Source organism: Adiantum capillus-veneris, chromosome 10 (genome assembly GCF_014529385.1).
Source record: "Adiantum capillus-veneris isolate H3 chromosome 10, ASM1452938v2, whole genome shotgun sequence".
NCBI classification, from domain to species: domain Eukaryota; kingdom Viridiplantae; phylum Streptophyta; class Polypodiopsida; order Polypodiales; family Pteridaceae; genus Adiantum; species Adiantum capillus-veneris.
The window spans coordinates 148583125-148727303 of record NC_140940.1 but is presented as its reverse complement, the minus strand read 5'-3'; the positions used below and the strand labels follow the sequence as shown (position 1 = coordinate 148727303).

The 144179-nt window shown below is 41.8% G+C and overlaps 1 protein-coding gene and 1 pseudogene across 1 annotated transcript; both read right to left on the bottom strand.

The window, feature by feature from the left end:
* Positions 1 to 30412: 30412 nt before the first annotated feature.
* Positions 30413 to 95202, bottom strand: LOC147449841 (uncharacterized). Its single transcript, XM_086522201.1, has 3 exons — positions 94996 to 95202; positions 93016 to 94344; positions 30413 to 31208 (listed from the first exon to the last, which is right to left on the bottom strand). The coding sequence occupies exons 2-3, from the start codon at positions 94312 to 94314 to the stop codon at positions 30597 to 30599; spliced, it is 1911 nt and encodes a 636-aa protein (XP_086378327.1). The 5' UTR covers positions 94315 to 94344; positions 94996 to 95202; the 3' UTR covers positions 30413 to 30596.
* A 34862-nt stretch (positions 95203 to 130064) lies between these two features.
* On the bottom strand, positions 130065 to 130538 carry LOC147449840 (putative pentatricopeptide repeat-containing protein At3g13770, mitochondrial; annotated as a pseudogene).
* Positions 130539 to 144179: the final 13641 nt, after the last annotated feature.

Below are 144179 nucleotides of genomic sequence, written 5' to 3'. Positions count from 1 at the left end.
ACTCAAATCCTATTGGATGGCCATGGAGGTGGACCAATGAGAATTGGGCTAGAATAAATCTAGTTTAATTAATTTAAAAACATTTAATAAAAGAACCAATAAGAATTAAGCTCTCTAGAAGACTATTGGACAGTCTCCCAAGGGGTCCAATGAGCATGCAGCAGCCCAATGGCTTGCCTGATTCCTATTGGCCAGGAGACAAAGGGGTCCAATGAGAGTTTAATTGCATTATTTAATTACCTAAAGCTCTCACAAAAGGGGAAAGGGGGACACATGTCAGAAGGCTATCACTTATGCTCCTTAAATCCTATTGGCTAAGCCTGGAGAGGTCCAATGGGGTGGTAGCATGAGCAAATAGCACAAGGGGTCGACTAAGAGAGAGAGGGAGCTGAATTTTCAAAGGCATTATCACACACACACACACACACACACACACACAAGCTCATGTGTGAAGCAAGAAGACTCTCTCTCTCTCTCTCTCTCTCTCTCTCTCTCTCTCTCTCTCTCTCTCTCTCTCTCTCTCTCTCTCTCTCTCTCTCTCTCTCTCTCTCTCTCTCTCTCTTTCTCAAGCTTTAATGGAAAGCTTATCACCTACTCCAAGCTTATGAGAAGGGAGGCCTACACCAACAACTCTTGGCTTTGTGATGGCTTCAATGCATGCTCATATCCTCTACCATGCTAATTAATAATCTATTCTATGCTAATATGAGTGATTATGTGAGGAGATGTACATCTTTCTCGTAAGACTACTCCTCCTTCCTCTCAATCTACTCTCATACCCCGCTAGCTCTCACCATCTTCGAAGGTGTGTGAGGTCTTGGGTCTGAGACCGTGAGGGAATTGATGTTGTCTTTTATAAGTGTTTTTCTTAGTGCTTGAAGCTTCCATCTTCATTGCACTAGCTAGTATTTAAGGAACACAAAGAATTGTATTGTAAAATGTCTCTCTTGATGGGAGAAACCTATAATACAAAGCCTTTTGGAGGGGGGACCGGCTCCATGTAAATCCGGTCCTCAATTGTTGTCAATAGCTTAATTTCTCTCTCTTTTGAAGTATTGTTCATGCTATCTAACTAGGTGTTATGCTTTTTGTTGCTCTCTCCACCCAAGCACTCTTGTTATGCTCATTAGGAATCTATTCTAATGAAATGCTCACTATGTTCTGCTAAATTCCGCTACGCAAAGTTACTAGGCCATTAAATGTTACAGGGCCACTAAGCTTGGGAGATCTAGACGCCCACAACTGTGAGGGTCATTGAGACATCGGTGGAAGTTGCATCAGAGGGTCTGGATTGTTCTGGCATGACATGGGAGATGCCCAGTCAAAGTACTCATTGAGGAGGACATGGATGAGCTTTTCTAAAGACCGATGTTAGATATCATAGGATAGGATCTTGATTCCATCACCTCAGCCTCTCATCCCATTAGCTCAGGTCAGTTTCAATTTTTCAGTTTTCAGTCTTTCACAGAGACATTGTATCAGATTCACCATTTGTAAACTCTTTTGTCTCATAGGTCACTTTGGCCTTTGAAGACGTTAATACATCATTTTCATTTCATTTCTCTCTCTCTCTCTCTCTCTCTCTCTCTCTCTCTCTCTCTCTCTCTCTCTCTCTCTCTCTCTCTCTCTCTCTCTCTCTCTCTCTCTCTCTCTCTCTCTCTCCCATCTCATTCTCCCTCCTCGTGTCTCTACCTCTTGTTCTTTATCCTTCTCATTGCCCTTTCTCTCCCTTTACCTCTACTTTACATCCTTTCTTTGTCTCTCTCACCCGTAACCTGGCACACACACTCTCTCTTATTGTGACATTCTTTCTCTTTTGTTCTCACTTTCATTGTTTGAAAAAAAGTGAATACTTACAAGAAACCAATCCAAAGGAGTCAATCATCATGAAGAAAATCTAGTCATCATAACTCAAGAAAGTGGTTTTTTGCAAGCAACAACCTCTACAGTTGCTACATCTGTGGTGATGGTTGTACACGTAGCTCCATCGATCGGTGTAATGACTTTGATGACTAAAGAGCCACAAAATGTTGATAATGAACCATTGAGTGACCTCTATGGTTGATAGTCACATTTGAGCAGATGGATTGATGCACATATTGTGCCATACAATCACCTCTTGTCAACAATTCCTCTTTGTCGTCTTTTGGACAATCCAACAATTATAACAAATAATGACGGTGTGGTAGAGCTCACAACTTCTATAGCTAAGAGAGGCTATCAACCTACAATGTCATGTTTTATCATGTCTAAAGCTTTACCTGGGGGCAAGATCGTGTACCTTTCAATAGGCATAGTGTTTATGGGAGAGACTTGATAAGTCTTCCACCTTTTATGATCAAATTAGACCCATTCTAGAGCTCATCCACATGGAGAAGAAAATTTTGGTCATATGAGATGGGAATCATCAGATTCACACATGGAAAGATTGGGCATTGCATGAGCAACTAGATGAATTCTTAACCCCAAAGGTTGAGTGCACGCTCATGAAGCTCAATCCTTAGGAGATGGCATAGTTTCTATTAGTACTTTTCATGATCAACAAGTAAGGTTCTTTAAATTATCTTTGCTACACTTTAATTTTTAAAGACCTCCAAATAGTTACTGAAAAAACTAGGTTCACACGAGTCCATGTGCCTCACACCACTGTCCACGACATCTTCATGATATAAAAGTTGACACTTACAGATCCATAGTCCTTGTTGGACAAGTTCATTAAGGAGGGTAGGCAAGAAGCTGAGAGGGTACTTTGTGGCACTACCATGAACCATTCAAGTGGCTTAGACTACCAATGTCTTTGCTAGCCCAGCTACTATGGAAGGTGAGTGTAATTTATAGTATACATGCATTGGATGACTTGACTATATTTTGTTCAAAATTTAATATTCCTTTATGTTGCATACTATAGGAGGAGTCGATGTAATGTATTGCCAAAAAATGCAAAACTTGCATACAAAGGACACAAGAGAGTAACTTTCAAGAGAAGCAGAATACAAAGCAAGCTATGACATGGCTCTAAGTATGATAGAGAACTTCTTCATTCGGAAGGGGTTGAAAATAGTTGTCATCTCCAATCCAAAGAACGATGCAAAATTCTATTAAAAGTTTATTTCATCCATGGGTTGGGGAGAGAAGGGGTGCAAAATGACCCCCTTTAAAGTGTCTGAGGTTGCACGTGTATGCATAAGCCTTGCAAAGTGAGCATTCTTTGCTTTTGAATGTATTGGTTTTTTGTTGATTATCTGATGCTATATCCAATGAAATATTATAGGAAATATCTTTTGGTGGACACATTGGCTAAGGGCAAGGTTTTTGTGACTGAGGCATCTACTCTAACACAGGAGAAGTCATTCTTGTAGTGGCTAAGAATGCATGTCTATTGGCAGAAATTGGAAAGGTAAGTATAGTAACATTAGAAAACATGATCATACATATGAGTGCTATGTTTCTAATGCATCAACTATAGGGGTATATGGAGCTTGATGGAGAAAATGGAGGTTGAGAACTCAACAGTATAGAAGCTCCATGCATATGCTACACACAATTATGGCCCATCTCTTGAAGAGGCATTGTAATCTTTTAGAAAGATCACTTCGACAAAGCATTTGTGCTGTGGAAGACAATATACGGGCCACACACAATGGAGAGGAGCAGCCACACTATGCATACACAATGCAATGCTTACTATAAAAGTATTTAACTATTAATTTTTACGGGTGAATATGATTCATATTGTACATTTTTTCAATAAAGTCAATATTATATATTGTAGCTGGCAGTGGACACCCTACAAAAGAGCTTGCAGCGTTCGTACTTTGAGCATCCTAGTGATACATGGGTAGCATTTGAGAGAGGAGCGTGGGATATATCTTGATGAGTGGATAGGAAAGCTACAAGGTAAGGATGCCTACGTGGAGAGATTGTGCATGGTTCTTGGACTATGCCGATGGCGAGTTTCTTGAAAATGAAGCGGAAGCATACAACAATAAGTTATTTCTTTATTATGCAAAGAACATGGTACTCGTTGGTGTTTAGCGCCCTCACTATTGTTTTGACTCGTAGCATTACACAAGAAGGTGGGGAGGGAGGGCAAGAGCATAAGCATCATAATCAATCAGCCTCTCGATGCCCTTTCTCCTACCAAAGACAATGCATGATGTTTAAATCAAAATAGTTTCCAAAAATTGATTATATTTTTCATATGACACAATCTCAACACACTCAAATATGGACATACCAAAAATTGGGGTTTTTTGAGTGGTTCACGTACATCTTGCAGTCCTCACAAATGTAGACCATCTTCAGAGAGTGCTTCTGGACCCAAAAGGTATCCATGAGTAAGTTTATGATGCTTTACAATCTATTTTCTATGTTTAATCATTGGACACTCGTTGCATCTTCTTATCCATATAGGACCCACCCGAGTGATCCATTGTTTTGTAGGCTTCCTCTCTCACACCGGTCAAATGGAACCTGATCGGTGGCTCAAAGGACTACAACTTGTGTGGGTGGACTTACCGACACATTGCAAACTTAGCGCTAACATTGGCAACATTTTTGGTTGGAATGTATTTCTTGAGATCGCTACTAGCATGTTCACATTAGCTACAAAGTTTTTGTTGCCAGATGGTGCAGTTCTGGTGGCGTGTTGAGAGGACCATCTAGCAGTCTTCACCAAGGAGGCTCATGAGTGAGACTTTTTCCATCTCTGTATCATTTTCCTCGGGATGTTCTCACACACATATGTTGTCATCAACCATCTCACAAATTCAATAAGTCCTAATCCATTCCTCTATCTAACTGATGATAGTTATGTTTTTGTTTCCATTGTAACCCTAAACCATGTTGCATGTTGCTAGCCATGTTTGTATGTAGATTTGATGGGCTCCCAGTTGTTCCGTTGTACGATCCTCACATTGGAGATGTGATAGCTGATGATGATGGTTTTAATGCTCATAGTGATATGATTTGGGAGCCATTTCAAGAGCTGCCATGGACTCTTGACCATATTGGAGCACCCTTTTGGCCCCACGGTGTGGAGAAGAGCAAGTTCTTTTCTCAACAAGTCAAGAATTGATTGAAGTTACAAAGTATAGTTATCATTGCAATGTCTAATTATGTTTGTGATCTTCTCTAGGTGGCTTTTGGTACATTCATGAGGGTTGCCAATGTAGCCCTACAATGTCTTACTAGATGTGAGTGTTAGGTAAAGGCGGTGTGCCTCACTGTGCTTTTCCCATGTCTGCCCGTCGGCTGCCCACATTTATCTCCTTATTCTTTATACATACAAAGATTAAGGAGCGTTTACTCATTCTTACCCTATGCTCATACAGTGAGATTTGGGAGCTCCACCCACATCCTATGTACTCTCTCTCTCTTCCCCCTTCTGACTCTCCGCACACGCACCGCATTTGCGCACTCACAGTGAGGGCTTGGCAATGGAGTGTGATCATCTACAATGCCATTGCATCATCATCAAGTGAGATTGCAATGTGTTTATGGCATGTGTATTGCCATAGAATTGTCTTTCAAGTGGGCTAAAGTTGACTCTACATTGCGATGATGTTTCACAATCCATGGAGACACAGCCAACCACATCACACCCATCACATCCACATGAGTCCATGGTGCCGTCTAATTCACCCTTGGGTAGAGGTCCATCTATAGTGCATGGTTGGCCATACCACGACCAACCACTCCACATGCCACTCTTTCCCTTGATATCCATGGGGCCTCCACCAACACTTGGCTAGATAGCATAACCACCTCCAAATCCATGAAACAAAGTTTGTATTACGTACTTCTTATTGACTCAATTTTTATGTCATGTGGAACAAAACTTTGTGTTTGTTGTTGTCACCGTATTTAAATTTTGCAAAGGATTGTTGTCGATTTTACGATAAGTGAGATTAGTGCATGCATGATGTTTAATAATCTACTATTTATAAGTAATTCAATCACTAGTGTTTAATTCTAAAGTGACATCATTTTTAATGTCATATTTTATTCAAAAAGAAATCAAAAGTGATGGTGTGAATGGCCTTAAAAAGTAAAGCAACTTTTGGTTTTCAATATAAGGCAAAAAAAAAAATTACACATTTCATTTATTTGCAATTTTTCTCTGCACTTATATACAAGCTTCTCTTTCATTCTTCTTCCGTCTACACATTCACCATGCCAAGAGGTAACCGTGGACAGCATGTTGAGCATGGGCAAGCCACTCAATGCAGGCATGCTTATTGTCATGGTCCATCGGTCCCCCATGTTGACCCTATCAACAATGTGCACACTAACTATATTCTAGATACCGTGTATGTAATGGGTATTTGATGTGAACCACAAAGTGAGTTGTGCAACTATGGAAACCACTAACTCCCTATTCAATGCCATGTATGAGCTAGATGGTAATGCAAACCCAACTGAAGAGGATGTCGACAAGCAAGTTGCCGCTATTTCCCACAATGCAGTTATGAATTGACAAGATCTAGGATATCATATTCCACGTGGTTGCCTTTGAGAGGCATGTAGAGGCATGGATACAAGCATAGACGGCATAATTTGTTTCACAAGTACAGGCTTGTGGAGCCAAAAATAGAAATGATGAGGACAATGACAACAACACTAGCACAACAAGATGAAAATGACAATTAGATCCTACCAATGTAAGCTAGTGTTAGAACAAGAAGCCTGTGAATCCTATAGCTGTCTTGCATTATTGTACTGCTTTGTTTCACTCAATATTTATCAATATAAGGGTATTTTTTACCCATCAATGTTTAGCTAATGTTGTTCATGCATTCTATCATGTATAGAAGGTTGTGAATTTTATTTTCACCAAGAAATGTTGTTCACTGTAAAATTGTATATGTATTGCAAAGTGGATAGTATCCAACTTGGGAAAAAGGAATCTTTAAAATTTGCTCGCCGGATTCCAAAAAAGTGCTCGCCATGAAATGCTTGCCAAAAAATCATGTCCAAATACTATTAGCCCTAAGGTCATCCTTGTAACCTTTCACCCTAATATCAATTGAGAGATCCCCTCCCTAGGGGCCTATGTAAGAAATACACGATTCTATATCTTTCATTGGTACACGATTTATATCACATTAGAGTGCGAATTAAAAGATAGGGGAGGGAATTCTCATGCCCTACAATCCCGGTACCCAAGGTGGTGATAGCTTTAGTTCTGATGCCCTCCTTTGAGTACCCTGGTCTTGAGTTTTTCTTTTAGATTTGTCATCAATGGCCGGGTCTCGTGGCTTCTCCTCCATTTTGTCTTTTCTCTTTGCCATCCATGGCGGGATGGAGGTGCCATATGCAGCTACAAAAGCATCCTCATATGAATATCAAGCTTTGAGGAGGTCTTCATAGGTGCATCTTCTGGCCTTTTCTTTTTTCTCCAAAGGTCTTGGTTCAATCTCTGATTTCTTCTTAGGCAAATCCTTCTATTGATATGTTGGGGGGGTTTCGGGCTTGGAGGTTGTTGGGTGTATCTCGGGGAAGAGGGTGGGGTTGTTCTGTTGTCACCTTCCTTGCTTTCCTAGCTCTTCTGGTTGTTCTTGTAGCTTTCTCTTAATGTCCTATACTTCTTCAGTTGTGAAAGGCTCTAGTTTTTTTGTTCTATAATTCTTTTTGACTCTTCATATGACGTGATGTAATGATCAAATTGGTCTTCTTCTGGCCTTGAGGAGCTACCACCCTCTTTGCTAGATCCGGTACCCAATACTCCTCAAGGTCACCTTTCAGAGCTCTCTTAGCCCTGAACTATTCTATTCGCCTCTCAATCGGGATCGCTTTTTGACTCTTGATCTCTTTTAGTCTTTCCTCCTTGATCATTGCATCTTTTACCCTTATTCTTGATTTTTGATAGGTACCCCTGTCCATCAAAATTCAAAGAATTTATACATTGTTAAGGATGGTGCACAATTTAACCCTTAAAGATAAAAAGGACAAAATATCCCAGAACTGGTAAATGCTCCTATGCACCAATAGCACTTGAGATAGTACATCACATGCCAGATCTGGCTCATCAAGCCACATCAACACCATCACTTGGAATACTTAGGAACAATCATCAAAATGAAAATTTGCAAGGCACTAGAGAGGGTGCAAAAGTGAGGAAAATTTCTTAGAAAACCTTCATGAAGCGGGGAGACTTGCAAAATGAACATACGGAAGCACAAATAGACCATTCAATTAGAGAAGTTTAAAAACAAAAATCTCCTAGAGGACCCTCTAGGAAGGAGGGAGCCACATATGCTACCACTCAATAGTAACTAACCAAACACACTCCTTTAGAGAAAAAGAGGAGAGAACCCTCTAGGAAGGGAGGAGCCACATATGTTACCACTCAATAGTGGATAACCAAACACACTCCTTTAGAGAAAAGAGGGATGGGAAAAACCCTAATAAGCTATCAACTTCAACAACACAACTCTCCTCAAGCCAAGTAATAGCAGCTCCAAAGCTCTCATTACCATACCATGAGGAACAAATCATGTTCAAGCACCTACAAGCTCAAGATGCTCAAATCACAAGGATTAGCCTATACAATTGGCCACAACCAAAGGGATTTAAGTTGATGTGTCCTAGAGTTAAATGTGCATCCAAAGTTATCAAAAAGATGACACAATCCACAGAGCAACTAGAGGCCTCTAATGGTGCAGCAAAGCAAGAAGCAAGTCAACCACAAGATCTAATCAAGAGTATACTTTACAAAGACCAAGAAGAAATCTCTACAAGTACAATTCAACAAGCACAATTGGAGGTGCAAAACAAAGAATAATTGAGCAAGGCCTTAGTCTCAAACCTTCAAGTAATATTTTCTGGTGGTATACGAGTCCAGTACATCTCACACTTGCATAGTTGAGCATATTTATGTTGTGTTATTCATTCTAGTATAGATGAGCATTAGAGTCAAAATCTATGTATTTTACGTCTAGTGGAGTGACAAAGAAGAGTTCACAAGACACTCACACATCGACCATTGTGAGGTATGAGAGGAGAAGCTTCTACATACAAAACCCTTCTTTGTAAAGTGAAAGCTACTGAGAAATTTCATGATGTTGCATGTGCTATGTTTGTTTCTTGAAGCACCCATTAACTCCATTCTTGCACGTCATATTTTTTGTTGAAAGTTCTTGTGAATGCATATAGGTGTCTCATAATATGGTACTTGCATAAGGAGATATTCTTCTATTTCTTCTAAGCACTCACCTTGCATGAATGAATTCAAGTTATAGAAAATATACATATATGAGGGGATTTTTATTTGAATTAGGTACAAATTTTGATATATAAGGGGGTTTTTTAAGTAAAAAATTCTTGAGGTAAGGGGTTTTTAAATGCCACTTGAATGTACGTGATATAGAGGGGTATATATAATGAACCCACCCCCGCCGAGAGAGAGAGAGTGTGTCTAAACCAAAGTACATGATTTTTTTACAAGGTCAAAGTAAACCCATGGAAAAGGCCTCCGAAGTTACTGATGCAAATGCAAAATAGAAATGAAATTTCAATTAATAGAGTTCTACAAAAGAGTTGTAGAGTTACAAAAAATATACCTCTATGAGGGGATTTTTATTTGGTGTGTGTGTGTGTGTGTGTGTGTGTGTGTGTGTGTGTGTGTGTGTGTGTGTGTGCGCGCGCACGCGTGCACGTGCACACGTGCAAGAGAGAGAGAGAGAGAGAGAGAGAGAGAGAGAGAAACTAAGATGCATTTGAACAAATCTCCTCAAGTCAAATCTTGCTAGGGCACCAAGATAAAGGCTATCAAGTTGGATATATCGAGCCTTATTAAATGCCACAATTCCGTTGAGCTACAAAAATAATGTGGCGATAATCAATAGGCCATATTGTGGCCGTATAAAGGCAACTATTTCTTGCACCTTAAATGAAAGTAGAACAGATATCTCAAGGAGGAAGCATCGACAAACATAGCTGCAAGAATGTTTATGTGTTTCTCAAATAGCACAGGGGGGAACAACCTTGTCTCTCATCAAACCATTGAAGATAATCCAAGCTTGTATGAAATTACTAATCTCAATTAGTGACACAAGAGGTTATTGATGTCATCTACATCACTCGTATCAGACGTGTTTTAAGGAGGATAAATTGGTAAGATGCTCATCATGATGGTAGAAAAAATGGGATTAAAATCAAAGTAAAGATAAGACTTTAAAAATTAATCATGTTAATAAAAGTGAAACTAAGTTAATTAGGAATGAGATCATTTCTCTTAAACACCTACAACTACGATACCTTGTTTAGAGAGAGAGAGAGAGAGAGAGAGAGAGAGAGAGAGAGAACCATTGGCATTGAGCCACAAAAGATGGAACTGAATAGATGAACTAACTCACTAAATGACCTTAGAATGTAGAAGAAAGCTCCTAAAATACATAGATTTTGACTCTAATGCTCATCTATACTAGCATGAATGACACAACTTAAATATGCTCAACTATGCAAGTGTGAGATGTACCAGAGAGACTCGTATACCACCAGAAAATATTACTTGAAGGTTTGGGACTAAGGCCCTGCTCATTTATTCTTCATTTTTCACCTCAAATTATACTCGTTAAATTGTACTTGTAGAGCTTTCTTCTTGTTCTTTGTAAATCTCCATCTTGATACTCTTGATTAGATGTTGTGGTTGACTTGCTTCTTGCTTTGCTGTACCATTAGAGGCCTCTAGTTGCATTGTGGATTGTGTCATCTTTTCGATAACTTTGCATGCACATTTAACTCTTGGATACATCAACTTCAATCCCTTTGGTTGTGGCCAATTGAGTAGGCTAATCTCTAATCTATTGTGAGTTGAGCATATTGAGCTTGTAGGTGCTTGAACATGATTTGTTCCTCATGGTGTGGTAATGAGAGCCTTGGAGCTGCTATCACTTGGCTTGAGGAGAGTTGAGTTGTTTCAATTGATAGTTTATTGGGGTTTTTCCCATCCCTCTTTTTCTCTAAAGGAGTGTGTTTGGTTATCCACTATTGAGTGGTAGCATATGTGGCTCCCCCCTTCCTAGAGGGTTCTCTTCTCTTTTTCTCTAAACAAGTGTGTTTGGTTATCACTATTGAGTGGTAGCATATGTGGCTCCCCCCTTCCTAGAGGGTTCTCTCCTCTTTTTCTCTAAAGGAGTGTGTTTGGTTAGTTACTATTGAGTGGTAGCATATGTGGATTCCTCCTTCCTAGAGGGTCCTCTAGGAGATTTTTGTTTTTAACTTCTCTAATTGAATGGTCTATTTGTGCTTCCCTATGTTCATTCAAGTCTCCCTCTTTCATGAGGGTTTTCTAAGATTTTTTTCTCACTTGTGCACCCTCTCTAGTGCTTTGCAAATTTGCATTTTGATGATTGTTCCTAAGGATGCCAAGTGATGGTTTTGATGTGGCTTGATGAGCCACATATGGCATTTGATGTACTATGTCAAGAGCTCTTGGTGCATAGGATATCAAATCATGCTCAAGTGCAAGTGTTGGCATTAGCAACTGGTGATGGGAAATTCCTTCACGCATTTGAGGAATGGCTAATTGTGAAACATTTTTATTTGAGGTGGTGGTGAATATTCACTTAATGGTGATACCTGAGGTGAAATCAATTGTGAGTATATGGCTCATGCACTAATGCTAGATCGTGCCACAATTTGTAATTGATGAGAGTAAATACTAACTCAAGAACTAGATGCACTTATGACCATCTTCACACTTCCATTGTAAGCTGCACCTACTTGTTGTTTGATCAGTCCTTGATGTCTTTTGAACTCATACCATTGTCAATCCTTGTCCTTTAAAATTGATAAGATAGTTTTGTCCTTGCCCACATAGTGGTCCTTCTGGTCAGTTACATGTACGTCATCCCGTGTTGGTGATCCATTATGTAACTTGAGAAACTCTCTTTCTCACGTATACATATACCAGGAATTTCTTCCCTAACGGACTCATGCTCCACGTGGTACCAAATCTTGGGAGTTTGGCTATGTGCATTGCTACCAAAGTTGGAACTTCCTCACCATTTGATACCCTTGCTTGTTTCTCCCTTGCTTGAGATATTACAGATACTTCTCCATCTTGCATACGTTGCAGTAACCTATTTGCTCGGACTTGTGTGATCCAAGAGTCTATTCTAGGGTTCATATCAAAATTCTGAAATTTTGAGCGTTGAATGTTTTGCAGCAATCTGGACATATAGATGCTTGGCAGTTTGGATTCCTACATTACAGAGAGTTATGCGTTTGCATCTCTAGCTATGTATGTCATAGTGTGGTGCTATTTGGGAGAGAATTTACTTCGCATTTGCATATGCAAGTCATTCTTTAGGACGTGACTTTTAGAATGTTACACATCTAGATGTGGTTTTGTACGCATTGCGACTATGTGGATCATTTCAGAGAGCGTTTTCTTAGCACGATTTTGTGCGATTATTCTATGTATGCATATGCAAATACAGATTGAGCTTAGTATAGCTCATAAGTGACATGTTCATAGGTCTATAGGTGTTTTGGATAGGTGGAGTTGTCCATAGAGCTACTCGTGAAAGAGTGAGCTATTTTGCCAAAGTTTTGGCAAGTTATGTATACCACATGTGGATTTGTTTACTGAGACATTGAGTATTTGTTCTTACTTTATGCGGTTTTGGTGAGACTTTTGAGTTATTACTCAGTTTTCAAGGAAAGCTCTACCGGATTTTTCCCACATTCTTATTATGTTTTATGCGTATCTATAGTTTACTCTTTGATGGTTTAGTGGTCAATTTTGACTCCCACTTTAACAGGTTTTGCCAACTTGGACACAGTTTTAGTGTCCTTGTATCCACTCTTACAGGAGTGAGGATTGCATTTTCTCGTGTGGCTATAGACAACAGATAGTCACAAGCTTTACAAATTCTACAGGTTTTTGGGTAGATCTTTGTAGGCCTACTTGGGATGCATTTTGAGCATTGTTTGCTCACTGCTTGTACATATGGTTATGCGCTTTATGCTCATCTTTGTTTGTCCCAAACTTGGCTCACTTGGTTTAGTGATGATGCTTAAGCTTGCAAATTGTGGACCTTTGTAGAGAGAGCTATTTAACACATATATGAGCATCGGTTTTGATGCAGTTGATCATGGTTTTCATGATTGTATAGTGGTCGAATGATCTTCCACTTTCTTGCCAGCTTGGCATAGTCTATGGTTGAGATTTTGCGTGAGGTTTTTGCTCATTTTAAAGGGGAGACTCTACCATTTTTCTCCCATAATTTCTCGCCATATTTTCTTGACATTGACTTATGGTTGCAGATATCTATAACAGTTCAGATTCATGACTTGTAAGAGACAGCGGCGTCGTAGTTGCCGATACTTGTGTTGTTGGCATTGTGGTCACACAGGGCACATTAGGCAACATCGTTGTTTTAAAGGTATGAGGCAGCATCGGAGATCTATTCATGATGTAGATGAGGTTTTGACACATGCTAGAGTGGTGGCTTCATATGCCAATGACGATGATGTCACATTTGCCTTTAGCGTTCCTCCTGCTTACTTGTCTTCCAACAGTGATACTTCCCATTGTTGGTTGCTAGATGAGGATGCAGTTTTCCATGTCAACACCACATCCTGAGTGGTTTAGCACCTTCTCTAGTGGAAGTACACTTGGTTGATGGTTCGATGTTTGACATTGTAGGTGCACAAAGTGTTTGCTTGTCATTTCCCAATGATGCATCATATACATTACGACACGTGCGCTACGTTTTTCAGCTGAGACAAAGCTTGATCTCAGTGAGATAGTTAGAAGATTGTGGGTATCAGATATTTCTTATAGAGTAGACTTTCTAGATGCATTGCGGATCGTTAGTAATTGCTAGGGCAGCCCCCGCAGTGGCTTGGTATATCCTATGCATTATCTTAGGTACGAGACGGTATAGTCTTGATTTTGTTGTTGGCATGCATTGAGCGAGGGACAAGACCTGTCTCCTGTGCGGGTGAGCTCCATCATCCTCATGAGATAGAGCATTTAGTTGTGCCAGACGTTCCATTAGACTCTATAGAGATAGAGGTAGAGCGGCCTGCTCTAGTGAGACACAACAGGTGTCATTGAATTCTGTGCAGGCAGAGGTAGAGCGGGTTTATTCCCTATAGACATAGGCAGAGATGACGAACATGGAATTCTTTGTTATGCTCATGCTAGAGGTTGATGAGTTGATTCTAGGATGCATGGTTCCACCTATGGGTGAGAGGGACATAGCCATCCCAGTGTCGGCGATGACACATCCATATGCGGTGGGTAGTCATGATGATGCATTACATGCAGATAGTGTAGGGGAGATTACAATAGCCAGGTTTGTGTAGATTTTGTCAGCGTTCAAATGTCTCATGTACGACCTACTCCGACCTACCAGCTGCAGTGGGAGCGTTTACAGCAAGGATTCTCAGTCGTACAGTGACTCACACTAGCATGATGCATAGTGGAGTTTTGCAGACCATACGAAGTTGTCTGCAAGATTTACATGCAGGCTCTAGCGTGGATATACATGCTTGCCTATCACTAGAGCCAATACAGTTGCATGTAAATCAATCGAGCCAGTGGGCATAGGTTAAGAGAGTCTCACCAATTTTCTTGTACATACTAGTAGTTTAGCTAGTAGCACTCAGTTATTGACACATCACCTTTAAGTGGAAAGTTGTTGGGGTTAAAGGTGATGTGCCTTTTGCCCAAGGCCGGACGTCCAGTGTTCAATCGCCCACTACCCATATTCTTGTACATATACAAAGAATAAGGGGCAACTCATTCTTAAGACCTACTCCACCCCACACCGTGTTCTCGTTCTCTCTCTCTCTCTCTCTCTCTCTCTCTCTCTCTCTCTCTCTCTCTCTCTCTCTCTCCCCACACACATGCACCACGTATGCCCACTTCATGTACAAGAATTACACTTGATCACCATTGTGAATATCAAGTCATAACAAACACTCAATTGGTTGTATGGTATTAGTCTTGTACTAGATTGTTCACTAGGCTCTCACTCTTGCTTGTGTTGTTTAGACCAATACATATAAGTTGATGGATGTAGTGGTTGGGATTGCTCCATATGAAAAGGATCACCACTCATTGAAGATACATAATCCAAACTTTAAGGCATGGCTTGGTATGAAGGAAACATCTATTAGTTTTCTTTCAAAGCTGCTCTTAAACGTCGCGATATTTGTGGTCAAATTGGGAGTGTCGAAGCTATTCCAAATTTTCTTTGTCTTTTGTTCATTTTGATGTATCTAGCTTGAAAAATGAAACTCAAATAGTGGTACAAAATATGTCTTTTGACCCCTTGTTAGGCCTTTGGATAGTCAGCTCTTTGTGGTCTCCACCCTTTGCTCTTTTTGTCCCCAAGTATATAAGGATTCCCATGCTAGGCAAAGTTTCAAACTGGAAATCCTTTTTAAAGATTCTCTTAATACTAAAAACCTTTAAAAACTCCCTTAGTGTCCTTTGAAAATTCCTTTGTTGGTCACAAACTTTTTGTCTAGCTATATATGTGACTCAGTTCAAAATACTATGTGATAATTGTACGCAATTTTTGAGCCCAAGGGACTCCCCCTACTATGCACTCACATAACACCATACGGTAAACCTTAGTGAATATCCCGAATTTTTTAGTGATACCAATATGGCTAGAGTCCTCTTTACATGTACATTCAATTTATAAAATCAATTTACCCTACTATCAAGGAGCTCTTGGGTTGTAATCTACCTACTTTGGAACTATGAGCTAACCACACAATTGGAATAGTCTTGTGCTACCGTTTGCTATGGTTTTTGACAAATTTGGGTCAAGATTGCTCCCAAAACCAATTATTTTACTTATTTGTTATGCATTTCTCACTTTTTGGCCTATGGAAAACTTTTTGAGATTATTTTTCAATAGAAATTCACTAGGCTTTGTCTAGGTCAGATTTATGAGATGGTGAAGTTTCAATCTATTTGGTGGGAGGTGGTGGATCATGATCCATCAACACTCATGTTGTAGTGCTTGCGATTTCAGGGTTGTAGTGCTAGTGCTATGGTCTAGGTTTCAGGGTTGTAGTGCTAGTGCTATGGTCTAGGTGTGATTGATAAAAAGTTCATTGTTATCTGTGGATGCCCATGGATTAAGACCCATGTGCATCAAGCAATTATAATTTTGACTTTGCAAATCTCTTGGCCTATCTGTAGACAATATTTTTTCAAAGTTATAAAGAATTTGGATTTGATTTGCCCTCCCAAATTGAGTTCCAAACTCCACTTTTTAAAAAAAAATATTGGATATGTTTTGTCCCTATTTTTTTGTTCAAAATGTTGCAAAATGAAAAACAATGTTAGAAGTACAGTGCTAATTGCTTTACAAAAGCTATGGTTCAAACATCTCTATCAAGTGTGATGATCAATGGATCGCGATCAAAGTTACTTTCCAATTTACAAAAAAAATTGACACACTTGCTCCTTATGTCCCCTTGCGTGCAATGGTATGCTTTTTGTGCAAAATAAATTACCAAAATGCCTTTAAACTTCACATCTTGTGTTTAGTCTCTAAAATCACAAATATGATGTCCCTTGACCCACAATTTGGGATTTTCTTAATCTGATGAAGTGAATGGATGCACAATGCAAGAACGATCACAAAGACTCCCTAGATTGAGAAAATTTCACAAGAAGACACCATTGTTATAAAAAGAAATGTATCTCTATGATGTTGTATATTTTGTATGGTCTTTTTGTCTTTTACACACCCGAAACCTTTAAATAAAAGTATTAGCAAGCACATCTTGCTCCTAGCTTCCCTCAAACATCAAAACCCTAGTTTTGTTCCATTGTCGTAAGTGTAAATAAAAATGGTATTTTAGCTCATCTAAAGGGTCACTAAGCTAAGAATACCTCAATTGACCAACTTAGGGTTGATCCATCAGCAACGACACCAATGTAAAAAGGTCACTACAACAGACGATGCAGCATAGCTATGTGCACACTAAAGTTGACACAATTGGGGCACAAAAACTATGACAACTTGTCATACATGATGAAATAGTATATTCTCAATGGCTAATGAGCTAACAAACAAGAACATTAGGTTGATAATCACAACTACATGCTTACTAACTAAGTAACTTGGGGGTTTTGATGAGCAAACGAGCTCGGAATGCAACAAACCAAAAGAGGATTGATATACCACTATAATAGATGCTAGACTTGGAAAAACATCAATCAAAGTGTACAAAAAATCACAAGCCATCGGTTTATAGGTGATAAAACCTAACACAACATACTTGTATTAGCTTAAAAATTACCCTCTAACCCTTCTCCTATCAAAAATTAGTGAAAAAACACAATGTGAACCACTTAAATGACTGATTTGAGCCGTAGGCTACCCGTTTTCAACCTACACAAATCACTCGCCAAGGAAAGGAGTTAAACTAAAGAGCAGTACTTGATTTGGAAACAGACACAATGGACATGGGAAATCTTGATTAGAATTATAAACAAAAGCTCATTGTACATTGTTGCTCAATTTAAATGGCGGTCCATTAAAAATAAAGAGCTAAAACTCACTTTAATGCCTAAGGTTTGAGAAAAAATAAAAGCCTAAAGGTAACTAAAGCTCAAAAATAATTTTAACCATTCTACTCACCTTTCCTCATCATCTACAAATCTATTTGGAACTTTTATTGAGCGTGAGTAATTTTATACGTTCTTGCTTTGCGGAAACATATTAAGACTTTCAATTGACTGAAAATCTTAATGTCCACCTTGGCCAATGACTTTGATTACTCCAATCTTCTAGCCGTCTTTGCAACTGCTTCAATCCACTTCTTTTCATGTTGAAGAAGTGTTGCTGCTAAGGAGTTTTGGTCCTAATCAATAGCACTAAATGGTTTTACAAAACCCACCATTAAACTAAAAGGTGGACTTCACATCTGTTGGTTGGAGAGATTAAGAATGGTGAACTCATGTATGAGGATCCATTTTGGTGAGTTATTAAGGATGAGTTAGATGAGGTACCAATTGTTTCTCAAAAGCACGATACCATTGGCATCAAGATGGTGCTATCTATAAGTTATTGGAAGGCCAAATCCAACAACCTACAAAGTCAACACTAGAGAAATCAACTAAGCATCGAGAAACAAAGAACAGCATTGAAAAAAAAGTTGCTAATGGTCATAAGAGGTACTAGGTGATTTTTAAAAGCGCCATTACATGGGATCAAGATAGGGCAATCTAAAAGTTATAATCAGGTCAAAAGTCAACAAGGTACAAAGTTAACATGGTATGAATCAACCAAGCATCAAGCAACAAAGAACATCAGTGAAAACATGGTTGCTAGTGTTCATTATGTTATCACAAATAACAACTATTACATCCATTTGTTATAGGTAGCCCTTGACTTCACAACAATGTCCCCTAGGCTACTCGACAAAGATATGCACAAGTTTTGCTTGTCAGTGTATGAGAACCGATTGACACATAGATAAACTCAAATTCTCTTGTTACAATTCTAGATCAAAGCACTTACTAAGATTGTAATGTTCACCTTGGGTTTCCCATGTGGACTCACTTGCTACTTTTCTTTTCATCCTCTTAACTCTTACATTGCACAAATATTTCCTAGAGGATTTTTTCCCGCTTTTTTTTCCCCTGATGCCTTGTCCCCTTGTTTTGCTTAGGATCTTGCCACTTACTTGCTATGGGACCTGGGTAATACATGAGATACTTATGAAAGGCTTGTGCATGCTGAATCGGCAAAGCAACTGTTTTATACAATTGGTTTTCAAGTGCTTCAATCCTAGAGAACACATGCCATCTCCATGTAAATCCACCCTTCAAAAAGTGTTTCCTGAAATGTATATGTAGATTTAAATGCACATTGACTCAAGTTCTACACAATAAGCTGTCCTCATTGAGAAATTCGGGTTGGTCAACAGAAGCAATTAAGAAGACATTATTGTAATCAATGTGAACACAGAAAGCAGTGTTGCTTACCTCATACACACCAAACGCAACATTTAAAGAGGGTCCTCCGACCACCACCCCATTAAAAAGGGCACACTCAGAAGCACCTCCAATGCAGAGTGCCTTTGAACTACCCTCTACATTTTTAGGAGGCCCTCTAAATGAAGGTCCAAGGATGACCTGCTAGAGAAAATGAACAACACTTTTTCCTATCAAAAGTTTCTTGTTTATCCATTGCACACCTTTTGAAAGGAAGGCCTTCCAATCTAGAGGGCTCTCCATTTTGGAAGGCCTATGTGATGGGAATGGAATCGTGCTAGCTAGGGTGGATGAAAGAGAAACATCGTGCACACAACTAAGTGTGTATAGGCTACATTATCACTCAAGTGAATTAAGTTCCAAGATGAATTAACTTGGAATAATAACACGATCTTGAGTAGTTGCTAAGTCATCACACAAGCTCACCATAAACAAGAGAGATGTAATGCAAGATGGAATGGTTTTGTTTATTCATGAAATGATCTTTAAGGAGCTCTATAGCCTTGCGCCGATACATGTGGGATAATTCTAGCTCTTCTCTCCTTGACTCACACTCTAGTGACTCCAGGACAAAGCTCACACCTTATATTCCTCCCCTTGAGGTTTGGATTAGGACAATATAATGAAAGTTCTTTATTTACTAAGGATGACACATGGTATCCACACTGGATGACAATAAAAGAGGAATCCTCCCCTTGAACTTTGGGCTATAACTTGATGAAGAAAGAGAACACTTCAATCCAAGAGCACGGACAGCATACATCTCCAATTCGGGAGACAAACAACATAATACTCCAATCCAAGAGCCACACGCCAATTCAAAAGCAAAAACTACGTTCTAATCCAAGAGCAAAATCCTGAAAAAAATTTACTTCGCTCTAATCCAAGAACATCTTCGTCTTCTTTAATGCTTTGTCGTCAACTGCTTCATGGTCTTTGTCTTCTAGCTGCACCTTGAACTACATGAGTTGATCCTCTAACGAGTTTCTTACCTTTTGCAGCTTTTGTAGCTGTCGCTGCCACTTTTCCATGGTGCCTTGGAGCGGTCTTTGCACTTGGAGACTCTCGAAGGCCATTGTTTGGATCTCCATACATCATAAAAGATCCTTTTATTTTTCTTTGAGTACATGCAAATATGGATGCAAGAATTTGTACGATACGCAAAAATAAAGTTTGTGCGAAATCATGTAAGTGCATAACACATGAAAATTTCATGATAATCCTTTGCTCCTCCCCTCACGCTTGAGCTCATCACATATGTCTTAATAGGCATGGCATACATAACATAAAGTTGTGCTTGTTGAAGCCTTGCACGTGCTTGAAAAGAACTCCTTATTAAAGCTTTCCTAGAATGCCTTTTGAAATCCCTTTTGACTTGCTTGGTGAACTACTTGAGGTTTTAGTCTCGTTGAAGTACTTGATTTTGCGACCTTTTTGAAGTTCTTTTACAAGTATGATAGGCCCACTTGATGGGAATGGTTTATTGGCCTTGAATGGCACTTGATGGGAATGGTTTATTGGCCTTGAATGGCTTAGGCCTCTAGAGATCTTTGCATAGGTGTCGCAGGATCAAGGCCTTATAAGGAGCTAAGCACCGACCGTGGGAACAGCCCCGTGGTGGGGAAGGTGATCAAAACGCGCGAATGAGCCTTCCACACACCCTCTTGCGTATGTTGGCCACCGGACAGTACTACTCGGCCGCAATGTGAGTAGTGTCGAAATCTGATTCCGGATGGAGTTAGGGTGGGCGGTGCATGAAAGAGCCAACAAGCGTGACCCTCGATGACATAAGGTACGTAAATTTGAAACCCTCAAGTTCAGGTGTGATCCACGTAAAAAATACATTGATGGTTTCGTGTTCCTTTCTGCTTGCAGAGCTATCGTCTTTCGTGATAGCGATGCAACAAGGTACTATGAGGCGACTATCCCGTCGGCACGTCCACTATTTCGACGTCGCTTCAGGACTCTGCAATAGCGAGGACCTCCCTGGGACTTGCCAATGACCCATCAACATTAACGACAATGACACGTCCATCGAGGCTAATGCCGACGGGCTCCCAACTCCCTCCCGAGACTTCATTCCCATCACCACCTACCGCAGTGAATCCCCATGTGTCCAAGTCGAAGCACCGATGCACACTCAATAGTCCCCGCCATCCAAAATTCTCCCTTAGTGCCTTGTCTCTCCGTGCATCGAAGCTCCCGATGGCGTGGCCGTCATGTGAGGTTACGTACCATCCTCTTCATAACCTACAGCTTTGTATATATGTTCATTATTGGAACCATTGTACATATGCACATTTGTGAATACACTATTGTAGCCAATGCACTACAGTGTGGCCAATGCATTGTTCTAAATTTTCTGTCACCGTCTGTTAATTTAAAAAATTACAAGCATGTAATGTAACTCTAAAAGGAAATCATAACGCTCTTTAATGAAGGAAACTGTCTATACTATATATAGTGTAGCTTAAATTTTTCAAGGAATCAAAGAGCCTTCTTTAATTTAAGAGTTGTTTATTAAGAGAGAATTATGGTAACCAATCTACCACACTCAATGGTTATTATAGTTTCTTCTTTGTATTTACTGAGAGAGATCTCAAAGATCTACTTAAGAAGTCTCGATCTCAAAAATCTATGTACATGTGTGCGTGTGTGTGTGTGTGTGTGTGTGTGTGTGAGAGAGAGAGAGAGAGAGAGAGAGAGAGGAAGAGAATTTTTATTGATCCAAATAGATATCAAAGATCTACTCGACCAATCTTGATCTCAAGATCTTGTGTGTGTGTGTGTGTGTGTGTGTGTGTGTGTGTGTGTGTGTGTGTGAGAGAGAGAGAGAGAGAGAGAGAGAGAGAGAGAATTGTCATCTTCTTGGAGTGATTACAAGGACTACAACCCACCCTCTCTGCTTGTGTGCTTATGTGCACTCACACACACTTACAAATGTGTGTGTGTGACCCAATGGCCATGCTTTTCTTGGCCGCAAGAACATGGGGGTCACACACTAGTTATAGAAAGAAAAGGGAAGACTTGAGAACTTGAGTGAAACTCCATGGACTTCCCAATGACTATAAATATTATAGATATAGATAGAGCACTAAGTTGACTTTATATTTCCAGAACTACTCAAAAGTTTTTTCATTTTCTACCATTTAGTACTTACCATTCACTTTTGCATTTCAAATTAAATGTTTCTTAAGATTTTCTTTCAAATGAACCATAGTGTGACACATAGAAGCTTTCTCATTCCTTGAAAATTTTAAGCTCATATATATATATATATATATATATATATATATATAGTATAGAACTACTCAAAAGTCTTTTCATTTTCTATCATTTAGTACTTACCCTTCACTTTTGCATTTCAAAATTAAATGTTTATTAAAATTTGCAAGAGCCTCTGACCAGCGAAAGTTGTTGAAATCATTTTTTTGGATATCCACCTAAGTTCATGAGTCCAAAGCCGCATTCTCAAATATAACACTTCTCATTTCCCTCAAATGAACCACCTTTTGTTTTCTTTAGAGCCTAAAACATATGACCTCAATAGCCAATAGTGTAACCATCTCAATCCACCACAACAGTTTCACCCTCTTTTGGTGTTCACAACCTCCGGTTCTTGAGCCGTAATTGAGACTCTATTAACATATATTGTGATGCTTCTTCTTTGGCTTTCCATAGTCTTTTTCTCGCAAGGTTGGTATGTCTACAAACTCTAACACCGACACTTTTTTATTTTATGCAGTATTTGAAATCCAAAGTAGTGAGTGCTAGTTAAATAAAGCATTTCTCATTGCAGAATACCTAACTCCCTTTTTCTTTGAAATGGTATGTAGTTTCTTTTGAAAGGTTCCCAGGTTGCTAGGGAATCTCTCTCTCTCTCTCTCTCTCTCTCTCTCTCTCTCTCTCTCTCTCTCGTGCTAGTGTCCCACATGAGGGTGAGGTAGATTTTCGACAGGTGCACCTCTCCTCTTTGTGCATTTCGTGTGTTTGTGGTGAGAGAGTGATAGAGGATGTATATGCAGCCAAGAAGAAGCTGATTTGTGAGCTCACCCTTAGCAAAGCAAGGTGAGCTTGGAAAACTGGAGATTTTCACAAACAGAAAACATTTGAAATCGACTATGTAGTGAGCAGCGCTTACAACGTGTATACACACACATGCACGCACTGTAACAAAGTAGTAGGAGAATCAGAAGTGAACAAGCTCAAGCTTGAAATCGATGGACAACAGCTCATAATTTGTAGCTTTAAGAAGTGGATCTATGCTAAATTGAGTAGGTCGGTAGCAGTGCTTGAGTCTTGAACCGAGCAAGGCTTGGAGCATTGCATGTAGAGAGGTGTGTTGGGGTTAGCCCAACTTGGGCAGACACATATGTGTGAACCTCTTTGTAAAGCCTTTATAAGGTTTTAGTGAGCTTTTATAAGGCTCACTAAAGCCGAATTGCAAACTCTCTTTACATTTGTATAAATATACTAGTTTTCTCTTCCTCTCCTCTCTTACTTGTCTGCTCTCTCTCTCTCTTGCTACTCGCCATGTCTACACATGACGTTGTTTGCTTCCGCGACAGGCTCAACAACTGGTATTAGAGCAGCAAACACTTTCTTGGGATATTTTGCAGCAGAAGGTCGAGAAGGAGATTGGCGAGAAGGCTGCAATAATTGACGTTTCAGCTCAAAAGTTGAGCTTGGCAAGAAGAAGAGCTCAACCAAGATCTCAATTGGCTTGGCCGAAAGCTCAACTGGCCAAGAGCCGGCAGGAAGGACCCCTAATCAAATTATGCAATAGAAAGCTACCTACATGAAGCTGCTTGAAGACAATTGTTGGTATAACTTTGATGATAGTCACGTGTCACCCATGGATGAATCGAAATCAGAATTGATGCAACATATGTGTTGTTCTATCACACAGTTAAAAGAGAACACGAAAATAGATATCTAAGCAATAGGGTTGCCAACCGTGATGGAAGCCAGAAGTGACACTCTTGTCGGGACTTTTCTATGTATCTGGTCTCAGCTGTGCAGCTTTAAATTTGTTTCACCTCCTCGGACCCAGCATAAGGATTTTGGCAGAGCCTATGTTGGTTAGGTTGTATCACTTGGCGAGAAGATGCAAAACTTTGGCATGGAGCAACATACCGATCACGTGCACACATAGAGGCACACGGGCAACAACGCAATGCCACACACAAGTAGGCGACAACATAATTGCGTCATCATGTTCGAGCAATAGCAACACGACAAAACACACACACACACACACACACACACACACACACACACACACAAAAACACACAACTCCATTCAAGAGAGTCCAATTGTGTGGAAGAAGCAAGGTGGTGGTGTGCGTCAGCACTCACGTTGTAATGGAAATGGCCTATGAACTTTGAGAATAGCGAAATTAGGTGAATTAAAGAGAGCATTTTTGTGAGACTGCTTTGAGAACATAGAGGGTGAACTTAAATTGTGGTCGCAACATAACCATTATACTTAATTAACTTAGCATGAACAATACTTTTCAAGAGAGGGAATTAGAGAACTTGACAACAATTGAGGACCAGATTTATGTGGAGCCGGTCCCCCCTCCAATAGGCTTTTGTATTATAGATTATCCCATAAAGAGAGACTTGGTATAATACAATCTTTGTGTTCCTTGTGACCTAGGTGATGCAATGAAGATGGAAAGCTTCGTGCAGCACGAGCATAACATAGACTTTGTAAAAAGCATTAACCATCCCCACCCTCAGTCCCAAGGCCTCAAACACCTTCAAAGGTGAAGAGAGCTAGCAGGGAATGAGAGTAGGGAAGAGAAAGAAGAAACATTCATAGGAGAAAGAAATAGTTCCTCACTTATCATCACTCTTATTGCTAACATACATAATAGCATAGTAATGAAGATGGAGAAAATGGCAAGCTTAAGCATTGAAGCATGGCTCTTGGTTTGATTTGCATTCCATAGCCAAGAGTGTTGGTGTAGGCTCTCAACTTCTCAACAAGCTTGGAGAAGGTGATGGAATTCTTGCACTTTCACCAAGTGACAATGTGTGAAAAATGAGTGTGTGTGACAGTGTATACCCCCAAGCACACCCCTTGCTTGCTTTGGTCAACCCCTCCTTGTAGCTCAAGCTTGAAGCTCATTGGACCCCTCTAAGCCTAGCCAATCACATGCACAATGCATTTCAAACAACATGGGTAGTCTTTGGACAAGTGTCCTCCTTACCCCTTTGAGAGAGAGAGCTTGAAAATATCTAGATATTTGTTGAATTGAACTAGAAGCTCATTGGACCCTCTTTAGCCTAGCCAGTAGGATTCAAGCACACCATGTGGCTAAGCATAGGGAGATCCTGATATGTGTCCATGTGCCCCTTGAGAAAGGGGGTGCCCTTTGGGTGAGTGGGAGGTTAAGTCAAAGATTTCCCTAACTTTGGGACTTTCCCCCTCCTTTGTAGGGTCTCTTTTTGACTCAAGCACCTCAAGCATCTTACCCCCCCCCCCCCCCCCCAATGCATGGGAAGCTTCTCAAGCACCTTACTCATCAAGCATGACAAGCACCTTAGTCAACACGCAGGACAAGCACCTCAAGCACCTTAGTCAACAAGCACCTCAAGCACCGTAGTCAACAAGCACGACAAGCACCTTAAGCTTGGGTCGGGTTCCCACCTCAAGCTTAGACCTAGCTTGCCTAAGGTCAAAGGACTTTTAACACTAACCATTGGAGGTCTTTAATGAAGCTAACCCTAAGGTCTTTTAAGCTCCATTAATGCACGTTGCTCTTTGATAGACAACCTTCTTTTGGACCCCTATTGAGATGTAACCATCTCTCCTTTTAGTCTCCTACTCAGATAAATTTAGAAGCACTTATTGCACATTTCTCTTTGATAGATCGTCTCCTTTTGGACCCCTATTGAGATGCAACCATTTCTCCTTTTGGTCCCGTGTTGAGATAGGTCTAGAAGCACATATCTATATCCTAACTCTTGTTCCCCTTTTATCTTCCCATATTAAAGAATCAGTTTAATATGAGAAAATCATTTGGTAAAGTTAGATATTATATTTTATGACAGGCACGTCAGTGCTCATGATCAGTTGTGTGTGCGGGAGGCGGGCCAGAGAGTTATTGTGGACAGCTCCGTTATTTTGTCCAGAAAGCGCGCACACACGTATTCGGCTTGCACACATAGCCACGTTATTATTATTTTAATGCTTCATTTTTCTTCAAAATTAGGTGACCTTTTAAATCTTAAGAGTTTGTTCACACAGTGCTATATGTGCAGATGGTTTCTCAATGCGAGCATTACCCTTAGTGACCATAGTGATGAAACGATGTATTTCAAAATGAAAATAATGTGTAATCATGAGTCCTGCCATGATATGTATGTCAAATGACATGGATGACAAATTTGTATCCACCTCCATGTGTGTCAAGAAGATGCCCTTCTATGTCGATTCTAACTTGTATGGGATTAGACACTGCCCATGCAGTCATTGCATGCGGTAAAACCTTCCCTGTGTGACAAGCCTCGTTTTGTATTCCGCTCTCAATCATGAGGTTACTCGGTTAATTTTAAACCCAAGGTTTGGAAGTAAACAAAAAAACCCCGCATGTTGGTAGCTCTGAAGTAGCATCAAGTTATGGGAAAACCTAAAACCCTTGGTTATGAGAAAACCTAAAACTCATGGTTGGCAAGTATATCAAAAACTCGTGGGTTCATGAGAGTGTAGCACTTAATTCAAGGGGACATATGACTTTCATAAACCTAGGATAAGTACTTTTGTGAGCCATGGTGATGAATCATACTGAACCACCATGATGTATCAAGTACTAGATCTAGAAATGAACTTATGATGATTTTTTTTGCCAAGTTTGGCTAAAGGGGGTGATTGTTGGGGTTAGCTTAAGTTGGCGGACACATATATGTGAACCTCTTTGTAAAGCCTTTATAAGGCTCTCGCTAAAACCTAATTGGAAACTCTCTTTTCATTTATAGAGTAAACTAGTTCTCTCTTCCTCTCCTCCCTTGTTTTATATGCTCTCTCTCTTGCTACTCGCAATCTCTATATGTGACGTTGTTCGCTTTCGTGCCAGGCTCAACAAGGTGCGAGCTGCTACATGCAGTGAATCGAGCAACTTTAGTAGCCCACTGTGAGCAGCGTTTTTGAGCATAGCAAGCAAGGATTAGCGCAGCTTACCTGAGCGCAACTTAAAGCAGGCAACGTGCAAATCGAGGAGAGCTTGGGAGCTCACACACACACACATCTGCAAGCCTTGCAGTAGGAATTGGGGGTGAATCAATGTAGAGCAGAAACACTACAGAGATTTGCTTTTCTTTTGTGAAATTCTAAAAAAAGAAAGTTATTTTTAATTTGTTCAAGTCCCCCCTTCACGCGGCTCAAGCACAGGCGACCAAAATCAACTCACGCGTGCAGCTCAGACGGGCAAGTAAGCTCGACCGCCGACATCGGCCTGACTCTCTCTCTCTCTCTCTCTCTCTCTCTCCCCCCCCCCTTGATGAGATAGAGCGGCTCTCCTCCGGCGGCTTCAAGCATCGACAGGCTTTGGCAAGCTCAGCTTACAGGTAGAGAGAGAGAGCGCAGATCGGCTCTTAGCTCTGTTTTGCAAATGGCAATCACGCTCTCTACGGCATCGACTTTTGATTTTTTGACGCTTTTCTTGGCATTCGGGACTCTGACATCGGAGATTTGGCTAGCAACTTTCGTCCGACGGCAAAAGACAGGATCAGCATGTACTTCTCCGCTTTGACAAAGCGAGAGCGAGAGAGAGCCGTTTGGCTCTCCTCCGACATACCTTCGACATCGGCTACCCAGCCTCATTCATAGCATTTTTGCTCTGATGATTTCTCCTCGACATCCCGGCCTTGACACAGCATGAGACAATAGAGAGAGAGGCATCCGGAGCCGCTTGGATCTGACGTAGTCTCCTCCTCGAAAACGACCTGTCCTCCTTTTGGTGACAAAAAAGGAGGAAAGGTCATTTTCGAGGAGGAGACTAACCGGCTATTTCCGAGTGGATTTCCACAAGCGAGTCCGACTTCTTGGCATTTACGACCACAGGTGACTAGTTGTTCTATATGTGTGATAGTGCAGATTATGAAGCACGGGTGTTTTGCTCATGTATGACTGTGTGGGTCACTAAAGAGAGTACTTTGAGCACAGTTTTGTGTGGTTATAGTTTGTATGCATATGCAAATACAGTGTGAGCTAGGTAGAACTCGCAGGTGAAAATTTCACAGGTTTACATGAATTTTGGATAGGTACAGTTGTCCATAGAGTCGTTTTGTTTAGGAGTGAGCTACATTGCTATGGTTTTGGCAGTTTATGTTTATCATATGTGGTTTTGCTATTGAGACGCTAAGCGTTTGTTCATGCTTTGTGTGAGATTTTTGAGATTTTGCTTAAGATTCAACGAAAACTCTCTTCGATTTTTCCCAAATTTCGATCCTCTCTGTGATGGTTTAGTGGTCACATGGGAGTCAATTCTTACTCACTTTGAGAATTTTTGTCAGTTTGGACACAGATTTAGTGCTCTTGTATCCACTCTCACAGGAGGTGAGATTTGCATATGCTCTTGTGCCTACATATTACAAATAGTCATAGACTTTACAAGTTCTATAGGTTTTTGGATCGTTGTCAGATCTTTGCAGCGAGTTTTCTTATGGGATGTTGTTTGAGCACTGTGTTTACTCATCACTTGTGTGTATGGCTATGCACTTCACACTTGGTTGAGTTGTTTGTTCCAGATTGGGAGCTTACTTGGTCAACGTTGTCTATGCGTGCAGATTATAGACTCTACATTGTATACTTATTGTAGAGTCGTTTTACACACATGCGAGCATCAGTTTTGATGTGGTTGATCATGGTTATTATTGTGCAGTGGTCGAGTGATCTCTCCCACTTTCTTGCCATTTTGGCATCGTTTATGGTTGAGATTTGCTAGCTCAGTTTTTAGGGGAGAGATTGCCGATTTTGTCCCAAGATTTCTTACCATAGTTTTGCTTTCTTGGCATCCATATAACAGATGTGTGACATTCAGAGTCTATAGACATGACCCATGAGAGACGGAGGTCTCGTTCATGCTGATACTTGCATTGTTAGCATTATGGTCACACAAGGCACATTAGAAACCGTTGTTTTAAACGTATAAGGCAGCAATGGAAATGTATGTGATGCAAATGAGGTTTTCGGATGATATTACGTTCACCTTTAGCATTCCTCTTGCTTACATGTCTTCGAGAGGTGGCACTTCTGCTCGTTGGTGGCTAGATGATTAAATTTAAACTAAACTAGCTTGTACAATGTGTGTGTGAAAACATATAGCCCAATGCACGTCAAGATCCAACCACCCTGGTACCTTCTACTTGTTACACCTCATCTAAACCATGTGGAATGAACTTTAGTTCCATGATTTAGGGCCTTGCAAGTGATCGTTCCTTACCAGGAGGGACTGGTAACCAACAATTTCTCACATTCCCCATAACCCCTTGGCTAGCATTAAAGATTCAAGTTGTACATTCTTAAAGTTTTTAAAGTCAAAACAAACATAGCACCTATAGAATAATGTTTACTGATATAGTCATGCACGAAAACTCTAAATACTAAACATCATCAATGTTTAGTGACTCATATTGGCAACCTAGAAGGCGATGTATAGAGGGAAACCATATGAATCAATAATACCCAACACTTCAGCAATGAGAAAGAAAAAAGAAAATAGAGATCAGTCCATAACTTTTTCGATCCACTTACTGCTTTTAGCATGTCTACAAACACAATATAAGGTTGCCAATCTATCTTTAGAAACTTAAAATGGAGCACAGCAAAATCTTCGTGGTTAGATACACAACAGTGGTATGATTCAAGAAACCAGCACAACAAAGAGACCATTTGGGGAATTCTGTGCACGAGAGAGAATCGCGTGCAATACAAGTTGTGTAACCTTGTCATGTAGTTTTGAGTGAGTGACACCTTCTAATGAAAATAACCAGGATGCCAACTTAAAAGTGAACCATCTTGAAAACCGGCCTCAACCATGTAGCCATGTCAATGTTATTAGGTCGAGCATAAATTCCAATGTCACAAATTGGAACTTAGCCTATCGGCCTTCCACCCAAGTCAAGTTTTTTTTTTTGAAAGACTGTCAGTAAGATATATACCTGATAACAATCATATAGGCTCGAACAACAAGCGTGTTCACACTTTGGGAATGGACCACCTCTTTTGCAACGAAACTGAATGATGACAGCCATTACCTCTTGAATAATTGATTCGTGCCAAAACTCAACAAGCCTCTTCAGAAATTTCTGCAAGTTATTGCCATAGTAAAAGAAAATCAGCATAAACAACTCCTCATACGAAAGGCTGCCATCAAGAGCTAATCCACAAAAAAATATAGCTGAAGGTTTGAACCTGTGTGGTAAGGGTGTCATCAATTCGATGACACCTTTTTTTTTATTAATCAGTTTTTTGGCATTTTTGTTACAAAATTGTTTTATGTACAAATAACCGCCTCAATCCAGTCAAAAGAATGGGTGCCTAATATATGAACAGAGTACTAAATCGTGATGTAAACCAAGGGGGCCCTATTCGACTCGGGCTTTAGGGACAAACACTGATTTTTGATCCTTCTGTTTCTGGCAAAGTTCTATGGAAAACGGTGGTAATTTCTGGCGTCCTGATCAAATGATTCGGATCGCACTCACTAGCAGGCCTATTGCATTCTGCACATTTAGGCGAGCCAAGCCAGCAACATGAGCATAAAACATCAAGAGAGAAGGTTTCCTCATAATCATTGTCGGTGATGCATCTCCCACATGCTTCACAGCGAACTATGCATAGAATACAAGCCCGACAATCATAGGTCCCGACTCCCTTTTTCTGCTGGCATTTCTCTCTTGTACAATCATAAACCAGTCTTACACTGGTACACATAGGGCACTCTTCCACATCGATTGCTCTATCATCATCCTGAAACATACTGTAATGCTTTTGATGATAAAATTGCGGTTTCCTTGCTGCCGTTGATTGCTCCTGCGTTTTCACACCCACCATCTTTTGCAACTTATCTAAATGCTCCTTTGTAAAACCATCCATATTCCTGATTCGTAACTGCTTCAAATTGGCAACACCTGAGAATTTCCGGTTTGTGTGTCTCTCGACCATTCTTACGACGGCATCAGCACTTATCCTGCTGCAGCCTGGAAGAGAAAGCTGGAACAAACACAGCCAAAAGATCCATCAATACTCAAAAGCACTTCAATACAACAGCCCGAACTAACTCCCCTCAATGAGCAATATAAGGTATCATCCATGTCACGTTGCAATATTTGAAATACATCTCAAAACAAATACAAGTAAATACAGAGGATTCAAAAGTCCATACCAATGCTTCAAAAAAGATAGAAGTGCGTGCAAATAACAAAAGCAAAACTAAATATAATACAAATGTAGTGCAACTCTTGACCGTGATTGACATGCAAGTAGCCATATAAACCCTTCGAACTTCTTGATGGAAATTTACGCAATTCTTTAGCGGATGCTTAACCATCAAATATCATGTGATTCAAATGAACAAAATCCACCACATACTTTTGAGAGAGAGAGAGAGAGAGAGAGAGAGAGAGAGAGAGAGAGAGAAGCAAAGAAGAGGAGCAGAAGGCCACAAAAATAGACACAGACTTCTTCAATTTGATTGATTTACAACTTTACAGGCATAGGGTATCAAAGTTGCAACAGAAAAGGGTGAATCCGGTGGTGATCTCGTCTACAACTACGAGCAAATAGGCAGCCAACAGATTTCGGATCTATCACGACAAATCTCCTCGTAGACAACCCCCTATCACGTATCACCCACCGAACGGGTGCAGGTGCAATCTGCGAACAGTAGGCCTACAAGTTGGGTGTCTCTGCAAAGGCGAAGAGGAGCACTAGAGAGAGAGAGAGAGAGAGAGAGAGAGAGAGAGAGAGAGAGAGGTGCTCAAAAACCCTAGAGAAAGGAGAGAAAACGCTACAGCATCTAGAAAGAGAAAACACTAGAGAGAAATGTAGCCCAAATGTAGAGAGAAATGTAGCCCACCCCATCCAGCCTACCGGGTGGGCAACAACGTGGAGTGCACTGCTGAGAAGGTATGTCTACCTCAGATATCGCCAGGCACAGCAACAAAACAGCTCACTCCCTAACCTGCTCCTTAGGGATCATGGAGCCACCACCGAAGGAATCTGAACTCTACCACCCCCCCCCGCCAGCCCCTAGACAAGAAAGAAGTGAAAGGGATTTGGCATGAGAGGATAATGTCACCTGTGGAAGAGGTTTGATGAAAATATCAGCACGGTTATCTGACGTCGGAATATACTCTAGTAGAATAGAGCCATCCTTGGTCTTCTCACGAACAAAATGGTATTGTATTTCTATATGCATGAAATACCTCGTTCCTCGCAATGGCTATACAGCTATGGTTGTCATAGTACATCGTGATCGTCTGCTGGGGAAATCCAATCTCCATAAGTAGCCTCCATAACCACACTGACTCACATGTAGCACTGCAAATAGCACTATGCTCAGCCTCTGTGGATGAAGAGGCAACTGGAGGCTTTCTTATTGCTTCATGAGATTGCTCCTAAGCCAAAGGAAAAGGTGTAATTGTAGACGACCATCGTCCATATGGATCTCCACACCAATCTGAATCACTCCATCCTCGAAGAACGATCTTGGAGTCCGTACTTCTAGCCGCATAATGAATTCTTAATGACTTGGTCGCCTTCAAATACCGCAGAAGAGACTGCTGCATCCGTGACTTGGCGGGTCTGTACATTAAAGAGCTAAGAAGTCCCACCGGGAAACTGACATCAAACCAGGTGTTGAGAACCCAACTAAGAGAGCCGACCAGTTTCCGATACTTTGTAGCATCTGCTACATTTGAGGGGTCATACTGTGAAAACTTTTGATTGAGATTTATAAACGATGAAATAGGTTTACACTCTACCATACCAAATGCTTCCCACAACTCTTGGACATAGCGCTGCTGAGAGAGAGATATGGCCCCCTCTATCTGCCGTATCTCCAATCCAAGAAAGTAATGAAGCAAGCCGGAGATCTGTCATCTCAAACTCCTTAGCCAAGGTCTCCATAATAATGCGGATGTGCTCAAGATGGCTACAAGTAATCACAAGATCGTCCACATAGAGGATAACAAGAGGCACCAATCCTCCCTCACTGTAAATGTATAAATATGGGTCTGCAGAAGAGCGTCGAAAGGAGTTTCGTAGAAAGAAAGAGTCTATCTTTGGGTACCACGCTCGAGCGGCTTGCGTCAAGCCATAGAGAGCCTTCAATACCTACAAACCATCTCACTCAAATCTCGATCCAAGAACCCTCCACGGTTTAAGTCGTCGTTGAGAAAAGCTAACTACATCCATCTGAAATATGGGCCACCCGAAAAAGGCAGCAAGAGCTAGAACTTTCTGAATGGTCGCCATCCTCAGGTGAAAAGGTCTCGCCATAGTCGGAACCCCCGCAAATCGTGTTGACATGCTGACGTGGCAAGTTATACGGACATTCCCTCGATGCGCGCTGACAATGCCATGTGGCACCTGTACGGATTTTCGTAATTTAGGTTGGAAGCTTTTTGGCACTCGTGCTTTTGAGACCAGATGCTTTTAAGTTTGAAGGCTTTTCATGTAGCTACTTTTCATAGGCCAAGGGCCTTTAAATATGTGCAGAGGGCTCATACTCTGGTACTCGTCTAGATGAAGGTGCAGAGCGCGAGTACCAGTGTTGTACTAAGTTCAAGCAATATAAAGAAATACCGTAAGGGGCGCCAACGTTTGGGGCCAGTGCTCTGAGCCAGTGTGACATAAAAACGTGCTTCGACCCTTTGAAACCCCGAAACGGCAGAACGGCCGAAACGTTTCGACGAAACGGACGTAATGAGTCAACTTTGTTTTTTGGGCCCCCTTTGACCTTAAACCACCCATTTGGGAATTTTTAAAGCTAGGCTACTTCACAAAATCGATACGTTGTTCATTTGTGACTCAAGTCTCACATCCAGATTTTGGTATTTCACATGTTTTGACAGGTAAATTTATATGTATATTCATTGTATAATTATAGGTACATACATGTAAAACAAAACATGTGTTTCGCTTTCTTTGAGCCTCAAAACGAAACGTTTCAGAAACCTCGAAACCCCAAAATGCACGAAATCCCGAAACATTTCATGTCACACTGGTGCTCTCTTGGGGTGGAACTCCGCTACTCGTGTGTCGTGCATCTCCTACAATTCGGTATTATTTGAAGTGCTTAAAGTTGTTCAATCTGTTCTTTTCCGTTGGCACGTGGTGCCCGTCCCCGTGACATTCTTCTCATTGCAAAAGAGTGGATGTGCCCCAAATGCTTTCAAATGCATGGTCCTCGCTCCTATTACCTGTTATCAACACACAAATAACAAGAGCTTTCCAAAACATTAATTTTGCACGTGCATTGAGAGTATCAAATTTGACTGTTGTTGCATATCCACATTCTGAACCGTTGAAGAGATTTTAGAGGCATGTGCAACATTGAAAAGCATCGAAAAGCATGCTTTTAGAGCTTTTTATGGCCAAAATGAACTCATATTCCTTCTTCTACTCCTCCTCTTGTCATTTCTTCTTCATCCCACTCCATAGCTTCCATCTATAGGTTGACGTATGACCCGTTTTTCTCCTGGAAAAAAAAAGTGGGGGGAGGGGGGGGGGGGGGTTCTTCAGAATCTGAAAGCGCCATCTTGCTCTATCTGCTCTTGATGGACCGGTATGCTTTCAGAAGAGCACACACCTAAAAAGAACAGATTGAAACATACTTTTAGCACTTCAAAACAATTGAATTGAGAGAGAGAGAGAGACAACGAGTAGCGAAGTTCCTGTTACACAAGTCGAAAATTTGGCACTACACACTGGAGAATCACTTAAAAACACTTCACAAGCACCCCTTTCGGTATTTATTTTTACTTTAATGCTTGAGCAAAGTTACAATTCTCGCGGGCACTCTTTGCTCAGAAGCTCGTCAGCTAACTCAGAGAATGAGTGGCCCTAGGTTCATATTTATAGATACCTTGGACCTTCAAACTCAAAAGTATACATGAAAAGCTACAAACTCAAAAGCTAATAGCCCAAAAGCTGTCAACACGAATCGCGAAAATCCGTACGCTGCCACGTAGCACTATTAGCGCATTTCACGGGATTCCGTACAGCTTGCCACGCCAACATGTCAGCGCATTTTCCAATCGTCCATACAGTTCTACCATGTCATTAGACTTTGGACACCCCAAGTCGGAAATCTGGCACGACACTCTAGAGAGTTATTAAAAAACACTTGACAAAACTTAAATCACAATTCAATAGAGTCAACACGACCCGGCGTAGTTCCGTGCCCAAAGGTATTGGCCCCAAAATCTGGCGTGTCACAAACTGCTGACGTATTAAAGCTCTGAAGAAGGGAGCCAACTTGCAGATGCCGGCCGAGGGGACTAAACCCTAAGAAGAACAAGTAACAGAAGAAGAAGTCCTACCAACTTATCTGACACACATGGGCCCCCAGTGACATAAAGGATTAAAATAAAGCAAGACCCACCCACACACACAGAGAAAAGGCTGGCGGAGCAACTGATGACGTGGCAACTATACGGAAATTCCGGAAATTGCGTTGACATGATGACGTGGCAGATTGTACACATTTCCACGTTTTGCGCTGACTGCTATACGGATTTCCGTGATTTACACTCGCAACTTTTTGGCATTTCTTTTGCAGCAGATGCTTTTGAGTTTGAAGGCTTTTTACTGTAAACTGCTTTTGGGGTCTAGGGCCTTTAAATATGAGGTTAGGGCTCATTCTCTGGCATGCTTCCTGAAGAAGGTGCAGAGTCTGGAGTACCGGCTTGTATTGTGTTGATGCAATATAAAGAAATACCGAAAGGAGCGCCAAGGTTTGGGGCCAATACTCTTTGGGGTGGAATTCCGCCACTCCGTATCGCTTGTCGTCTCTCTCTTTCAGTTCAGTTGTTATTGAAGTGCTAAAAGTCTGTTCAGTCTGTTCTTTTCTATTGGCACGTGGTGCCCGTCTTGTGACATGGCACCTCTTTCGGTATTTAAATTTATATTAATGCTTGAGAGAAGTTACAATTTTGCAGACCCTCTCTGCTCAAAAGCTCGTCAGCTAACTGAGAGAATGAGTGGCTCTAGGTTCATATTTTTAGACCCTTGGCCTTCAAACTCAAAAGCTATTACATGAAAAGCTGCAAACTTAAAAACAAATAGCCCAAAAGCTGGCAGCGTGAATAGCGGAAATCTGTACGCTGCCAGGTCCGCACTGTCAACAAATTTCACGAAGATTCCGTACGGCTTGCCATGTCAACACGTCAGCGCGTTATCTGGCCGTCCGTACAGTTCTGCCACATGTAAGGTGCAGCGGAATGAATGTTGTATTTTCTCAAGATTAGTGATCTTTATTGCTCAAGGTTCCTTTTAGTTCTTAGGGAAAGAGAGAGCTTTCCGTCTTGTAGAGTGATGTGGTCACGAACAAAGTGAGTGGTTATTGTGCGTGCAAGTGAATGAGACTGAGAGAAGGAGAGAGAAGAGATACGACACCCGAGAGGTTGTAAAACCCTCCTCCGAAGGCCCCACTCTCGTCGGCGAGAGTGGTCTACTTTGATTGCACAAAGGTGTACAATGCGTATGCAATGGACTGATGCAATGGGACTATGCCGATGACGACGACGGTGGTGACGACGACGACTTGATGGCTGAAATCTGAGATCTTCTAACTGCTGAATTCAGGGACTGTTTCGGTGGCTGAAAATGACTGTTTTGGCTGCGTTTTTATGGCTGAAAATGGGGGATCATCTGCAACCAACTTGGGGGGGATCTGCTACTACTGTGCATAAGGTTGAAAATCTGCGTTTTCTGCAGGGCTGAACTGATGTTAAAAACGCTGATAGCTGCAGTCTTTTCCTCGCCAAAAAATGCTACAAACTACTGAGGTCTTGCTTGTTTCCCTAGCGTTAGTGTTTGCTGCAAAAACGTTGAGAGTTGCTGATGTCTGAGTCCAAAAACGTTGGGCCTTATGCTCTGCTAGCGACCAAAAACGCTAAGGCCTTGGGTTGCTGCTGCAGATGGGTGAAAGCGCCACTGAATGGATCGGGTAGGCGAGGCTGTGGTGAGGAAAACGCCAAGGCTAGGCAAGGATGGCGAGGATGATGGTGAGGGGGTACTGCTGAGAAGTTGCCTGTTGAGCGGGAAGCTCCTGCTGCCTCTTCTGCCAGAAAGTGCTAACTTGGGTTTGCTTATATATTAACTTAGCAAAATTGCCCTACCTACTTTTGTTGGAAAGTCACTTAAAAATAATAAGTGAAAATAACCAATAAATAGGAAAATAGGCTAAATGCACTGGAAAATTCCCCTAACTGATGCTAATGGATTCTGATGGGAATTCCGATGGTCATGCTGTGTGCAACCGGAGGATATGCATCTATGCTAAGTGACTAGGCATGCACGATCTACGAATAGACTCACAAAAGTGCCAGATCACTGCTAATCTAAACTGACTGGACTGACTGAACCCTGCTGTGGTGTAGCTTGTCCACGGACACATAGGGTTGGGATGTGTCACGTCACATCCTCTCCTTTTCAAAGTGAGGTATTGGTACCGAACTGTATGGCGTCGAGGGAGATCGCCAATAGCATCCAGAATCCTGGAAGGGACTCTTCGCCGGCCCACTCTGATGTGTGGGTCGAGCGGTACTTGAACGCTTACTTCTTTGGGCCGCGCCGAAAGTGACAAAATCTTTTGAATCTCCTTCCTTGCTTCAACTTCGTCTAGAGCCCTGCTTCTTCCGTCTTCAAGAATCTCCATGGCTGAAAATTCCTGAAACCATTTCCAACACAAAACCATGAACATATCTACTCCATGTAAAGTGAGTGGAAAAAATCGTGTCTTCCTCAAAGACTGTGCATGCAATGTAGATGAACCAATAGACGGAGTGCCAAACCGTTCACCACATACACGCAAATAATGAGATCGAATCTTTCTCTTTTGATCTAAAGCAATCAACTGTGGCAATTCACAACGCAAATGCCCATGCTTGGTGCTCATACTTTCATGTGCTCGTTCTACGAATGTGTCGTGCCAAGGAAGAGACAGGGAATGTGACTTCCTTGAATGCATACTTGTCAGCTTTTCATGAAAAATTCGCATACATCCGTGCTCATTCATGAGTGAAACGTGCTCAACGTACAATATGTTATGCCTAGGAAAAGGGATCACATAAAGACGCTGATATAAATACAAGAAACGATCACGAATGAAACACTCGAACAGAGGTCCTTCCTGAATGATCGAATCGTCATGTGGGGGTTCTTTGGACCTCGACTCGAAAGCCAAGATCGGTTCTTCGTGATTGATCGAATCTGCAACGAGGTTAGCTTCCTTAGAAAAAGCATCCACTAACATATCATCCTTGTGAACAATCACATCATCTTCATGCAACTCATCATGCTTGGGAGAAATCACATCTTGATCATGCAAATCATCATGCTTGTCATTGTCATCCAAATCTTTATGCAAATCATTGGCATCCAAATCATCATGCTTATCCTTGTCATTCAAATCATCATGCAAGTCATTGTCAATCAAATCATCATCATGCTTCACACAATCATGCAAATCCTGTGTGTCATGCTTGGGAGAAGAAGAGACTGAGAGAGTCTCCTTTTCCCGATCTTGTTGCATCTGTGCCTGTATTCGAGAAAAGAGTCGCAACATCTCTTGCCTTATTGCTTTGTTCTCATGATCAAACTTGGCTTGCATTTCTTTGTTCTCTCGATCAAATTCTGCTTCTCTTGCTTTGGCTTCCAAGCGTGCTTACTCGCTCTCACGCGCTATGGCTGCCATTCTTTCTTGGTACTGGCGCTCTATGGCTGCCATGTCTTCTTCGTAGGCTTTTCTTTCTGCTTCTCTTTCTTGGTCTAACTCCTCCATAGGAGTTCGTGCAATCTTTGTCGTAGATGTTGAAGAGTCAGAAAAACCTCCTAGTGGGGAAAATTCTTCTTCGCCTCTCTCATGCTCATCACCTCCAAGCGAAGTATCCATTCCGCTTCTGTGATGATCATTCTGAAGTCGTGGGATCTTGTGTGTCTTCTGTTCCTAAGTTCACGAGGAACTTGGGTTCTTGCGGGTCTTGAGGTTCTTGAGGTTTTCTTTCGCTTGCAAACCGCGTTTGAGAAGGATCTTCTCTTCACCCGAGTTCTACTCCTTTCTGTGGACGTACCCCTTGGCGGCCTTGCGCTCACACCAAGGTTGCTTTTTCCCACCTCACATCGATTGGCCGGCCGCTAAGTGCACGGTCCGCTCTCAATGAGTGAAAAGAGACACAAGGGGAGGCTGGACAAGCCCTTCTTTCTTGGGATTCCTGTCACTCTTCAACAAAACACGATTAGGAATCGCCACGCCCAAGTAAACTTGGGTTCGTGCGATCGCAACAAGCAAAAAAAAAATCTTGTGGTTCTTTCCTTGAGCAATGTAGAACACTTCCAAAGCTCTGATACCAATGTTAGGTGCAGCGGAATGAATGTTGTATTTTCTCAAGATTAGTGATCTTTATTGCTCAAGGTTCCTTTTAGTTCTTAGGGAAAGAGAGAGCTTTCCGTCTTGTAGAGTGTTGTGGTCACGAACAAAGTGAGTGGTTATTGTGCGTGCAAGTGAATAAGACTGAGAGAAGGAGAGAGAAGAGATACGACACCCGAGAGGTTGTAAAACCCTCCTCCAAAGGCCCCACTCTCGTCGGCGAGGGTGGTCTACTTTGATTGCACAAAGGTGTACAATGCTTATGCAATGGACTGATGCAATGGGACTATGCCGATGACGACGACGGTGGTGACGACGACGACTTGATGGCTGAAATCTTAGATCTTCTAACTACTGAATTCGGGGACTGTTTTGGTGGCTGAAAATGACTGTTTTGGCTGTGTTTTTATGGCTGAAAATGGGGGATCATCTGCAACCAACTTGGGGGGGATCTGCTACTACTGTGCATAAGGCTGAAAATCTGAGTTTTCTGCAGGGCTGAACTGATGTTAAAAACGCTGATAGCTGCAGTCTTTTCCTCGCCAAAAAATGCTACAAACTACTGAGGTCTTGCTGGTTTCCCTAGCGTTAGTGTTTGCTGCAAAAACGCTGAGAGTTGCTGATGTCTGAGTCCAAAAACGCTGGGCCTTATGCTCTGCTAGCGACCAAAAACGCTAAGGCCTTGGGCTGCTGCAGATGGGTGAAAACGCCAGTGAATGGATCGGGTAGGCGAGGCTGTGGTGAGGAAAACGCCAAGGCTAGGCAAGGATGGCGATGGATCTTGATGGTGAGAGGGTACTGCTGAGAAGTTGCCTGTTGAGCGGGAAGCTCTTGCTGCCTCTTCTGCCAGAAAGTGCTAACTTGGGTTTGCTTATATATTAACTTAGCAAAATTGCCCTACCTACTTTTGTTGGAAAGTCACTTAAAAATAATAAGTGAACATAACCAATAAATAGGAAAATAGGCTAGATGCACTGGAAAATTCCCCTAACTGATGCTAATGGATTCTGATGGGAATTCCGATGATCATGCTGTGTGCAACCAGAGGATATGCATCTATGCTAAGTGATTGGGCATGCACGGTCTACGAATAGACTCACAAAAGTGCCAGATCACTGCTAATCTAAATTGATTGGACTGACTGAACCCTGTTGTGGTGTAGCTTGTCCACGGACACATAGGGTTGGGATGTGTCACGTGACACCACGTCATCAGTTTGTAACATACCTCTTTATGGAAATGAGATCGTGCTAGCTAGGGTGGATGAAAGACAAACATGGTGCACACAAGTGAGTGTGTGTAGGACTCAAGCGAATTAGGTTCCAAAATGAATTAGCTTGGACTCATAAACACGATCTTGAGTAGTTGCTAAGGCATCACAAGCTCACCATAAACAAGAGGTGTAATGCAAAGTGGAATGGGTTTGTTTATTCATGAAGTGAGCTTTAAGTAGCTCTATAGACTTGCACCACTACATGTGGGATAATTCCACCTTCTCTCTCCTTGACTCATACTCTAGTGACTCTAGGACAATGCTCACACCTTACAATCCTCCCCTTGAGGTTTGGACTAGGACAATACAATGAAGGTTCTTTATCCACTAAATATGACACAATAGTATCCACACAAAATGTCAATAAAAGAGGAATCCTCCCCTTGAACTTTGAGCTACAACTTGATGAAGAAAGACAAATCTCCAATCCAGGAGCACAGACAACATACATCCCCAATCCAAGAGCACAGACAACATACATCCCCAATCCAAGAGACAAACAGCATAACACTCCAATCCAAGAGCAACACTCCAATCCAGAAGCAAAAACAACACTCTAATCCAAGAACAAACTCCTAAAAAATGTCTTCTTCGCTCTAATCCAAGAGCACGTTCATCTTCTTCAATGCCTTGTCTTCAACTGCTTCATAATCTTTGTCTTCTAGCAACACCTTGTTGGTGCCAATGATGTCGATGACGCCATAGCTTTGTGTTGAGCTTTATTGAAAAACAAGTGGAATGCAAAAAACCACTGATGCAAAAACTAATGCGGATGCGAATGCTACTGCTGCCAATTTCCCTCCCCTCGAAGTGATTTTTTGAATTTCCCCATGGTGCCTTGGAGCAGCCTTTGCACTTGGAGACTCTGCAAGGCCAATGTCTGGAACTCCGTACATGAGCACAACTAGAAAATCATATCCATAAATGTAGATTATGACGTACATTGCAAGTGTTGTGCTTGGCTACAAGATTTTGAAGTTTAATGTGTGTGTGTGTGTGTGTGAGAGAGAGAGAGAGGGTGAAAAATCCTTTTGTGAAGCTCCTCTTCACAAAGAGGTAGTGCCTTCTGCTTTGAAGTAGCCAAAAGAAGTTTTGAAGTTCTTCGATCGCCTTTGATTTGCTCAATGTAGCTCCCTCCCCTTGAATGTCGAAGCTTGTGAAGCTTTGAAATCTTGATATCTTTTTGCTTAGGTGCTCGAAGGATCGCACATGTGGGAAGCAGCCCTTAGCTAGAGTGGCAAGCCTTTGAAGGAGATTCACATTTAATGTGTAGCCTTAGAGCTGCTTTTGCCCATTAAAATTAGTGAGCTCGGTAGGAATTGACTGTCCATTGCGCTTGTGTGTGGGGCCAGGTTGGGAGGCGGGTTTGTTGGAGCCAGTAGGCTCGTACAATTAAGCAAGGCAAACGGTCAACAGCGGTCAATGAGCGCAGATTCGAGAAGTCGTCGATGACGAGCCAAAAGAAAAAACAAGTCGTTATGCAGAGGATGAGTGGTTATGCAACAAGTTGAAGCCGAGAATATGCAACAGGTCGAAGGCTGAATTGGTGTCGGCGGAAGAGGGTGGACAAGGCAAGGTTTGAGCAAGCAGGAGGATTTGAGCTTGCAGAAGCGGCAAGGAGGTTGACCCGGGGTTTTGGCGTTTTGTGTAGGTATTCGGGCCGCTCGGGCTGTGGATTTAGGCGGAGGATGCAAAGCTTGAGGTCGAGTCGAGCCAAGGTGCTCAGGGAGAAGGTTTTGGCGAGGCTATGTTGCCGAGGTTGAGCACAGGGCGGTTGAAATTGATGCACAAAAGCAGATGAGGTGAGGTTTAGAGCACAATGGTGCAAGTCGAGTCAACCTTTTTGAGCCTAAAATAAAAATCAAGTTTAATATTTGGCATTTTGAATTTCGAAAAGTTGTCGCTTGTAGCTTCTACTCCTACTTGCACGATGCCCTTTGTCTAAATAAAGATAGCACAACCCTGATGTTTGCCCTTGGGATTTACAAGAAAGAAAAAAAAAATCAATATCCTCCAAAGGAGCTTGATATCCCAAGAATTCCGTGCATTAAATGTATCATAAGCCACATACACAAAACTCACACACCTAATAATAGTAAATCAGATTAGATGGGCTACCGATATCGGAATGGAGCAACTGAGGGCTCTATGGAGAGCTTGCGCAATGCGAAGAGAGCTTCGGGGATGAGATGATTAATGCTTGGTGACCACGAAATCGGAGAGACTAATTGAAGATGCAAATAACTAGAAAATCAACACCAAGAAATGACTAAAATGCAACAATGGATACTAATCATCCTCGTAATCAAGCCTACCTAGCCATGGAGAGTAGTAGCCTCTTGGGTGTGCCAAGGGACACCCCACACATAGCTAGATTAGGGCTTAATTAGAGAGGGATGCAACTAGTTATGGAGAATGCCAATGGACCATAACGATGATTAAAAAATACTAATTACTCTAATGAAGATGCTAATCACTAACACACAAAAGCATAACAACAATTCTAGCTAGCACACCATAGCTCTGATACCACTTGATGGGAATGGGATCGTGCTAGCTAGGGTGGATGAAAGACAAACATGGTGCACACAAGTGAGTGTGTGTAGGCTAGATTATCCTTCACGAGAATAGGTTCCAAGATGGATTAGCTTGGACTCATAAACACGATTTTGAGTAGTTGCTAAGCCATCACAAGCTCACCATAAACAAGAGAGGTGTAATGCAAAATGGAATGGGTTTGTTTATTCATGAAATGAGCTTTAAGTAGCTCTATAGCCTTGCACCACTACATGTGGGATAATTCCGCCTTTTCTCTCCTTGACTCATACTCTAGTGACTCTAGGACAAAGCCCGCACCTTACACCCCCTCTTGCAAGAATTGTAATCGGCCTCACTTACGCCTGCAAAATCAGACATAAGCCATAAACCAGTTCAATAGACACCGACTCTAAGTACCGACGCACTAGACGACAAAAATCCAATACTTGCACAAAGACGACAATCACTGAACATTCACATCACATTCAAATCATATCACAAAAAATCCATCCAGATCTAGACTCATGATTCCTAGCAATCGTATCTAGATCCACACCCAACCTCACTGATGTCGGATTAACTAATTCTTATTGCGATCATGTCCATAGATTCTCATCATTCTTGTGCCTTTTTAGGGCACTGCGCAAATTATGTCCTTGTTCCCTACAGTCAAAACACTTCCGCATTTTGAGGTATTCGTCTTTCTGTTCCTCTGTCGGTCGAGAGGTGTATCTTTCTTTCCTCTTCTTCAGTCATCATCCGTCGAAAATTGTTTTGTTGCATAAGTCAAGTTACCTGAATGCATCGCAAACCCTTGCCTAGCATGTCCTATCAGTTACTGTATGGACTCAAATTTCTCCAATAAGCAGTAGTCTCGAATCTGTTTGGGAAGTCCACACAAAAATCGATCGATTTGTTGCTTACAACTGATCTTTTTAAAAGATGAGGCAGGGAGAAAAACATCCAAAAATCTCTCGCAATAAGTATCCAAAGTATCTGCCTTGGCCATCCAAAAATGATTCCATGTGGTAATCACGTCACGTTCGTAGTCTTGAGTGAGCCACGAGGAAATAAAAAGTCTCTTAAGCTTTAGCCACTTCAGTGCTTCTTTTCGTAACAGAAAAGTGGACCACCATGTGCGTGCATTCCCTTTCAAATAGGATGTCGCCCTCCTGATCGTGGAGTGCTCTGAGTAGCAACCTCCATAAAAAGCTATGTCAAACTCTTGAATAAAAGCGAGGGCCTTGTGAGCATCTCGAAAACCTAAAAAGGTATCAAATTTTATTGCTTGTCCACCCTCCTTGAATCTTTAATCTTCTTGCTCTTATCTTCGAGAAAGTCGTATTGATTGGCTCTATAAAAGTGCTTCCTCTTTGAATAAAACATTTGGTCATCAGAGTCCAAACTCTCAGAAGAGAATAAATCCTCCTCAGCAGGGTCAAAAAATTTCCAAGATCTTTGATGGAATCTGTTTTTCTTGGCCGCCTTCTTGTTCTTTCCATGTCTTTGGTTCTTTCGTCGTTTCTTGCCCGTTCTGTCCTCATCACTGATATCAGAAGAGGAAGAGTTGTAGGAACTATCACAAGAAGATGAGCACGAACTGGACACACCCTCGAAGCGTACATGCTGTTGGAATTAGGGTTGCAGGGAAACCCACACAGCTTGGAGAAGACGAAGGAATCTCAAGGCACACAACAGAGTGTATAGATAGCCCTAGAGTGATAGGCGTATATACAATGCACGGGGAAAAAACCTCCTAATGAGGGAAAAAATGCATCGGCGGTCCTAAGTGTGTTCACACACATCACTACCACATGTATATGGTGACAAATCCCCCCTGGGAGTGATGCGGTGAACGAGAGCTGGCACATATAGGGAAGTACCATGCCCTGAGGACATGATCAGTCCACAAAGGGAAGTAAGCCCAAAGCTTTGCGAAAAGCTTCGACTTCTCACGAGACAATGCCTTTGTGAAAACATCTGCAAGGTTGTCCTGCGTTGGCACATAAGTCAAGCTAACCTCTCCTGCTGAGAGCCTCTCCCTAACATAGTGGTAATGCACCTCAATGTGATTTGTGCGTGCATGAAAAACTGGGTTCCTCACAACTGCCAACGCGCTCTGACTATCAGTGTAGATAGTGTTGGCAGTGTCCTGTCCAACACCCAAATCAGCCATAGGGTGTCTGAGCCACATACACTCAACCGTAGCATTGAAGACTGCCTGTACTCAATCTCACAACTGGAAGTGGCCACAGTAGGTTGCTTCTTGCTCAACCATGATATGCATGAACTGTCGAGCATGAAACAAAAACGACTCGTGGACACTCGTGTGTCAAAACAACTAGCCCAATCTGAGTTTGAAAAAGCATGTAAATCTGGCGGCAATGATCCCCCCCTTGGGATAAAACAAGCCAAGATGTAAAGTGCCACTCAAGTAGCGAAAAATCCTCTTGACAACTTACCAATGCTTAGACCCTAGGCTATGCATAAATCTGTTGACCTGTGAGACTGCAAACTAAACATCCGGCCTTGTATTGCATACATAAATAAGGCAGCCAACAGCAGTTTGGTAAAGAGTGACATCGTCAAGATCACCAGCATCATGAAGACTCAATTTCAAACCTGTTTCCATAAGAGTGGCAATATGTTTGCAATCCTCAAGTCCAAACTTACATAGTAATGTCTCTATGTAACTTGTCTGACACAAGGCAATACCACCATAACACTGCTTAAACTCTATACCCAAGTAATGATGCAACAGCCCCAAATCTTTCATCTTGAAAGCAGCATTCAAATCAGCCTTAAATTCAACAATATGTCTCTCATTTGGTCCAGTGATCAACAAATCATCTACATAGAGAACAACTGTGAGAAATACGTCACCCTCACGCTTTACATACAATGTGCTTTCTGTTGGACCAAATGAGTGTCAACTTTCTCATACCAAGCACGAGGAGATTGCTTCAACCCATACAAAGCTTCTTACATTTGCACACTTTATCTTCTTGTCCTTTCTTGACAAAACCGCAAGGTTGCGTTACATAAACGTCCTCAAATATGTCACCATTCAAGAAAGAATAACAATGTTTGATTGATGTACATCCCAACCAAAATGAGCTGCCAATGCACATAGAAAATACACACTAGTCATACGACAAGTGGGAGCAAAAGTCTCTTCATAATCTATGCCTTTTTGTTGTGTATAACCCTTTGTAACAAGTCGGAGCCTTATAGCGATCAATCTCACCATCCGGCTTGCGTTTCAACTTGTAAACCCACTTCGTAACAATGACCTTTTTGCCAAGAGGCAAATCACATAAAGTCCATGTGTCATTTTCTATAAGTGCATCATATTCCGATTGCATGGCAACCATCCAATTTTCTGAATTTCGTGCTTCATCAAAAGACAAAGGTTCCTCAACATCACATAAGCTAGAAATAGCCAAAGCATAACAATCTGATGCATAAGATGCATGACGAGAGCATGAAAGAGTACCACTAGACAAAGGTGCATCCAATTTACTGTCACGCAAAGTATGCACCATCCATTTTGGCATACCTCTAGCCTGCTCATTCTCAACCCTTTCCTCATCAAGTACATCATGTACATCTGCATCAGTACTAGACTGAACAGTAACATTTTCAGAAACCCCCATAGGCTGTACATTTGCCTCATTGGAATTCACATTCGAACTTCCACCACTGAAAAGAGGCAACAAAGTGTCATAAATGTCCTATGAGCTTACATTATTGTCTCTAGTACATGAGAGCAAGGGCTGAACAGAATCTTCCACAAACACAACATCCCCTGAGACCAAGATACGCTTCATTTGCGGATGAAGCAACCTGTAGCCTTTGCTTTCAACACTATAACCAACAAAAATGCATTTGACATCCTTAACATCCAATTTTCTACGCTGCGTTTGTGGCACCAAAGCATAAGCCAAACAACCAAAAACGCGCATGTGCTCAATAGAAGGCTTTCTATCATGCCATGCTTCATATGGAGTCATAGACTGCAAAGCTTTTGTAGGACACATGTTAAGTACATAAGTGGCACACATGATGCCCTTAAGCCCTTAAGCCAAAACGAATATGGCAAAGCTTTGACTTTTGACCATACATCGTGCACTTTCCGTAAGTGAACGGTTTTACCTCTCAGCAACACCATTTTGTACCATTTTGTTGAGGCGTATACGGCACTGTACATTGGTGTTTTATTCCACGACTAGCAAAAAATGCATTGAATTCATGAGACATATACTTCTCCCCTCGATCTGAATGGAGGGTGCCCATAGTACATTTCGAGACATTTTCAACCATAGCCAGAAATTGTTTGAAGCACATAAACACTTCGGACTTTTCCTTAAGCGGATATACCCATGTATGCTTGGAGTAATCATCAATGAAAGTCACGAAGTAAAGGTAATTGCCCAAGGACAGAATTTGCATGGGCCCACAAATATCACTATGCACAAGCTGCAACCTGCATGTAACCCTAACTGAACCATCCTTTAGAAACTTCGAACGCTGCATCTTACCCAAAATACAGCCTTCACTAACATGTTTGATAGGTGCCTCAAGAGGCAGCAAAGAAGCCACCATATCAGATTTCCGCAAACGTAGCAAATTTGCAAAATTCAGATGACCAAAACGTACATGCCAAAGTTTTATATCTGAAATACCCCTTGAATCTGCAAGTGCATTTGCAAAATTTTGTCCACACTTGTCATACAAAGTGAGCTTATACATCCCACAGCACAAAAGGCCAGATGCAACAATTTCATCACCAAAACTGAGATCATGAACTGTACATCTGTCATCCACAAATTTGACTACAAGTCCAAGTCTAGCAAGCGAAGATACAGACAAAAGATTCTTCTTTATCCAAGATATATAAATTGCATCAACAAGTGTGAAAGAACTACCATTTGCAGCAGTAAGCACAATCTTTCCAACTCCCTAAACCGGACAAGAGGCATTGTTGGCACAAGTGACTGAATTCCCATGAGGGACATCACCGAGAGAGGTTAACAAATCACGATGTGAGGTAATGTGCTTTGTAGCACCACTGTCAAAATACCACACATATAAATCTGTAGCAAATGACATGCATGCATCATGGACAGCAAGATCATAAGCACACTCTGCACTAAAAGCCCACTCTGCATCTACATCAGCATCACAATTTCCTTTCACAGAAGACTCTACAATAGTTGCACTTGTATTGGACCCTGTAGTTAATCCACCTCTTTCTTCTTAGCCTCTTTTGCCTTCAATTTCGGACACTGCTTGATCAAGTAATCATTAGATTTACAATAATGGCAACGCATCTTCTTTTTACCTTCATCACCAGAATTCCCAGACAAAGTGCTGTCAACAGAAGCATTAGAAACATAAGATTTTCCACTCGCAAAAGAACCATGAGAAGTGGTTCCATTGCTATTACCACCTCTTCTTTGAGCAGCAATAAAAGCTTGTTCAAGTGCACGCTGTTTAGCCCTGTTTTTTATGGAAAGTGACTCTTGCATTATCAATGTGCATAATGCATCATTTCCTTGGGTCATAAGTCTCTAAGTACTAGCAAAAGTCTAGTAAAACTCTGGCGAAGCATAAGAACAGTTTGCACAAGGGAACTATCAGAAATGAATTCGCTTGCAAAAATAAGTTGTTCATTGATATCCTTGACACCAGCAAGAAAAGTGTCCATCTCATCTTCCTCATGCATAATCTTCGACTCCAACTCTTTACGCAGCAATGCAATTTTTACCTCATTGCGACTTGCATAAAGACCAGCCAGGATATCCCAAGCCTGTTTTATAGATTTTGTTGGATGAATATGAGGAGTAATAGCGCGTGTCACAGACAATGCGATCAATGCATGAGCCTGCGCATCTCTTACATCCCAACAAGCTTGCTCAACCATAGGCAAAACACTTTTAACCATAGTTACATGGGACAGCGGGTCGGGGTCGGGAACGGGGACGGGGATGGGGACGGGACCGCAAAAGTCAGGAAACGGAGACGGGGTCGGAAATACAAGAAAAAAAAGGATTTTTTTTGGCATTTTTTGACCTACACACATGCCACACACATAAAGCATCACTTTGACCACAAATTTACACTAAATAGACCAAAGAACATGAGTCATATAGACGCAAATGTTCTTATAAAACATCAAGAAATGAGGACCAAAGGGTGGCTTTTATAGCCATTGAGGTGCTTCAAAGTTCGAACATATGGCTATTGGAGAGGAACTAGCCACAAGAAATGATCAGTTTTTCAAATTTTTAAAAAAGTCCCCTCCCATCCCCAGGACGTTTTGCCTGCGTTCCCACTTGGCAGACCCATTTGCCGTCCGTCCCCACCCGTCCCCGTCCCGGAATCGGGCGTCCCCCGTCCCTAGGGTCCGTCCCCTCCGTCCCTTGTAACTATGCTTTTAACACCAACAATCCTTGCTACACCATCCTCATCCCCCCCTGTATCCACAGAACCAGGATGTACATCAATGCCCTGCACAATATTCCAAACGCCCTTTGACACAAGGACATGTTGCATCATATAAGCCCACATAGGGTAATTATCACCATCCAATCTATCCTTGACAGCAAACATCTCGAACACATCTGTGTTGTTGTCAACCATGGCAAATGTTACACCTGATGTGAGAACTACCCGAAAAGAGGAGAAACAAAGCGGGAACAATACATGCTATATAGCACAAACGTAGAAGACTGTAAGTGACCTGTTATGCAAAAAATGGCACTGACAAAAATCTTACACAAAATGACGAAATTGCCTACGCAGCACTGCCTATAGTGTAAAGGGAGGCCGAAACGAGCCCAAAGTATTTGTCGACCTGCTGTCGCGCTCACAGAAATCGGAGAAAGTAAACAGGCGTGTGTTGGACTGCTGGCGACTAAGCTCGAGAGGACGCAACCTGCTCTAATACCAATTGTCAGAGTTAGGGTTGCAAGGAAACACAGCTTGGAGAACGAAGGAAGCTCAAGGGACACAACAGAGAGTGTTTTACTTAGTATGCAATGAAAAGATAGATAGCCCTAGAGTGATGGGCATATATACAATGCACGGGAGGGAAAATCTCCTAGTGAGGGAAAAAATGCCCAGTCGATCCTAAGTGTGTTCACACACATCACTATCACATGTATATGGTAACACATGCTTCTTGGCTTTTCGTGCATTTGCAAAAAAAGATTGTCGACCCAAATAACCAGGGTAATATGTTCCCTTGTTGCGTCTCTTTGAATGCTTCGTGATCTTCAATATTTGGTTGACTTGTAAAGAACAGGAGAAACGAAGCGGGAACAACACATGCTATATAGCACAAACCGTAGAAGACTGTAAGTGACATGTTATGGAGAAAATGGCATTGACAGAAATCCTGCACAAAATGACGAAATTGCCTGCGCAGCACTGTCTGTAGTGTTAAGGGAGGCCGAAATGAGCCTGAAATATTTGTCGACCTGCTCCCGCTTGCCAAAGCTCACAAAAATCGAAGAAAGTGAAACTGGACTGCTGGCGACTAAGCTCGGGAGGACACAACCTGCTTTGATACAAATTGTCAGAATTAGGGTTGCAGGGAAACGCACACAGCTTGGAGAACGAAGGAAGCTCAAGGCACACAACAGAGAGTGTATCACTTACTGTGCAATGGAAAGATAGATAGCCCTAGAGTGATCGCCGTATATACAATGCACGGGGGAAAAACCTCCTAGGAAGGGAAAAAATGCCCTGTCGATCCTAAGTGTGTTCACACACATCACTACCACATGTATATGGTAACACACGCTTCTTGGCTTTTCGTGCATTTGCAAAAGAAGATTGTCGACCCAAATAACCAGGGTAATCTGTTCCGTTACTACGTCTCTTTGAATGCTTCCTAGTCTTCAATATTTGATTGACTCGTCGTTCGATCATATCATCAAGTTCATCTTCGATATACATCCGCGGGGCAGGTGGTCTATTCAATGCGGACTTAAAGGTGAATTGATGGCCGTATGCCGTCGAGAATGCATCTCATCAATCGGGTGCCGAGTCAAAAAAATTCACGTAATGAGGATCCTTCAAATACTGGAGCATCTGCTTAGCACAAACATCAACCTGCTGTTGACGCTGCATCTCCATTCGTTCATACTCCATAGGCCGTGGAGGCCCATACTCTTGTTCCGATTGCCCATTTGAATTTCCAATACTTTCACCCGATCCGGAATTGTCGGTTGGGTTTGTCTGATTCTTGCGGGATTCATTACTTGAATCCATGTGTGTTGCGCTAAAAGAATTGGATTTCCCAGTAGAAGGAAATCGACTAAGCTCTGATACCACTCTTACAGACTTTGGGAAAGAAACCCATTGGGCACTTAGTAGAGGCAGAGGAGGCAACAGAAGGTGGTGCACCCGGCAGGTGGTCTCTCTCTCAGTAGTACCCCAGCAGCACTTGCATTTTTGGAGTAGATTTCAGCCATCAGAGTTTTTGCAATAGTACCATCCCTTCAACCTCGTCGCATCCCCGATTTCATTCCCGACAGCAGATCCTCGTCCGAAAGCCATCCATCGCGATAGATTTCAGTTTTCAGCCTTAGCATTTTTCAGCCTTCACGCCGTCGTCGTCGACATCATCATTGTCGTCGCAGGTCCCGGACTTGACGACGACCCATCGTCGTCATCGTCATAGTCCCATACTCGTCATCGTCGTCGTCGTCGCCATCGCCATGACACAGTACCGCATTTTTAGCCCTTACATCAGCGCCAGTTCTCAGCCTTACAGATCAGCCAGCGTTTTCAGTTTTCAGCCCTTAGAACAGCAGTCGTCCTCGACATCGTCGTCGGCACAATACCCGATCGCAGCAAATTCCCAACGATCTCAGTTTTCAGCTCTAGCGTTTTCAGATTTCAGCCCTAGCCTCGCGTCGTCGTCGTCGTCGTCACGGCAACATCGTCATGTCCGTGATGGTCGTCGTCGTCGTGGTCGACATCATCGTCTTCGACATAGACCAATAGACCCGTCGTCGACATCATTGTCTTCGAAATAGACCAACAGTACCCGTCGCAGACCTCCCCGTCTTCAACATAGACCAACAGTACCCGTCGTCGACATCGTCGTCGTTGACATAGACCATCAGCACCTTGTCGTCGACATCATCATCTTCGACATAGAACCTCAATACCCAGTACCTAGCATTAGTATCCATTAGCATCAACATCTCAGCATTTAGTCATTGTATCAGCATTGTGCAAGAATAAAGAAAGTACTTACTCTGGCAACAGAGCAAGGGAGCCTCGAGGGTTGGGACCCAACATCCCTGTGGCGTCTCTTTTCTCTCTCTTTCTTTCAATTCAATTCAGTTCTTTCAAATAAAGTAAAGTGTCCCTTGTGTTTGTGTGCCGAGTACTAGATCCAAGCAAAATCCTTATTCTCTTCCGCTGCACTTGACGTTGGTATCAGAGCTCTGTGTGCGTTGCACCTCCTGACATTGGTATCAGAGCTTTGTGTGCATTGCACCTGACATTGGTATCAGAGCTCTGTGTGTGCTTCGACTTTGGAACTCGAGGGAAGAACCTAAAGAAGAACCCAAGAAGAATCAAGAACCAGAAGAACCAAGAACCATCAAAAACCCAAGTTGAACCAAAGAACCCAAAGAATCTCTCCAAAAGAAAAAATCCCGAAGAATCTTTGAGTCCCGACCATGGACTTATTAGCTCCCATCTTCATTGCCATGTCTTTGAAGGAAGATCGACATCAGATACACGAAAACCTAGATCTTGAGTACCAATATCTCCTAGCCTTGTATGCGTATATGGAAGGAGTTGAAGACAGGATCCCTAACCTCTTCTGCATTTGCGTTCGCATGTAGCGTGCATCCACTTCCGTCAACAAGAAACCCTTGGATTTTTCTCCGAGCACCCTTACCTTTCAGCTTCACCCGCAATGTTTTCACGACAAGACTATTCAAGTGGTCGTGCTTGCTTGCAGGCAGAGTCAGCCCGAAGGCTGGTATTCTGCAACAGTAGTAAGTGTACCTAGTAACTCGTATGGTCGTCGTTTACATCGTAGCAATACCTACATTCGTAGTATCCACCCGTTTGGAGGAATTTTCATTGGTGATGCATCCACAGCATCAAAAGCATTCATCAGTCAGCATCAGTAGTACAGATAGAAGTTTAGCAATTGTGCCTCACTTTTAACAAGGGAGGATGTCACGTGCGCACTTCACTTGTGCCACGTGGACATGGTTCAACCACAGTCTAGCATCAAACATAGCTTAGCTTAGGACTGAGTCTGGAACTTTGTGAGCCTCTAGCAGGACGTGCATGTCCAGGCCGGTCATAGTTGCATACCCTCTCTTGCCGAAGTACACATTTTTCACTTATTTATTGATAAGTGATTTTGGTTGGAAAAGTAGGTAGGCCAAATTGCTAAGAAACTATAAAAGAAACCCATTGGGCACTCAATAGAGGCAGAGGAGACAGCAGAAGGTGCTACACCAAGTGTTGCACCCGGCAGGTGGTCTCTCTCTCAGTAGTACCCCAGCAACACGCGTTTTTGAAGCAGATTTCAACCATCAACGTTTTTCAACAATACCATCCCTTTAGCCTCGTCGCATCCCCGATTCCATTCCCGGCAATAGATCCTAGCCGGAAAGCCATCCATTGCGATAGATTTCAGTTTTCGACCTTAGCGTTTTTCAGCCTTGTCATCACGCACGTCTCGGACTTGGGTCGTCGTCATCATCATAGTCCCATCATCGTCTCATCGTCATCCCCACGACACAATACCGCATTTTCAACCCTTACATCAGCGCCAGTTCTCAGCCTTATAGATCAGCCTGCGTTTTCAGTTTTCAGCCCTTAAAACAGTAGTCGGCGGCGGTGGCAAAGTACCCGATCACAGCAAATTCCCAGCGATCTCAGTTTTCAGCCCTAGCTGCTCTTCTACCTTCTACCGATGTCCAAAGGATTTCTTTTATAGGTCCTTTACCCATTTGCCCTACCTATTTGAAAAGTGACTTTTTAATAAAATGGCTTAAGAGGCGGTTCACAAGAGGTAAAATGCCTATACGTTGAAATGTTGTCCTGTGCAAGAGAGGGTATGCAACGATGACCGGCCTGGACATGCACGTCCTGCTAGAGGCTCACAAAGTGCCAGGCTAGGTCCTAAGATAAGACTCATGCTAGACTGTAGCAGAAGCATGTCCACGTAGCGCAACATGTGACATCCCCCCCTATTGATGGTGAGGCACAACTGCCCAACTTCTATTCTCGACTTCTGATGCTAATAGCTTCTGATGCTTGTGGATGCATAACCAATGAAAACTCCTCCAAACAGGTGGATACTGTGGATGTAGATTTGGTGCGATGTAACACCGACCACACGAGTTACCAGGTAGCCTTACTACTGTCGCAGAATACCATCCTTGGTGCTGACTCTGCCTTGCGAGCAAGTACAACCACTTGAATAGTCCTGTCATGAAAACATTGCGGGTGAAGCTGTAAGGTAAGGGTGCTCAGAGGTATTTCCAAGGGTTTCTTGTCGATGGAAGTGGATGCACGTGTCACAAACTGATGACCTGGCAGCCTGCAGGACCCCAAAAATGTGCCGACAAGCTGACGTGATAGTCCCTGAAAAATGCGCTGCAATTTGCGCTGACAAGCTGACACGTGGCAGGTGTACGAAAGCCGCAAATCACGCTGCTGACATGGCAGTATTGTACGGATTTTCGTAAATTGCGCTGGCTGCTTTTTGGTGATTTTTGGAGCCAATTGCTTTATAGGAATTATTATTTTTAGCAATAAAGCTTTTGGGGCTTAATGCTTTTGAGAGAGAAGCTTTTAAGTTACTGATTTTGGGGCTCTGCTTTTGGGCATCCCTTGTACCAATAAATAAGTTAGTTGGGCCTCACTTCTTAGAGCATTTGGACGCAGAGTCTGAGAGTGAGCACCGGCCGACTCTCTTGTACTTTGAACACAGATTAATATAAAAAGAAATACCAAAAGAGGCGCCAGTCTTTGGGGCCAATACCTCTGGGCACGGAACTACGCAGGGCCATGTCGTCTTTGTGATCTGTTTTGAAGTGAATCACTATTGTGTCACAGTAGAATCTTGACTTGGGGTGTCCAAGTTCGTTAAGTGGTATCAGAGCGAGGTCAATTTCTCTTCTACTGAGAAATTCAATCCTTTTCTCGGCACTTACAGATTCCAACAAGAAACAATCGACTTCTTCTGCAATTGCGAATGCGGGAGGCGATCACGAAGAAGATTCTCATGATCAAACAGAGGAAGAGTACGGCCCACCTCGACCTACTCAGTTCGAGATTGAAGAGATGGAACGTCGACAACTGGTTGACGAGGCAACAAAGCAGATGATTAAAATTGCGAAGCATCAGAAATTTGCAAAAATTTTGTATCAACAATCCATCGCAGAAGTACACACCCAGAGGCAGAAAGCCACAGAACCACCCATCAAACCGGTAATCAAGAAACCTCCTTCTCCGAGGATGTTTACATAGCAAGAATTACAAGAGGTGGTTCAGACACAAATCAGCCGGCTTTTGGACGCAAACAACAAATCCAAAAAGCACGAGAAAAAGCACAAGAAAGGAACTGACTTCTCGGGTTATTTGGGTCGTCAATCTTCTTTTGCATTGGCAAGAAAGCAGAAGAAGCATGAACGATTTGAAGGACTACCCAGTTATTCTTCTTCTTCTTCTCCTTCTTCTTCTGACAATTCTTCTAGCACTTCTGACTCCAGCGAAGAAGACAGAAAAGTCAAAAAGCGAAGCAAAAAGCAAAACTTCGAAAAGGACAAGAAAAAGACAAAGAAGCCTAGATTTCGCCCAGTTTCTGACAGTCCTACAGAGGAGTCATCCCCAGACAGTTTAGACTCCCCCGATCACATGTTTAATGCAAAGAAGAAGCATTTTTACAGAGCCAACCAATATGACTATCTCGAAGATAAAAGCAAGAAAGTAAAAGAATTTAAAGAAGGTGGACAGTCGATTAAGTTTGACTCTTTTTCTAGGTTCCGAGATGCTTCGAGGGCTTTGACCTTCATTCACCAGTTTGACATAGCTTTCTCTAGAGTGCATTACTCAGAGCACTCCAAGATTAGGAGGGCTACATCTTTCTTCAAGGGAAATGCTCGAACATGGTGGTCCACTCTCCTTCTGAGGCAGGAAGCTCCACTTAAATGGTTGAAATTCAAAAGGCTCTTTATTTCTTCTGGGCTGACTCGAGAGTACGAACAAGATATACGAACCGCTTCGAATCATCTTCGGATGACCAAGAGAGATTCTCTGGACGCTTATTGCGAGAGATTTTGGAGCTCTTTTCTACCAACCTTTTCATTTAAGGTGGTCTCGTTTAAGGAACACATTGAGCAGTTTTCCTACGGGAGATCCGAGATTACTGCCTGGAACAAAAGTCTAGTTCTATTCAAGAATTGATGGGTCATGCGAAACAGGTTTTTGTGATACAATCAAGAAATTTAACTTACCTCACTGATGAGATCTTGACTCAGAGAACCCAACAGACTTCTAAGAATGAAAATAGAAAGAGAAAGAGTTCCCAAGAAAAGAAAGACAAGGATACACGACCCCGGCTCAATCTTCGATAGAGGACCAGTTACATCAAAGAAGGAAAGTGTTTTGAGAAGGTCTCTTTTCTACCAACCTCTTCATTTAAGAAGGTCTCGTTTAAGGAACAGATTGAGCAGTTTTGTTGCGGGAGATCCGAGATTACTGCCTGGAACAAAAGTCTAGTTCTATTCAAGAATTGATGGGTCATGCGAAACGGGTTTTTGTGATATATTCAAGAACTTTGACTTACCCCACTGATGAGATCTTGACTCAGAGAACCCAACAGACTTCTAAGAAAGAAAATAGAAAGAGAAAGAGTTCCCAAGAAAAGAAAGACAAGGATACACGACCCGGCTCACTCTTCATCAAAGAAGGAAAGTGTTTTGAATGCGGGGAACATGGGCACTTCTCGTGAAGTGCCCTAAAAAGGCACAGCAAGAACAACATGAAGAGAGGCCAGAGAGTTCGAGAGCAACTGAGGAACGTGGCAGAAAAGGCAAGATGAAAGCTCCAGATTGCATGGGTACTGACCCAAGCATGATTGATGAAAGTACAAAACTTTGCCGAGCTTGGGGCAAAGTGAAAGAACAAGAAGCCCTGATTTTCTTTGATGAAGGAGCCAAGGCCAACTTCATTTCACCTAAATTGGCGGCGCGGCTCGAGATTACACCCGATTGGATGGGACCACCAACAGAGGCAGTTCTAGCGGCACTCGGACAGGACATAGCCATTACACCTGTCATTGGCAAACTTCGGTTGCATTGTCAAGGGTATTTGGGGCACGAGGACTTTTACATAATGCCCTTGGAAGGTTGTGACGTCCTCCTTGGAGTCCCTTGGTACCATAAGAACAACGTCGTGGTCGATTATCCGACGAAGAAAGCGACTTTGACTAATGAAGGGCCGAAAAAATTGTACTTGATGTGAAACTAAAGGGCGAGTCTGTCCCTATTGTATCGGCTTCGGCCGTTTCCAAATTAATGAAATTCACTTTGTTTGTTTACTCGATCTATTTGAAAGAGTTAAATGATGAACACAAAATGAATATGTCTGTACGTGATAAAGAACGCCAAGATTTCCTCAACGCTCATGCCAAGTGCTTTTCTAAGGGCCTGCCAGGCGAGTTGCCACCGTCTCGTTATGAGCATCATACCATTAATCTAATACCTGGAAGCCCATGTTCGTCGAGCCCAGAATGAAGAGATTATGAACCAAGTGAAAGACCTCTTGGAAAAGGGTCTTATCCAGCCAAGTACTTCACCCTATTGCTCTCTGGTATTGTCGGTTTTAGAGAAAGACGGATCTTAGAGAATGTGCATTGATTATAGAGCTCTCAATAAAATCACCAGCAAGAACAGATTCCCGATTCCGAGGATCGATAATATGCTTGACCGATTACAGAGATCCTCTTGTTTCAGCAAGATCGATTTGAAAAGCGGATATCATCGGATCCGAATCGCGCCAGGAGATGTCTACAAGACATCTTTTCGTACGAGCTTCGGTTTATATGAATTTTTGGTGATGCCTTTTGGTCTTACCAATGCTCCAGCGACTTTCAACCGAATGATGGATAGGATTTTCACAGAGTACAGATCTTTTGTTGACCTGATGACATTATAGTCTTCTCCAAGGATGAGGCAGAACATAGACTCCATCTGCTACCGGTCTTTCCGGCATTGCAAGATCACAAGTTAGTAATCAATCCCAAGAAAAGTGTCACGTGACACATCCAGCCCTATGTGTCCGTGGACAAGCTACAGCATGATCACGGTTCAGTCAGTCCAGTCAGTCTAGATTAGAAGTGATCTGGCACTTTTGTGAGTCTATTCATAGACCATGCATGCCCAGTCACTTAGTGTAGATGCATATCCTGTGGTTGCACACAGCATGATCATAAGCATTCCCATCACAATCCTTCAGGGGAATTTTCCAATGCATTTAGCCTATTTTACCTATTTTTGACATTTTTCACTTATTATTTTTAAGTGACTTTTGTTGGAAAGTAGGTAGGGCAAATCGAGTAAGTTTGTATATAAGCAAACCTAGACTAGCACTAATTGGCAGAAGAGGCAACAGGAGCATCATTGCCCAACAGGCAACTTCTCAGCAGAACCCCAAGCCCTAGCGTTTTTGCTCCACAGCAACAACCTAGCGTTTTTGGAGCAGATCAGCCAACGTTTTTGCTCTTGCAGATCCCTGGCGACAGAAGACTCAACAAGAGACCTAGCGTTTTACAGTTGCAAGCCATCCAGCGGCGGCAGCAGAGCCATTTTCAGCCCTAGCGTTTTGATTTACAAATCAGCCCCAGCGTTCCGCGACGGAACATTCAGAACCCTCAGCGTTTTTGGGACAACAGCGAATCAACGATAGATTTCAGCCATTAGCGTCTTTGGACAATAGTACCAAAGCAGCAAAATTCAGCCCTTAGATCGGTCTCGTCATCCCCGTCGTCGTCGTCGACATAGCCTAGACTTGCATCAGTCACATGCATTCAGTTTGTACCAGTTTGTGCAATCATAAGTAGACCACTCTCGCCGACGAGAGTGGGGCCTTTGGAGGAGGGTTTTACAACGTCTCTGGTGTCGTATTCTTTTCTCTCTCTATCTCTCAGTCTCATACACTTTCACGCACAGTGTCGATCCTCTTGTTTGTGATCATTGAACTCTCTCACTAAGAACGGAAGGCTCTCCCTTCCATAAAAAGGAAAGGAATCTTGAGCACAGTTCGGAGCACTCATCTTGAGCAAAGTTCAAACACTCATTCCACTGCATCTTACAAAAAGTGAATTTTTCTTACCAGAGATACACTTTTTGAGACACATCGTCTCAACAGCAGGAGTATAGATGGACCCGGCCAAGATTGAGACTATACGTGATTGGCCCGATTTGAAGAATGTTTATGAAGTTCGAAGCTTCTTGGGCTTATGTTCTTACCACCGGCGGTTCATTAGAAAATTTGTAGAGGTCGCTTCCCCTTTGCACCTCCTGACACAAAAAGAAGTCCTTTCTCGTGGGGACCCACAGAGGTGAATGTCATTCAAACTTTGAAAGAGAAATTGACTACAGAACCAGTTTTGACTTTGCCGGATTTGCAAAAATCATTCCAAGTATATTGTGATGCTTGTGGTCGTAGTCTGGGTGCAGTCTTAATGCGGCCCACTACATTGTCCGGCCGCCCACTTCTGGGTAGACCGCCTGTCTCGTCCAAGCGCCCTACATTCATTTTTTCCTTGCTGGGTCATGGGGCTTTCTCTCCATTGCCCTACCTCTCCTTGGGTACCTATATATGGGGCCGGGGGGGGTACCCACTTCTAAGTCATAGATATTGACACGACGTATTGCAGGTCTCTTGCTCTGGTATCAGCCCCCTCTTCCTACATCTAGCGTTTGTCCTCTCTCTCTCTCTCTCTCTCTCTCTCTCTCTCTCTCTCTCTCTCTCTCTCTCTCTCTCTCTCTCTCTCTCTCTCTCTCTCTCTCTCTCTCTCTCTCTCTCTCTCTCTCTCTCGCACACGCGCACGCACACTCGCACATGGTATCAGAACACATACACTCCCAACTGTTCACATTGAGAGCCAACCAAGTTGCGGTTTGGTTGCATTGTTGGCGCGGATTCTGTTTTCGTTGACACCAAAGAATTGGAGGCAGGAGATACAGGCAAGACGGCGCAAACAGATTCATCTGGTCTTTCCTCTTCTCAGAGGTTCTTCACAATGCAGACTTCCCAGTCAATGACTGTTGCAGCTTATAGTAGATAATGTGCAGAATGTTTAGTTTGGCTTTCCTTGTTTCGGAGGACGTTTACGGTGCAGATTGCTACATCTGGCCTTCCTTACACAGCTTAGCCACCTTGGGTTGCAGGTTCATGCACTAACAGGCTTCCGGTCATTCTCATGACAATTCCTGGGCTTCCCCATTTTCTCCAGACGGTTTGACTACAAACACCACAGATCCTATTGGGCAGGACATTTGCACGTCTAATGGCACTTCTTTTACGACAAGGAGTTGTTTTCTCACTCATTTCCGGACCTTCATGCAGTATCTTCACCTTGTATCGGCGGAGTACAGCAATTTGCTACACTGCTCGTGACGGCACTTTACCATGGAGATCTCTCGGAGGTTGGGACAACCCAGACTGCTGCTACACTCATGGAGTATCCTTCAATGGACATGGCAGCAGACATCTTCATCATTTGCCTCACATCTTTAGCTTCATGCGGTTTGTTCAGCATCAGGTGTTGAGAGGGGGTGTTAGATTTACACCACTCTGCTGCTTCACTCAGGTCTAGGGCATACATGTACGGCTAGAATATCTCCGGGCTTGCCACCCACTGCATTGTTTGGCTGGCCGCCTGTCTCTTGTCCAAGCGCCCTATATTCATTTTTTCCATGCTGGGTCGTGGGGTTTTCTATGCATTGCCCTACCTCTCCTTGGGCACCTATATATGGGGGCCGGGGGGGGGGGGTACCCACTTCTCAATCATAGATACTGATACATTGTATTGCAGGTCTCTTGATCTAGTACTCATGGGGGGCAATCATGAGCTGATCGTCCCCTCTTCCTACATCTAGCGTTTGTGCTCTCTCTCTCTCTCTCTCTCTCTCTCTCTCTCTCTCTCTCTCTCTCTCTCTCTCTCTCTCTCTCTCTCTCTACATATATATATATATATATATATATATATATATATATATATATATATATATATGTCTATGACGATGATGACAACGAGGTAATGATGGGTCTATGTTGACGACGATGATGTTAACAACGAGATACCGATGGGTCTATGTCGACGACGGTGATGACAACGAGGACGTTGACGCTACGGCTGAATGCCAGGATCTACTAGCGTTGTCAATGGCCCATACTTTTCTTCTGATTGCCCATTTGAATTTCCCATACTTTCGCATGATCCGGAATTGTTGGGTGGGTTCGTCTGATTCTTGCGAGATTCGTCACTTGAATCCATGTGTGTCGCAATAAAAAGAATCAGATTTCCCGATGGAAGGAAAATTAACTAAGCTCTAATACCACTGTTACAGAATTGGACACCTCAAGTCGGAAATCTGACACGACACACGAGAGAAACGCTTCACAAACTTTATCACAACTTAAAAAAAGAGTCGACACGGCCCGACGTAGTTCCGTGCCCACAGGTATTGGCCCCAAAATCTAGCGCCCCTTTCGTTACTTGTTTTTATATTAATGCTTGAGCAAAGTTACAATTCTCGCGGCCCCCCTCAGAAGCTCGACAGCTAACTAAGGAAAAGAGTGGCCTTAGGTTCATATTTAAAGGCCCTTACCTTCAAACTCAAAAGCAATTTACATGAAAAGCTGCAAACTCAAAAGTTACTGGTCCAAAAAGTTGCCATCGTGAATCGCGGAAATTCGTACAGCCTGCCACGTGGCACAACCAACGCATTTAGCGGGATTCCGGATTGCTGCCACGTCAGCATGTCAGCGCAACTTCCGGAATTTCCATACGGTTGTCCACGTCAACAAGTCAGCGGGTTTTCCGTGTCTACCACGTCTCTCTTGAAAGAATTGTAATCGCTCTCGATTACGCCTGCAAAATCAAACATAAGCCATAAACCAATTCAGTAGACACCGACTCTAAGTACCGACACACTAGACGACACAAATCTAGCACTTGAACAAAGACGACAGTCACTGAACATTCACATCACATTTGAATCATATCACATAAAAATCCATCCAGATCTAGGACCATGATTCCTAGCAACGTATTTAGCAATCGCATCTAGATCCACATCGAACCTTACTGATGTCGGATTAACTAGTTCTTATTGCGATCATGTCCATAGATTCTCAAGACCGAAATGCTGCAATCATTTCGTCTTTCAATCCTACACTTAAACACAATCACATGAGTGAGTACTCAAAATCAGATTCCTTTCCAGGAATTCCGATTCGCAAATCACACACTTAGTTCATGTTGAACAGAGTGTTTCAATCATTCAATCTAGCCATCTTATCCCTGTGTAGCCATCTCATCCCTTGGGAACTCTTGATGCACTCACCACAGTATTCAGTCATATCATCCATCATCAATCATCATCATCATTCAAAATTTATGATTCTTATCTTGAATTGTGAGATTGTGGAGCTGACATTGCTCCCAATTGCATTCATATGCAAATTTGTCATCATCTCATTCTCGATTTCACCTATTATCTGTACACAAAAAAAAAAACCAAAAAAAAAACATTAATTTCATACATAAATCAAAGTCATCTTCGGGAATTTCCTATTTCAGAGTTCTTCATTTATAAAGTCATAAAGCAGAATATTGTCAGCACATAAGTATCCCTTTCAATTTCCTATCCAGTATCTATTCTCGAGCGAGTATCTGCTCGCCAAGTTCTATTTCAGTTTGACAATCGTTTTGATTCTTGTGCCTTTTTGGGGCACCGTGCACATATATGTCCTTGTTCCCCACAGTCCAACACTTCCCTGTTTTAAGGTATTCAGTTTTATGTTCCTCTGTCAGTCCGGGACGTGTATCTCCTCGTCTTCCGTCGTTATTTGTGAATCTTGTTCGGTTCTTAGTGTCAAAGATTGATATGTTGAATAAGTTAGGTAATCTGAATGCATAGCAAACCCTTGCTTAGCATATTCCATCAGTTGTTGTATAGACTCAGATTTCTTTAATAAGCAATAATCGCGTATCTCTTTGGGAAGTCCGAAGCAAAATCGCTCAATTTGCTGCTTAAAACTAATCTTTTTAAAAGATGAGGCAAAGAGAAAAACATCCCAAAATCTCTCACAATAAGTATCCAAAGTATCTGCCTTGGCCATCCAAAGATGATTCCAAGCGGTAATCACGTCACATTCGTACTCTTGAGTGAGCCACGAGGAAATAAAAAGTCGCTTAAACTTTAGCCACTTTGTCTCTGCTTCTTTTCGTAACAGAAGAGTGGACCACCATGCGCGTGCATTTCCTTTCAAATAGGATGCTGCCACTAGATCTCGGTGTCATGAGGACGTGGCAATTGCTAACTCGAGTTATTGATTTCTTTCCGATGATTTTTGTTTAATTTTTGGGACCCTCTTTTTGAAGTTGCAAATGATCGGACATTGTATGGCCAGTGTGAAACAATAGTTTCACCTGCAGATGGGAAGTTGGTCTGCACTGGAATTCCAGTAGTAAAAGGTTGTCTAGGCTCAGTTCAAAGTCATCCAAGTCCCCTCGCCGCACTTGATAAGTTGGTGGATACTAGGAAACTAACTCAAGAGGCGAAGTGCCAAGGTGGGATCACCAAGAGAAAATCACCCAAGAACTGGACAACATTGCATTTTTGGACGTGGTCCCAGTGGTGAAAGATAGTCAAATGACCAGTGAGAGTCCAATGGAAGCATTTCCTAAAATTTAGGGAGCTGCTATTTTGGGCCATGAAATCTGTTCGCGTCATTAGCCTCAAAATGACAAGGGAACATTTTATTACTCTGATGCAAAGTCAACCGATGCACCAATTGAGAGATTTTTAAGCGGGAGCCCACTGCGAGGAAATTGCATGCATGAGTGCCAAGTGACACTTTTTGGCCAATTTACCAAGTCTGGAAGAACAGAAGTCGTAACTAGCTTTTTGGAGCAGTTTTGGAGGCTCATAACTCCGATTTTCAGCCATTTCTCTGCATTTTTTAGTTTTCCATAACTTTACCTAGGACAAGGAGCTCATTTTCAGCATTGCAAGGCATCAGATGCGTGTTTATAGGGTTGTTTTGCTACGTTTTCAGAGATACGCAGGTTTTGGCAGCCATGGAACTCTTCCCCTTTTGCATCTATTCGTTCACAAATGCATTACAGGTCAAGCGCAAAAGAGGGGGCGCTCGATTTATGCTGGGGGGATGCTCCATCGAGAACCTGTCTCACAGGTTAAGAGCTATTGTGTGCAAGCTTTCCCTCTCATGTACAGTGTAGTGCACGAAGTGATGTCCTGCACACTCTACACTACTCTCTCTCTCTCCCCTCCGTGCAGTTATGTGATGCCCCACAAGAGGGCTTTTCATTTGACCTATGTACAGTTGTGTGGGTTCATGCGCAATTGCCAAGGCAAGAGCCTCTTGCGCAGGTACTTGATTAGCTAGTTGCTAATCCCCCGCAAGTATAGGTGAATTCGGAGAGATTTCACAAGAGAAATCTCGTTCCGATTCAAAGGGCAAGTAGCCCTACAGGTGCGGGAGCTCAAGGACTTGCTACAGATGCGACTGGCTCGCGAAATGGAGCCCAAAACAGGGAAATACAGCCTGCTGTGTATTTTTGCAGGTTTAGGGTTTCGGCCCTCAACGGTCCTTAATACCCCCAGGACGTCCGGGGACGCGAGGGGACCATTGTGCAAGTGTTCTTGCACATTTTCAGGGCAGAAAACAGAGAATTCAGCGTGCTGCAGATTCTCGCCAGGTTTTGCAAAGTGTCCGTATGCGTCGGAAAAGTCGCCTATTGTGTTGGGATATTGTCTGTGATCCTAGTACAGTTATGCTGTCAAAATCGGGCCAAATCAGGTAGATTATGCAGGGCAGCGTGTAGGAAATCACAGGTTTTATTCCCTCTTTGAATACAATGAAGAAATACCGAAAGGGACGCCACTCTTTGGGGCCAACAGGTGTCGGCGTCTCCTTGGTAGCACTCTAGCTTTCAAGCCGTGTATGTTGAAGTGTTAATTCCCGTCACAGGTTTTATTTGCAAGTTTCTCCATGTCCTAAAGTCTAGAGTAAAGTTTCGGGTGAAAGCCAAAGTCTACCGCCCTACGGGCCGGTTCCACTTGGAGGTGCTTGTCAGGTGCAACGGAAGTGTTTACGATTTAGCTCGGATCTAGTACTCCGCACACAAACACAAGGGACACTTTACTTCACTTGAAAGAACTAAACTGCACTAAAAGAAAGAAAGAGACAAGAGAGAGAAAAGAGACGACACAGGGATCTCAGGTCCCAAACCCTCAAGAGCCCCCTTGCTCTGTTGCCAGAGCATGTACTTTCTTTATTCTTGCACAAATGCTACTACAATGAATAAGTGTTGAGATGATGATGCTAATGGGTACTGACGCTATTGATGTTCGTTATTGATGGTATTGATGCTAAGTACTGGTACTAAGGTACTATTGGGTCTATGTCAACACAACGATGATGTCAACGACGAGGTATTGATGGGTCTGTGTCGATGACGATGATGTCGACAACAAGGTACCGATGGAATCTATGTCGACTACGAGGTATTGAGGGAGTCTATGTCAACGACGAGGTACTGATGGAGTCTATGTCCTTAAGCAACTTCCATGAACCCCCAACAAAGATGGTAGTACAACCATGTGCATCTAGCTGGCCAACAGATAGCAAACTTTTCTTAATGCCTGGTACAAACCTGACATCATTCAACACAAGCTCTTGACCATTGTTAAGAGCCAAACGCATAGTACCCATTCCCTCAATATTGCAAGCAAAATTATCACCAAGGTACACCTTGCCATAATTGCATGCAGCATATGTAGCAAAACACTCCAAAGATGGAGTCACATTGAATGAAGCACCAGAATCCACTATCCATGACTGGGATAGGCCATCATTAGCACTGAGCAATGCATCAATGACATCTTTCTTCGAGATAAGCATGTCTTTTGCATTAGCTATCACCAAATCTAAGGGGCATACAGCCGCAACCAAGATTTCCTCAACGTCTGATAACTCCTCAATGACCACACTAGAGGATACATTTGCATTCTTAGCATCCCTGGAGGAATCACCTGCTAATTTTTCCCTTTCTTCTCACCTTTCTTCTTCTTATCTTGCGTTTCCTTCTTCTTTTCCTGCTCTTTCTTAAAATACCTGCAATCGGGTTTCTTGTGACCCTTTCTGCCACATTGATAACAAGTGACATCCTTAGCCTTTGTCTTGCTCTTACTTCTATTTTGAGTCCCGTTGCCCGCATCACGCTTTTGATTCCTACCTCTTGCATTGTAGGCAGAACTGCCACCTTCCCTATTAGACTTGTGTCTAATCTCTTCATTGAGAATAGACCCTTTCACACCGTCATACGTGAGGGTGGGACTGTTGCTCAAAGAGACAACCAAGGTTTCCCAAGTATATGGCAATGTCATAACCAAGAAAATAGCTTTCAGCTTATCATCGAATTGTTGAGTCCACTGTCCTGCAACTGACTCAACACACCTGTAAAAGCACTCAAATGCTTAGAAGCTGACTTCAAGTCATCAAGTTGCATATTCACCAAACTTCCGCATCAAATGCACCTGCTTCACAGGCATAGTGTTTTCATAATTGGACTTTAGCTTTTGCCATATTGCATAAGCAGAGAGTCCTTCGTCAGACAAACCTCGCGGCTTATTCTCTTCCAATGCATCTTCACAATCCTTTCAGAAAAGGATACCTTGCATGTGTTCTTGCCAAAGATCGAAGCCTTGACCATCGAACCGTTTGATTTCCATCAAACTTTTAGTGTCAGATGCGGAAGAGGAAGAAGCCATTTTAATTCAACCACAAGTGGTATACAAAAGAGATGCAATAGGCAGAAAATTTTAGCAAATAGGAGCAACCACAAGATTTTGCATGCGATAGACAACAATTTCTTTACATGAAACTGTCCAAATCTGAAATTTCAGCTGTAAAGTGTAATTTCAAGCACCTGTACTCAGCTTTTCACTCAATTTGTCGCAACAAACATCAATACATGTGATCCCACAACTTTGGTACACCTGCGTATAGCTGTTTTGACCTGTTATAACCTGTAAATCACCCGTTTTGACCTTAAAACAACCTGTTTTGGCAGTTTTGGTGACCTTTTCGACTCCGGAAGCAAGGGGCTTTGCGATGGAAGTAAAATTGATCGCGGGAGAGCAATTTTAACTCGCTATCCAGAAAACTGCGCAAGGTTGTTTTGAAACCCTAGGGCTCTGATACCAGTTGAAAGCGTGAAGCAGAAGGTACCGATAGGTGCGCGTTGCGATGTAGTGCAGGATTTGGGCAAGAAGCAGGAGGCGGAGTGCAGCAAAGAGAAAGCGCTAGGGATCGAAGCAAGGGAGAGAGAGAGAGAGAGAGAGAGAGAGAGAGAGAGAGAGAGAGAGAGAGAGAGCTCGCGTTTTTTGGGAAAACTCAATAAGTGAGTTTTGGGTTTTCACACTTTTATTATAAGTGACTTTTAAAAAAATGTGTCCAGGTTCATATTAGCTTCAATATGAACCTGGACAAAGTATAAAAAAGTACAAAAAGGGTTATTTAGGCCTTTAACACAACAATCTATGCTTTGAGGAACTATACAAGAAATCCAAGATTTCTCGAGCAACGGGATTTCTTAAAGATAATGCCATGCAGTGGTGGAGTTCCATCCCGCCGCAACCGCATGCTCCAAGGACCTGGCAAGCTTTCAAGACAATATTTGCATGCAGTTATATGACTTCTCTCTTTGAAGTTCGGATCTTGGCAGAATGGGGCAACTTGAAAATGCCCGCCGCAGAGACCATGGACGACTATAACCAAAAATTTGTCGGCGTCTACCTTCTAGTGTCCTTTAAGTTAATTTCCTTGGAGGACCAGTGCGAGCGATACACCATTGAACTACCATCACCGTTGCAGGAATATTGTCTATCTAAGCATGTCTCGACCGTGCAAGAACTTAAGGACCGTGCCGCATTCGACTACAAACTGATGAAGAAAAAGTTGGAGTTTACCACAGAACCAACTCCGGCTGTCACGAGACGGGCACTACGTGCCGATAGAAAAGAACAGACTAAACAAACTTTTAGTGCTTCAATAACAACTGAACTGAAAGAGAGAGAGAGAGAGAGAGAGAGAGACGACACGCGACACGGAGTGGCGGAATTCCACCCCTGAGAGTATTGGTCCCAAACCTTGGCGCCCCTTTCGGTATTTCTTTATATTGCATCAACACAGTACAAGCCGGTACTCCAGACTCTGCACCTTCTCCAAGAAGCATGCAAGAGAATGAGCCCTAACCTCATATATGAAGGCCCTTGGCCTGAAAAGCAGTTACAGTGAAAAGCCTTCAAAACTCAAAAGCATCTCGTCCAAAAGCAAAGCCAAAAAGCTGCCAACGTAATTTACGAAAATTTGTGCAACCTGCCACGTCATCAACCAACGCAAAACGCGGAATTCTGTACAGCTTGCCACGTCATCATGTCAGCGCAATTTTTGAAAATCTGCCGCAAGTCTCTTTTGTGTGTGAGAGAGTCCTGCTTTATTTTTTTTAATCCTTTATGTCACTTGGGGCCCCATCGGACGGGGTCCCTATGAGTTGGTAGGACTTCTTCTCTTACTTGTTCTTCTTAGGGTTTAAGCTCCTCGACCGGCATCTACAAGCTGGCTCCCTTCTTCAAGGCTTTGACACGTCAGCAATTTGTGACATCTCCCCTTCTTGAAAGCGAGTAATCGTCCGCAATTACAGCATATCTGCAAAACAACTCAAGTTAGCTCAAAAATTTTCGAGGGTCATTCTAAGGGACATTCCGAGGGATGATCAGTTTGCTCTTTTTGTTAAGGAGTTAGCTTCTCCTTTTGGCTCTTTTGATCAAGGAGTTAGCTTCTCCTTTCGGCTATTTTTGATCAAGGAGTTAGCTTCTCCTTTCTGCTCTTTTGATCAAGGAGTTTAATTCTCGTTTCGTCCAGATCGGAGCTCTTGATATTCCGGCGTAGTAAAATTAGCCATCACACCCAGACCGTACTGATCTTCCACGGATGTCTTGATGCACTAAAAAATTACATACCCAGGCAATCTCATCCAATTAGGAATATTCTAATAGCTGGCACATCACAATGCAACACAAATGCTTACATATGCATGTTACAAGACATAGAAACATAAAGCTGCCGATGAACACTCCTCCCACATAACCTAACAAGGTCCGGGTTGGGAGATATTCAATGACTCCCTCATCACTCCTCCCGCATAACCTAAAAAGGTCCGGCCGGGAGGTATAGAGGCCTTTTACAACCAAACGCCACCCAGACCGCAGCCTGCGTCGTTTCGAGGTGCTGAGAGTAACCACTACTCAGACTTCTTAATACTCCTTCCGCATAACCATCCAAGTCCGGGCCGGGTGTCAGAACAACAATTATTTTACATGTATACAACCAAACGCTCCCCGGACATCGGCTTGCGTCATTCCAAGGTTCAAACAATACCAAAACATTATTTTTTTCACTTCTGCACCCGGGAGTGAAATCACCAATCATTGAAACCAATATTAAAACCAGAGTCAAATCAGTTCAAATCGGCACCGAGACAAGTTCAAAACAGATATTATCCATTTCAAACAAATTCCAAACAAGATCAAACAGAACTCAAATTAAAAAAAAAAAAACAATCTCGACATTAGCCGAGCTCGAAAAGTCGACTTGCTTTCCATTTTGAAACCTGCACCAAAAATTAGGGTTAGGTTCATTCCATAAGGTCGTGGCCAAGCACAGCATGGTCCATCAGCTCTTGGACAGAGAATGTTTCTTTGGCGGCGATGGTAGTCCCAAGATAGCAATCGCACTAAACCTCCAAGGTCATCTGCTCGTGAAGAGACATCTACTGAGAGATGTCGAGAAATTTCAAGTTATAATCTGCTAGGGTTTCCATGGCAAGCATTTCAGGATACCCCACTCTGCCAGAAGTTGCACAACGAAGAAAGATGTCAGAAACCATATGACTTCGGGCAAAAATTTTCTTGAAAGCTTGCCAAGTACTTGGAGTATGCTGCTTGGTAGCCGAGCACAGCATGGTCCATCAGCTCTTGGACAGACAATGTTTCTTTGGCGGTGATGGTAGTCCCAAGATAGCAATCGCACTAAACCTCCAAGGTCATCTGCTCGTGAAGAGACATCTACTGAGAGATGTCGAGAAATTTCAAGTTATAATCTGCTAGGGTTTCCATGGCAAGCATTTCAGGATACCCCACTCTGCCAGAAGTTGCACAACGAAGAAAGATGTCAGAAACCATATGACTTCGGGCAAAAATTTTCTTGAAAGCTTGCCAAGTACTTGGAGTATGCTGCTTGGTAGCTATCAACATCTGCATGGCAGCGCCTCTGAGAAAATCAGCAGCTCGAAACAAATCTTGGATCCTTCTCTTGCAAGTGATCTCAATGGCTTATGTCCTGTAAGACATGAGCAGTGAAGACGGGACGCGCCCCATGCGCGATGAAGTAAGGGTGGGAGTGGCTAATAAGTCCGGGTTGGAGGGCGAAGATACTTCGAATCAAGCTCTGTCTGCTCTTTTGTAGGACCGGTATGCTTTCAGAAAAGCACACGCCTAATGCTTTGATACCATTGTCACAAGACGGGCACCACGTGCCAATAGAAAAGAACAGACTGAACAGACTTTTAGCACTTCAATAACAAATGAACTGAAAGAGAGAGAGAGAGAGAGAGAGAGAGAGAGAGACGACACGCGACACGGAGTGACGGAATTCCACCCCAAAGAGTATTGGCCCCAAACCTTGGCGCCCCTTTCTGTATTTCTTTATATTGTATTAACACAGTACAAGCCACTACTCCAGACTCTGCACCTTCTCCAGGAAGCATGCCAGAGAATGAGCCCTAACCTCATATTTAAAGGCCCTTGGCTTGAAAAGCAGTTACAGTGAAAAGCCTTCAAAACTCAAAAGCATCTGGTCCAAAAGCAAAGCCAAAAAGCTGTCAGCGTAATTTACGAAAATCCGTACAGCCTGCCACGTCATCAACCAACGTAAAACGCGGAATTCCGTACAGCTTGCCACGTCATCATGCCAGCGCAATTTTCGAAAATCTGCCGCAAGTCTCTTTTGTGTGTGTGTGAGTCCTGCTTTATTTTTTTTAATCCTTTATGTCACTAGGGCCCCATCGGACGGGGTCCCCATAAGTTCGTCGGACTTCTTCTTCTGTTATTGTTCTTCCTAGGGTTTAGGCCCCTCGGTCGGCATCTGCAAGTTGGCTCCCTTCTTCAGGGCTTTGACACGTCAGCAATTCGTGACACCGGCCACCAACCAAAACTATCGTCAACAACGAACAAATTCTCGAGAGTCCCGTCTCAACCTCAAAGGCCTCGTCTGACACAGCGTCAAGGAGAAACCTTTTTACAAGAAGGCGAATGTTTTCAATACGACATACATTCACTACATTGATGAGCGCGCGGCGGTGTGTGCAAGTGAAAGAGCACGCGAGGAAGTGCAGTGTGTGCAGAGAGGGGTGGCGAAGGCCAGCAAGAGATGAAGCGTTAGCAGAAGAAGAGAGGGCACGCTATTGCTGCAGGAAATAAGTGAGTGAGTTGAATAAAATTCACTTACCCTTTATTATTTGTATAGGATCAATTTATAAGTTAGTGGCCAAGTTCAATGTGAACTTGGCCAAAGGTTAGTACCTTTAAAATATACATTAAAAGGGGGCCATTTGGGCCTTTAACCCAACAACCTCCCACTTAAAGGCATAAATGGCGCCTTTAAGCTACATGACTCCCACCATCTGTATGCATAGATGATGATGTGCTTTGGGTGAGCACTTAGTGAGAGCATTGGCTGGATTTTGTGATGTATGGACCTTAACCAATGTGATAAGGCCATCCTCAAGCACTTCACGTATGAAGTGATACCGCACATCAATATGCTTTGTGCGTGCATGAAACATGGCGTTCTTTGCCAGACATATGGGACTCTGGCTATCACAACCAAGCATAGGTACCTTGGCAGGCAAACCAAACTCACTGCATAGGCGTGCTAACCAAATAGCTTCTTTGGAAGCCTCAGTGTGGCTAAAATATATTCAGCCTCTGTCGTAGACAATGCAACAATCTTTTGCAATCTAGAACACCATGAAACAGCACCTCCCGCAAGAGTAAATACATAGCCACTTGTGGATTTCCGTGTATCCACATCACGAGCCATGTCAGAGTCACAAAATCCCTTCAACTCCATTGGTCCTTTACCATAGCAGAGGCATTTGTTTTTAGTCCCTTTCAAGTACCTCATAATGGACTTCACTGCATCCCAATACAACCTGCGGCCTGCCTGGATTAGCCATAAACCAGCTCACAACTCCCACTACATGGGCTATGTCAGGCTTAGTACCAACCATAGCATACATAAGTGAACCACAAGCTGAAGCATAAGGCACACTTTGGATGTCATTGGCTTCTTCCTTTGACTTGGGACAATCATCCTTGGAAATCTTAACATATGGCTGTAATGGCACACCAAGAGGCTTTGCTTCAGCCATGTTAAATCTGTCCAGCACCTTTTCAATGTACTTTTCTTGCGACAAATACAATAGGCGCTTGTCTCTTTGCCGTGTAACACGCACTCCCAAGTATATGTTCAGCTGCCCCAAGACCTTTCATTGAAAACGCAGATTTCAGCTGCCCTTTAAGAGCATCAACAGTGCTTCTTTTCTTTGCAGCTATCAACATATCGTCTACATAGAGCACAAGAATGATAGGGCTGCCATCCTCATCACGTTTGGTATACAAACAATGGTCTGCATGGCTTCTTTTGTAACCATGTTTAAGCATGAAGCGATCAAACTTCTTGTACCACTGTCTACATGATTGTTTCAACCCATACAAGCTTCTATTGAGCATACATACCAAATGTTCCTTGCCAGGAATAACGAAACCCTTGGGTTGCTTCATGTAAAGCTCTTCTTCCACATCACCATGCAAGAAAGCGGTATGTACATCCATTTGGTCCATTTCCAAATCAAGAGCAGCCACAATGGCAAACAATACACGCAAAGTGGTCATCTTCACAACAAGAGAAAACACTTCCTGAAAGTCTATGCCCTTGGTTTCAACATATCCCTTTGCCACAAGTCTTGCCTTATACTTGGGTTTTGCATCAACAGTTTTGATTTTATACACCCATTTGTTAGGAATAGCCTTCCTTCCTTTGGGCAATTCAACCAAATCCCAAGTATGATTAGCATGCAAAGCTTTAATCTCTTCCTGCATAGCAAGCTCCCACTTGTCTCTGTGCTCACATGTCTTTGTCTCTTTATGCGTAAGAGGCTCGCCCTCATCTGTCAACATAATGTAATGCAAAGAGGGGTCATATCGACTCACAGGCCGTCTTTAACGAGTAGACCGCCTCACCCAATGATCCACATTATCCGGCAATGGGTTTACATCAGGTGGCACTAGAAAATCATCAACAATGGGCTGTTGTACATCATTTTCAGCATTGTTTCTTGGCTACAAATGCCCTTCAAGAGCCTCAATTTGTTGTCCAACATCATCTGGCTCAAACACCACTGGATCATCTACATTTTCAGCCATTCGTGGTGCATCCTGAGGGTCAAAATTAGGCCTAACAGGTGGCTGGTCATGCTGAAATTTCACCCGTTTATGGTCATGCTTTGAGACACAATTGTTTTGAAGCAGCCTTGCCTCATTAAAAACAACATCCCGGCTGCGTACAACCCTTTTGAGCTGAGGTAACCAAATCCTGTAGCCCATTTCACCTTCTTCACCATATCCCATGAAGAGGCCTTTAATGGACTTCGCATCTAGTTTACTCCTCAACTCGGGTCTGACATGCACAAAAGCTTCGCAACCAAAAATGCGTAAGTGATCATATAAAGTAAGCTTGCAAGACCAAGCCTCTTCAGGGATGTCACCTTTCAAAGACGTGTGAGGGGATCGATAGCATATGTGCACTGCAGTTTTCAAAGCTTCTCCCCAAAATCCATGAGAGAGATTAGCTGTGGACAGCAAGCATCTCACCCTCTCACAAAGTGTCCTATTGAATCTTTCAGCCACACCATTAGAAGAGGGGTTGTATGGCACAGTAAGTGTAAGGATTCTAGTCGCTAATCCTTAATTAAGTACTTAAACTCATGATTAAGACTTAAGAAACTGAAACTGAACTTAGAACAAGACTTAGAAGACTCTGTGTTTGATTGATTGAAAGTGTGATACAAGGGTTCCTTTTATAGGAATTGAATAGTCATCAGTGAAGAGACATGACTTTAGGTGAAAAGACATCCTTTCGGCGAAGAGCTGCAACCATTGGGTGAAGAGTCGCATCCGTACGGTGAAGGGGGGTGACCAGTCGTCGAAGGAGTGTGGCTTTTGGCGAAGAGGTATGTCTTTTGGGCGAAGGGGTGTGACCATTCGAGAACAGGAGTCCTCTTGGGTTAGTCACACTTCGCATCTGCATCTGTAATGAATCAAGAAGAGTGTAACAAGTCACAATCGTGACATTCCCTCCCATTTACATTAAAACCCCGTGTTCAGATGAAAGTCTTCCGCTTTTCAAAGAATTCTTGAAGGAGGTTTGGGTACTGCTGCATATCTTCATCCGTCTGCCAAGTTGAGTCTGACTCATCAAGATCCATCCACTTGACAAGAAATTCTGTTGTGATCTTTCGTCTTGTTTCTTTTTGTCTCACATCAAGAATCTTTTCTGGAACAAGAATTATGTGTTCATCTTCAATTTCTGGCACATAAGAAGATAAGTCTGGAATTGGCGAATCTCCTTGTATGTATTGTTTGAGCCAAGAAATGTGGAATGTTGGATGAAGTTTTCCCCATGAGAGTGGAAGTTCCAACTTGTAACTGACAACTGAGTACTTCTTGATTATTTTGAAAGGTCCATAGAAGCGAGGGCACAACTTTGGAAAGACCGATTTCACAGTTTTGTAGCGATGAGGTGCTACATATAATAAAACCAAATCTCCCTCTTGGAAATCTGCATGTCGTCGATGCTTATTGGCTTGTTTCTGGTACTTTTGTTGGACATGAACCAACTTGTCACGTACTTGAATAAGTACATCTTGCATTTCTTGAACCAATTGATCTGCTAGAGCTACTTTGTGTTGAAGAACAAAGTTTGTCGGTATAAGAGGAGTATACCCATAAGCTGCTTGGAATGGAGTCATGCCAGTTACTGAATGGATAGAGTTATTGTATGCGAACTCTATAAGTGGCAAATACTCTTCCCATAATCCCAATCGAATTAGCGAAGCATTTCTTCCAAAATTTGATTCACTCTTTCTGTCTGCCCATCAGTTTGAGGATGGTATGCTGAGCTGAATAACAAATTTGTACCAAGGGATTTGAAAAGGGATGTCCAAAAATGCCCTGTGAATTTTGGATCTCTGTCTGAAACAATAGACTTTGGTAATCCATGTAATCTGAAAATGTGTTGCACAAACAATTGCGCAACGTCTGGTGCCGAGGCAGCTTTCTTGCAAGGAATAAAGTGTGCCATCTTTGAAAACCGATCAACCACTACGAGAATCTGTGCATTGCCTTTTTGAGAACGAGGCAATGTAGTGATAAAATCCATGCTGACACTTTCCCATCTTTCTTGAGGTACGGGCAAAGGATGAAGTAACCCTTGAGGAAGTTGTCGAGAAGCCTTCATTGTTTGACAGGAATGACAAGCTTTGACAAACTTGATAACATCTTGCTGCATTTGTGGCCAAAAATATGTTGCAGATAACAATCTGTATGTCTTGTTGATACCTGGATGAGCAGCAAAAGGGACTTCATGATGTTCTTGGATCAAAATTTTCCGCAATGGTGTATTGTGTGGAACACAAATGGGATCAATGTAATACAGCAAGTCATTGACAATGGTGTAAGCTGCAAACATATTCATCTCTGCAAGAGTCGGAGTAGAGGATTTAAGAGCTTGAAATGCATCCCCAAAATCTCGATCTGTCAAATACTCATGTTTGAAACAAGCAGGTATTTCCATCTGCACACCGGAAATGGCAAAGTTGATGGCTCGAGAAAGGCGGCTTAAGGCATCTGCAACTGCATTTGCAAGGCCCGGCACGTATTGAATAATCATATGAAAATTTGCCAAGAACTCAACCCATCGTCCTTGACGAGGATTCATCACAGGTTGAGTAAAAATGTATGTCAATGACTGATGATCTGTCTGCACCACGGAATCTGCGCCAAGAAGATAGTGTTTCCAAGTGCGGTAAGCATGAACAATGGCTAAAAATTCCTTGTCATAAACTGGGTATCTCATTTGTATGGCTGAAAATTTGCGACTGTCAAAAGCAATGACACGCTCATTCTGCATAAGAACACCTCCAGAAGCACGATCTGACGCATCGGTCATGACCTGAAAAGGTTGAGTAGGATCTGCAATAGCCAAAACTGGAGTTGTCGTCAAGGCATGTTTAAGGGCTTTGAACGACTGTTCTGCTTCTTCAGTCCATTGAAGTTTATCCTGCTTGGTAAGCTCAGTCAAAGGAGCTGCAATGTCGGAGAATTTGTGGACCTTGGTATGATAGAAATTTGCAAGTCCCAAAAAGGAGCGCACATCTGAGATGGTGAGCGGTAAAGGCCAATCCACTATGACCTGTATTTTCTTGGGATTGACTGCAACGCCACTGGGAGAAATAATGTGACCAAGGTATTCCACCTGATTCTTGAAGAAATCACTTTTCTTCTTATTGATGTATAGCACATTGGTTCGCAAAACTTGGAAGACAAGCTTCAAATGTTCCTTGTGATCAGCCATCGTTCGACTGAAAACTAAAATGTCATCCAAATACACGATCACGAACTTGTCCAAGTATGGTCCGAATATTTCGTTCATCAGCGTCATGAAAGAGGCCGGGGCATTGGTTAACCCGAATGGTAATACCAGAAATTCATAGTGACCATACTTTGTGCGAAAAGCTGTCTTGTACTCATCACCAATGCGAATGCGAATTTGGTGATACCCTGATTTTAGATCAATTTTGGAGTAGATCTTTGCTCCCAGTAACTGATCAAATAACTCGTCAATGCGGGGCAAGGGAAACTTGTTTTTGATCGTCAACTTATTCAAAGCACGATAGTCAATGCAAAGACGCATAGACCCATCTTTCTTTTTTACCAACAGAACAGGAGCTCCAAATGGACTTTTGCTTGGGCGAATATGGCCTTTTATCCAACAAATCTTCTAGCTGCCGCTGTATCTCTTGAGACTCTGAGTATGAAACTCGATAAGGGGCTCGAATTGGTGGAGGTTGGCCGGGGATCAAATCAATGGGATGATCCACGAGACGCCGAGGAGGCAAAGTTGTTGGTAGCTCGTCGGGAAACAAGTCCAAATGTGGTTGAAAGAAGGGTTGCTGCAAATCGGCAATGTTTGAGGAGGATTTAACTTCTGCTTCTTCTGCACCGGGTTTAACATCTCTTAACATGATTAAGGCAGTAGCACAATCACGTTTTCGAACCAGCCGTTTGACTTGTAAAGCAGAAACCAATATAATGGGGTTGGCACTGAAAAGACCACGAAGCTCTATTTCCTGTTGCTTGTGAAAGAGCCGAATTGAGTGATCTCTGAAACTGATTATTGGATCATACTAAAATAACCAAGACTGGCCAAGGATCAAGTCGTAATGTGACAAAGGCATAACGAAAAAACCAAGCTGATCCTGGTAATCCTGTATCTGAAAATCTAGCTTTTCAATCCTTTTGTTGCACTCGAGGAAGGAACCATCAGCAAGTTCTACTTGGTAAGCTGCCTCACTAGGTTGAGTTTGAAGGCGCAATTTAGTAATCAAAGATGTGCTGACGAAATTAGTAGAACACCCACTATCCACAAGAACATTGATTGGCTGCTTGCCAACAAAGCCAAGGAGGCTGAGAACCTGATTCGAAAGATCCACTGGAGCAGTGACGTGATTCCGAGCATTCATCATTAAGGCACTTACAACCTTGGAAACTCGAACACAACGTGCTGCCTGTTTGCCTTTGTCTGGGACAGGAGGTTGGCTGTGGATAGGTTCTGAAATTGTGGTCTCCATGTGAGAATTCTGGCGAGGATTTGAAGGATTTGGCTTCTTGACAAATTGTACATAATCCTGTACGGTTGGAGTTGGAGGTTGAAGGAGTTGATGAAGAGATTTGCTGTCCAGAGGACGTATTCGGCCGAAAATCACGACGACCATTCCTTCTATGATTGGGACGATTGTTTCGTCGATTCTGATTATTTGCCGAAGAGGAGGCTCTGGAAGTGGCTGCTTGTCCAGAAGATTGGGGTCGAAAAGAAGTTTGTCCAGCAGAGTATTGTCTCGAAGAGTGAGCTCCTGAGAAAGAACATTGCGTCTGACCACCTTGTCCTTCGTAATTACGTTGTGAAGAGCTTGCAAAATTGGAAACTTGATCACGAGGAAGGAAACTTCTAAGTGGGCGCCGATTGTCACCAAGACGCTCAACATAAGCGATTGCAGCATCAAGTGTGGCATGGTTAAATTTATGGACATCATCTCGCAGGGAAGGCTCAAGTCCGTCAACAAAACTGTGGAGTTTGTCGGAAGGACTGAGAGTCTCTATCTCAAGAGTTAATTTCTGAAACTCTGAGATGTACGCAGCCAAGGAACCAATTTGGCTCAGGCGGCGGAGAGAAGACCGGGCGTGGAAATCGGCATTTGCAGGCTCAAAAGCCTTGCAAAGAACGCGCCGGAATTTGTCCCAAGTAGCGGTGATTTTTCCATCTTTGATGCGGCGACGCCACCAAAGGAATGCAGTATCCTTTAGTAGAGAGCTAGCCAAAGCAACTTGCTTGCTTTCAATGAGATCAGTATTTGAAAAGTAAACCTCCATTTTGAAAAGCCAATGGTCCAGCACGCGCTTATCGCGGCGACCGTTGTATGGCTCGGGCAACTTTGCATCTATTTTCTTTTTTTGTGCTGTGTTTATTATCTTAAAAAGATATTTCAATTCAAGATTGTCTACCTCTGGTTCCGGAGCGTCGACTTGCTCAGGAATTGACTCTGCTACCGAAGAAACTGAATGGGTAGTTGGCTGCGTCCTTGCAGAAGAAAAGGCCTACAGGACATCCAAACGTGCGGTCATCGATGCAAGACCGGTGGAGAGGGCCTCCTGGAGGACGGACATCTGTTCTCTGAGGATGGCTATCGGATCGTCTGGTGCAACACTTCTGTCTCTGACATTCTGACGGCTCAGAGGGAATATCTCGAAGAAGCTGGAGAGGTGTGGTTGCCGTAAAAGGGTGAAGCTGCTGCTGATGCTGCGTCCCACTCCTCTAAGAAATCTGGTCCAAGATCCAAATCCTCGATATCTTCCACCTCGTCGATAAGAGGTGTGTCGTCTGGCGTCAAAGGCGTTTAGTCCAGAAGCTGTAACTCGCTGTGAACCCGAACTAAAGGCTGCTGGGAAATGATGTCGTTTACTGAATCCACGCGACACTCCGTCAGAGAATAGGCCAAGTGGGGGTACCGGCTCAGTATGTGCTCGTAGTGTGGCAAATGAAGAGGCTCGCACGTAACTATGATATGCCACACCACCCAGCCCTGTGAGCGCGAGGCATGCCGATGAGTGACATAAACCAGGTAATTTTGTGGCAACACTGCTGGCTGTAATGCAGATCCAGGAGCAGGCTTGGGTGCCGGAATGAAGTCGGGAACCTGTCTTTCCTCTGGAACTGGAACTGGAGATGGGGAATCCGAAATGAGAATTACTTCCGGTTCGAATGCAGGTTCCGGTTCGGGTACAGGTTCTGGTTCGGGGGTATCTGGTATAATTATCACTTCGGGAGCCGGAGGAGGATTTTCTGGCAATATTTCTTCGGGCACCTCGTCTATGTACGAGAGAAAATTGACGGGAACGTCGAGGGCATCGTCTTCCATGACTCTGAACAAGCCCGCGTGTGCACCTGGCGATGGCCAGAATGGGTAGCGCTGAGAATTGGCAGAAGAGAGAGCGATGGATTTCCTTCACGCTGGCGCTAGTTTGTCATTGCGCTGGCTGCCGTTGGCCTCTTGTTTTTTTGTTTAATTATTCCCCCAAGGGGTGCCCAAGGGTGCCCACTTAAAATTAGGTTGGACGGCCGGCCAAAAACCCTTTTAAGTAAAAGGGTGGCCTTTTTTTAAAATCCAGCGCTGGCCTTTTAATTTAATCCCAAACGCTGTGCAGCTGCCTATTAAATCGAACGCTGCTGCCTCCTGGAAAAACAGCCAGCGCTGCCAACGTAGACTGCAGTGTGTGAGTTGCCGGGTGAAGGGGCGGCCTATATGCTCTGGCTCGCGTCACTTGCGCAAGAAGGAAGGAGTGCAACTCATACTGTCCTCGCGAAGAGTCTAGAATTGCAACCAGTACGCCGCAACACCTAGTCTGTGTGCCTTCTTCTGCTTATCTTTATGTATGTGTTTGAGAAAAGATTACCTCATGCTGACATGGGTCCTGGCCATCTTTCTTCTGCTCACAACCTTCGGGTCCCGGGAAAATTTGCTTTGATACCACTGTAAGGATTCTAGTCGCTAATCCTTAATTAAGTACTTAAACTCATGATTAAGACTTAAGAAACTGAAACTGAACTTAGAACAAGACTTAGAAGACTCTGTGTTTGATTGATTGAAAGTGTGATACAAGGGTTCCTTTTATAGGAATTGAATAGTCATCAGTGAAGAGGCATGTCTCTTTGTGAAGAGACATGACTTTAGGTGAAAAGACATCCTTTCGGCGAAGAGCTGCAACCATTGGGTGAAGAGTCGCATCCGTACGGTGAAGGGGTGTGACCAGTCGTCGAAGGAGTGTGGCTTTTGGCGAAGAGGTATGTCTTTTAGGCGAAGGGGTGTGACCATTCGAGAACAGGAGTCCTCCTGGGTTAGTCACACTTCGCATCTGCATCTGTAATGAATCAAGAAGAGTGTAACAAGTCACAATCGTGACACTAAGCTCCCTCTTAATGTCCAAATTTTCACAAAACTTGTTAAATTCAGCACTTGTGTACTCCCCCTCATTGTCTGTACGCAAGCATTTTAGCTTTCTACCTGTTTGGGTGGTCACAAATGCATGAAATCTCTTGAACGCAGCAAAGGCTTCAGCCTTAGACTTAAGCAAATAAACCCAAATTTTCCTAGAATGATCATCAACAAAGGAGACAAAATAACATGCACCACCCATAGACTTAGTAGGCATGCTACCTACATCAGAATGTACAAGATCAAGCACACAAGGTTTACGAGAGACACCAGAGTAATAAGAACGCTTTACTTGCTTGCCATATTGACATTCATTACAAAAGTCAAGCTTTGTGCCTTTAGCATCAAGCTTGTTCAAAGTACAAAGCTTAGAAAGGCCCTTTTGGCTCATATGGCCAAGCCTCTTGTGCCACAACTCCATGTGAGAGTTAATTTCAGCCAATGCAATAAACTTGCCGAACACGGCCTTTCCATGCATGCAGTAAAGTGTCCCTTTCTTTGTGCCCTTTACAATCAGCCTTGAGCCTTTGGTCATTTTCCTTGATCCTCTCTCAAACAAGATGCTGTAACCATGCATATCCATCTGACCAACAGAAAGCAGACTCTTCTTGATTCCCGGCACATATCTAACATCATGCAAGACAAGCTCATTTGTGCCATCTATGGAGAGATGCACTGTGCCAATACCCTCAATGGAACATGCATGATTGTTTCCAAGGTATACATGGCCACGCTTGCCTACATCAAAAGTAGAGAAACACTCCTTGATAGGAGTCACATGAAATGAAGCACCGGAATCAACAATCCAAGTCTGAGACAATGCATCATTGACAGTCAACAAAGCATCAGTAAGATCACTCTTGGTGATCTGCATGTCCTGTGAATGAACATTGAGAGAGGCATCATAGTCATAAGCATCATCATCTGACAAAGTGGCACACAAGATGTCCTCTACATCTGACAAACGACACTAGAAGCCACATTGGCCTGAGACAATGCATCATTGACAGTCAACAAAGCATCAATAAGATCACTCTTGGTGACCTGCATGTCCTGTGAATGAACATTGAGAGAGGCATCATAGTCATAAGCATCATCATCTGACAAAGTGGCACACAAGATGTCCTCTACATCTGACAACTCCTCAATCACGACACTAGAAGCCACATTGGCCTTCTCTTTGTCCTTTGAGCTATCTTGTGCATCTACCTTGACTTCCTTCTTCTCTTTCTTTTTGTCTCCACCATTCTTTTTCCTTTCTAACTCAGCTTTATAGTACCTGCAATCGGGTTTCTTGTGACCTTTCCTGCCACATTGATAGCAAGTCACATCACCCTTGCCTTTGCTTGCATTTCCCCTTTCTTTACTCTTACTCTTACTCCTTTGTGCATAAGCATTCTTCTTTTATATCCTGCCTCTAACCATGTTGGCAGAGCTGCCTCCCTCTCCACTTGCTTTCCTCCTGATTTCTTCATTCAAGATAGAACCCCTAACACCATCAAAGGTCAAATTGGGGTTATTGGACAACGAAACCACCAAAGTTTCCCATGACTCAGGTAAGGTCATAAGCAAGAAGATAGCTTTCAGCTTATCATCAAAAGGGGGCAAGCCAGAATCCTGTAACTGCGACAAAGTACCTGCGAACAATGACAAGTGCTTTGCCACGCTCTTGAACTCATCTAGTTGCATGCCAATAAGTTTTCGCATCAAGTGCACCTGGTTGACAGGCGTTGTATTTTCATACATTCCCTTTAACTTCTCCCACACATCAAAAGCAATAGTGAGACCTTTCACATCAATGACGGTCTCATCTGTCATGGCCATTTTAATGTATGTAATGGCTTTCCTATTCATGCTAACCCATGCTTCATCTATCATATTCTGTGGCTTCACCTGTTCAAGTGCCCCTTCGCAATCCTTAAAAAATAGGATTCCCTGAATCCTGTCTTTCCAAAGATCAAAACCCATTCCATCGAACCTCCTAATCTCGAAGAGGTTCTTCACATCCGAAGAAGATGAGGCCATAGTTGCACGAAATAAGAGGGATAATACGTTGAATTTTAGGGCAAAATGCGCAAAAATCGGAGTATAGCCTCACAGAGATGTGCACTACAGCTCCAAATGGTCACAGGAGCAATTTGGGGCAAAATAGGACGATTTGATATATATCCCATGCATGCAGGCTCTAGCAATGCCTATGGGTTTTTATTATTTCCACGAGGAACTGCTCCACTAACTTGGCCCTCCAAGGCATCCACACGTGGCTGCTCTTTGGTAGGACCGGTATGCTTTGAGAAAAGCACACGCCTGATACTCTGATACCACTGTCACAAGACGGGCACCACGTGCCAATAGAAAAGAACAGACTGAACAGACTTTTAGCACTTCAATAACAACTGAACTGAGAGAGAGAGAGATAGAGACGACACGCGACACGGAGTGGTGGAATTCCACCCCCGAAGAGTATTGGCCCCAAACCATGGCGCCCCTTTCGGTGTTTCTTTATATTGCATCATCAAAGTACAAGCTGGTACTCCAGACTCTGCACCTTCTTCAGGAAGCATGCCAGAGAATGAGCCCTAACCTCATATTTAAAGGCCCTTGGCCTGAAAAGCAATTACAGTGAAAAGCCTTCAAAGCTCAAAAGCTTCTGGTCCAAAAGCAATGCCAAAAAGCTGCCAGCGTGTTTTGCGGAATTCCGCACAACTGCCATGTCAGCAGTCAACGCAAAACGCAGAGCGTCCGTACAGTTGCCATGTCATCAGTTTTTGCATGAGTATGTGTGTGGGTCCTGTTTTATTTTACTTCCTTTATGTCACTGGGGCCCCATCAATGGGGTCCCCATAAGTTGGTAGGACTTCTTTTTTTGTTACTTGTTCTTCTTAGGGTTTAGGCCCCCCTGGCCAAGATCTGCAAGTTGTCTCCATTCTTCAAAGCTTTGACACGTCAGCAATTTGTGACAAGCTTCATACCGTATACCGTCTATCTCGGAGGAGTGCTCAACGACGGCGTTCGTTGTCTTGTAACATGCATATGTGAGCATTTGTGTTGCATTGGGATGTGCCAACCACTGAATATTCCTTTTTGAATGAGATTCTTCTGAGAAGTCAATGACCCAGGATATCAAGAGCTTCGATCCAAAACGAGACTCCTTATTGGATGAGATTCTTTTGGGAAGCCAGCGACCCAAGAAATCAAGAGCTCCAATTTGGAATGAGAAAACTGATTGTCCCTCGGATTGTTCTTTAGAATGTCCCTTGAAATGACCCTCGAAAATTTTTGAGCTAACTTGAGTTGTTTTGCAGATTTGCTGAAATTGCGGATGATTACTTTCTTTCAAGAAGGGAGGATATCACAAACTGCTGACTTGTCGAGACATTGAAGAACGGAGCCAACCTGCATATCTCGGCCAAGAAGCCCAAACCCTAAGACGACGTGGCAAAAGAAGTTCCATCCAGCAGCCTATACACACACAAAGCATAGAAGCTGATGACATGGCAACAAAAGTACGAAATCCCAAAATTTACGTTGGGTTGTTGACGTGGCAGCTGTACGGACAGTACGGAATTCTACAATTTGCGTTGACTCTGCTGACGTGGCATACTGTACGGATTTCCGAGTTTTGCATTGCATGCTGACGTGGAAGGTGTACGGATTTTCATAAAACGTGCTAGCAGCTTTTGGGTGCAACGCTTTTGGACCATACGCTTTTGAGTTTACTGCTTTTCATGTAACTGCTTTTGAGGCCAAGGGCCTTTAAATATGTGCAACTGGCTTTATCTCTGGCACTCTTTTGGGTGAGGGTGCAAAGCGCGAGTACCGGCATTGTACTGACTTCAAGTTATATAAAGAAATATCAAAAGGGGAGCCAAGGTTTGGGGCCAATAATCTCTGGGGTAAAATTCCGCCACTCCATATCGCGTGTGCTCTCTGTAACAGACTTGGACACTCCAAGTCAAGAATCAATCACGACAGCACCAAATAACCACTTCAAAACAGTTCACAGTTCACAGTTCACAATAGATTTGCACTGGCCCGGCAATTGCGTAGAGAAAAGCACCAGCCTGCCGTAAATCATGTCGGCCAAAAGCTGCCAATTCTGCTGCAAACCCGCCGCCATTTCCGGATGTCCGTATTGTTGCCACGTGGCATTTCTGCTGCCATGGAATTAGGGTTTCCAGCTGTTAGGTTTTTTGGCAAAATTTAGGGTTTGCATGTTTTAGGGTTAGGGTTTCCAAAATTAGGATTTCAACATTTTAGGGTTTTTGCACAAGCATTCATGTCATCCAAACCCTAGCAATCGGGCAGCCACGTCATCACTTTGTGACATACCAACTCTGCGTCCAGATGCTCTGCAGAGTGGGAGCCCAATCCACATATTTATACAAGGGATGCCAAAAGCAGAGCCCCGAAAAGCTTCAAATCAAAAGCCTAAAAAGAATAAAAGCAAAGGCTCTTTCCTCTCAAGCTCTCTTGAGCTTTAGAAAATAAAGCAAAAATATTCTCTCTATCTCCAATTGCGTAGAGAAAAGCACCAGCCTGCCGTAAATCACGTCGCCCAAAAGCTGCCAATTCTACCGCAAAACCCGCCACCATTTCCAACGTCCGTACTGCTGCCACGTGGCATTTTTGCCGCCAGGGAATTAGGGTTTCCAACAATTAGGGTTTTTGGAGGAATTTAGGGTTTGCAGGTTTTAGGGTTAGGGTTTCCAGGTTTTAGGTTTCAGCATTTTAGGGTTTCTGCACATGCATTCTGTCATCCAAACCCTAGCAATTGGGCAGCCACGTCATCACTTTGTGACACTCTCTCTTTCGCTTCAGTTGTTGTTGAAGTGCTAAAATTTTGTTTAGTCTGTTCTTTTCCGCTGGCACGTGGTGCTCATCTCATGTCATTCAGCCACTAGGGAGAGGCTTGTGAGCGGCAAAAGAAGCGCCCCACAAATGATTTGGACCCATGTATTGGAGTTCAAGTTATCGATGTTTGAACCTATGGGTCAAAGTTCAAGGCACATGCATCTGGCAAGGAACCAACGAGACGTATAAAAACACTGTGGATATGCACGCCAATCCATTGTTGTTGGCCAAATTATGGACAGGATGTGTTTCAAAGTTCATTGTCTACGAATGTTTGGACGTGATTTGTTCACACTTCACAAACGGGGATTCTTGGACATATTGTGGTCTAGAGTTCGTGGTAGCATAACCAAGGTGTACCCAGTTTGAGGCCTCTGCTGGGGTGTCCATGTTAGCTTCTAAATCAACTAGGTCCCTACAAATTTCCACTGAGTTGCAAAGAGTGTTAAAAGTTATAGCATCTCAAGTGAATGGCCCAATGTGATCCCAACATTTATTTTGGTTTAGGGAAATTTAAGAGGGGGGAGGGGGGGGGGGTACAGATGGGCCCCTAGGCTAGTATATATGTCACAAAGTGATGATGTGGCATGCTCAACTGGAAAGAAACTGGCCGAGAGGCCAATAAAATTGAACATTGAAGATGGACTGAGGGGTTAGGGATTGAAATCCTAACCCCTGCCAACTTATGGAGCACCGGCTGAGGGGCCTAAAACCTAAATACCAAAAGCTTAAACTCTATTTGGGGAGGGTTTCCATAAATTGTGCTGACTTGGGAGCTGTACGGATTTTGTCATAAACTGCTGACGTGTCAAGCCACTAAAGAACAGAGCCAACTGTCCGAGGGGCCTAAACCCTAGAAGCAGTAGAAGAAGCAGAAAAAGAAGCAGCAGCAGCAGAAGAAGTTTTACCAACTTATAAAGTCTTGCCAAGTCACCTATTTTTAAAGAAGAGTTCCCACCAACTTACAGGACCTTGTCTGATGCGGCCTAAGTGACCTAACGAGATTAAATCATAGTTACCAGGAACGGGGAACGCGGAACAACTACTACTACAAAATGCCATTCCCTGTTACGAGTGCACGTTTGAAACACGGAACGGGGATTTGGAACGGAACTTGGAATGGAACGCGAAACGGAGACCTAAAAACGGCCATTCCCTCTTACTATGGATTAAATAAAGCGGGACCTCCATACACACACACATCCAAAAAAAAGCATGGAGCATGATGGCGTGGCAGTTGTACAGACACCCACGTTTTGCACTAAGAGTGCCATATGGCAGACAATACGGATTTTCGCATTTTACGCTGCTAACGTGGCAGGTGTACGGATTTCCGTAATTCGCGCTGGCAGCTTTGGGCGCCAACTTTTGGGATCAAATGCTTTTAGAACTTGAAGCTCTTCATAAAAACTGCTTTTCATGGCCAAGGGCCTTTAAATATGAGCCAAGGGCTCATTCTCAAGCATGCTTTCGCATGAAGGTGCTAAGGATGGAGTACCGACAATTTACTGAGTTCAAGCAATATAAAGAAATATTGAAAGGGGCATGTCACAAACTGCTGACGTGTCAAAGCCTAAAGAATGGAGCCAACTTACAGATGCCGGCCGAGGGGCCTAAACCCTAAGAATAACAAGTAGCAGAAGAAGAAGAAGAAGTCCTACCAACTTATGGGGACCCGTCTGGGACCCTAGTGACAAAGATTAAAATAAAAGCAAAAATCACACACACTCACGCAAAGCTAATGACGTGGCAGATGTACGGAAGTTCCGGAAATTACGCTGGCTGATGACGTGGCAAGCTGTACAAATTTCCGCATTTTGCGTTGGCTGATGACATGGCAGGCTGTACAGATTTCCGTGATTTACGCTGGCAGCTTTTTGGCTTTGCTTTTGAACCAGATGCTTTTGAGTTTGAAGGCTTTTTACTGTAAACTGCTTTTGGGGCCTACGGCCTTTAAATATGAGGTTAGGGCTCATTCTCTGGCATGCTTCCTGGAGAAGGTGCAGAGCATGGAGTTCCGGCTTGTATGCAATATAAAGAAGTACCGAAAAGGGCGCCAAGGTTTGGGGCCAATACTCTCCAGGGTGGAATTCCGCCACTCCGTGTCGCTCGTCTCTCTCTCTCTCAGTTCAGTTGTTATTGAAGTGCTAAAAGTTTGTTCAGTCTGTTCTTTTCTATTGGCACGTTCTCCTTTCGGCTCTTTGATCCAAGGAGTTAGCTTCTCCTTTCAGCTCTTTTGATCAAGGAGTTAGCTTCTCCTTTCGTCCAGATCGGAACTCTTGATATTCCGGCGTAGTAAAATTAGCCATCACACCCAGATCGTACTAATCTTCCACGGGTGTCTTGATGCACTAAAATTACGTACCCAGGCAATCTCATCCAATTAGGAATATTCAAGTTAGGCACATCACAATGCAACACAAATGCTTACATATGCATGTTACAAGACACAACAAACAGCGTCGCTGAGCACTCCCCTAAGACAAACGGTCTACGGTATGAAGCTACTCAACGACTACCTCATCACTCCCCCCGCAAATAACCTAAAAAGGTCCGGGCCATGAGCTCAGAGGACTGTACAACCAAACGCTTCCCAGACCGCAGTCTGCGTCGCATGGAGGTTCAAGCATACAATCAGATGCTCCCCAGGCATCGGCCTACGTCATTCGGAGGTTTTCTAGCATACAACAAAACGCTCCCCAGGCATCAGACTGCGTCGTTCCAAGGTTCAAACAAAACCAAAACAGTATTTCTCACTTCTCCACCCAAGAGTAAAAATCACCAATTATTGAAACCAATATCAAAACCAGAGTCAAAACAGTTTAAATCGGCACCAAGACGAGTTCAAAACAAATACCATCCATTTCAACCAGATTCCAAACAAGATCACCAAACAAGATCAAACTGAACTCAAACTTTGAAAAAAGCAATCTCGACATTAGCCGAGCTCGAAAAGTCGACTGGCTTTCCAGCCTGGAACCTGCACCAAAAATTAGGGTTAGGTACATTCCATAAAGTCGTAGCCGAGCACAGCATGGCCCATCAGCTCTTGGACAGACATTGTTTCTTTGGCAGCGATGGTAGTCCCAAGATAGCAATCGCACTGGACCTCCAAGGTTATCAATTCAAGAAGAGACATCTACTGAGAGATGTCGTGAAATTTCAAGATATAATCTGCTAGGGTTTCCATGGCAAGCATTTCAGGATACCCCCCTCTACCAGAAGTTGCACTCCGAGGAAGATGTCAGAAACCATATAGCTTCGGGCAAAATAAAATTCTTGAAAGCTTGCCAAGTACTTGGAATATGCTGCTTGGTAGCTATCAACATCTGCATGGCACTACCTCTGAGAAAAACAGTGACTCGAAACAAATCTTGGATCCTTCTCTTGCAAGTGATCTTAATGGCTTATGCCCTGTAAGACATGAGCGGTGAAGACGGGAGCGCACCCGATGCGCGATGAAGTAAGGGTGGGAGTGGCTAATAGGTCCGGGTTGAAGGGCGAAGATACCTCGAATAAAATTCTATGTCTGCTCTTTTGTGGGACCGGTATGCTTTCAGAAAAGCACACGCCTGATGCTCTGATACCACTGTCACAAGACGGGGACCACGTGCCAATAGAAATGAACAGACTGAACAGACTTTTAGCACTTCAATAACAACTGAATTGAGAGGGAGACGACACAGCGACACGGAGTGGCGGAATTCCACCCCAGAGAGTATTGGCCCCAAACCTTGGCGCCCCTTCCGGTATTTCTTTATATTGCATCAACTCAATACAAGCCGGAACTCCACGCACTGCACCTTCTCCATGAAGCATGCCAGAGTGAGCCCTAACCTCATATTTAAAGGCCCTAGGCCCCAAAAGCAATTTACAGTAAAAAGCCTTCAAACTCAAAAGCATCTGGTCCAAAAGCAAAGCCAAAAAGCTGTCAGCGTAAATCACGAAAATCCATACAACCTACACGTCATCAGCCAACGCAAAACGCGAAAATCGATACAACCTGCCACGTCATCAGCCAGCGTAATTTCCGAAACTTCCCTACATCTGCCACGTCATCAGCTTTACGTGAGTGTGTGTGAGTCCTGCTTTTATTTTAATCCCTTTATGTCACTGGGGCCCCATCGAACGGGGTCCCCATAAGTTGATAGGACTTCTTCTTCTTTTGCTACTTGTTATTCTTAGGGTTTAGGCCCCTCGGCCGGCATCTGTAAGTTGGGTCCATTCTTTAGGCTTTGACACGCAGCAGTTTGTGACAGGGCGCCAGAGTTTGGGGCCAGTGCTCTCTTAGGGTGGAACTCCACCACTCCCCGCCGCATGTATCGTGCATCTATTTCAGTTCCGTTGTTATTTGAAGTGCTTAAAGTTGTTCAATCCGTTCTTCTCCGTTGGCACGTGGTGCCCGTCCCAGTTACAGATTTTCGCGTTTTGCACTCGCTAATTCCTGGCAGTTTTGTGCAAGGCTTTTGAGAATGATGCTTTTGGGATTATAAGCTTTTAGAGCAGATGCTTTTGGGGCTCTTCTTTTGGGCATCCCTTATAAATGCCCAGAGGGCCTCACTTCAGAGCATCTGGACAGAGAGTCCCCAAGAGAGTTGGACCCTTGGGAGTTGTACTTTGCGGAGAATAATAATAAAGAAATATGGAAATGGCGCCAGTCTTTTAGGCCAATAAGTCTTGGCTCGGAACTCCGCTGTGCTGTGTCGGCTCTTCTCCTCTCTCTCTCTTCAAGTTCAGTTATTTTGTTCATATGTTGCTATTGATTTCTCGCTTGGAGTGCCCAAGCTTGTAATAATATAAGCAACGCCTAGCCCCCATTGTATAATCACTAATTCATTGCCTAGTTGGTTGGTTCATCTCTCTCTCTCTCTCTCTCTCTCTCTCTCTCTCTCTCTCTCTCTCTCTCTCTCTCTCTCTCTCTCTCTCTCTCTCTCTCTCTCTCTCTCTCTCTCTCTCCATCCATTGCTCTACGCTTCCGCATTGTCAACTTTGACAATTCCTAGGGTTTTCCGGGGTCAAAATCTCTAGTTTTTGCATAATTTCCCCAATACAATTGTGCAAATTAGGCCATTTAGGTCATTTTTTATAATTATGTGGCATAATTTTGGGGGTTTTATGTGGGTTGCGCAACTGCAAAGGGCCCTTGTAAAGGGACCCCTACCCCCCTTGTACATTTCATTCCAATGTTGCTAATATTGCAAACTTTTTGGGGATCTCTCACAAGAGAGAGCTCTCTAGTTTTAGTGATGGAAAAAAAGCACCTAATGGAAGAGTAGAAGCTCATACTGATCGTGCATTTACAATGAGAAAAGACCATTATTTTAAAAATGTAGCTAAAAGGAGACCCCAATGATCCTCGTCATGGAGATTCCTCTTGAAGACATAAATAAAGTTTTTTGATAAGGAGCACACGAGTATCCCATGGTGCCAATTGTAATCAAATTCTCAATCTAAAAGTGATCTCAACGAGCAGAGATTAATTATAGTTTGCTTGATCAAATAAAATAAAGAGATACCATCAGGGGTGCCTAATTTCACCCCTCACGCGTCTCTTACAGGTATTCTTTTGCTCAACATTGCCCGGTTTCAAGTTGTAATTTGAGTTTGTGCAATTCTTTACCGCCTTTCAGCCCGTAATAGTGGTATCAGAACTTAGCGCTTCACTTGTTCTCATAAGAGGAGTGCACAATCCAATCCGTAACTATTCCAGACTTGCACCATAGCACATAACCAAATCTAGCATTTTAAAGATGACGAGATAATAAAGAGATAGAGGTGGAAGACATAGGAGACAAAACTCTATGTGACATCAAAGTGAGAGAAAGAGAGGGGGAGGCAGAAAAATTACTGCAACAAACGAACCAATTTTGCTATATCATACATGCATGATAGTAAATGTTGAGGGAAGAGACTAAGAAGAATGTTTGACTACTGAAATATTCTAAAAATCTCTCCAATGATTGAGACTTTAAAAACACTGCAAATATCAAAGTTGATCCTCTCATCGAGTCCTAACCATTGACGCGACCGTATTCTATTTTCAATCACTCTCAAAATCTAGGGTTTTGGTTGCAGATTAGGCTTTCTACAGCAAATTTTTATAAAGAGCATGTTCTCTTCCCAGATTGGTCACATTACTTACAAATACAATACCAAGATATCAAAAATCTCAATAGAACCATACATAAAAGTCCACGATCCTTCGTTAGCAAGCCAAGTATGGTCTACAATCTATACTCATTTTCCATTTTAAATAAGCCCTTCTCCTCAAAACCAACCACTTTCAACGATCACCTCAAATACTACAAATTCATAGAACAAAAAGCCTTGAGTTACGCAAAAAAGTAGTAATTTCAATATTTGAGGATTGTGATGCCTTGCTAGCGACGACGAAAAGAAAACAGCCCGCACAATGTTATATAAACAAATCTATAATGGTATAAAGAGAAATAGAACAATATTGAAGAGGAAGCCAATTGCAATAAGAAAGTACCTGTACAAGCCTTGGATTGGCCAAAACAATTTCCTCCAAGGCAGCTTCAGTCACCCTTGTGCAATCCACCAAGCTAAGGCATTGAAGCTGCCCTCTAGACCTTGATGCTAGCTCAAGAAAAACCTCATCAGTTAGGCTGTTACTCATTGGAAGCTCAATATGTAGTCGCTGCCAAAGTAAGACATCATTTTTTATCCTGTTTCTCAAGTATCTGCAAACTTGCTCCATTTTTAGAAGGTCATGAAGGTTCATGTATGCAAGTGTATACAAAAGACCCTCTGGTACAGGATCGTCCCCCTGTGTATTGACCTGTTCCACCTGGTTATCTTGATACTGCCCCAAATGACTAAGTGCCATTAAGTCTTCCTTCTGACTAGAACCAGAACTACCCTCCCTCACTCCACGCTTGACTAATACTCCCGAGATTTCTGATACTTCAGCATTTCCTCCTGACTCTCCATCACTATCTCGTCCAAAACTAAACCTACTAGCCGCAGAAGTTTGTTTTCCAAATATTGAACACAAATCTATGCCAGTACAATCATCCAAATTATCAGCAGCTTCTGAGATGTTCTCTTCAGTTATCACAGCATGGACAAACTCTCCTTTGCCCTCTAGAAGTTTTGAGTTAAGCTGCGGTGAATTCTCAAATATCCTTGTGCCCTCTTCTAATCTGCTTTTTTGACAGGAATAACCTTCTCTACTTGCTTTCGTGCAAAATCCATGTGCAAGATCACAGGCACATTCACTAGCAGCTGCACCACTTTGAGTAAAGTAATTTTTGTAGCATTCCTTTAGAAACTTTTCTAATGAAAAATCAAGATAATCCTTTTGATAACCGTTACTTTGTAAGGTGCTATTCACTACTGACTCAGGAAGATCTTTCTCTGCAACGCACAAGTCCCTAAATAATGCTGCAACTGCAGTAAAAGTTGATACAATGTCTGCCTCATGTTCATCTTTATAGGGCTCGCTTCTCGCAGGATCTATGTCGAACCAAGGTGTGGGTCTATCACTCGAAATAAACTCTTGAAATGCCATCTCCTTGGATAACCAATCTAATTCTGCATGCTCTCTTTTGCATATTTCAGGGTCTTCAATGTGTGTTGCACTAGAGTTGCATTTGATAGCAAATAAACTATCATCACATAAGAAACCGTCAAGCCATGCTTCACTGTGTCTCCCAGCATCCCACTGTACCTTTTCGCAGCTACCTTCTGCACCAGCTGCCCCCCACTCAAAGTTGCCCTCGTTCAACTTATGAATGCATGGTACCCAGGAAGTAAGCTTGGAAGCCATTCCACCAGAGCAGTTCAATCAACAAAAAACCTGGCAAGAACAGGAAAAATGGGTCAATTTGATACAACACAAAACGAGAGAGTATGAAAATGTGCACGGTATGAATAGAGTCTCTTAAAGGGTCAGAACTTTGTTGCATTTTCAACTAAGATTTTCTCAGGACCATTTTAATATTGGTTCAACACAAGCTGAGAAGCTCTTGTACGGTCCATCATAAATAATAGCTGCTCTCATAAATTGCAAATAGTCCTTTCAAGGAGCAGGCGAACCATGTACAAACCTTACTTGGAAATTTAAACGTAAACCATGGAAAATCTGCAACAAAGAAGAGTGGACTCGATCATAGTACAGACTGGTGAATTTGCAAGCAAACCTTCCAAAGAACAAACAGACATATCGGCCAAAGATAATAATTGCTGCATTTTTTCTTTGACAGAAAACAAAGTCAAAGACCAAAAAGGACCCTAGCACGAATTTACTATCCACAATGGAGCATAAGAAACCCTAAGCAGGCATGAAGAAAGAAGAGGGGCACATGGAAGCGCTATGGGTTTTAATGGCCGAAAATGTAAGCATCTGCCGATCCAATGAGATCGAGATCGCAGAGAAGACACACACGTGACAATTGACTCAAACCCTACTTAGCCAGGCACAATCAGTGATCGAAAATGAGACAAGTACCTGCAATGTCGACGAGTAGCAACGAGGAGTGGATCGTGAGCAGACAGAACGGCGCAACGACAGAAGGGAGATCCTGCACGATCGCAATTTCTCAAGACAGGGGGAGAGAAGGTGAGGTGAAAAGACCGCGTTTTTATCTTGGTCTCTTTCTCACCCGCTGTCGTTTAGATTCATCTGCCATCTGGCTTTCTTCTCCTAACATCTTGCTTGTTGAACCATGTCTTCGGAAATTCCAAAGTGAAGCGCACCTGCCACTAACTTGGAAAATTTCCAAACGTAAGCACCTGGAAGAACCCAAAGTATGCATGTTCAATGCTGGAAAAAGTGTTTTTTCAATGGCATCCCGTTTAGATTCTCTCATTGCGCGTAGGTTGGGCAGGTCCAGGTGGCGGCACTTCTCAGGTCTCTTCGACGTTAAACTTCTCTTCTTCTTCTTCTGTCGGTCTCTCGCGAAGCACACCAGGTGGCATACTCGGTGTCTCGCGAAGCATCTTTCGAGGGCAACTTGCGGTGTAACCGATCGACTTCTGTCTCTCTCTCTTGTACGGCTTGCAAGGCGACGGGTTGGAGTAGGCACTCTCTCTCTCTCTCTCTCTCTCTCTCTCTCTCTCTCTCTCTCTCTCTCTCTCTCTCTCTCTCTCTCTCTCTGCGCCCCAGCTCTCATGGGATGAGCAACCAGGGGTGCACAATAACACAAAACAGTGGAGGTGACTAAGAGATGGAGCGTCGTAGGATGAGCAGTTTTAGGTGTGCGTGTGTGTGTGTGTGTGTGTGTGTGTGGGGGGGGGGGGAAAGGATGGAACGATGGGCGCAAGATTCTCTCACGATCGTAGAGAGGGAGCAGTGGAGGCGTGAGAAGCGAGGAACAGGGGAGGCGCAAGAAGGTAGCGAGGAGAGGTGGTGTAGAGGGAGGAGAGTGCAACAGAGCTGCTCTCTCTCTCTCTCTCTCTCTCTCTCTCTCTCTCTCTCTCTCTCTCTCTCTCTCTCTCTCTCTCTCTCTCTCTCTCTCTCTCTCTCTCTCTCTGGCGTTGCAGGTGGAGCGCGTGCATGAGCAGCAGAGGCGGTAAAGAAGGGCGGGTGTAGGGAGAGGTCTGATGTGGAATTTTTTTAACGGGGTTAGGGGAGAGTATATCAGGGCAGCATCCAACGAAGAAACTGAATTTCTTTATTGGTGTGCCATAGTAGGAGGTACCCAATTGTAGAAAGAAATCGCAACCGAATCTTAAATAGATGTCGTATTGTGCTTGGAAAAAGCGAAGGCAAAAGTTGCGAGTCAGATGGACGGAGAGCAAGTGAGGAAAGGCTACAGTGGGTAGAAGAGAAGGCTAGGACGTGGAGGTTGAGGGTGACGAGAAGGGGGGAGGGGAGGCAGGTCAAAGCACGCAGAGGAGGAACAGGCGCATGTTTTTTAAAGGGGCGCAACTCAAGGCACTTGCTGGAGTGGTTAAGTGAAGCCACACGAAGCCGAAGCCTGCCGATTGGTGTGGGTTCTACTCTACGTCGCTTCATTTTATGAGGTAAGGGAAGCAAGGTAGAAATTCATGTTATTCCCTTGAGAGGGAGGAATCTCAAAGATAAATAGAATATAAATAAGAGCGACCCAGTAGTAGTCGTAGTAGTCTTGATAGTCTTGTGGGAGATTGGAAACTTTAGAGAGTAGAATTTGAATTGAGAACTTGAGGTTTGGAAACTTTAGAGGTTTTGCTTTGCGTTCCAAGTAAGTTTTTTTTTTTTTTTTTTGGGGGGGGGGGGGGGGGGGTGGTTTGAGAATCAAATGGAACTCTCTCTCTCTCTCTCTCTCTCTGGCAAGTCTTGGTCTCTTTCTCACCCGCTGTCGTTTAGATTAATCTGCCATCTAGCTTTCTCCTCCTAACAACTTTCTTATTGAACCATGTCTTTGGAGATTGCAAAGTGAGAGCACCTGCCACTAATGTGGAAAATTTCCAAACTTAAGCACCTCTAAGAACCCAAGTAGAGAGTAGAATTTGGATCGAGAACATGAGGTTTGGAAACTTTAGAGGTTTTGCTTTGCGTTCCAAGTAAGTTTGGGGGGGGGGGAAGTTTAGAATCAAAAGGAATTATCTCTCTCTCTCTGGCAAGTCTTGGTCTCTTTCTCACACCTGCTGTCAGTTCAGATTAATCTGCCATCTGGCTTTCTCCTCCTAACGACTTGCTTGTTATATCTCACACACATTCCATAGTATTTTTATTTTGTTATGTTGTTATTTTGTTACTCTGACTTTGTATCAGATCCACCACATTCTAATTTTCTGGTCTCATAGGTAACTTTGGCCTTTTGAAGACGTTAATATAACATTTCATTTCATTTCTGTGTGTGTGTGTGTGTGTGTGTGTGTGTGTGTGTGTGTGTAACTGCTTTAACTTATATAATAAGACAAGCTTTAAAGAAAAGACAAAAATTAGTACAAAAATAACTCAGTCTTATAATTATCTTTGTACATGGCATATGAGAATGAAGCCTCGTTCTAGTATACAATGATAGTGATCCAATCTAGAATTACTTCCCAAGTGGTAAGAGCAGGTGTATTATCTTGACTGACAATAGCTTTAAGCCAAAAAAAAAATCCAAGAAAGGATAGAGTCCTTATCTGCAATCATCCAAACAAGACAACAGATTCATTAGCCTTGGATGTGTATTACAAGTGTCAATGGACTATATCAATTATTATCCACGTCCAACTTACAACCCTTTTTAACCTAAAACTATTGTCAAAAAATGTTCATGTTTTTTTAGTTCTTTTCAAAAGAAAAATTCCAGTAATTGTATGTTCTCTTTATATCCCAATGTTTCAAAAAAACCCCATAAGTTAGTTTGTTTTTAGAGAATTGTCATGCCAATTTGTTTTTAGGCCCAAAATTCCCAAGTATCATAAAGCATAGAGTAACCTAATTATCAACTTGAGATATGTACCAATTCCAGAACATCCTTTGCCAATTTTGTCAGGCTCCGATTACACTAACTTTAACTAATTACCATGAAGCCATAAAGTGTTTCTTAATACCAACTCTAGATACCTTCAAAAAAACCTTTTAGCTTTTGTCAAGCCTTCTTAACAATCACATATTCATTTTCGACTACAAACCTACCAGAGTTTTTATCATTAAAAAAAACCCATTAAAAGAGCCCAAGTTAAGAGGATTAGTAAGGAGAAAAAACCCATATATGTTACTAGTATTGTCAAACTTCATGCGATATAACTTACTATGCGGATCCTTTGTAAGTGTAGCCCAAGGAGGAAAAACCCATATATGTTACCAGTACTGCCAACTTTATGCGATATAACTTACTACGCGGGATCCTTCGTAAGTGTAGCAAACCCAAATGCAGCCTGAGGGAGAAAAACTCCCCTTTTACACTATGTAGTAGTATGCAAAAATTTCCATGTATCTGGTACAGAGTCTCAACATCCCCAACTTCATGCCAGAAAAACGACAGTATCAAGTAGAAGATCCCCCATTTTTCATTGTGCAAGTACTACCTCATTGAAGCACCACTATAGTGGTTGTGCATTGATTACCATATCAACAAAAATGAGTTACATGTGTTGTTCAAGCTGAAAAAAAACAAACACCAACCTTTTGCTCAAAATAAACCAAACCCCTTCACACTACCCAGTAGTATGCAGAACTTACCATGTATCTGATACAGAGTCTTTACTAGCCCCGACTCTAGGCCAAAAAAATGATAGTTTCAAGTATAAGGTCCCCCATTTTTTTATGCTCGAGTACTGCCACATTAAAGCACCAATATATTGGTATTGCATTGGTTACCATACCATCTAAAAAGAGTTACTAATGTTTGTTTAAGCAGAAAAAACCAACTTTTTGCTCAAAAGGAACCAAGCCCTTTCTCATTGCGTAGTAATATTGCAGAAATTTTCATATATCTGATAAAGTGACAAATAGCCTCGAACCTGACAGTATCTCGTATAAGATGCCCCATTTTCTTTTCCAAAATTGCCATATCAAGCACCATTTATATGGTTTAAACAAATACCTTTATCAGAAAAATGATTTACAGGCGTTTATACAAAGGCAGAAACTAATTCCCCTTCAATAGTCAAGAAACCAAACAGTACACTGTATGATCATCAATGTATTTCAGGCCATCTTTTAATTACCTAGTTATGCAATCGTAGAAAAAATAAATAAAAAACCAGGTGCCGTTAGTTGGTAACTGCCTGTTTTAGCAGAAAAAGCATTAACGTATCTTATCAAGGTATCAAGGCGAGTACCAGCCTGAGATGGTAGCTCAACAACTTCCATATCTGCTTAGTAAACAAACACCCTCACACCTTTTCTTAAAAAACGCACGTAGAGGAGAATAAACCCATAGACTAAGTGAGGGGCCAGAGCACCCTCACCTTATATAGCACCTTCGAGCAAGTTTAAGGTGAAAACGCCCACGATCATGTACTTAGTAGGTATTGCTTCCCAAGCCACCTATGTGGCCACTTCTGCTTACATTCGGGGGGAGAGAGCCCTGTGTAGGGGGTATCATATGCATTGCAATGTAGTTAAGTGAGACAGACAGAGCCAGCACGGGCGTGAGGTTTAAGGTACTGAAAGTCACTATCTCAAAATATCCCCCAAGGGGTGGGTTCCCATGTTGTGTTAGGGAGGAAGAAGGTTAACCCCCCATTTTTTATTAAATTCCTTTTCCAAAAAGTATTACCATAATGGAAAAAATACATGCTTTTTTTTGTTTCTATATAATCCAACTATTGTATAGGTAAACATGTGTGTGTGTGTGTGTGTGTGTGTGTGTGTGTGTGTGTGTGTGTGTGTGTGTGTGTGTGTACCCACCCTGTCCCAGGCACCATACACAATGGGTCGATAGTAGGTCCATGTTGTGAATGGGCCTACTACCTAATCAGAGAAATGAGTTTAAGTTGTTGAAATGTAAGCCAAGCCAGTCGTTATGAGAAAGAGATTCTGTGATTTTGTTAATTATGTCCTTTCTTTTGAAACCATTAAGGCAGAATTTATGAATAAGAACTTTAATATCTTCCCAAGCAAAGAAGCAGTTGGAAGAGGAGTAGACTATAAGGTATAGGAGGATTATACATGTACCAAGAGCAGCTTTATGTGGGCGATTACTATTCTCTTTTAAGAATTCAATAGGTGGGATATTTAACGGGTCTCTTTTCCAAGAGAACCTATGGTCATATACTCTTACACAAGGGCTATGTAGTTTAATAGAAAAGTTAAGGAATTGGACAATAGTGGCAAAAATGCCTAGATGGTGAAGAAAACCCATGTTTAATGGTTGGTTCAATCTTTAAGCAGTTGGGATAAACAAGATTAATCTCATACGATAAAAAATTGTTGTTGAGGCTTAATAAGTCATCCATGTATCTGTAAGTATGATAAAAAAGTGGAAGTATGTGATATTTTCTTTTGTCACTCATGGTTTTAAGAAACCATTTATATTCAAAGAAGGCTAAGTATAGATTACACATTACAGGTGAGCAGGAAAATCCCATAGGAAAACACTATCCTCCGAAGAGAATGGTACAGTTATCAAGTAACCAAGATATGTTATTGAATAATCTAATATCATCAAAGTGAAGTGGATGAGAAGATTGTGTCCATCTAGGATGTCTAGAAAGTGAAATGTAAGAGTGACCATTTTCCCTAGCATTTTTGAAGTCTAGTTTAATCATTTGAGATAGAACATCTTTCAATCCTAAATCCCCTTCTAAAGGAATGTTCTCATCGCATTGAATAATATCAGTTGTGAAGAGATGAAAAATTTGTTTGGGTAGGTTAAGAGTAACCTCAGTGGCATTTTTGACTAACCAAAAAGGGTTGTAGTGAATTTGAAGAAAGCTAGAGCAGATTTTCTATTTAGAGGCACATATATTTTCAAATTCATAAAGAATCAGATCAAGGCAAAGGTAATATCTTTAGTAATATTATAAAAAATACTATTCGAAGCATCTGATATCCATCTAAACTTATGTTTGTGTATCTTACAGGTGGGAAATAATACAAGAAGTTTGGTATTTAGATCAAATATCCTATACTTTCAAGATTTTTTTAAAATATCACAAGTGACTTTATAGGGGGAAGATTTAAGTGGTGTGAATTCCTTCCCAAAAATCCTAGAGTGTGTTGTATTCCAGGCCAAGTTTTTGCATATAAGAGTGGGACAATTGGAGCTTTTATCCAGTCCAACAATAAACCAGTTATGTGAAAGTTTTTGAAAATCCACAGCTAGTTGTGGTGTGATCCAAGTGTTGTTAGTAGAAAGCCATTGAAAAGGTATATGTGAGATCTTTTGAAAGAAGCATTTTTTGACCAGTTTTATTAAGTCCAGTAGGACTGTCTTCTCTAGTCGGAGAGTACTGACAAGGTCAGTTAAATAGCTAAGTAAAGCTATCAGAGCAAGATATGGTTTTTTGGAAAAGTGGGTATGTGATTAAGTCCTTTAGCAAGGATTTTCTTGATTGTGATATTTTCAATGAGATCCAGATTACAAGTGCAGACATGTAAGCCATAAGTGTCAAAATCTTTGTTGTATGAGATATATTTATCACAATCACAAACAAGCATAGTGTTGTGTCTTAAGAAATCATTATTGTAGACCACATTCTTAATAGGTTGTTGATACTTCCAACCAATAAGAACATTATCAAGTAACTCATGGTTTCCAAATAAGAAATCATTATTGTAGACCACATTCTTAATAGGTTGTTGATACTTCCAACCAATAAGAACATTAACAAGTAACTCATGGTTTCCAAATAATAAGTAAAAAGATTCACAAAAAAGTGTTTTAGAGTGTACTCAATCCTAGAAGTACATTTTGAAAAAGACAATGTTCGTACATAAACTTTTTGTGAGACGCCTTTTTTGTGAGGAATAACCTTCCACAAGGGCCAACAACAACCTGCACAATCATAAGTGATCATAAGTCAAGAAGGTGTCTGATGGAGGTATTCCTTCCTCTTCCCCTAGTAAAGCTACAAGATTTTCCTCTACTAAAATTAGAGGAAGAGCTGGGAGTTAGTAATTAAGTGAAAGAATTGGGAGTGGCAAGAGAGTTGGGTCTTTTCAGTGAGGGGAGATCATCAACATCAATACAAGGTTTAAGAAGACTGGTGATAATCTTAACACCCTTGTAATTTGCATAGGTAGTTAGATAGGTCCCAAGTTCCTCAGCCTTCCTTGAGGATATCAAGCATAAGCCCATGAAAAATGTTGAAAGCAATTTGAGCAATAACCAATTGTTTGGCTTGGCCACCAAGCCAAGAGCAGATGAGAGACAAATGAAAATCCATCGTTTTTTCAAGAAAGAGCTAGTCCAAATAATTGAGGATAAACCAGATAGCATGGTCAAACCACATAATGCTAGATTCACATGGGCTTTAGGATCTAGAAACTTACAAGCACATTTAATATAAGGTCAAAAGACATTCCAAATGGATTCTATGTAGAAATAAGGACTACTTTTAGCAAACTCCATTTTCCCTTTTGTCCATATGTAAAGACCTGTATTAGAAGAGCACTTGGAGTGGTCTATCAGGTTGAGGTCGAAGGGGGCTTTTATGAGTTCTCCTTTGTGTAAGTACTGGCCACCTTTCAGAATTTTGAGTCTACAGTCCTCAATGGTGGCATCTAGAAGGTTAGCCAGATAAACCCAAGTCTCGCTAAGAAAAGGTGACAGAAAAGCTTTGTTAGGAAGAACCCAAAGCTGATGATCCACACCAAAGGATTCAATTTCAATCTGTCTGATAGGGAGGAAAGGAAAAACCTTGGAAACCTTGGGAACCATCTCTAAAAGGTTAGAGTCACTTAGGGAACAAAGATTGTTTTGGAATTCCTTGATAGCCTCAAGAGCTGCACTATCTCTGCAAAATATTCCACCATTTTGAGGAATAGAACGGGCAGAAGGGGCACTAATAAAAGATGGATTGAAGCCACATAATTTTTTCAAAAAGTTAGATAGATCAGCTCCAAAAGACGAGAATAAGGCAAGCTCTTGCTGATATTGTAAAGAAAGAATAGGCAACTGGGCTATGTACTGAGCAATCATATCCACCCCATCTCTGGAGTCCTTGTCCAAGGTAGCTATAATTTTGACCCAATCATTAAAGGACAACATGTGTAAGATAGACAATGTTTTGTCAGAAGATAGAGCCGAGTCATATATTAATTAAGAAGCATCCAAGCTACCAATACATCTCAGGACACGAGAGGTGGCCACAGAAAGGGGTTCAAAAGAAAGTTCCAAGCCTTGCGAGAGAGCAAGGGTCTACAATAGACAAAATTAGTTAGTAATTCATGGATTTCTTGGGTAGTACCTAATACAATGTTTGGCCCGTCCAACCAAAAAAGGTCTAGTTCTAACAGCTAGGGCATTTTTAGGAGTCTGGTCCTTTAGGAAAAACCTAATTTGTTCTAGAATCCTTGTACGTTTCTCCGGGTCGTGGTTTACCCTCATGCGAGCTGTTAGCTTAAAGTGTTTGTGATCCTAAAAGAAAGTATTTATATGATTAGTCCAATATTTTGGGCTTGCAATCCTTAAACTGGCAAGGTCAAAGACCATGAAAGCAGTGAGCAGGAAACCAGAATCTTAGCTTATGTAGGACCACATAACACCAACCAACCAATCAAGGGATTAACGGCAGTGGGTCAAAGCATAGAACCAAGATTCAAGATAGTCTTTAAAGTCGGCGTCCCGATTTTTGAAAAAAACCTTATGTATAGTACGTGTGTGTAGCTATTTTAACTTATATAATAAGACATAATGGAACTTTTACAATCAAAAGACAGCTAGCTTCATAGAAAAGGCAAAAATTAGTACAAAAATAACTCAATCTTAGAATTATCTTTGTACATGGCATATGAGAATGAAGCCTCATTGTAGTATACAATGATAGTGATCCAATCTAGAATTACTTCCCAAGTGGTAAGAGCAGGTGTATTATCTTGACTGACAATAGCTTTAAGCCAAAAAAAATTCCAAGAAAGGATAGAGTCCTTACTTGCATTCATCCAAACAAGACAATAGATTCATTAGCTTTGGATGTGTATTATAGGTGTCAATGGACTATATCAGTTATTATCCATGTCCAACTTACAACCCTTTTTAACCTAAAACTAATATCAAAAAATGTTCATGTTTTTTTAGTTCTTTTCAGAAAAAAAGTTCCAGTAATTGTATGTTCTCTTTATATCCCAATGTTTCAAAAAAACCCCATAAGTTAGTTTGTTTTTAGAAAATTGTTATGCCAATTTGTTTTTAGGCCCAAAATTCCCAAGTATCATAAAGCATAAAGTAACCTACTTATCAACTTGAGATATGTACCAATTCCAGAACATCCATTGCAAATTTTGTCAGGCTCCGATTACACTAGCTTAACTAATTACCATGAAGCCATAAAGTGTTTCTTACTACCAACTCTAGATACCTTCAAAAAAACCTTTTAGCTTTTGTCAAGCCTTCTTAACAATCACATATTTATTTTTGACTGTCAACCTACCATAGTTTTTATCATAAAAAATCCCCACTAAAAGAGCCCAAGTTAAGAGGATTAGTAAGGAGAAAAAACCCATATATATTACTAGTATTGTCAACTTCATGCGATATAACTTACTATGCGGGATCCTTTGTAGTGTAGCCCAAGGAGAAAAAATCCATATATGTTACCAGTACTGTCAACTTTATGCGATATAACTTACTACGCGGGATCCTTTGTAAGTGTAGCAGACCCAAACGTGGCATGAGGAAGAAAAACCCCCCTTTTACACTACGCAATAGTATGCAAAAATTTCCATGTATCTGATAGAGAGTCTCAACAAACGCAACTTCAGGCCAGAAAAATGACAGTATCAAGTAGAAGATCCCCCATTTTTCATTGTCTGCGTACTACCACATTGAAGCACCACTATATTGGTTGTGCATTGGTTACCATATCAACTAAAATGAGTTACAGGTGTTGTTCAAGCTGAAAAGAACAAACACCAACCTTTTGCTCAAAATAAACCAAACAATTTTGCACTGCCCAGTAGTATGCAAAACTTACCATGTATTTGATACAAAGTCTTTACTAGCCCCGACTCTAGGCCAAAAAATTGGTTACCATACCATCTAAAAGAGTTATTAGTGTTTGTTTAAGCAAAAAAAACCAACTTTTTGCTCAAAAGGAACCAAGCTCTTTCTCATTGCATAGTAATAGTGCAGAAATTTCCATATATTTGATAAAGTGACAAATAGCCTCGATACTGACAATATCTTGTATAAGATGCCCCATTTCCTTTTCCAAAAATTGCCATACCAAGCACCATTTATATGGTTTAAACAAAAACCCTTATTAAAAAAACAATTTACATGTGCTTATACAAAGGCATAAACTAATTTTCCTTCAATGGTCAAGAAACCAAACAGTACATTGTATGATCATTAATGTATTTCGAGCCATCTACTCATTACCTAGTTATGCAATCGCAGACAAAAAAAAAAAACCATGTGCCTTAGTTGGTAACTGCTTGTTTTAGCAGGAAAAACATTAACGTATCTTATCAAGATATCAAGGTGAGTACCAACCTGAGATGGTAGCTCAACAACTTCCATATTTGCTTAGTAAAAAAACACCCTCACACCTCTTCTTGAAAAACACGTACAGAGGAGAATAAACCCATATACTAAGTGAGGGGCTAGAGCACCCTCACCTTATATATCACCTTCGGGCAAGTTTAAGGTGAAGACACCCACGATCATGTACTGAGTAGCTATTGCCTCCCAAGCTGCCTATGTGGCCACTTTTGCTTACATTCGAGGAGTTGAGAGGGAGAGAGAGAGATCCCATGTAGGGGGTATCATATGCATAAAAAATACATGCTTTTTTTGTTTCTATGTAATCAAACTATTGTATAGGTAAACGTGTATGTGTGTATAACTGTTTTTACTTATATAATAAGACATAAATGAACTTTAACATTCAGAAGACAACTGGCTTTAGAGAAAACGCAATGATTAGTACAAAAACAACTCAGTCTTAGAACTATCTTTGTACATGGCTTATGAGAATGAGGCCTCATTCTAGTATACAATGATAGTGACTGATTAAAGAAGTACTTCCCAAGTAGAAGGAGCAAGTGAAATCATGGACAGACATTTGCTTCAAGCTAAAAAAATTCCAAGAAAGGATAGAGTCCTCACCTGCATCCATTCAAACAAAACAACAGATACGTTAGTCTTGAAATCATTTTACAGGTGTCAATGGACTATTTCAGTTATTATTCATGTCCAACTTACAACTTTTTTTACTTAAACAAACATCCAAAGTATACACGTATTTCAATTTTGTAAAAAATTCTCTTTAAAGCTTGTAAAAAAGGCCATTACCCCTTTGAATTATGGTAGTTATTATAAGTATGGTTTCTATGTAGCCCAATTTTTAATAGACCTTAAATAGATATTTACATATGTATCATTTTGATCACAAGGCCACCACCCCTTCTCACTTAAGTGACTTGATACCAACATCAATTCAAAGTTACTTTATGCCTACTTCTCAACCATACACCATCAACATTTACATAGCAAGTTTGTCATTCTCTTACTTAATGTGGCAAAATTAGTCAAACAATTCATCTAAACTAATTAAGTGTATGCGGTAATCCTCTTATCCATTTTTAAAACCATCAGTCAAAACATAGTATCTTCGTCCTTAGCATTAGTTATGACCCTCAAAAAAACATTGTGGTATACCTCAAATAGTTGTTTATTGCTTGGCTTAGGCAAAAAAACTCGGCTAGGCATATCAAGCCAAACAAATCCACTAGATCTAGTTCGAGTAAGAGGAACCAAAATTCAAAAATATCAAAACTGTACAAACAAGTGTAATGAACCCATGCCTTAAGTGAAAAAAACCCATTAAATCTAGTCTATTCAGTCAGGGCATCGTTATCAAAAACCTCCATCATGGTATGAAATATGACCCATACCATAGTGTGCAATACATCATCAATGTAACACCACGATTATGCTAGCAATCCAACAAAAACCAGGCATCAAAAGCAACAAAGGCCCATCGGACCTGGCCCCCTTTTTTTAAATAGTTATCCCAATATACCTAGCTAGTACGTAGATAAATCACTGGTGTCTCTTGCCATTAAATGGCATCAGCGGCTAAAACTGCAGCTAATAGCCCAAAATATTGAGCAGTACACAGAACTACGAGCCCAAAACCTAGGCCTTGTACTTATTACCATGCTTACCCATGAAGTGCATGGGTACGACCTAATGCCAGTTATCCCTATACATCAAAAAGATGGCCGAATCCCAGTTTTTTTTTAGAGTGAATGTGAGCCAAACCATAGTGTGCAATACATCATCAATGTGACACCACGGTTACTCTAACAGTCCAACAAAAACTAGGCATCAAATGCAACAAAGGCCCATCACACTTGGCCCCCTTTTATTTAATAGTTATCCCAATATACCCAGCCAGTACGTAGATAAATCACTGGTGTATCTTGCCATTTAATGGCATCAACGGCTAAAACCGTAGCTAATAGCCCAAAACATTGAGTAAGTACGTAGAAATACGACCCCAAAACCTAGGCCTCGTACTTATTACCATGCTTACCCGTGAAGTGCATGGGTATGACCTAATGCCACTTATCCCTATACATAAAAAAGATGGCCAAATCCCAGTTTTTTCAGAGTGAATGCTAGCCAAAGCATTGGTGTAGAGATACCTACACCCGTGTAGTTATAAAACACAAGGCATGTGAAAAAGCCCTTCATAAAACCCTGCAATCCTCATCCATTTGCTTAGGCCAAGTGACTTTTATGCCCAAAGTCAAAACAAATTAAAAAAATGCATGTCGACCACTGTTTTTTTAAAACCTGCGTCGTCTAAAAGACCAAAGAAAGCATGTAAGTTAATGGGCTAGTTTGTTTTAATGCTCTTGGCTACTAAATCCTAAGCCACACCTTCTTTATTAATTTAGTTTAGAAAATTTCCTTGCAAACCATATAAAACCAGAACGTCTGGTGCGAAAAAAACCCAGTAAAGAAATACTTTTACAGAATGCGGACCTGAGAAGGCACCATCTTTTTCTACAAGCTCCATGGTCAGAATGTAGGCAAGCTTCTAGGAAAATCCCTCAAATTTGCTTCACCAACAGAGTCACTATTATCAAATCTGCTACTCCACCCACTTTAGTGAACATCATGAAACTTTATAACTCTGCCAATAAAAGAATTGCCAATGAGAAGGTTGCCAGTTGGGAGCTCATCAGCGGCCTAGCTCTCTGGTTCATCTGGCGGGCCCGTTGTTTCCGTGTGTGTGTGTGTGTGTGTGTGTGTTGCAAATTGTAAAATCTCAAAGCTTCGCTCACAATTGCTAACATTATATGTGCATTAAGTGATAAAGACAAAATGGAACCCAAGACCATTAAAATTTTAAAATTTAAAGGTTTTGAGGTACAAAGGAGATAAAGTAGAGGGTGTTCTGTGTATAAACAAACTAGAAGGTGAATACATGAGCACTTAGAGCAAGGGTTCCTCCTGTTATACCTTCCACCATGACAACCAACAACCAAAGAAGAAGTTAGACAATGGAAGACATGCGTTAAAAAAGAAACCCACATGTTATAGATGTCCACCCTAAGCACATAACATCAAAAGCCTTCAAGAGAGTTTGAAAAAAACACCTAAGCAGAGCTGGCGTGTATGTATGAGCAGGGACCGAGCAGTTATTCAGAGAATTCTAAAGTCTTGATATCATGCACTACCACTCTGAGGTAGTATATTTCATTCTGCACCAAATCAAAAAATGTAGCCTGTTTTAAGGCCATGTCCCCTCATGGACAGAGTAAAGGTATGGTGGACCCCTCCCTTAACCAAAAAATGCGAGGTAGTGGGAGCAGTAAGCCCGCTCTGTGTGCAAGGCACCTACCAACGGCCTGCTATTGGCAACGTGTTGTTTGCAAGTGATAGTTGTGTCAAAAATAAGCGCATGCAGCAGGTGATCGCAAGTGGGGCAAGATGAGAGAGAGAAAGAGAGAGGATGGTGACGCTGAGGGGCAAGGGGTGGAGGAGATGTCGGGAGGGAGGATTAATGGGCAAGGCAACACTCAAAGATTTCATGGAATATTATTGAAAAATGAATTTATTTTTGTGGAAGCCAGTATGTGCCAATGTTTTTCAAAAAGGAAAGTACAAAGCGAATCTTAAACAGGTGTTGATTGCGGAGTTGCAAAAAAAGAAAGGGCATTCGTTGAATGAGCACCTGCATGGGAGTGAGGTCATCGGCATGATTGAGGGCATAGCAGGGTTGGGCTCCACAATTGAACGCATGGTAGGGTTGGGCTCATGCCAAGATACAGGTTTTTTTTTTTTGAAAAGGTGAGGTGCCAGTCGTGCAGGCGCAAAACCATTTGAGTTGAGTTGGCTAGCGCAACAATTTTGAGTTTGTCATTCATGATGGGACAAGGTTCAAAACCTTCTCACGATGACGGGTTATTTTGCTTGCCATTGCAGATGAAGCACAATGGTTGGGAGAAATCTGTGTAAAGGAATCTACATGAATTTGAATAAAATAAGGAACTTGTCGATCGGTAGGTGATACCATCTAGGAATTTTTTTTAAAAAAATAGGAATCTAAGGTGATACCCTCTCGCCAGCAAACAAAAGTCGAAAGTTGTGCATAGCCACCGACAAACGCATGTGTGACGGTTGGTGCATTGGAGCAAAGTCTTCCACGTTAGCAAGGCGGAGGGAGCGGAAGCGTGTTGGGAGGGGGCTGCTAGGTATATTTTTTTGAATGTCGAGGGCGCCTAGGATGCAACATGGGCATCTACCAGGATGGCTTAGATTAGCACACATAAAGCATGTGTGTGTTATTTGGTGAGGGTTCAAAACGTAGTTCACCCTTTTGAAAGGGTAAGAGAAAAAAATCATGGGTGGTAAGGTTGGGATTAGGAGGAATCTCAAGATGCAAGGCCCACTTTCATTTAAAAGGCTGAAGTGGAAGTTCTCTTTCAACTCCACTTTGCATGAGCACCCTTTGTCCACTTTCCTCTCGGTACCACAGTGTGTGTGTGTGTGTGTGTGTGTGTGTGTGTGTGTGTGAGAGAGAGAGAGAGAGAGAGAGAGAGAGAGAGAGAGAGAGAGAGAGAGAGATTGGCATAGCTCAAGAGAATTGCTTTTAGACAAAGGAATTTGCTTGTTAAGTATGGAACCTGATTTACCCTTGTAATTTTTGTTATAAAAAAACACATTTGTAAGGCTCCTCTTATGAGAAGAAGCCATCGTGCATGAGAAAAATCACTCGTCAAAAAACCAAAACCTTGTCGGAATATATTGGCCGGACGGAGGCCGCAAAGTACCTAGCAAATACATGGTCGGTGCCCGATGCGCGAGGGTTCATGGCTAGTGGCTAGTTTTGGGTGGATGCATCAACATGTTGGGTTTTAAGCCCTGGTCATTGGTAATCTAAACCCATGGGAAACACTCCGATTGGTAGATGGATATGCACTCCAATCTTTGTGGAGTTTGCATGGAAAAGGGGTGGCTAAAGTTAGCTTGGACAGTTCTATATATGTAATGTTTTTAAATCAATCAATAGCGTGCTTTAATTGTGTCGATATGCTCTTCTCTCTCTCTCTCTCTCTCTCTCTCTCTCTCTCTCTCTCCCCCCCCCCCCCCCCCCCCCCTCGTTCCTCTCTTCCTCTGCACGTCCTAGAGATTTTATTGCTTCTTGTAATGGAAATGAACTATGAACATTGAGAATAGCGGAATTAAGAAAACTATAGTGGGAATTTTTATAAAAATACTTTGAGAAAATAGAGGGTGAACTTGATTAGAGGTAGCAACATAACCATTATACTTAATTAACTTGGCATGAAAAATACTTTGCAAGAGAGAGAATTAGAGTACTTGACAACAGTTGAGGACCGGATTTATGTGGAGCCGGTCCCCCCTCCAAAAGACTTTTGTATTATAGCTTCTCCCATAAAGAGAGACTTGGTACAATACAAGCTTTGTGTTCCTTGAGACCTTGATGGTGCAATGAAGATAGACAGCTTCATGCACCACATTTATGTCCGTAACTTAGCTATATGAAAGCATTAACCTCAGTCTCAAGACCTCAAACACCTTCAAAGGTGGAGAGAGCTAGTAGGGAATGAGGGTAGGGAAGAGGAAGAAGAAGTATTCTTACGATAAAGAAATATTGTCCTCTCATACCATTACTCATAGAGCTTAGCATAACATAGTAGCATCGTAATGGAGATGAAGAAGATGGCTAGCATAGCATTGAAGCATGGCTCTTGGTTGGATTTGCATTCCATAGCCAAGAGTTTTGGTGCAGGCTCTCAACTTCTCAACAAACTTGGAGAAGGAGATGTTGTTTGCACTTCACACAATGAGAGTGTGTGTGAGTGTGTGTGTGTGAGGGTGTATATCCCTCAAGCTAACCCCCTTCTTGCTTTGGGTCGACCCCTCATCCTAGATCATGCCTCTCTCAAGCCTAGCCAATCACAAGCCTAGGTCAATGGAGAAGACGAAGGAAGCTCAAGGCACACAATAGAGAGTGTATAACTTAGTGTGCAATGGAAAGATAGATAGCCCTAGAGTGATGGGCGTATATACAATGCTCAGGGGAAAAAACCTCCTAAAGAGGGAAAAAATCCGCGGCAGTCCTAGTGTGTTCACACACATTACTACCACATGTATATGGCAACAAATCCCCCCTGGAGTGATGCGGTGAACGAGAGCTGGCGCGTGAGTAAAGGGAAGTGCCATGCCCTAAGGACATGATCAGTCCACAAAGGGGAGTAAGCCCAACGCTTTGCGGAAAGCTTCAAGCTTCTCACGAGACAATGCCTTTGTGAAAAGATCTGCAAGGTTGTCCTGTGTTGGCACATAAGCCAAGCTGATCTCTCCTACTGAGAGCCTCTCCCTGACATAGTGGTAATGCACCTCAATGTGCTTTGTGCGAGCATGAAAAAATGGGTTCCTCGCAACTTCCAATGCGCTCTGACTGTAAGTGTAGATAGGGTTGGCAGTGTCCTGTCCAACACCCAAATCAGCCATAAGGCGTCTGAGCCATACACACTCAACCGTAGCTGTGAAGACTGCCCTGTACTCAGCCTCACAACTCGAAGTGGCCACAGTAGGTTGCTTCTTGCTCAACCATGATATACATGAACTGCCAAGCATGAAACAAAAACCACTTGTTTTGACACTCTTGTGTCAAAACAACCATCCCAATCTGAGTCCGAAAAAGCATGTAAGTCTGGCGGCAATGATCCCCCCTTGGGATAAAACAAGCCAAGATGTAAAGTGCCACCAAGGTAGCGGAAAATCCTCTTGACAGCCTGCCAATGCTTAGACCCTGGGCTATGCATAAATCTGCTGACATGTGAGACTGCAAACTCAATATCCGGCCTCGTGTTGCATACATAAATGAGGCAGCCAACAACAGTTTGGTAAAGAATGACATCAGCAGGATCACCAGCATCATGTAGACTCAACTTCAAACGTGTTTCCATGGGAGTGGCAATAGGTTTGCAATCCTCAAGTCCAAACTTACATAGCAATGTCTCTATGTAACTTTTCTAACACAAGGCAATACCACCATCACACTGCTTAAACTGTATACCCAAGTAATGATGCAACAGCCCCAAATCTTTCATCTTGAAAGTAGCATTCAAATCAGCCTTAAATTCAGCAATATGTCTCTCATTTGGTCCAGTGATCAACAAATCATCAACATAAAGAACCACAATGAGAAGTACATCCCCCTCACGCTTTACATACAATGTGCTTCTGTTGGACTGTTACGAAAGCCTTGTTTGACCAAATGAGTGTCAGCTTTCTCATACCAAGCACGAGGAGATTGCTTCAACCCATACAAAGCCTTGTTACATTTGCACACTTTGTCCTCTTGTCCTTTCATGACAAAACCGCGAGGCTGCGTTACATAAACTTCCTCAAATATGTCACCATTCAAGAAAGCAATAACAATGTCTGATTGATGTACATCCCAACCAAAATGAGTTGCCAATGCACATAGAAAACGCACAGTAGTCGTACGGAACGTGGGAGCAAAAGTCTCTTCATAATCTATGCCTTTTTGTTGTGCATAACCCTTTGCAACAAGTCGAGCCTTATGGCGATCGATCTCACCATCCAGTTTGCGTTTCAACTTGTAAACCCACTTCGTACCAATGGCCTTTTTGCCAGGAGGCAAATCACATAAAGTCCATGTGTCATTTTCTAAAAGTGCATCATATTCTGATTGCATGGCAACCATCCAATTTTTTGAATTCTGTGCTTCATCAAAAGACAGAGGCTCCTCAACGTCATGTAAACTAGACACAGCCAAAGCATAACAATCTGATGCATAAGATGCATGGTGAGAGCCTGAACGAGTACGACTAGACAAAGGTGCATCCAATTTACTATCATGCAAAGTTTGCACCAGCCATTTTGGCATACCTCTAGCCTGTTCATTTTCAGCCCTTTCCTCATCAAGTACATCATGTACATCTGCATCAGTAATAGGCTGATCTATAACATTTTCAGAAACCCCCATAGGCTATATATTTGCCTCATTGGAAATTACATTCGTATTTCCACCACTGAAAAGAGGCAACAAAGTGTCATAAATGTTACTGTCTCTAGTACATGACAGCAAGGGCTGAACAAAATCTTCCACAAACGCTACATCCCGTGAAACCAAAATACGTTTTGTTTGCTGATGATACAACTTGTAACCTTTGCTTTCAGCACTATAACCAACAAAAATATATTTGACAGCCTTATCATCCAATTTTCTGCGCTGCACTTGTGGCACCAAAGCATATGCCAAACAGCCAAAAACACGCATGTGCTCAATACAAGGCTTTCTATCATGCCATGCTTCATATGGAGTAATAGACTGCAAAGATTTCGTAGGACACCTGTTAAGTACATATGTGGCACACATGATGGCCTCAAGCCAAAAAGAATGCGGCAAAGCTTGACTTTTGACCATACATCGTGCCATTTCCGTCAGTGACCTGTTTTTCCTCTCAGCAACACCATTTTGCTGAGGTGTATAAGGCACTGTACATTGGTGTTTTATCCCACGACTAGCCAGAAATGCATTAAATTCATGAGACATATACTCCCCCCCTCGATCGGAACGGAGGGTGCCCATAGTACATTTCGAGACATTTTCAGCCATAGCCAGAAATTGTTTGAAGCACATAAAAACTTCGGACTTCGCTTTAAGCGGAAATACCCATGCATGCCTGGAGTAATCATCAATGAAAGTCACGAAGTATATGTAATTTCCCAAGGACGGAGTTTGCATGGGCCCACAAACATCACTATGCACAAGCTGCAATCTGCATGTGGCCCGAACTGAACCATCCTTTGGAAACTTAGAACGCTGCATCTTACCCAAGATACAGCCTTCACAAACATGTTTGACAGGTGCTTCAAGAGGCGGCAAAGAAGCAACCATATCAGATTTCTGCAAACGCAGCAAACTGGCAAAATTTAGATGACCAAAACGTGCATGCCAAAGTTTTGCATCTGAAATAGCCCTTAAATCTGCAACAACATTTGCAAAATTTTGTCCACACTTGTCATACAAAGTGAGCTTATACATCCCATGGCACAAAAGGCCAGATGCAACAATTTCATCACCAAAACTGAGATCATGAACCGTACATATGTCATCCACAAATTTGACTACAAGTCCAAGTCTAGCAAGTGCGGATACAGACAAGAGATTCTTCTTGATCCCAGGTACATAAAGTGCATCAACAAGTGTGAAAGAACTGCCATTAGCAGCAGTAAGCACAATCTTTCCAACTCCCTGAACTGGATAAGAGGCATTGTTGGCACAAGTGACTGAATTCCCACGAGGGACAGACTCGAGAGAGGTAAACAATTCACGATGTGAGGTAATGTGCTTTGTAGCACCACTGCCGAAATACCACACATGTGAATCTGCAGCAACTGACAAGCATGCATCATGGACAACAGGATTGTAAGTGCACTCAGCACTAAAAGCCCATTCTGCATCAACATCAGCATTACAGTCTCCTTTTATAGAAGACTCAACAATGGCTGCATTTGTAGTGGAACCAACATTTGCAGTGGAACCACCCTCTTTCTTCTTAGCCTCTTTTGCCTTCAACTTAGGACACTGCTTGATCAAGTGATCATTAGATTTACAATAATGGCAACGCATCTTCTTTTTGCCCTTATCACCAGAATTTCCAGACGAAGTGCTGCCAGCAGAAGCATTAGGAACAGAAGTTTTGCCACTCGCAGCAGAACCATAAGAAGTGGCTGCATTGTTGTTACCACCCTTTCTTTGAGAAGCAATAAAAGCCTGTTCAACTGCACGCTGTATAGTCCTGTTTTTTCTGGAAAGCGACTCTTGCAACAACAATGTGCATAATGCATCAAACTTGACAACTTCTGGATTTCCTTGGGTCATAAGTCTCCAAGTACTAGCAAAAGTCTGGTAAGAATCTGGTAAGGCATCAAGAACAGTCTACACAAGGGAACTATCTTAAATGACTTCACCTGCAGAAATAAGCTGCTCATTGATATCCTTGACACTAGCAAGGAAAGTGTCCATGTCATCTTCCTCATGCATAATATTTGACTCCAGCTCTTTACGCAGCAAAGCAATTTTAGCCTCATTGCGACTTGCATAAAGACCAGCCAAAATATCCCAAGCCTGTTTTGCAGATTTTGCTGAACGGATGTGAGGAACAATGGTGCGCTTCACAGACAACGCAATCAATGCATGAGCCTGCGCATGCTTTACATCCCAATGAGCTTGTTCTACCGTAGGCAAAACAACTCTAACAACAGCAATCCTTGCAGCAAGACCTGCAACATTCTCAACATCGCCTACATCCTCAAAACCAGGACGTACATCAATGCCCTGTAGAATGTTCTAGACGCCCTTTGACACAAGAACATGTTGCATCATATAAGCCCACATAGGGTAGTTGTCCCCATCCAACCTATCCTCAACAGCAAACATCTTGAACACATATGTGTTGTTGTTGTCAGCCATGGTAAATGCTGCACCTGATGTGAAAACTGCCCGAAAATAGGAGAAACGGAGCGGGAACAACACGTGCTATATAGCACAAACCGTAGAAGACTATAAGGCACCTGTTATGCAGAAAACGGAATTGACAGAAATTTTGCACAAAATGACAAAATAGCCTGTGTAGCACTGCCTGTAGTGGAAACGGAGGCCGAAATGAGCCCGAATCAAAAATTTGAGCAGACCTAGCTCTACGAGCTGTCCCAAAGTATTTGTCGATCTGCGAACGCTTGCCAAAGCTCACTGAAATCGGAGAAAGTGAGCAGGCGTGTGTTGGAGCAGCTGGTGACTAAGCCCGGGAGGACGTGACCTGCTCTGATACCAATTGTTGGAATTAGGGTTGCAAAGAAACACACATAGCTTGGAGAAGACGAAGGAAGCTCAAGGCACACAATAGAGAGTGTATAACTTAGTGTGCAATGGAAAGATAGATAGCCCTAGAGTGATGGGCGTATAATGCTCGGGGGAAAAAACCTCCTGAAGAGGGAAAAAATGCCCCGACGGTCCTAGTGTGTTCACACACATCACTACCACATGTATATGGTAACAACCCCTTTGAGAGAGAGGACCTGAATAATGCTTCAAATAATTAATTTAATCAACTAAATTCTCATTGGATCCCTTTAGGGGTCAACCAATAGGCTTTTGGTCCCTTATGAGGGCAACATGGGGAGGAGCTTGACATGTGTCCTTGTTGCCTCTTTGGACTTGGCTTGCTTTGAGTGAGTGAGTGTGTGTGCTCTCTCATGCCCCTACTTGTAGGGCTCGCCCCCCCTTGTGTAGGGATGCATGTTGACTTTGGGAACATCTCACCCCTTGAGCACCTTAGTCATAAAACATGACAAGCACCTTAGTCAGCAAGCACGACAAGCACCTCAAGCTTGGGCCGGGTTCCCACCTCAAGCTTATCCCTAGCTTGCCTAAGGTCTTAGGTCTAAAGACTTTTAACACTAACCTTTGGAGGTCTTTAATGAAGTCAACCCTAAGGTCTTTCGAGCTCCATTAGCTAGCATTGCTCTTTGATAGACCCTCTCATTTGGACCCATTGACTTTGGTCCTGTGCTAAGATAGATCCATAAGCACATGTCTATATTTTAACTCTTGTTCCCATTTATTCTCCCACGTTAAATGATCAATTTAATATGAGAATTTATTTGGGTTAGTTAGATATTAGATTTTATGACATTACCTCTCTCTTGAAATCATAGTAGTCATTGACTATGAGATAGAGGAGATAAAGCCTTAGTTATTAGTATATGTTTCTTAGAGGGTAGAGGATCCCTTTTTACCCTATGACATCATTCCAAGATGGATGACTAATTCATTTGGGGCTTGGGAGACTTAGCTTCCGCAAGCATGTTTGCTCGAGTCCATTTCATTCTCCCAAAGTAGAGTGACAAATTCTACTTGGTGTTTGAGAGATGTCGTCATCACAAACATGATTTGTGCACAATAAAAAGAGAACTAGTCTTATAAGACAAAAACACTGATCATTTAAAAGAAACATTTACATTTGCTTACTCTAACGTAGCATTGTAAGCATTGACAAGGTTCATACTATCCTTAAGTTGTGTTTCTTGCATCCATCTAGCATCTTCAAAAGGATAATTTTTGAACTTAATAAGATACCTTCAGATAATCTTACCATGTCTTAGTACCTTGCCTTCATGGCAAAGAATCGATTCGGTTGAAGAACCTCTTCTTGATGTTCAATCTTGGGTGGGCCCTCAATGATTTGTTCTTGTGATGGCTCTCCTTTGTAAGGCTTAAGTAGGCTCACATGGAAAGCATTGTGAATGAGCCAATGGTTGGGCAACTTGAGTTGAAAGGCCAGTTCATCGATTGGTTTTAGGATTTGAAAAGGACCATAGTATCTTTTTGCTAGTTTAGCATAATACTTTTGGTGACACGTAGGATTTTTGCTCGTAGTCTGCCTCAATCAAGCCTTGGGAAATTTGAGTAGGACCCAATCATTTTTGTAAGGTTTCCAATTTTTGAAACCTTAAAGATTGTATAAAGCTTAATTCAACTGATATGATTATTGAAAAAGCAATGTAGAATTGTCCGACAGTGGCAAATATTGGTATTTTTGAAATCTTAAGCACAGCAAACCCTGGGCTAAAAATTTTCGGAACAGAATTCCGATAAAATCTGGAAAAGTTATGGGCTCAGAAAGGTTACACTATAAATTTAATTAGTTAAGTAAAATTGGATGGTTTCACTAATTATTATTAATAAAAACTTTCTTATCCTAAGGTTCTAGAAATTACTGATATTTTCAATTTTCATCATTAAAAATTAGTGAAATTAGTAAAAATCGATTCTGGAAGCTAGGGGGGCTGTGTGGAGCTGTGGAGAACCTGCCTGGGACTAGATTTAGCAGCAAGGGACGTTTTTTGACATGTAGGGCTGCTTGGGATGCAAGTTATTTCCATTTTTAAGCCTGTGAGTGTCCAGAAACCTATAAATATGACCCTTGCTTCACAATTTCGGTTAGACTCGGAGCCGTGACACACTCTCTCTCATCTAGAGAGACCGCTACGCAGAAATCACTAGAGATTAAACTCTAGTTGATTAACCTAAATGATAATTAGCGTAATCCTTCTTAATTAACAAGGCTAGATTAATCTATTTTCTTAATAAATTAAAGATTAAGCCTATGTATACTCATAAATCCTCTCTTAATTAAATATCCTCTGCTGATTGTTGTGATTAAAGCTTGGGAATATTAAGCTAATTAATTATCCTATCATATTAGGGCTGAAATTATCCAAATTAACCATAAATTAATGGAAAATATATTAATTAACTTTAGATTAAGTTGAGGTAATTATCAAAGCTGCATTAGACAATCATTAAGCTATAAAAATTATAAGATAGTTTTTTGAGTAATTTTCCTAATTAATTAGGTAGAATTACACTATTTTTTTGAGAAAATTAAAGGAAAAATAATCAAATTGATTCAAAATGTTTTGAGCTATGTATCAGTGGTTAATTATATGTTAGGGAACCTATGATAATTAGGAGAAGCTCAGATAATTAATTTACCTAATTACTTTAGCAGAAATACTCTGTTTTTAGGACAACTTAAATAGGGAAAATTAGTAAATTGATTTCAAATGCTTTGAGTTATTTATCAGTGGCTAATTATGTGTTAGGAAATCCGTGATAATTAGGAGAAGCTCAGATAATTAATTTATTTAATTACTTTAGAAGAATTACTTTGTTTTTAGGACAAATTAAATAGGAAAAATTAGTAAATTGATTTCAAATGCTTTGAGTTATTTATCAGTGGTTAATTATGTGTTGGAAAACCCGTGATAGTTAGGACAAGCTCAGATAATTAATTTATCAAATTAATTTAACAGAATTACTCTATTTTTAGGAAAAATTAAAAAGGAGAAATTAGCAAATAGATTCAAATTCATTTGAGTTATTTATGAGATGTTAATTACATGCTAGATAATTATGTCAAGTTCAGATAATTAATTACTTTAGCAAAAATACTCTATTTTTAGGACAAATTAAATAAAGAAAATTAGCAAATAGATTTAAATTGGCTTGAGTTATTTATCAAAGGTTAATTACATGTTCGAAAACCCGTGATAATTATGTCAAGCTTAGATAATCAATTTAGCTAATCATTTTAGCAAAAGTACTCTATTTTTAGGACAAATTAAATAGTGAAAATTAGCAAATGAATTCAAATGGTTTGAGTTATTTATCAGAGGTTAATTACATGTTAGAAAACCTATGATAATTATTTCAAGCTCAGATAATTAAATTATCTAATTATGTTAGCAAAAATATTCTGTTTTTAAGACAAATTAAATAGAGAAAATTAGCAAATGGATTTGGTTTGAATTATTTATCAAAGGTTAATTACATGTTAGAATTATGTCAAGCTTAGATAATCAATTTAGCTAATTACTTTAGCAGACTACTCTGTTTTGAGAAAAATTAAATAGGGACAACTAGCAAATGGATTCAAATTGGTTTGAGTTATTTATCAGAAGTTAATTACATGTTCAGAAACCTGTGATAATTATGTCAAGTTCAGATAATTAATTTAACTAATTACTTTAGCAAAAATACTCTATTTTTAAGACAAATTAAATAGGGAAAATTAACAAATAGGTTCAAATGGAATTGAGTTATTTATCAGAGGTTAACTACATGTTAAGAAACTCGTGATAATTATGTAAAGCTTAGAATAATTAATTTATCTAATTACTTTAGCAGTAATACTCTATTTTCAAGACAAATTAAATAGTGGAAATTAGCAAATAGATTCAAAATGAATTGAGTTATTTATTAGAGGTTAATTCTATGTTAGAAAAATCGTGATAATTATGTGAAGCTCAAATAATTAAGTTACCTAATTACTTTAGTAAAATTACTTTGTTTTTAGGACAAATTAAAAAGGGAAAATTATCAAATTGATTCAAAATGCTTTGAGTTATTTATTAGAGGTTAATTATACTTGAGGAAATCCGTGATAATTATGTTACCCTCAGATATTTAATTTATCTAATATCCCAGTAAAAAGATAATATTTTTAGGAGAAAATAAATATAGTATATTAATCCAAAAACCTTTGGTATAAGTATAAGAGGTAGAACACACCTTGAGGAATCCATGATAAATACTGCAACCTTAGATAAATAGTTTAGGTATTCATCTTCAATAAAAGTAATCGATTTTGCGTATAAAATAGAGAAGGAAAATTAGTAAATGAATTTATCTAATTACCAAATAAATGCATGAGGTCCAAAATCACCATTGAAGGGTGGAAAAATTACCTCAGCATAAATGGATGGTATAACAAATTACTATCAGTAAAATTTTACCTAAATTAGACCATAAGTATAGGAGGGAAAGTTTATAAATCAAATTTATGAAAATTCCTAAAGATAGAACATATTTAATTACAATTTAGGGTGAGTGATCCATTAGCCGATAGAAATTTATAATTTACTAAGGTTAAAAATGCAATATAGACTAAGGATAAACCTAGTTAAAGGCTTTCCTAATTAAATGGTAATTTTGGGAAATTACTTATAGTATAAATAAGTTACAGGAGAAATATCTCATCAAATTGACTATTAAAGATACCTACTTACTCCAAAAATCCTTATTTTTGGGTAAAAAAAGAAAAAGAAGATTATTCAATTAAACTTCTAATGGATTAAGTCTTTTTATAAGGCGACCGACATGGCTCCAAAGAGAACCAGGGAAAATCCTCTTACCGAGGAAGAGGATGTTAGCAACAAAAGAAATAAAGTCACTAATGACCATAAGGCTGGGCCTAGCCATAGGCCGACGGAGGAAAGTCTACGGGCTCTCGCCCAACAGCACATGGACGAGCAGTCCCAGGTGGATTTCTATTTTGTTCACTTAAAAATCTCTTAAAGTTCATTTTTAAGTTAGCATTGCATACGTAAGGTTAGGAAGGATAAACTGGCTGAAAACGGAAGGTAAATTTCAATGTGCATTTGTTTATAATGTAGGAAAGAATTGTTTGGGTTAAAACTGGTTGAATTAGGAAAGATATGATTGATCATCCTTAAGACAGCTTGTCTCAAGACACCTCCGACTCCTTGGTATAAAATTGATGATAATGATTGGCATTCCAGTCCCACGGATAAGTCAGTTACCCCCATGAACGATGAGTTTCTACTCCGTGTCATGTCTTGATGTTTCTATATAAGTTAGGATACCGTTTTTTATCCTAGAGAAGCTGCCCGGTTGTATGGGCAACTGGTTTTGGTGTACCGGAACCTTGGGTGGGAGTTTATCCACTCCGGATTTTGAATAAGGAATGGGTGCCGTTTTTTTCACCCTTAGGTGGTCTTGAGACAAGAAGAGTACTGGTCATGGTTATTATGGACAATGTTTTGATTGACAGTACCCTGTCTTAAGTTTAAAGATGTCTGTTTTCTAAAAGAATGCTTTCAATGCTGTCTTCAAGGAATTACTGTGATTGAACGTTAAAAGAAACCATTATTTTAAATGTTAAAATAATGTGATAGTAAGATAAATGAATCATGTGTGAGTGCGGGGTGGTAAGTGGGGATTGACTAAGGTTGTCAATCATGGATGGGTGGACCTGATTAGTCAGGTAACTATCCATCCCTGCGCACTAAAACGTTTAGAAAACTTCTTCACTTGGAAAAGGAGTCCACCAGCGGCTGTGCCCTCACATCTGTTAGGGGGGAAAAATCCTTGGTTGAGGATACCTTAGCCCAATTGTGGCAGTTATAGGGCCGAATTAGTTTTTTGAACTTTTAATACGTTGTCTCGTTCCGCTGCGAGACAGGACTAGGTCTTCTTCTAAAGCTATAGACCCAAGCCATTGTCAATGGTAAAGGTCTATTCCTTGGATTTTTCTTATTTAGAGACTCTGATTTTTATCAGACCTAGAGACCTGTCAAGGATCCCATCCCGATCTCGGTATAGGCGGGTTAGGGACCTCACAATTTTCTTTGAAAGCTAAGGCCCTTATGTGCTTGTCAGCAGCAACCTTTTTCCTTTGTTGGGAGATGATATAGCCTCCTTAATCTTTTGGAAAGATTCTTGTAGGTCTCGGCTATACTCATCGGCAATGAAGATCTTCCCATGTACCTTAAGTAGCAAGGGACTTTTTGGTCTTCCTTCAATGATTTCAAAAGGTGCCTTCTCCATAGTAGTATGGACATTGTTATTATACGCATACTCTACAAGAGGTAGGTACTTTCCCATTGGGAATGTTGATCTACTTTGGTAAGATAGGTCTTAATTAAATCTAGAATCGTAAGGTTGGCTATTTCACTTTGGCCATCTGTTTGTGGGTGATATGAAGAGAAATTAAGCGTAGTACCTAGATTCTCAAAGAGACCCTTCTAAAAATTACTGGTCATTCGAGGATCTCTATCCGACACTATTGATGTTGGCAAGCCATGGTGTTTAAAAATTTGGGATATGAAGAGGGTTGCCATTTGGTGTGCCTTAATAGTCTTTTTGACAGGTATAAAATGTGCTTGTTTACTAAACATGTCTACTATTGTCCATATTCTTGTATTCCCATGGATGGACTTGGGCAATCCAAAGATAAAATCCATGGATATGCTCTCCCATGGTGAATTAGGAATTGGCAAAGGCTAGAGCAATCCAGGTTGCCTTCCCCTATCATACTTTGTCTTTTGGCATACCACACATTTCGACACATAGTCTTGTATGTCCGTCTTCATGGCAGGCCAATAGAAATATGTCTCTACTCTGTGAAGGGTAGATTGATTCCTCGATGCCCCGCATAGGGAGGAGCATGGGATTCATACATCACTTCCTCACGAAGAGAGTGAGTAACACATAGCCTATTGCCATAGAGAAGATAACTATCCTGCAAGGTGAATGGTTCTTCTTTCTTCCGTAAGGCAAGGGCTGAAATTACATCTTTAAAATTGGGGTTAGTAGCATACTTATCTATCATAGAATATAGATCATTGTGAGTTGCTATGGACACCGCATTGGCTCTTGGCCGTCGTGATAGTGCATCAGCTACTTGATTGTGCTTGCCAGCAATGTGAGCAATATGAAAATTGAATTGCGAAAGAAATTTGCCCACCTCATTTGTTTGTCGGAGAGCTTGGTTTGCATCATGAAGTACTTAAGACTTTGGTGATCCGTACGTAGGATGAATGGAGTCCCCAAAAGATAGTGCTTCCATGTGTCGAGGGCATGTAGAATAACTAGTAGCTCCTTCTCGTAGATGTCCAATACTCGCTCGTCAGAATTGAGTCTTCGACTCTCATATGCTATGGCATGCCCTTCTTTTGCTCCAAGACAATCTCCACAAGCATCACATTGGACCTCAAATGGTTTTGAGAGATCCAGTAGTGTAAGCACAGGTTGAGAAGTAAGCTTTTCAAAAGCACTTTTCTCTTTAGCAATCCATATGTACTTAACATTTTTCTTGGTCAAGTCGTGTAGTGGTCCTGCTATTTGGGAGAATTTAGCTATAAAGCGTTTATAGTATGCACATCATACCAATAAAGCTTTGTAGCTCATGTAGATTCCTTGGGTTAGGCCATCCTTTTATACCTCAAGCTTGGTTGGGTCCATACAGATACCATCTTGAGATATAATATGACCTAAGTATTGAATCTCTTAGAGAAAATTTTCACTCTTCTTTTGGTTAATGAAAAGTTTATTCTCCCTGATAGCTTGAAAACCCACCTGGAGATGTTGCTTATGCACCTCCAAAGATTTGGAGTAGATGATAATGTCATTGAAGACCACTCCAGTGAACTTGCGGTAGAGTCTAAAGATTTTCTCCATTAGGCGTTTTAACGTGGCTGGAGCATTTGTCAAACCAAAAGGCATGACAAGATATTCATAAAGACCAAACTTTGTATGAAACGTGGTCTTTACAATATCTTCATTCACTATCCTTATTTGATGATAGCCACTTTTAAGATCAATCCTACTGAAGTAGGTCGAACCTTGTAGCTTATCAAATATGTCTTCTACCCGTGATATTCATAAAGACCAAACGTTGTATGGAACGTGGTTTTTAAGTATCTTCATTCACTATCCTTATTTGATGATAGCCACTTTTAAGATCAATCCTACTGAAGTAGGTCGAACCTTGTAGCTTATCAAACATGTCTTCTACCCGTGATACGATAAATTTATTTTTGATAGTGATACGATTTAGTGCTCGATAGTCCACACACATGTGGTATGTGCCATCTTTCTTTTGCACGAAAAGGACTAGAGAAAAAAAGGGAGAGGAGCTAGGCCTCACCATCCCCTTGTTTACCAGCTTATGCACTTGCCTCATAATCTCCTCTTGTTGAGCTTGAAAAACTCTATAAGGAGGTTTATTAGGCGGTGAGCTTTTGGGTAGAAGCTCTATTATATGTTCATCATCCCCTCGTTTTGGAGGTAACTCCATAGGGATGTTATTGATAAATACATCTTGGAATCCATTTAGAAAATTAGACAAGTCTAATTCTTCTTGATTCGTACCACTTTGTTTTGTTAAAACATTAGCATCATTATCAAAAGCAGGTGAATTTACAAGTGGTATAGTACGACCGGACTCATTAGCATCTATATACATGCTCTTTTCTCTGTAGGTGAAGTAGATTCTCCTTTCATGGAACTTCATGTTGGAAGCCATGCAGTTGAACCATGGCGCCCCTAGGATAACATCCTCATGTTGGAGAGGAGATATGAAAAAGTCTTCTTTGTCGATGTAGCTTTGGACATGAAGCCTCAACTTCCCAATCAAGGGAGTAACGAAGGCTTTTTGTAACTTGAAAGCCCCATTGGCAGTTACAATATCTCCCATCTCGAAAGCTTGTATGCCCAGCTTTGTGGCTAACTACGTTGATATGAAGTTGTGAGTAGAGCCAGGATCAAATAGGATGAAGGCATCATGCTCCCTCACCTTCCCCCAAGCAATGAAAGGGATGATCCTTTGCAATGAATATCCTTTTTGAAGCTTCGACCGTGGAAGCTCTAGGAGTCTCATTGTGAATATTTCTTTTGGGGCAAGAACGATAACCATGTCCTTGCTCCCCACACTGAAAGCATTTATGTTCTTTACAAAAAGCCTCTAGCTCTTTAGGAGAGAGTTTGTTTTTATCTTTGTAAACTCCTTTCTCCTTGGTCTTGTTGTTGTTGTTGTTGAAATTGCCTTGGGCAGAACTTTGAGCATTGTTCTTCCTCTTTGCTTTCCATGGGCTTGGCATTCCCTTTAGCCGCTTGTTAGCATAGCGTGGTGGATGACTTCGGTGATAGAACCAGTCCATTGGGAGTTGACATACTCGGCCATTTCTTCAGGTCATCCCGCACAAAATTGCTGCTTTTGCTCGGTGAAGTCTATCTTTTGAAAGATTGTAGCTTTGAGATGTAAATCCCAAAACTTGTCTAGATATTTGTGGATAGACTCATGGGAAAGTAACTTCAAACTCTGCCATTTGGTGAGTACTTCACCTTTGGTGTCGCTTGCAAGAAATTGCTTCATGATGGAAACTCGTAGAGTTTTCCATGTCTTTGGATCTTTGCCGTTGCCACGAAGGCTAGCCCACCATTGAGGAGCAGATTTTTGAAAGTGCATAGCTATATGATGTAGCTTAGAGGACTCTGTGAAGCCCTCATCTCCAAAGGCCGCATCAAATTGTTGGATGAAGGCCAATACTTTGTCAGTAGCACCAAAGGTGCCATCATAGGGGAGAAAAGAGATACTCTTTCCTCCCTCTTTCAACTTCTTAAGCTTGTGGGACCTTTTCCAAGCAGGGTAGGATTTGCAATGTCCTCTTGTCTTGTATTCTCTAGGAGAATAACCGCTGCTTTCGTCGGAAGAGGAGGAAGGTGAAAAAGAAGGAGAAGTGGGTGACCTCTTTCTTGCCTTTTTCTTCCTTTGTTTCCTCTCTTCCCTTTTGGAATGATGAGGAGAAGGACTATAGGATGATATTTTCCTCTTGGGAGGAGTTGGGGATCGTCAAGACTGCCGTCTTTGTGGAGCCACATCTTCAAAGGAATTCAAAGATTCACTTCTTTCTCGTTCATTATATTCCTCCTCTTCTCTTATGAGAGAGAGTCTTCTTTTGGAAGTCTCAACAAGAGGCTTCCTAAGCTCTCTCTCTCTCTTCTTGGAGAGGTAGGGAAATCTCATAAGCACGAAGTTGTTGGGTAATTTTGGCTTGCAAGGCAGGATTGCCCATAGCTTGTTGCAACCTAGTAACAAGATAGTTCACAAACATTGGGACATCATCAATAGCACCTTCATGTGCAAAATCAAAGTTGTCAATATTCATTCTACTCTTGATTATTGTCAGCCATGCTAATTAAACTATAGTTCCCAACGGTGTACCTCAAACTAAAGTCCTTTTTGACCAAGTTAACAGATCCCTGTCCCACTTACCCTCTTGTAATGAATAGGTCCAACCTTTCATGAACAACTTAAGGACCTCTCTTCTTAAGCAAGAAAAGAGAAACCGATAGCTTTGATATTAATGGAATGAAAATGGACTATGAACATTGAGAATATCGGAATTAAAAAAATTCTAATGAGCATTTTTATGAGAACGAGCTCGCGCGACCTGCCTACGGTGGGTCTCACTCGCTCTTACCAAAGGGCCAATCCTTTATAGTTTCTCAAGTTCACTCACCACATTGTTTGCACTGCCAAATCACCTTGATAAATAGAAAATAACCCTCATTAAAGATGTATATGTATGTGTGTATGTATATCTTTATACATCTCCCCATGACATGCGTCACGTTCTCCCCATGCCTGAAAAGACCACCGACTGCCTTAGGTCAAGTAAGAGGGACTTTTTCTAGTCTTGCTTCACGATTATACAAAGCCTGCATTACATTTCTATAGGCAGTTGACATCGACACAAATTGACACAAAGTAGAAATCTAGCCAATCTCTCTTTTTGAAGCTGTGGTAATATCCACCTTCTTCTTTTTGCTTCCTTTCTTTCAAAGAGTAGTAACTTCCTTTTCTAAAAACCTAGATAATCTCAAGAGGCAAACTTTGAGTTATATAGAATGTATTTGAAAGTTTTATACTTTGTTTCTTTAAACTTTGTAAATTTCCTCACCTTCAAATGTAAATTATAGAGGTTAATTTAAACTTTGTTGGGGGGATTACACTAAACTTATGGGCTTTCAACCATTGCACACTGCAAATCTCTCTACAATTCTGCCTCACACGGTAGAGGAACTTTAGTGAATTTAAGAGCGTAAGAAGAAGATGTCTCTTTATGCAAAAATCATTAAGCCCCACTTAACATTACCCTTCTTTGAGATATTCCTCTCGTAACGCAACTCCCCACAAAAATGTAGGCTCCCACTTGCAATTCTTAGATTGAGGACTTGGGCGTCCTCTCTCTCTCTCTCTCTCTCTACAAATTTGATGCTTGGGCTGGTCATAAAAGCAGTAGTTCAACTGGCGCACTGCCCACCTTGTCAGCTCATGCTTCATATCTAAAGTTGATTCCTGTGCCTTTAAAGATTCTTTTGATAAGGACAGGCTAATGAAGCTAATGGTGCATAGGAAGAGAAGGAGGTGATATTGTAGGAGTCGACCTTCACGCCATTACTTTTTCCTGTGTGTGTTTTGCCCTGTTCTTTGTTGCCACTACCCCAACTCCATCGCCTATGGTTTCTAGTCTTTCTTCATTTGCCCTACCTATGCCCCTCAGTAATCATATCCCCACATTCCTTCAAGATCCAAGCATAAGTGATTGCATATGGAGAGATTTCCTCGCTTTGCATCTGCTACAAACAACCTAGATCTTCCGGACCGTACCCCTCTTGGGCATACCCTACAATCGATGCATTCAAAGACATGTTTTGGATAGGGAGCTCCTCAAGCCTAGGTGATTGCATCTGGAGGCATGCCCTTGCTTTGCATCCACTGAAAAAAGGCATAGGTCATAATAAATGCACTCCAAGAGAGAACAATCTAGATAGGAAGCTCCTTAAGCACACCACATTTTGTGTACATGTCGACAAAGGAATTCCCAAGTTGGATGTCTTTTTTCAATAGCCCTTTTGCTCACATGCCTTGGGAGATGCAAGCATTGATGATTGCATTTGGAGAGACACCCTCGTTTTGCACCCATTGAAAATAGCCCAGAGCTTCCTGTCCATGCCCCTCTTGTTCATATCCAACAATAAATGCATTGTAAGAGATGATGTCTCGGACAGGGAGCCCCTCAAGCGTATGCACATGGCCAGATGCCCTCATTTTGCATTTGCTGAAAATAGCCCACAGGTTTGTTACCCTACCCCTCCTCAATGTATGCAGCAATGAATGCACTACTCCAAGAGATGACATTCCAAAGAGGAAGCTTCTTAGGTGTACCAAAATTTTGTGTACATGTCGACCAAGGAATTCCCAAGCATGACATTTATTTTCGACAACCCTTGACTAACAACATCATCATGAACTCTTTGTTTGTTTTAGCATCTTGTGTAGTCCCACATGCCTTGAAAATGCAAGTGTAGGTGATTGCATGTGGAGAGACACCCGCACCTCACATCTGCTGAAAACAACCCACAACTTCCTCACCCTATGGCTATTGGGCATATCTTCAATGCATGAAGATCCTAAGTGCAGGTAATTGCATCTGTAGGGATGTCCTCGCTTCACATTCAGTGAAATTAGCCATAGCTTCCTCACCCTACCCCTCCTTGGCATATGCCACAATGAATGCACTCCAAGAGAAGACATTCCAAATAGGAAGCTCCTTCAAGCACCATATGTTGTGCACATGTTGACCAAGGCATTCCCAAGCACGACATCCTTTTTCAATAGCCCCTAACTAACAATATCATCGTGAATTATTTTCCTCATTTCAGCATCTTGCATAGTCCCCCATGCCTTGAAGTTGCAAGCATAGATGTTTGTATCTGGAAAAACAACCTCACTTTGCATTTGCTACAAACAACCCAGATCTTCTTAGTCGTTTCCTTGTTGACATATCCTGCAATTAGTGCATTCCAATAGACAACCTCCCAGATAGGAAGCGCTCTAAGCACTTTTTCTGCTTTTGAAGTACACCACAATTGGCATACATGCCGATCCTGGCACTCCCAAGAATCTACCTCAGTTGGGCAAATGCCACAATCAATGCATTCCTAAGAGATGACCTCCCACATAGAAAGCTCCTCAAGCACTTTTTTTGCTTTTTGAAGGACACCACACTTGACATACATGTCAATCCCAACACTCCAAGCACCCCCTCTTTTTTCAATAACTCCTGACTAACAATCTCATTGTGAATTCTTTTGCCCAGATCAAGGCCACATGCCTTCAAGATCCAAGCGTAGGTGATTGCATATGGAGAGATGCCATCAATGCTACAAATGACCCAGATCTTCTTGGCCCTACCCCTCTTGGGCATACCCCACAATCAATGCATTCATTGACATGTTTTGAATAGGGGCTCCTCAAGCATAGGTGATTGCATCTAGAAGCATGCCCTCACTTCGCATCCGCTAAAAATAGCCCACAGCTTCCTTGCCCAGCTCCTTCGAGGCATAGGTCGTAATAAACGCACTCAGAGAGAGAGAACAATCTGGACAGAAAGCTTCTTGAGCACACCAAATTTTGCGTACATGTTGACAAAGGAATTCCCAAGCCGGATGTCTTTTTTTCAATAGCCCTTTTGCCCACATGCCTTGGGAGATGCAAGCGTTGATGACTGCATATGGAGAGATGCCCTTGCTTTGCACCCACTGAAAATAGTCCAGAGCTTTTTGTCCATGCCCCTCTTGGGCATATCCAACAATAAATGCATTGTAAGAGATGATGTCTCGCACAGGGAGACCCTCAAGCGTATTCCTTTGCATATGGACAAATGCCCTCATTTCGCATCTACCAAAAACAGCCCACATGTTCGTCACCCTATCTCTCCTCAACATATGCCACAATGGATGCACTACTCCAAGAAATAACATTCCAAAGAGGAAGCTGCTTAGGTGCACCAAAATTTTGCGTACGTGTCGACCAAGAAATTCCCTGGCACGACATTTTTTTCAACAACCCTTGACTAACAATATTATCATGAATCCTTTGCCCATATCAACATCTTGTGTAGTCCCATATGCCTTGAAGATTCAAGCATAGGTCATTGCATGTGGAAAGACACCCTCGCTTCACATCTACTGAAAACAACCCACAACTTCCTCACCCTATGGCTCTTGGGCATATCTCGGCAATCAACACATAGAGATCCTCAAGTGTAGATAATTGCATCCGTAGGGATGTCCTTGCTTCACAATCACTAAAATTAGCCATAGCTTCCTCACCCTACCCCTCCTAGGCATACGCCACAATGAATGCAATCCAAAAGAAGGCATTCTAGACAGGAAGCTCCTTTAAGCACCACATTTTGCGTACATGTTGACCATGGCATTCCCAAGCACAATGTCCTTTCTCAACAGCCCTTGACCAACAATATCATTGTGAATTCATTTCCCCATGTCAGCATCTTGCCCCCATGCCTTGAACCTTCGAGCATAGATGTTTGCATCTAGAGAAACAACCATCCACAAAAAATAACCCCTAGATTCTTGGCCCTATCCCTTTTGTGCATATGCCACAATCAATGTGTTCGAAGGAATGGCATTTTGGACACGGAGCGCCTCAAGCATATGTGACTGCATCTGCCTCAATTGGGCAAAGGACACAATCATTGCATTCCCAAGAGATGACATCCCAAATAGAAAGCTCCTCAAAAACTTTTTTTGCTTTCTGAAGGACACTACTTTTGACATACATGTCGATCCGGACACTGCCAAGCACTACCTCTTTTTTCAACACCCATGACTAACAATCTCATTGTGAATTCTTTTGCCCAGATCAATGCCACATGCCTTCAAGATTTCATATGGAGATATGCCCTCGCTTTGCATCTGCTACAACCAATCAAGATCTTCCTGGTCAGGCCTTTGTTGACAAATCTTGCAATTAGTGCATTCTAGTAGACAACATTCTAGTAGACAACCTCCCAGATAGGAAGCTCTCTAAGAGAAGACATTCCAAACAAGAAGCTCCTTTAAGCAACACAATTTGTGTACATGTTGACCAAGGCATTCCAAAGCACAAAGTCCTCTTTTAACTGCCCTTGACTAGCAATACCATCATGAATTCTTTTCCCCATGCCAACATCTTGCATAGTCCCCCATGCCTTGAAGCTGCAAGCATAGATGTTTGCATCTAGAGAAACATTCTTGCTTTGACAACCCCTAGCTTCCTCACCCTACCTCTTTTTTCAACAGCCCCTGACTAACAATCTGTGATTTCCTTTGCCCCAATTAGGGCCACATGCCTTGAATATCCAAGCATATGTGATTCCATATGGAGAGATGCCCTTACTTTGCATATGCTGTTACAAACAACCCTGATCATCCTAACCATGCTCTTGTAGACATATCCTGCAATTAGCACATTCCAGTAGACAACATCCCAGATGGGAAGCTCTCTAAGCACTTTTCGTTCTTCTAAAGTACACCACAGTTGGCATACATGCCTATTGTCCCCCCCCCCCCCCCCCCCCCTCTCTCTCTCTCTCTCTCTTCAACTTGCTCTCTTTCTGTCTCAGCCAAATGGGAGCCAGGAAAAGGGCGTGGGCCTGCACTGAAGAGGCTGATTTGGGGGCGAACTACCTAAAATTAGGTTAACAGCAAGAGGTGAGTAAAAGGAGTCCAAAAGTCCATAGAAAAATTTAAAAACCTACACAAGAAGATCTCAACTTAAATTTGAAATGGGGGTCACGCCACAATGGGAGGGACAGGAGCCCACGCACACACAGACACACGTAGTCTCTCTCTTGTGCGGCTACCACTTCATCTTGCCTTTTCACCTTCAGCTCATGAGTGTACCTTCCGGCTCAGTCTCGCTCTCGCCCATTTTTTTTTCTGGCTCCTAGCATTGCCTCGTAAAAGCGATTTTGCATTTAGCACCACGTGGCACTACCTGAATTCCCTTCTTTGTAATAGAGTAAATAGATACTTTGAGAAAATAGAGGGTGAACTCGATTAGAGTTAGCAACATAACCATTATTCTTAATTAACTTGGCATGATTAATACTTTGTAAGAGAGATAATTAGAGAACTTGACAACGGTTGAGGGCCGGATTTATGTGGAGCCGGGTCCCCCCTCCAAAAGACTTTTGTATAATAGCTTCTCCCATAAAGAGAGACTTGGTACAATACAAGCTTTGTGTTCCTTGAGACCTTGATGGTGCAATGGAGATAGACAACTTCATGCACTACAATTATGCCCGTAATTTAGCTAAATGAAAGCATTAACTTGTACCCGACCTCAGTCCCAAGGCCTCAAACACCTTCAAAGGTGGAGAGATGTAGTAGGGAATGAGGGTAGGGAAGAGGAAGAAGAAGTATTCTTACTAGAAATAAATAGTGTCCTCTCATACCATTACTCATAGAGCTTAGCATAGCATAGTAGCATAGTAATGGAGATGAAGAAGATGGCTAGCATAGCATCGAAGCATGGCTCTTGGTTGGATTTGCATTCCATAGCCAAGAGTGTTGGTGTAGACTCTCAACTTCTCAACAAACTTGGAGAAGGAGATGAATTTCTTTGCACTTCACACAATGAGTGTGTGTGTGAGTGTGTGTGTGTGAGGGTGTATATCCCTCAAGCTAACCCCTTTCTTGCTTGGGTCGACCCCTCATCCTAGCTCATCCCTTAAGCTCATTGGCTCTCTCAAGCCTATGTCAATTCAAGCAATAGAGGTAGTCTTTGGACAAGTGTCCTCCTTACCCCTTTGAGAGAGAGGGCTTGAATAATGCTTAAATAATTAATTTGATTAACTAAAGTCTCATTGGACCCCTTTAGAGGTCAACCAATAGGCTTTAGGCACCTTATGAGGGCAGCATGAGGAGGAGCTTGACATGTGTCCTTGTTGCCTCTTTGGACTTGGCTTGCCTTGAGTGAGTGTGTGTGTGTGTGTTCTCTCTCATGCCCGTACTTGTAGGGCTCTCCCCCCTTGTGTAGAGATGCATGTTGACTTTGGGAACATCTCACCCCATGAGCACCTTAGTCACGAAGCCCCTCAAGCATCTTAGTCATAAAACATGACAAGCACCTCAAGCACCTTTAATGATCAAGCATGACAAGCACCTCAAGTACCTTAGTCAACAAGCATGACAAGCACCTCAAGCACCTTAGTTAGCAAGCATGATAATCACCTCAAGCACCTCAGTCAACAAGCACGACAAGCACCTCAAGCTTGGGCCGGGTTTCCACCTCAAGGTTAGCCCTAGCTTGCCTAAGGTCTTAGGTCTAAAGACTTTTAACACTAACCTTTGGAGGCCTTCAATGAAGCTAACCCTAAGGTCTTTCAAGCTCCATTATCTAGAATTGCTCTTTGACAGACCATCTCTCATTTGGACCCATTGACTTTGGTCCCGTGCTGAGATAGATCCATAAGCACACGTCTATATTCTAACTCTTGTTCTCATTTATTCTCCCACATTAAATGATCAGGTTAATATGAGAAAATCATTTGGGTTAGTTAGATATCATATTTTCTGACACTTCTCCTCGTCACCACACCCCAAAGCTCCCGCTCCCGACATGTGGTATCAGAGCCCCAGACAGTCCTACAGGCAGCATATTAAAACGTCATCTTCTTTTTTTATGTGACAGGCATCACAAGGCCCATGCATTGCACTGAGTAGCAACCAATAGTTTGGTGCATATCAAAATGCAGCTCTATAGTTCCTCAGATGGTGAAGAAGGCGGCAACAAACCTTGATACATTGCAATAAGCCTAGGCCAATCTCTATGCAGCAACAATTGAGTGGGTCGATAGGGATTTCTTCATTGCATTTTGAAACACCGCTAGAAATCATTAGCTCTTTATACACACCCTCTCAAAATGCTGGGCTTTCTGCACCTAGGATTCGTGTGCCAGTATCCCCAAGTGCATATTCTATTGATCCATCTGTAAGTTAGACATTGGTTTGACATCCATTTCTCCAAGCCAATCCGGCTCAATCTGAATTGCTTCAATAGGAGGCAACAATGGTTCTAATTGTTGAATTGGTGCAATATTCTGGCATTCTTTGAGCTTTAGAATCTGCAACTTTCCTTCCTCGTTCACATGGTCTTGAATGGCTTGAGCTTTTTTCTTTCGCTCTTTTGCTTGGTGAATCTTTTCCAACGTGTCAAGAATGACTTTCCATTAAGCATAAGCCTAATGATTTTGGTTGTGATTAAGCCTCGTTCTCACTAACTAGAAGTGCATGAAATATGGCTTGAAAGTTTTTGGAATCCCCACAGCAACCTGGAATTTTGTGTTTGTGTGTGTGTGTTGGGGGGGGGGGGGGGTGCAAGATCTAATGCTTATCACTTTATTTTTCAAAACCATCACTTTTGTGAGATTGTATTGTAACAAAGTCTCTCTTGATGGGAGAATCTATAATACAAACGCCTTTTGGAGGGGGGCCCGGCTCCAAGTAAATCCGGTGCTCTGCTATTGTCATGTTCTCTAATACTCTCTCTTTTGCAAAAGTATTGTTCATGCCAAGTTAATTAAGTACTATGTTTATGTTGCTACCATAAATTAAGTTCACCCTCTATGTTCTCAAAGTGATCTCACAAAAATGCTCACCTTAATTCTCTTAATTTCGATATTCTCAAAGTTCATAGGCCATTCCATTACATTGTTATCAAAGCATTTGGTTTCTCTTTTCTTGCTTAAGAAGAGAGGTCCTTAAGTAGCCTATTAATGGTTGATTTTGTGAATTATATTAGGGTAAGTGGGACTGGGATCTATTATCGGTTTTGTTGAGCCCACTATGTGGGATATGGTGCACACCTCGGGAGCTTTGGTCTTAATAATGGGGTCTTTTTAGACTTGCCTATGGCTTTACCATTATTGAGCCATAAGAAGTCCAAAAGGAGCTATCCTTCGACAATTTTGCTATGTTAGAGTCACTCCACTACTCTCTTTAATTAACCAATTCGAGCCGTGGGTGTAGATACTTAAGTGCTTATTTTCAAAGGCTAAGAGGAATAGAAACTAAGGTTTTGAATTGCCAAAGGATACACTAAGTAAACACGTAAGTATAATTAGCATGGCTGATAATAACCAAGAGAGTAGAATGAACATTGATAAATTTGATTTTGCACATGAAGGTGCTAATGATGATGCCCCCATGTTTATCAATTATCTTGTTTCTAGGTTGCATTAAGCTATGGGCAACCCTACTTTGCAAGTCAAAGCTACCCGACAACTTCGTGCTTATGGGATTTCCCTTCCTCCCCAAGAGGAGAGAGAGTTTAGGAGGTCTCTTGATGAGACTCCCAAAAGAAGACTCTCTCCCATAAGAGAGGAGGAATCCAAAGAACAAGAAAGAAATGAATCCCTAAGTTCCTCTAAAGATGTGGCTCCATGAAGACGGAGGTCTAAACTATCGTCAATTCCTCTCAAGAGGAAACGATCAACCCATAGTCCTTCTCCTCATCATTCCGAAAGGGAAGAGAGGAAACAAAGGAAGAAAAAGGCAAGAAAGAGGTCACCCTCTTCTTCTTCTTATTCACCTTCCTCCTCTTTCGATAAAAGCAATAGTTATTCTCCTAGAGAATACAAGAGGAGAGGACATTGCAAAACTTACCTTGCATGGAGAAGGTCCCAAAAGCTTAAGAAATTCAAAGGGGGAGGAAAAAGTATCTCTTTTCTCACCTATGATGGCACCTTTGGTGCCACCAACAAAGTATTGGCCTTCATCCAAAAATTTGATGAGACCTTTGGAGACGAGGGCTTCACAGAGTCCTCCAAGTTACGCCATGTAGCTGTGCACTCCCAGAAATCTACTCGTCAATGGTGGTCTAGCCTTCATGGCAACGACAAGGCCCCAAAGACATGGAAAACTCTACGATTTTTCATCATGAAGCAATTCCTTGCAAGCGATGCAAAGGAAAAAGTGCTTACCAAATGGTGGAGTTTGAAGGTACTCTTCAACGAGTCTATCCACAAATATATAAACAAGTTTTGGGATTTACATCTCAAAGCTACAGTCTTTCAAAGGATAGACTTCATCGAAAAAAAGCAACAATTTTGTGCGGTATTACTTGAAGAAATGGCCGAGTATGTCAACTCACAATGGCCTAGCACTACCATCGAAGTCATCCACCAGACTATGGTTGCTTCAAGGATCGATCTCCATCAAGGGGTGAGAAGAAATTTCAAGCCCATGGAAAACAAGGATCGAAATGAAGCTAAAGGGAAGAGCAATACTCAAAACTCTTCCCAAGGCAACACAAACACCAACAACAACAAAGCCAAGGAGTAAGGAGATTACAAGGTAAAATAAGCTCTCTCCTAAAGCATTGGAGGCCTTTCATAAAGACCATAAATGCTTTAAGTGTATGGAGCAAGAACATGGTTATAGTTCTTGCCCCAAAAGAAATGTACTCAATGACACTCCTAGAGTTTCCATGGTTGAAGCTCCAAAGAGGATACTCATTGCAAAGGCTCATACCTCTCCTATGCTTGGGAAAAAGTAAGGGAGAATGATGTCCTTATTCTCTTTGACCTTGGCTCTACTCACAACTTCATACAATGGAGTTGGCCACTAAGTTGGGAATTCAAGCTTTTAAGATGGGAGATACTGTAACTGCTGATGTAGCTTTCAAGGGATAGCAAGCCTCCATTACTCCCTTGATTGGGAAGTTGAGGCTTCATGTCCAAAGCTACGTCGACAAAGAAGACTTCTTTTTACCTCTCCAAGATGAGGATGTTATCCTAGGGGCACCATGGTTCAACAACATGGTTGCCAACATGAAGTTCCCTGAAAGGAGAATCTATTTCACCCACAGGGCAAAGAGCATGTACATAGATGCTACTGAGTCGGGGAACGCCATATCCTTGGTAAATACGCATGCTTTTTATAAGTCAATGAAAAGCTCTATTTTTGCGTATATGATTTTTGTTAGAGAATCTGTAAATGATTCTGATATTTTTACAAGTAGCAAAGGGAATCAAAAGGAATTAGAGTTGTCTAATTTCCTAAATGGATATCAAGATGTTTTCATTGATGATATCCCTAGTGAGCTACCTCCAAAATGAGGGATGATGACCATGCAATAGAGCTCCTATCAGGAAGCTCACCGCCTAATAAACCTCCTTATTGAGTTTCACAAGCTCAACAAGAGGAGATCATGAGGCAAGTGCATGAATTGGTGGAAAAAGGAATGGTGAGGCCTAGCTCATCTCCATTCTGTTCACCAGTACTTTTAGTGCAAAAGAAAGGTGGCACATATCACATGTGTGTCGACTATAAAGCACTTAATAGGATCACTATAGGAAAAAGATTTCCCTTGCCATGGGTAGAAGATCTATTTCATAAGTTACAAGTTTTGGCATGACAAATGCTCTAACCGCGTTCAAACTCACGATGGACAAAAATCTTCAGGCCACTCAAATTCTCTTGAGGAGTATAAGTGACACCTCTAGGTAATCTTTCAAGTTGTGAGAGAGAATAAGCTTTTCATTAATCAAAAGAAAAGTGAATTTTTCCTACAAGAGATTCAATATTTAGATCATATTATCTCTCAAGACGGTATCCGTATGGATCCATCAAAGTTGGATGTAATAAAAGCATGGCCTAATCCAAGGAATCTATATGAGCTAAGAAGCTTTAATGGTATGTGTGCATACTATAGATGCTTCATAGCAAAATTCTCTAAAATAGCAGGACCATTGCATGACTTAACAAAGAAGAGCGTTAAGTACTCATGGACTGCTAAAGGACAAAATTCTTTTGACAAGCTCAAAGAGAAGCTTATCTCTCAACCAGTCCTCATGCTTCTGGATCTCTCAAAGCCATTTGGGGTCCAATGTGATGCTTGTGGTGATTGCCTTGGAGTAGTCTTTCTTCAAGAAGGGCGTGCCATAGCATATGAGAGTTGAAGGCTCAATGCCGATGAACGGGTCTTGGGCACATACGAAAAAGAGCTTTTAGCTATTCTACATGTCCTAGACACATGGAAACACTATCTCTTGGGGGCTCCATTCATCCTATGAATGGATCACAAAGCCTCAAGAACTTCATGACGCAAACCAAGATTTTGGACAAACAAATGAGGTGGACAAATTTTCTTTCACAATTTAACTTTCATATTGCTCACATTGCTGGCAAGCACAATCAAGGGGTCGATGCACTTTCACAATGGCCAAGGGTAAATGTGGTGTCTATAGCAACTCACAATGATTTATCTTTTATGATAGATGAGTATGCTACTAGCCAAGACTTTAAGTAGGTAGATATAGCCTTTACATTTTGGAAGAAACAAAGAACCATTCACCTTGAAGGATGGTTATCTTCCAAATGGCAATAGGCTATGTGTTACTCATCCATACAATAAGAAAGTCATGTATGAATCCCATGCTTCTCCTTATACAGGGCAAAGAGGGATTCCATAATCTACTCTTCGAGGAGTAGAAATGGAGGAGTAGAAATGTATTTATGTTGGTCGACCATGAAAAGTAAACATACAAGAGCATGTTTCAAAATGCTGGGATACCAAAAATTGGAATTTGATCGAGGGAAGAAAATTAAATTGTTTCAGGCGACAGGCTTAGCAACAAAACACACTCTATGCCTATCAAAAAGACTATTAAGGCACATCAAACGGCAACCCTCTTTAGATCTCAAATTTTCAAGTATCATGGATTGCCAACATCCATAGTGTCCGACAAAGATCCTAGAATGACCAGTAATTTCTAGAAGGGTCTCTTTGAAACTCTAGGAAGTAGATTAAATTTCTCTTTCGGCCTATCATCCACAAATGGATGACCAAAATGAAATAACTAATCTAACTATTCTTGAATATTCTAAAAGCCTATGTCATGGAAGTAGATCAATGTTCTCAATTAGATAAGTACCTACCTTTTATAGAGTATGTGTACAATGACATTGTACATACTTCTATGGCGAAAGCACCTTTTGAGGTCAAAGAGGGAAGATCTAAAAGTCCCTTACTACTTAAAGTATATGGGAAGATCTTCGCTACTGATGAATATAGCCGAGACTCACAAAAATCTTTTCCAAAGATTAAAAAGGTTATATCCATCACAAAGCAAAGGCAAAAAGGACTGTTGCTAATAAGCACAGAAGAGCCTTAGCCTTTAAGGAAAATGATTGGGTCTTGCTAAAGTTTCTCAAGGCTCGTGTAAGGCATACTATGGGCAAGAATCCTATGAGCCACCAAGATTATTATGCTAAACTAGTACTATGGTCCTTTCTTTTAAAATTATTAAGCCAATCAATGAGATGGCTTATTAGTTAAAGTTGCCCAACCATTGGCTCATTCACAATGCTAACCATGTGAGCCTACTCAAGACTTACAAAGGAGAGCCACCAAAAGAACCAATAATGGAGGACCCACCAGAGATTGAAGATCAAGAAGAGGTGTTGTAGCCCAAATCGATTCTTCGACACGAAAACAAGGTACTAAGAAACATCAAGATTATCCAATGATATCTTGTCAAGTTTAAGAATTATCCTTTTAAAGATGCTAGATGGATGCAAGGAACCTAGCTTAAGGATAATATGAGCCTTGTCAATGCTTACAATGCTAAACTAGAGTAAGCAAATGAAAATGCATTTTAAATGAACAACGTTTTTGTCTTATTCTCTTTCTTTTGTTGTGCACAAAATTTAAGAAGTAGGCACGCTTAGGATCATGTTTGTGGTGACGACGTCTCCCAAACACCAAGTAGAACTTGTTACTCTACTTTGGAAGTATGATATGAACTAAAGAGCAGACATGATTGCGCTAGCTAAGTCTCCGGAGCACCAAATGGATTAGTCATCCATTCTATAATGATGTCATAGGGTAAAAAGGGATCCTCTACCCGCTAAGAAACATGGACTAATGATTAGGCTTTATCTTCTCTACCTCATAGTTGAGGACGACTATGATTTCAAGAGAGAGGTAATGTCATAAAATATAATATCTAACTTTACCAAATGATTTTCTCATATTAAACTGATCACTTAATATGGGAAGATGAAAGGGGAACAAGAGTTAGGATATATATATGTACTTCTAGAATTATCTCAACAGGGGACCAAAAGGAGAAATGGTTGCATCTCAATAGGGGTCCAAAAGGAAACTATCTACCAAAGAGCAATGTGCAATAAGTGCTTCTAGATTTACCTCAGCAAGGGTCCAAGAGGAGATATGGTTACATCTCAAAAGGGGTCCAAATGGAGGTAGTCTATTAAAGATCAACGTGCATCTAATGGAGCCTAAAAGACCTTAGGGTTAGCTTCATTAAAGACCTCCAAAAGTTACTGTTAAAAAGTCCTTTGACCTTACACAAGCTAGGGCTAACCTTGAGGTGGGAATCCTACCCAAGCATGAGGTGCTAAGATGCTTAAAGTGGTTGTGGGAACCTTGTCCAAAGCTTAAGGTGATTTTTATGCTTAAATAACGAAGGTTTTTGAAATGTTAAATTCAAAGATAAATTCTCAAGAGGCATGAACGTTTCCATGCTTGATTGACTAAGGCTTGACGTATTAAATTCAAAACAAATTAAGAAGCATAAATGACACATGCTTGCTTGATTGACTAAGTCCTTGAAGTATTCAATTCAACCGAATGACTTAATAAGCATAAAAGGCACATGTTCAAATGATCCTCCACATGTGGCCCTCATGATGTGCTTGAATGCTATTGAATAGGTTTTAAAGGGGTCCAATGAGAATTTAGATAGATAAAAATAAATAATTAAGTTCTTTCTCTCAAAGAGAAAAAAGAGGATATATATCCAAATAAATAATAAAATAATACGCGAGAGAGAGAGAGAGAGAGAGAGAGAGAGAGAGAGAGAGAGAGAGAGAGAGGTGGACCAAGCATGAGAGGGAGATATACTCTCCCATACACACACACACACACACACACACACACACACACATTCTCTCATTGTGTGGAGTGCAAAGTGCAAGAGCTCCATCTCCTTCTCCAAGCTTGTTGAGAAGTGGAGAGCCTACACAACACTCTTGGCTATGGAATGCAAATCCAACCAAGAGCCATGCTTCAATGCTTAAGCTTGTCATCTTCTTCATCTTCATTGCTATGCTAAGCAAGAAGAGTGATGATAAGTGAGGAACTATTTCTTTCTCCTATGGAATGTTTCTTCTTCCTCTTCCCTACTCTCATTCCCCGCTAGCTCTCTCCACCTTTGAAGGTGTTTGAGGCCTTGGGACTGAGGCTTGGGATAGTTAATGCTTTTTGCAAATTTTATGTTAAGCTCGTGATGCATGAAGCTTTCCATCTTCATAGCATCACCAAGGTAACAAGGAACACAAAGATTGTATTGTAACAAAGTCTCTCTTGATGGGAGAATCTATAAAACAAACGCCTTTTGGAGGGGGGACCGGCTAGTAAATCTAGTCCTCAACTATTGTCATGTTCTCTAATAATCTCTCTTTGCAAAAGTATTGTTCATGCCAAGTTGATTAAGTACTATGTTTATGTTGTTACCATCAATTAAGTTCACCCTCTATGTTCTCAAAGTGATCTCACAAAAATTCTCACCTTAATTCTCTTAATTCCGCTATTCTCAAAGTTCATAGGCCATTCCCATTACATCTAAACCTATGGGAAACACTAATGTTGGTAGATGGATATGCACTCTAGTCTTTGTGGAGTTTGCACGCAAAAGGAGTGGCTAAAGTTAGCTTGCACAGTTCTATATATGTAATGTTTTATTCAATCAATAGCGTGGTTTGATTGTGTCCTTCTGATTCTCTCTCTCTGAAGGCGGAACTACAAAAGGTGCGAGAAGCGCGCAATGCAGGAAAATGGACAGTTTATCGAGGAGGTAAATCCATCATCCAAGAGTTTCGAACTCTCAAAATGGATACCCCCTTATCTACCCCTCCCTAGGCTTTGTTTATTTTATCTTCTCTTTTGTTCATCCCTCGTTGGATCCTCAATCCTTAACTGAGATGTATTTGACGACCCCTTCGCTTAGAAGGAACCCTCTTGTACTGTGTTGTTTTTCGGTCCCATAGGTCATATCTGACCTCCGCGGATAATAATTCAATCTATCTATCTATCTATCTCTCTCTCTGCGCCCCCTCCTGATTTCATGGATTCTCCTCGTCACCATCCCCCATAGCTTCTGCTCCCAACACAACACATGGGTGACTACCTTTTATGTGAGACGGTGTGCGCGTCTGTTGCACGTGTCAATGCAAGGGACTTACCATACACTATGTGCGAGCCACAAATGGCTGCAATCGCACAACCATACTAATCTAGCAAGCTCAAGAGAGCAAGGGTGTGTCACTCAACGCCCTACGTTCGCCTTCATGGAGGATTCCTCGCCGCAAAGAAGAAGGAGCTACCGCCGTGCCACGCTCAACCGCCTCGCCGCCCGCAGTCATGCCATCGTTGCAATGCTCGATTGCACTCTCTCTCTCTCTCTCTCACGCGCGCGCGTGCACACACACACACACACATATACACAATGAGATGATGAAGAAGAAGATGGAGATGGAGCAAGAGCACTCTTCAATTGCACCAATGAAAGAATGAGTGATTTTTAAGTTTATGTGACTTTTATATGAGCTCACACCATTCACACTTGGACGCCCATACTTAGCCAACTAACCCTTGAATGTTCCTGTTAGAGTGCGCCTCTCATGGGCGATCACTCTTACCCTTTTCCTATTGAATTGACAAGCCCCCGGCCCATGACTACTAGAAGTGGACGCTAGTGGTTAACATGCCCCCCTTCCTGATGTAGATTCCGTCCTTGGAATATAACAGTGCAGCATCGGGATCCACGATAGAAGTACCTGTGTCAAAAGAAAAACAACATTGTGGAAGCTCAAAGGCAGCATGTGCAGGAGTGCAATAAGTGAGATGCATACATGATATTCTAGGAAATGCAAAAACAAATTCATGAATTGTAACATTGCCAACTAGAACAAGCATAGTACCTGAATGAAATGCAATTGAGTTAAGGTCTATTAGGTTGACTCTAAGAGAAGTACACAAGAGCTAGGGCTAAATAAGTACTAGATTGACCAACATTAATTAAAAAATATCGATTAAAGAGTAGCTAACCCTAGGAATGCTTGTTAGGGTCGAAAAACTAGTGATCTTGTCACTTTATACCACTTAAGTGTGATCAACATAAAATACAAGGAAGTTTGTGCTATTTGCTTTCTCCTTTTTTTTCCATTCTTTTTTCTTGTTTCCTTTTTTGTTGTTGTCATAGTTGCTACAAGTAGCTGGGGGACTCGAGGTCTCAAATACCAGTAGCTAGGAGACTCGAAGTCTCAAATACCAGCTTGAGCATAAACTACTCGGGAGACTCGAGGTCTCAAATACCAACTTAACACATGGACTTCCACAACACAAGTCACACTTAGGTGGAATAAGCTAGAGAGAACTATATTCTCATAGCTTAAAATATTACTAAAGTTACTACAATTAATAGACTATTTAGAAATTAAAGTCAGCAATTAAGTGGCCTAGTTTAACCTAAGGTCATGATACCTACTTAA

What these genes read in the sequence shown, in the direction of transcription:
- LOC147449841 (XM_086522201.1), bottom strand. Translation starts at nt 94,314, where the DNA reads ATGGCTTCCAAGCTTACTTCCTGGGTACCATGCATTCATAAGTTGAAC. An exon ending in CCAATCCAAGGCTTGTACAG is followed by an intron (nt 31,209 to 93,015) that starts GTACTTTCTTAT and finishes TGTTTGTTCCAG; the next exon opens with CTTTCTCTTCCAGGCTGCAG.